Source organism: Cricetulus griseus, chromosome 6 (genome assembly GCF_003668045.3).
Source record: "Cricetulus griseus strain 17A/GY chromosome 6, alternate assembly CriGri-PICRH-1.0, whole genome shotgun sequence".
In the NCBI taxonomy this organism is placed as follows: Eukaryota; Metazoa; Chordata; class Mammalia; order Rodentia; family Cricetidae; genus Cricetulus; species Cricetulus griseus.
In genome coordinates this window covers 147,229,403-147,373,581 of record NC_048599.1, presented here as the reverse complement: position 1 = coordinate 147,373,581, position 144,179 = coordinate 147,229,403, and the positions used below count along the sequence as shown (strand labels likewise).

Sequence of the window (144,179 nt, the reverse complement as noted above, 5' to 3'; positions counted from 1 at the left end):
CTGTCTCAAAACAAAACAAAAAACTTAAAAAAAATACATTAAGAGTGTGTGTGTGTGTGTGTGTGTAGGGCTATGACAAACTCAGTAACTCAATAGAGACCAAAGAGTAGGCTTGAGTTTCAGTTTACCCTAAAGCAATACCTGGTTCCAGGAAAGACCACAAACTGGGACCACCCAGGCACCATCCAGAAATGGACCATCCAAAGGGAAAATACCTAACATTCCAACCATTGTAAATAGGATCACCAGATGTCCCTTAGCTCACTACATACCCATTGTTGTTATTTTGTAAAAGTTGAAAAATTAGAAAAAGAAACACCGGGATGGAACCAGAGTGATGGAACACGAACTAGAGAGTACATTAATCATAGTTTATTCCAGGAGGGGAAGAGGGAGAGTGAGAGTGAGAGTGAGAGTGAGAGTGAGAGTGGGAGAGGAGAGGGGAGGGAGACAGGAAAGTAAGAAATAGTAAGAGAAGAGCAAGAGAGACATAAGTGGTCAGAGGTCTGTCTTTTAAAGGGGTCCTTTATACCTGCATATAGACTAGTTCCCATGGAACCCTGAGCTGACCAGAGTACTGCCTGAGGGCATTCTGCCAGGTAACTGGGGTAGGCCAGTGTGATACCTAAACCTTTTACCCATCTCCTGTCACCAAGACACCCCTAGACAAATGTCTGCCAATCAGGGGTATTGAACCTTAGATATCCCCCACCCCAACTGAGCTCGAGGCTCTCTGATTATGCCAATGTGTTGGACACATGGAGAGTCCAAGTTAGAACTTGAATAAAAGCTTTTTGCTTTTACATATGGTATTTGGTCTCCTTGTTGGTTTTGGGGGTACTCTGTGATCTGGGCATAACATATAGTGTGTGTATACACATGGGCTGGAGCATATAGGCATATGCCATATAGCAATGTGGTCAGAGAACAACTTGAAAGATTCAGTTTCTCCTTCTACAGTTGTGGGTTGGCAGACTTGGGGGTTGGTGCTCTTATCTGATGAGCCATTTTCCAGCATAGAGAGTATTTGTTGAATTGGGAATGGTGGCACAGGCCTATAATCCTAGTTATAACTCTGAGAGACTGAGTTCAAGGCTAGCCTGGCTGTATAGCAAAGGCCCTAGCTCAAAAAAAAGGGGTGGGGTGTGGTAGGGAGGAAGCAAGTTACATTAAATAATAAAAGACTCTTTGCTTTTGCATCAGAATAGGCCTCTTGATGATTTTGGGGTTCAGAATTTGGGCACATCATATCCAGCACAGATCTGGATTCCATCACGTAGTAGCACTCACTTAATCCTGGAGGAAAAGAAGTCATAGTTGAGAGTGCTAGCACACTCCTGTGATTCCCGACATTCAGGAAGCAGAGACAGGAAGATCACCAGTTACAGGCAGGACTGAGGCTACATAGCAAGACTAAATCTCCAAGGTCCAGAAATAATAAAGGTTCAAGGAACAGCCCAGTTCTGTCTTCAACAATGGACAGCAGGGAAAAACTAACCTATAATGTTGAAAGACCCCAGAGGCTCAGGTCCCCAGGATCTCTGCCCAGGACTGAGGCGACCCCAATCACCAGGCGGAGGTGAAAACTTGATGCAAACAGCACGAGGCTTTATTTGCAGTTGTTTAAACCAGCTAACACCATTAGCTTGGGCCTTTCATCCACCCACCATGGCGGATAGCTGGGGAAAGACTCTGAGAAGCATGGGACAGAGATCTTATAGGGCAGCATAAGGGGAGTGTCTAGGGGTACACACAGGCTCAGGATTGGTGTGCCTCCAGGCTTGGAGGGTTTGCCCTGTATTGATTGGTCAACTGGTTGTTATGGCCCATAGGCCCTCCCAGGGTGGTTGCTATGCTCTGCACGTCATTGTTGTGCACTTGTCCCTAAACTACACTCAGAGCCGTAAAGCATAGCACTACCAGCTAACTTCTGATTGGTTCCTTGCCACGAGGCAGGCATCTGACCTCCTAGTGACCAAGGCAAGGTCAGACAAGCATGTTTTAGGCTGTTATGGCTGCCAAAATGGGGAGCGGGTCCCTTCACTGTAACACTCAAGATGAAGTTTGTCCCACATCTTTAGTGTGAGAAACTCAAAGCTAGATTCCTGGTGAAGTGACCAGCTCCCCTTTCGGCAGCCATAACGGCCGAACACGTGCTTGTCTGACCTTGTCCTAGACACTAGAAAGTCAAATGCCTGCCTCGTGACAAGGAACCAATCAGAAGTTAGCTGGTGGCGTTATGCTTTACCACCCTGGGTGTACTTTACCGACAAGCGCACAGTAATGATGCACAGAGCATAGCAACCACCCTGGGAGGGCCTATGGGCCATAACAACCAGTTGACCAATCAACACAGGGCAAACCCTCCAAGCCTGGAGGCACACCAACCCTGAGCCTGTGCATACCCCTAGACACTCCCCTTACGCTGCCCTACAAGATCTCTATGCAGCTGGTTCAAGCTGTCTTTGCTAGCCATCCGCCATGGTGGGTGGGTGAAAGACCCGAGCTAACATGGGGTTAGCTCGTTAAATTACAATAAAGCCTCATGCAGTTTGCATCAAGCTCTCGAATCCGCCTGGTGATTGGGGTGACCTCGGTCGTGGCCTGGGACCCGGGATACCTGAGTTTTCCGAGGGTCTAACACTGGGTATGAGAAATTGGTTGTTGCTGTTATGCCCAGATCTCAGGAACCCCCAAAAGGCCATCACAGAGACTGAATCATATATGTAAAAGCAAAAAGCTTTTATTCAAGTTTGAACTTGGATTGACAGTGTGTCCAACACATTGGCATGATCAGAGAACCTTAAGCACATTGGGGTGGGGTTTTAATCATAGCAGAGGTTGGGGTGAGGGATTTCTAAGGTTCAGGACTCCTGATTGACTGACTTTTGTTTAAGGGTGTCTTGGTGACAGGGGATGGGTGTGTGCTGGGCTAAGGGACTTCTGGCGATCCTGTCTACAATGGTTGGAACATTAGGTGTTTCCTTTGGAACATTAAGTACTTTCTCCTTGAATGCTGATCGGTTCCTTCCTACGTGGTGCCTGGGTGGTCCCAGTTTGTGATCTTTCCTGGACTCAGGTGTTGCTTTAGGGTAAACTGGCACTCAGGTCTACTCTCTGGTCGGTCTCTACTATTGGGCCTTGGCAGATATGTACCAAGTTGCCCTGGGCCCTACAGTTGCTATAGTTCAATCAGAAAAGCTGCACATCTACCGTTTGGACCTTCCCAGTGGCTGGTTAGAAGTCCTGACGGTCCATCTTGAGTTCATTCCTCAGTGTCCTGATCCGGAGCGTAGTAGAAAATTTCTGCACCCTGATAAGCCTCTCTACCTATGCAGCAACCCAAACCAGACCAAATCAAACCTGAAGGGACCAGCCCCCTGTTTTGGCAGCCACGACAGGCTAACACGTGCTTGCCTGACCTTGCTGGGCATGCCTTGGTCTCTAGGAGGTCAGATCCCTTCCTTGTGGCAAGGAACCAATCAGTAGTTAGCTGGCAGGGCTATGCTTTATGGCTCTGGGTGTGCTTTATGGACAAGTGCACAACAGTGACATGCAGAGCATAGCAACTGCCCTGGGAGGGCTTATGGGCCATAACAACCAGTTGACCAATCAACACAGGGCAAACCCTCCAAGCCTGGAGGCACACCAATCCTGAGCCTGTGTGTACTCCCTTTACACTGCCCTATAAGATCTCTGTCCCATGGTTTCTCGGGGTCTTTCCCCAGCCATCCACCGTGGTGGAAGGATGAAAGGCCCGAGCTAATGGGGTTAGCTCGTTAAACAACTGCAATAAAAGACTCATTGCTTTTGCATCGAAATGGGCCTCTTGGTGATTTGGGGGGTTCAGAATTTGGGCACAACAAACTGAATTAGAAAAAGCCCATGTTTAATGGATACAACGCTCCCAGATGGCCTTCCAGCTCCCCATAGAACACTGAGGATGGAAAATGCACAAGTTCCCTCCAGTGGCCATCATGTCCCAGTAACAGGCACAGCCTCTTCTTCACCCTGAAAATTGCAGAAGGCCCTAGGCCTCTAAGGCAATGACTTGGAAAGTACAACTTACCCAGTCAAAAGCTGATCTTAGCCTGGCAGAGACAAAAAGGGTGTTTTCCCACCACCTGGCCCTGGACCAGTGGGGGGAAAAACAGTTCCCCTGGTGGAACCTCCAGATGAAAAGTTTCTACACCCGGATAAGCCTCTAGGCCGATGCAGCAATCCAAATCAGACCAAATCAAATCGAATTAGAAGAAGCCCACATTTAATGGATATAATACTCCTGGATGGCCTTCCAAACCCCCAGAGGGGAGATGGAAAAGAAAGACAGGAAAACCATGAGCCTATTTTCTGGGAGGCAATTTAAGTACCCTGTGGGAGTGGTCTTGAGCATCCCTAGGGGAGGGGTGATCATTTGGCAGGCATTATGAGATGCAGCAGGGTTTGGAGGGAGATAGGAGAGGGGTGTTTGAGTGGAACCTCCACCATAACATTCCAGACTCTTTGGGTAAATGGATGCCAGGGGCTGGGGCGAAGATTCCACCCTAACACATAGGTGTCTTGTGTCTCCTGCTGGCTCCTCTCCTGGCTATCTACACATTCTAATTACTTTTTTGTGACTATGATACAACACTGGCCAAAAGCAACTTTGGAGGAAAGGGTTCATTTCACCTTACAAGTTACTCTCCATCAGGGAGAGACGTCAAAACAGGGACTCAAGACTGGAGCTTGAAGCAAAAACCAAACAAACACAGACAACAAATTCTGCTTACTGGCTTACTTCCTCTGGTTTGCTCTGTTACTCTTCTTAAACAACCCAGGCTCACTTACCAAGGGATGACACACCCAAAGTAGGCTGGGTCCTCCTACATCAATTAGCAATTAAGAAAATGCTGCACAACTGGGTGGCAGTGTGTGCCTTCAACTCCAGCATTCAGGAGGCAAAGCCAGTCAGATCTCTTGAGTTTGGGGCCAGCCTGGTCTACAGAGATAGTTCCAGAACAGCCAGGCTACACAAAGAAATCCTGTCTTGAAAAGCCAAAAAAAAGAGAGAGAGAGAGAGAGAGAGAGAGAGAGAGAGAGAAAAGAAAAAAGAAAATGCAGTACAGACACACACACACACACACACACACACACACACACACACACACACACACCCATGGGCCAATCCAATAAAGACAATCCCTGTATTGATGGTTCCACTTCTCAGGTCACTTTAGTTTGTGTCAAATTGACAAAAACTAACCAGTATAGCAAAGAAGGACACACAGCCTTTTTTTTTTTTTCCAGACAAGTTTTCATGAAGTCCAGGCTATCCTTGAATTTATTATGTACCCAAGGCTGTCCTTGACCTCCTGACCTTTGTAACTCAATCTGCCTACTGGGATTAGAAGCTGTGTCAGGACACCCAGCAGGACACTAAGCCTCTGCCTGGAGCCACGTGTTCAAATCTCCCATCCAGGAAAGTTGGAGCAGAGCAGGAAGTAGCCCTCTTAGCGTCTGAGACTCTCTTTACTAAGTTTCTACTCATAACCCTCAACTCCATCAGGCTGTGATTTATGCCTCCAGGAGTGAGATGTGTTAGACCCCTGAAAAACTCAGGCCTCCGGGGCCTCAGTCCAGCCCCTCGGTCACGGTCACCCCAATCACCAGGCATATTCGAAAGCTTGATGCGAACAGCAGAGGCTTTATTGTTGTTTAATGAGCTAACCCCATGTTAGCTCGGGTCTTTCACCCACCCACCATGGCGGATGGCTAGCAAAGACAGCTTGAACCGGCTGCATAGAGATCTTGTAGGGCAGCGTAAGGGGAGTGTCTAGGGGTACACACAGGCTCAGGACTGGTGTGCCTCCAGGCTTGGAGGGCTTGCCCTGTGTTGATTGGTCAACTGGTTTTTATGGCCCATAGGCCCTCCCAGGGTGGTTGCTATACTCTGCACGTCATTGCTGTGCACTTGTCCATAAAGCACACCCAGAGCCGTAAAGCATAACCCTGCCAGCTAACTTCTGATTGGTTCCTTGCCACGAGGCAGGCATCTGACCTCCTAGTCACCAAGGCAAGGTCAGGCAAGCACGTGTTACTGTCATGGCTGCAGAAATAGGGAGCTGGTCCCTTCATTAGGAAGGGCAGAGAAATGCTCCCATGGTTCTTTGTATTTTTCTGTGTAATTGTTCCCCAATAAACACCCATTTATTATTTATCTTGGGTTTAGTGAAATAATTGCATCCTTGCCTTCAGTTGTCTCCTAATATACTTGGGTGGGTCCCATGACCGCCCCATGTACTCCGGCCGATGAGTTTACAGTTTCTGTGGCCAGTCCTAGGAAAAGCTGGTATTTCACTGTACTCTTTGCATGCTGTGGCTTTGCAGGTGCATGTCTGTGGAAAGTAGCCCAAAGTTTTGAATTGCAGCAGTTTTTCTTTCTGCTCAGATTTACTTGCCAGGCCGAAAGGTTCCATATGAGTCAATAATCACCCAGATCTTCACATACCAGGAATCTACTTAAGGTACAATTAACTACCCCACAGCAATGGCAGATAATATTGCCATACAGGAGGTAAAAAAAAAAAAAAAACCTTTTAGTTTCTTATATGGATGGGATTTTGGAAGAGGTTTATGACCTACCTGGAACATATTTATTATTCATAGTGGCAATTAGCTGGATAATCCATATAATATCCTTAAAGAAGTGGTTTGACAATAGATCAAAGAATAGAGAACTTATAGAAATCATACACATTTTGCAGATTGGTAATGAAACCTTAGTAAAAAGAGTTCACACCATTGAAAACACTTTACAGACAAATAATGAGAGCTTAGAAAAAAAGGATTCAGGACATTGAAAACGGCAATGGTGATTCGACAAATAGAAAGCAAAATATGGAACATAAAACTGACCTGCTAACAGAAGAAATTTGTTCCATGTCTGATGATTCCACAAACAGAATGCAAAAAATGTAACATAAGGTTGAAATACTAATAGAAAAATATTGTTCTATATCTGAGACTAATGACGAGCTAGCAGAGAGAACATTGTTTCTGGAAGGCAAGCTACATACCATTCAGATAATCTCTAAGGATGGGAATATTAAATCTCTAGAATCATATATGAATGAAGAGAACAAGAAATTGACTGATTTAATGAAATCCCTAGAAGTTTATATTGTTCAGGAAATTCAAACACTCAGAGAAACAATGGCGAATAGATTATAGGTCATAGAAAAACTTGAGACTGATACGCCAGAAGTAGAGGTACAAACAATCGAGAATGAAAGGGATTTAATATTACCAGTACCTTTCAGAGTCTGACTTACCAAAGGTCAGAACATCATCTCCTATGGTTTACCCCGTTACTGTTACTAAAAAACCAGCAACTAAAAACATCCAAAAGGATTCATTGAATGTCATTGGGAGCCAATACAGTGAAAGATTTAAAAGGTATAAAGGAAGCAGTAGTTTCTTATGGCATACCTTCACCATATGTGAGGCAATTAGTAGATTCATGGGCAACAAGATACAGGGGACTTCTAATGATTGGGGCCAATTAGTCTCAGCTGTTCTTGAAATTGGTCCTCAAATTGAATGGTCAGCTTTATGGAGGGAAGAGATCAAAACACTTGAACATCAAGACAAAAGGAAAGGTTATAAGGCTCCTCAAGATAAAATTCTTAGTGAGGGACTTTATGCTGATGCAGAGACTCAAGCTGCATATGATGAAAACATCTTGTCCCTATTCCATACAGCAGGCTTGAATTCTTGGGATAATATTCAAGAACCAGGGAAAAGAATTGAGTCCTATACTAAAGGGTGTTACAAGACCCCAAGGAACATTATGGTGAATATTTGCAAAGATTGACTAGAGCAATACAAATAGGGGTAGCAGATCCAGACACTAGATGAATACTCACTGAATCTCTAGCTTGTGAAAATGCTAATTCAAAATGCAAAAATGTGCTTTTGCCCTTAAAGATCAGATCAGCACCATTGGATGACTGGATTCTGCACACTGCCAATATTGAGTCTAATGATTATGACACTGAATAAGTGGGGTAGAAGAAGCTATCTCCAAAGGTATGACAAGACATCAAAATACCAAGTGCTTTAATTGTGGTAGAATAGGACATCTGAGAAGAAATTGTAGATAAGGCATTCTTAGAAATAGTGCTTCTTTTAGGAATAACTCAAAACAGAAGGCCCCAAACTAGTGGATTATGTAGAAGTTGCTGTAAAGGCTGACACTGGATCAATGAATATAGATTGATCAGGGACAAGCAAGGAAACCCTTAACCAATGGGAAACTCCTTATAGACCTCTCTAAGGCCCCCATGTCAAAAGTGGTCCAGTCATTCCCAGTCACTGTGGAGAACAATCCTCCCCAGAACAATTAGAAAATCCAGTGCCTACAATCCCAGCACTCGGGAGACAGAGGCAGGCAGATCTCTGTGAGTTTGAGACCAGCCTGTTCTATAGCCAGGACAGCCTCCAAAGCCACAGAGAAACCCTGCCTTGAAATACCAAAAATAAATAAATAAATAAAAATAAGGAGATCTAGCTGAGTCTTTACTGCCTTAGTTATGTTTATCTTATCTCTGAGGACAGGATATGTGGAATCCAGAGGATCCTTTCAGGTAGTTAGCCTATCCTGGTTAGACTGCAGCAATGACTGTTGTGAAACAGTTTAGTTTATAATTCTATCTGCGTGTGGAATGACATAACCCTCAGGGCCATGTCAGTTGACAATTGCCTTGACAATAACAGGAGAAAAGAACCATGAAAGGTCAAAAAGAGGCAGTGCCCAAATTCCCAGGAAAATTCTGCCCATTTCCAGAAAATACCCAAGCATTCCACCCACTTATTAGCCTCACCCTGCCCTCATTTCTTTTACCCCACAACAATAGCATTCAAGCCCCTTGAGCTGAGGAGTTGTTTTTCACATTTATTGCCTCCTTTCTCCTATTCTTGGCCACGAATAAAAAGTCCCCTTCACTGCTTGATTGGCACTTAGTCTTATTTTTTTCCCTCACAATTCTAAGAGAGACAAAGAACCCAGTTTTTAAGCAAGAAGTGGCAACAGGCAGGGTAGGCCCAGGAGAAGCAAGGCGCCGCCTGTTTGCTTGTGGCAGGAGAAGCCATTTTTCCCTGGGGTCTTAGGGCTCTTCTGACCTAGGCAAAACCATCCCTGGCTGTATAGCTCGGAAAAATCACTTTTATGAATGTTCACTTTCTGTTCTGTGAATGGAGAAGAGTCACATCCGCTTTCCAGGGATGTGTCCTGAGGTCTAGAATGTATGCAGAGGGTATGAGCCTGCTGTCAGTGTGCGGAACTCAACACTGCTCTACAAGAACCTTACCCTAATCATTTGTCTACCCCGTTACCGTTCAGTTAGAAGCTCTGCCTCAAGCTTACTTCTCCCTCTCCAAACCCTGCTCCTTCAAAAAACTGCCAAAAGGTGCTGGCTCCTCCCCCTGAAGATCATGATACAGGGTATTTAAGCCCCGGTCCCTAGACCTGCCATGTGATTTCTTCTCCCTTTCCCTGTCTCATCTCTGGGAAGCTAGAAAGATCACCCAAGAGTGCTTGGCTCATTAAACCTGGTCTTTTTAATTCTGCCTGATTTGGCTTATTGCATAGGTGAAGAAACCTACTACGGGCTTTCAAAAACACCTATCAGTTGCTTACACAATCTCATAGAAATTCTGCCCTGTCCTAACCCTGTAGGGAGAGAGCTGTAGATACTTGTGGCGCTGACCACACCCGTTTGGGCGTGGCCACAGGTGCATGGGGGCGGGGTGTGTGGGATAAAGGCCTGAGGAGAGGGGTGCTAGTTCTCTCATGGGGTTCAGGTCTCGGAGAGCTGCTGAGACTGGGTGCTCTGAGCGCTAACCTGGGTTATTGGTTTCTCATGTAAGTTTTCCCCTCAACAAACAATATCCATATCCCATGTATGGTTATTTTCCTCTACATAACCCTGTTTATCCTGGAACACAGAATGATTGTAGGCTACAAGTTCCTCTTCAGTACACTAGCCCAACCTGTTGGATGGAAGATGACTGCTGGAGTGAAACCTTTAAACTTCATTATGATCCCAACCATTTACTTCATGACACTCCTCTCGGCTCTGTAGCAGTTGACAATTGCCATGACAACCAGGAAGAACCATAAAAGAACTTGTCAGTACAAAATGCAGCTCTTATTCCAGAGAGAATAGGAGATAGTTTCTTATGAGCCAAATATGACTGACCATGGCCCCAGAACATGGACTCAAGTTATGCAAATGACATTGTCCACCATGGGAGTGTTTATCAGAACTTTTATAGTCACAGAAGGAAACAAAACGTAGATCACTTCATTTACTAAGTACACTGTTAGGGACATCAGCTAGGCAGTTCACAGCCAAGTGGGAGACTATTGCTATAGGTTCCAGAGGCTGTCTGGTGACATTTTTAGCTCTGGGGTTGGCAGAATCCAGTAACTGCTAGGAATTCGTTCCAAAAATGTCACTGGAATGTCAAAAGGATGTTGCTGGCAAACTACTATGGACGAACGATAACCCAGAATAATTTTATTTTTCTATCTGCAGCATTTCAATTCTTAGTAACTCCGGAACCTCTAGTCAACTCACTCAGCTGAATTCCCTGCACTGATGCTGGCTTGGGCTCTTGAGCGGACTTCAGTTCACAGAACCAGAAGAGGCTGTGCAGGAATTCTGGGGGAATCCCTGTTGTTTTCTCCAGAGCCTACCCTTCCTATAGTTGTTGTTTATACAGAGTCTCACTGTGCAGTCCAGGCTGGCTTCAAACTCAAGATATCCCTCCCAGTGCTGGCACTATAGATGTGAGCAACCACACCTAGTTCTGTTTTCTCATTTCTTTTACTGTGTCCTTAACTGTCCCAGCCCTGAAGATTGAGCTACTGGTTAGTGACTTTCTCTTCCACCCTGTTCTTGGCCCTTTGTACTGCTGAGCATGGTGATTGGTTACACCATTCTAAGAGGGAAAAGGAACAGAGGTCAAAACCCAATAACTGATGAGTAAAGCATCTTTAGAAGGAACAGGAGTTGACAATGAACATGACAAGAGGAAGGACCCTGAACATGAGTGGTTGATTTACCTAACAAAAAATTCCATGTTCAATCTCCAGCACCACACACATCCGTATCCGTCATGGTGACACAGACCTGTTATGCCAACAGCTGGAAGGTAGAGGCAGGAGGACATCCTCAACTATAGGGTGAGACTCTGGTGGTAGTGGCTTTTGACAAAAGAAAAAGAGGAGCTCATGTATCCTAGGCTGGCCTTGAACTTGCTATGTAATCAAGGAAGGCCTTGAACTTTTGGTCCTCCTGCCTCCATCTCTCAAGTGCTAGAAATCTGCTGTTTTTATTTCTATTTCAAATTCCATTTTACTAGCATCTACACGATGTGGGTGGGAACCCTCCTCCTGCAGGAGTCAGTGACTGAAGACCTCATCCTCTCACACCTCTGTCAGAAATGATGAGAGATGCTCATGTGATGGGCACTTGTCTTATTTAGAGCCCCAATGCAAGAGTGCACACCATCTTTGGTTATTTTTCTAAGTTCTCTGAGGGATAGAGATTACACCCACTTGGAAATAAGTAGTGAAATAATACTTTTCCCTAAGGTTGCACAGTGTGTGCAATGGCAGGGCCAGAATATGAGCCCAAGCTAATCTCTGGCTTGTTAGACTAGAATCTAATTTTATTGCTCAGAAGAAATTCTTCCATACACACTAAGTCTTGTGAAGACCTGAACTGCTCACATTTTGTATTTGTGCTTTTAATTACCATGCACTTAATTTAAGAATTAAATAATACATTTGCCCAGAACAATCTAGAATTGTGTTTCCCTCCACTCAAGTGGATTGAATTTCCTGTGTGACCTTTCTGGAAAGGTCAGGAGAAGCAACATTTAAGACAGGATGGAATGCAACTTTTTAAGTTTTGGTTGTGTAGGTAAGATTTTTATTTCAGCTGGTAGAATTCTTTGGCCTGAAAAGCCCAAGAGTTTTGAAAAATGAATTCCAAGAGCATAAAAATACTTGGCTTTCTCTCTGTGTATGTATTTTAAAATTAGATATATGGAAGTACCAGAGGTGGAATTTAATATTGTTAGAAAACAAAGGACTTATAAGTCATAGATAGGTAAAAAGAGCGAAGTCATGATTTGAACAGCATTTTCTTGGGGGCAGTAAGGGACAGAGGTGTCAACAGGCAGTTCATTCCTCCCTGTCTAATTTACTGTTAACTTGGAAGAAAAAAGATTGTTTGGATACCAGTCTCAAGTCATCAGACTCTCTCCTTCTCCCCTTCTCCCCTCTCTCTGCATGTTTGTATTTTTCCACATTGCTAAGGTTTCTAGAGTAATGGTAAATTCAGAAAGAATGTTGATTTCATCACCTTTAATTCACCAAGTACTGCTGGCTTCACGTGGTATTCATAGTAGATTCCTTTATTCCAATTTGTTGTTTTTGAGACAAAGTCTCACTCTGAAGATCAAGCTGGACTGAAACTCACACATAGCCCAGGATGGCCTTGAATACAGAGCAATCCTGCTGCTTCAGTCTCTCAAGTGCTGTGATCACAGGCAAGAGCCACCATGACTGTTTTTATGTTTTGCTGTTGTTGCTGTTTTTGTTTGGTTGGTTTGTTTGGTTTTTCAAACAAGTTTTCTCTGTATAGCCTTGGCTGTCCTGGAGTTCACTCAGTAGACCAGGTTGGCCTTGAAATCCTGAGTACTGAGATTAAAGGCATGTGCCACTACCACCCTGCTTCCATGCCTGGGTTTTATTCCAGTCTCAAATTACACATTTCATGTTATACAATGTTATCATACAATGATATACAGGTTACAGAATGCTGAGAAAGAGTTAAAGGGAATGAAAGGTGCAAAGCCACCATGTTGGAAGCAAGATGGTAGACTGAGGGACTTAAAGAGAGTCACTGTGCCAGGTGGTGGCGCACACCTTTAATCCCAGCTCTCGGGAGGCAGAGGCAGGTGGATCTCTGTGAGTTGGAGACCAGCCTGGTCTACAAGAGCTAGTTCCAGGACAGCCACCAAAGCTACACAGAGAACACCTGTCTCTAAAACCAAAACCCAAAACCCAAAACCCAAAAAAACAAAAACAAAAACAAATAAAAAACCAAAAACAAAAAGAAAGAGAGAGAGAGAGAGAGAGAGAGAGAGAGAGAGAGAGAGAGAGAGAGAGAGGAAGGAAGGAAGGAAGAAAGAAAGAAAGAAAGAAAGAAAGAAAGAAAGAAAGAAAGGAAGGAAGAAAGAAAGGAGAGTCACTGTAACCCAGTCACAGTTTTTCAGGCCTAGGATCACAGAGCAGGCTGAAGGTTCACTGGATCCAGACAAACGGCAATTGTGTGAATGTAGGGGTCATGCTAAGCTGAAGCCCTGGTGACAGACAGAGTCACAGGTTTGTCAGAGTTTGTCCCTGAGGACCCTTGGTCCTAAACCAATGGCCTAAAGATGGGCTGATGGGTGCTAGTGCACCTTGGGTTTTTTTGTTTTTTTTGTTTTTGTAATTTTTTTTATTAGTTCAAATTAGGAACAAGCTTGCTTTGCATGTCAATCCCTTCTCCCTCCCCCTCCTCTCCCCCCCAACCCTCCTCCCCATCCTCCAACCTGCTCCCCACCCCATCCACCCTCCACTCCCCAGGCTGGGTAGGGCCCTCAACAGGGGCTCCCCAAAGTCCACCACATCATTCTGGGCAGGGCATAGGCCCTCCCCCATGTGTCCAGGCCAAGATGTGGGATGGGCTCTCAAAGTCCCTTCTTACACCAAGGAAAAATATTAATCCACTACCAGGGGCTCCCTGGAGTGCAGAGGCCTCCTCATTGACATTCATGTTCAGGGGTCTGGATCAGTCCCATGCTGGCCTCCCAGACAGCAGTCTGAGGTCGATGTTCTCCCCCTTGTTCAGGCCAGCTGTTTCTGTGGGTTTCACTAGCCTGGTACCGACCCCTTTGATCTTCATGCCTCCCTCTCTGCCAACTAGGTTCCAGAGTTCAGTTCAGTGTATATCTGTGGGTGTCTGCCTCTGCTTGCATCAGCCACTGGATGAGGGCTCTCAGTAGGGGTCAGGCTGATGGATGAGCACCTTGTTTTATATGATCAGGGTATGTTGAATAAGTTCTTGAGTCTGTTTTGTTCGGATGTGGATTCACCACACTTCTGTGTTCTTGTGTTCCTGGTTTCATTGCCAAGTTCATAGCTGGTAATATTTGTAGAAAAAGTTGTCCATCAGTCTGTCCTCAAGGTACCTCCCATCTTTGCCTACATCTGTTCTAGGCAGATAGCAGTTGTTTAGTATTGCACTCATAATGCAATCTGATGTCATATAAAAAAATGGAGTCATTCAGGGCAAGGCCAAGCTTGAAAGCAACTGTTCTATGCAATATGGGGTGACACAGCACAGGGCACAGCTTTTCCCAATCCACTCCTGGATTCTTAAGAGTGGGAGGTGGGTGAGTCACAGCAAGAGCAATCAATATTGTTCTTTTTACAACACAGTCTAGAGTCTTTACAGTTTAAATGAGTAGGATCCAAATGTAAGTCCTAGTAATAAAAGCAACATTTAGTGCTTGTATTTTTGTTTTTCTTTGAGGAACCTTGCTCATGACATGATAAGACTTTGCTCTTCCACTCAAGCCCTGCTGCCACGTAGGCGCTTTAAGCCAGGCCACCTGAGTTCTGCCCGTCGCCACATTAAGGTCCCAAGTAACACAGAGAGACTTAAATTAGGCACAAATGTTGCTTGGCCAATGACTAGGATTTCTTATATGCTAGCTCAGTCTTAATTATCAATCATAATCATAAGACTTATCTTATGGAGGACGCTGGCGGTAAGCACCCTCTCTTGCCCTTGGATCACACCGCGGCTCCAGAGCAGAGAGCAGGAAAAATGGGACGACTTACTGTTTGTCCCTGCTTATATATGAGTCTGCCTACTATGTCAATTCCTGCCTGGATCACAACATTCCTTTACTATATTTCTCAGAATCCTCCTTGACTCCTAGTCCTGCCTAACTTGCTTCTTCATTGGCCAACAGTACTTTATTCAATAATCAATAAGATAAACATACATACATCATGAAAGGAAGGACATTTCTCATCAACCCTGGCTGGCCTGGAACTTGCTATGTAGACCAAACTGATTTTGAACTTACAGAGATTCCCCCCTGCTTCTGTCTCCTAAGTGCTGGGATTAAAGTCATGCACCACAATGCCCAGCCCAAATGTTCTTTTTTAGATGGGACCAAATTGTGCTGATTGGGTTACACCAACCAGTCTCTCTTTTTAAAATTGAGGCAGAGTTTCTTGTGACCCAGGATGGCCTCAAACTCACAAGGTAGCAGAGGATAACCTTGAACATGTCATCTTCCTCCTTCTGCTGGGATAAGAGGAGTACAACATGTCTGGTATCTAACACTACCTGTGCTTTACATACACGTTGAGCTCTCTTTGGATTGTTTCAATGACAGTGTCCATGTCCAATGTCCACAGCAGTTATGAATTCTCCCAGGCCAGACTTCAAGCAAGTCCTCATAAGAGAATGCTTGAGTATGAGTAAGGTAAGATTTTTTTTCATTCATTGCAATACTGTTGACATATGTCTTAGTTGGTGTTCTATTGCTATGAATAGATACCATGACCACAGCAACTCATAGAAGAAAGCATTTCATTGGGGTTTGCTTACAGTTTCAGATGTTTAGCCCATCATCATGGTGGGGAGCATGGCAGACATTGTGTTGAAGAAAGACCAGAGAGTTTACATCTGGATCTTCTGGCAGCAGGAAGAGAGAGATTCTTGGGTTTGCATGGGCTTCTGAAACCTCAAAACCTACCCTCACTGACACATTTCCTCCAACAAGGCCACACTTCTAATCCTTTCAAATAGCGCCCCTCCCTGGTGATCAAGCATTGAAATCTCTGAGCCTATAGGGCTCATTCCTATTCAAACTACCACATTCCACTCCCTGGCCACCATGTTTATGGCCTTATTATAATGCAAAAATGCATTGAATCCAACTTCAAAACTCTTCATAGTCTGTAACAGTCTCAACACTGTCAAGTCTAAGTTCAAAGTCTCTTCTGAAAATCAAGACAATCTTAGCTGTAACCCCCTGTGAAGTTAAAATAAGAAAAAATCATTTTAGTCTATCTACAATGTGACTACACTGGGTATTTGGGATCTCAGTGTAGCCTCCCGAGCCTTTCTCAAAGTAAGCTTTTAAGCACAAAAACCATGTTCTGGGTTGACACATTTCAGTTAACAAGAACAGTTAGCCAACACAGAACTGCAGAAGCCAAAACCCAAGCTTAGTACATTAGAGACTGTACTAGAACCATGGGCTTTGGTGGATTAGGTCTTTGTTTTCATCTTTTTCAGGTGGTGCTGTCTATGTGCTGAGTTTTACAGCCTGAATGGCACTCCCATCATGGAGTCAGCTATGCTAATATCTGGGGGCCTACTAAGATCTAGGGCTCTGTTACAGATCACCTGTTTCTGACATACAGTGACACGGAATATATATTACTATTCCAAAAGGGAGGAAAGGGAACATAGTGAAGAAATACTGAACCAAAGCAAGAATGAAAACTCTCAGCTCTTTCTCCAGCACCATGCCTGCCTACATGCTTCCATGCTTTCAATCATTATAATGGACTGCACCTCTGAAACTGTAAGCAGAGTAAACTCAAAATGTATCTCATGTCTGATGTCAAAGTGCTCTTTAGGTCTGCACTCCTTTCAGGTTTGTTGACTGCAACACACTTTTCTCTCTTGGGCTGGTTCTGCACCTTGTTAGCATCTGTTCTTGGTAGATATCTCACAACTTTGTCATCTCCAACATCTTGGGATCTCCAATGAAATCCAGGCTTCACTTTCACAACTTCATACAATGGCCTCTCTTGGCCTCCACCCAGGGACACCCCTGACACATGCCTGTCCTCAGCAGCTTTTCTTAGCTGCAGAGAGGGAGATTCCATAACCCCTTTCCTGTCCCCTTGACTCTAAAGCCAGAACCACATGCCCGAAGCTACCAAGTTCTGCTACTTTCTGGGACTGGGACATGCCTCTTCTTCAATTACGTCTATATCGGCTTTCTGTTGTTGATGGTTTCCTTCACTGCTTAAGTTTTTCTTTAATTCCTTTTCATAAGTTGGAAACTTAGCTGGGTGAGGTCTTGCCCAGAGATCACCACTCCTCTTATTCCTTATTTCTTTAAACATTTTTGTCTCCTTGAGCACTGGACTTGGCTCCATTACACTTCCTGGTGCTTCTTTTCACCTCAAACTGTAGATTGTGTGTCTATCTTTGCCCACTTGTTCCTTTTCATTGCACATCTGCATAAGAGAGATCGCTAGCAACCAGATCACTCATCACTAGTAACACAGTCAATTCAATGCTGTCTTGAAATCTTCTCTGCTGAGGCTATAATCTACAACTCTTCAATTTAGCCTCAGACAGATTTTATTTTTGGACAAGGGAAAAAAGCAGCTACATTCTTAGCCAAAATATCACAAGACTGATCTCTAGGCTACTTCTTATTTTATGCTTACATTCTTCTCCTCTGAAACTTCTTGATCTGGGTCCCCCAAGTTCAAATTGCCCTCAGCACTGTGTTCCATGCTCCTACTAGTATGGTTCATTATACCCTGCTTAATGTATTCAACTGCTTTCCTAATCCAAAGTCCATATTCCACCAACAAGTAGCATGGTCAGGCTGTCACAGAAATACCCCTGTAATGATAAGTCTTTCCGCCGCCACGTTAGGGCCCTGACTAACACATAGAGACTTATATTAGATACAATGCTGCTGGCCAATGACTAGGATTTCTTATCTGCAAGATCAGTCTTAATTATCAACCATAACTATTAATCTATATGTTTATAAGACTTATAGATGATGCTGGCCTTGCATCCTGTCTTCCCAGAGGTCACTCCTGTCTCTACTACATTTCCCAGAATCCTCCTCTATCCCTAGTCCCGCCTAACTTGCTCCCTTATAGGCCAACAGTACTTTATTTATCAACCAATAAGACAAACATATACACAGAAGGACCTCCCCCATCACACCCCACTCCTGGTATCAACTTCTGTCCTAGTCAGTGTTCTATTGCTGTGAAGACACACCATGACCATGTCTTTCTTACAAAAAGAAAGCATATATTTGGGGCTGGCTTACATTTCAGAGGCATAGTTCATTGTTATCATGACAGGAAGCATGGTAGCAGGCAGGCCGTCATGGTACTGGAGAAAGAGCTAAGAATTCTATGTCCAGATCCAAAGTCAGCAGGAAGAGAGAGATTTTGGATTTAGTATGGGCTTCTGAAACCTCAAAACCTACCTTCACAGAAACATTTCCTTCAACAAGGCCACACCCCCTAATCCTTTCAAATAGTGCCACTCTCTGATAACCAATCATCCAAATCTATGAGCTATAGGGACCATATTTATTCAAACCACTTCAGCATACATCAGATTTAAACATTCTGAGTTTATAACAATCAAAGTATTGTGTCCTAGGTATGATTGTAACACTGTATCCCAGTGTTTGACTGATGATGTGGTAGCCATTCAAACTTTTCAAAATTCGTGTCTTAGTCACTTTTCTATGAAGAGATACTATGACCAAGGCAGCACCTTCTTCTGGCCTCCATAGGCACTGAATATACACGGTACAATACATATATGTAGGCAAATATACATATACAAAAATAAAATAAACCAAAAACTGAAGGCTCATAAATGTTATATGTTCATATGCTGTTTCCTTTTTTTTATAACATGCCCATTAGCTATAATATCTCTTTTTAGGGCTTGTTTTGTTTGTTTTGAGACTAGTTTTCACATAGTGGCTCAGGCTAGTCTTGAACAATGGGAATCCTTCTGCTTGGTGTGCTGGCTAGTTTTGTGTCAACTTTACACAAGCTAGAGTCATTTGGAAAGAGGGAACCTCAACTGGGAAAATACCTCTAACCAAATTGACTTGGTGGCAAGCCTGTGGGGTCATTTCTTGATTGATGGTTGATGTGGAAGGGCTCAGCTCACTGTGAGTAGTGCTCCCCACAGGTTGGTGATCCTGGGTGGTGTGAGAAAACAGGCTGAGCAACCCATAGTGAGCTAGGCACAAAGCAACACTCCTCCATGGCGTCTGAATGAGTTCCTGCCTCCTGGTTCCTGCTCTGACTTCCCTCAGTGATGGACTGTGATGCAGAACTGTAAGCTAAAATAAACCCTTTCCTCTCCAGGTTGCTTTTGGTCATGGTGTTTGTCACAGCAAAGAAACCTTCATTGATGGCTCAGACATTACACCTCAGTGTTTCTGCTTTACTAAGGGTCTAGCTAATATGCTATGGCAGAGGAGTGCTTCTGTGCTGCGGGTGGCTTGTCTATATATGGGGAGTCATTGATCATGCTAGAGCATGGAGCACAGGTATGGGGCAGTGGATAGTCAGTAACAACACCTCTGGGCATAACTGGTCACAGTATGTGATAGTTGAGGTACCACACAGGGTTAAGATATGAGTGTGTACCAGAGGCTACCTGACTGACAGTTCCATTACTTTTTGTCTGAGACAGGATATCAATGCTCTGACAGGAATGTCACAATTGCAGATAGCATCACAGTGAAAGATTAGCTTTTGTACTGGATATAGGTTTTGACCTCATCAAAGACAGTTACTGTGTCCATGTTCAAGACACTGGTAAAGTCCATATAGTAAACTCATTTATACTAGTTACAGGGGTCGAGACTGTTGGTTTTTTATCACTGTAATGTTTTCTGTGTCATTCTGTCCCATAGGCATTTTTCTCTCTTGGTGCAGAGATTCCCTGTGGGGAGACATTGCCTTTAGTGAAGTTTTGGTGTGCACTTTGAAAGGTAGTGTGTTAGGTTGGTTCTGTTTCCTTTCTTTCTATATTTCTTTACTTTTTAAAATATCTTTAATATTTTTTTTTTTTAGCTTTTTAAGACAGCATCAGTCTGTCTTGGCTCTTCTGGACCTTGCTATGTACATGGGGTGGGGGTGGGGGTGGGGTAAGCTTTCCCTACAAGTGCCTCTGTGTAGGGAGCCGTCCCTGCATTCTCCATTACAATGATGGTGCCTGCAGGCACTGAATGTAAACAAGATTATTGCGCAGGCGCTGGGTAATTTTCCATTCCTTGATCTCTGCCTATTCCGTGGCGTTATATGGCCTTATGAGCTGCAGCCAATCATAGGGTGACACGTCCCAGGCGGTGGCTGCCAGCCTTTATTAGGGGACGGGATTCTTGGCTCGGGGTCTCTGCTCTGGTAAGCTTATGCTCTCCTCTCAAGATGCATTAAAGTTTTACTGCAGAAGGATCTGAATGTCCTGTGTGGTTCTTGCTGGCGAGGCGATAGCGCGGGACATCTGGTGCCGAAACCCGGGAACTTGTTAACATCGCCAGCACTGCGGAGACCCCTCTAATGGGGCGGATTCAGAACTGCAGGGTGGTAAGTTCGGAGAGGTATGCTTTATTCTGACACCTTCTTTTTTGACTTTGCTTTTAATTTGTCACCACTATGGGATGGATCAGTAAAAGCCTTAATTCTAGTCTTTATTACATTGGTCTTATATTGTGCCCACCATGGCTGGTGTTCCAGTTCGAGACCAAGCTTACCCCAGGTAGCCTCCAGCATAATGGGCTCTTCAAAACAGAGAGACCTAATTAAAAACTGTCTAGAGATTGAGGCTTGCCGTCCCATGGTAGCAGAGAGTCAAAAAACGCTTAAAGAGGTACAGGATAATATATCAGAAACCGAACGAGATGAGAGATTAGGAGCTCAAAAAAGGAAGGACATGTCTAAGGAAAAAGGCCCTCCCCAGGATACAAAAAAAGGGGGAGAGAAAATAGGGAATAACCGGTCACACCCCGGTAAATTTAAGAGAAATAAAGACTCAAAACCTAGCCTCTGCCCTACAATGAAACTAGAGGCCTTGGAGCTGAGCAGCTCAGACTCTGAGATTTTAGACTCTAGCGAGGAAACAGAGCTAGAGCAAGACAGATACCACCCTGATAGAAAAGTGAAAGCAAATATGAGGCCATCGCCTGTTAATCCAGCGGGTGTACCTCCATCAGCACCCCCATTATTTGGTACCGACTCCTTTTTACCATTAGAGGAGCGGAGAAAATTACAGATGGCTTTCCCAGTCTTTGATAGGGGAAAAGGCCGTGCATGTTATTCAACACTTCTTGGAGGCCTAGAATGCCTGGGGAAAGCCTCATAAACATTGACGCTCGGGGCCATACTGCGGCCAAGCGTCACACCTCAGAACCTGAAAGGCCAAAGGAAATGGTAAAAGATATCTTAACTGGTCTTTGGAGAGGCCCGGATCCTATTCTCATAAGATCCAGGGGAGCTATATGTGTTTTTCCACAGGATGAAGAGAATCCCCTGTGGATCCCGGAAAGACTCACACGAAGAGCCCCTTCGGACCCTCAAAAGTTGAAACTACACCTTCTCCCCGGGAGTTGAGAGCCACTATTATCCAGATTAACTCCTGTCCTTGACGGAGAGATTGTCATCATAGATCGCTTAATGGGTGGGGATGGGATTGTTTGGTGCAGCCGTTTGCTGCGGATTGATGTTGCTTCTCTGGCTGGTCTGTAGGCTCAGGGCTCAAACTAAGAGAGACAAGATGGTTATCGCCCAAGCGCTTGTAGCTTTGGAACAAGGGGCTTCCACTGATATTTGGTTAACAATGCTTAAGCAATAGGCCGCCGGCCAGACAGCTCTTGCACACCCGGAGCCTAGGCTCATTGCACAGGGTAGAGTGTCTGGTTTGAGCAGCCCATGAGGGATGTTGAGCAAGGCATCGCACAGAGAGTTGCCCAGTATGCAGGCTTCTCTGGGAGGCATGTTGTCCTGCATAAGGGTTGCCTGCCCTAGTCTCCCTTTCCCAGAAAAACGGCAGAGGACAGGTCGAGAGCGCTTCGGGTCAAGCTAACAGCCTGATGGCGACTCTTGTACACAGTCTTAATGTTTGATTGGGAAGGTACAACCTCTGCCTCTATCCCTCAACATATGGGTGACCTATTTGCTTGTAAAAATATAAAGCCTTATCATTAATTAATAAAAAAAGGGGGAGATGTAGGGAGCCGTCCCTGCATTCTCCATTACAATGATGGCGCCTGCAGGCACTGAATGTAAACAAGATTATTGCGCAGGCGCTGGGTAATTTTCCATTCCTTGATCTCTGCCTATTCCGTGGCGTTATATGGCCTTATGAGCTGCAGCCAATCATAGGGTGACACGTCCCAGGCGGTGGCTGCCAGCCTTTATTAGGGGATGGGATTCTTGGCTCGGGGTCTCCGCTCTGGTAAGCTTATGCTCTCCTCTCAAGATGCATTAAAGCTTTACTGCAGAAGGATCTGAATGTCCTGTGTGGTTCTTGCTGGCGAGGCGATAGCGCAGGACACCTCTGCTCTCAGGGAAATAAACTGTGAAGAGGTGAGAATGAAAACTCAGTTTAGCCTACTTAATTGGTCTGGATCAAACTCCTAGAGCATTGGCTCTCAACCTTCCTAATGCTGGGACCCTTTAACACAGTTCCTCATGCTGTGCTGACCCCAACCAGAAAATTATTTTTGTTGCTACTTCGTAACTGTAATTTTGCCACTGTTATGAATTGTAAATATCTTGTTGTGCCCAAATTCTAACCCCCAAATCACCAAGAGACCTGATCCAATGCAAAAGCAAAGAGTCTTTAATCAATTAACAAGTTAACTGTATTAACTCAGTTCCTCCATCCGTTCAACATGGTGGGTGGATCGAGAAGGACCCAGAGAGACCTGGGTCAGGTAATTTATTGAGGTAGAGCAAGGGGAGTATCTGGGGTCCTCAACAGTCTCAGGATGATTGCACTTCAGGCTTGCGTGACTTGTCCTGTGTTGATTGGTCAACTGGTTGCTATGGCCCATAGGTCCTCCCAGGGTGGTTGCTATGCTCTGTACACAACTGTTACTGTAAAGCACATCCAGAGCCCACCAGCTGACTTCTAATTGGTTCCTTGCCATATGGAAGGTATCTGACCTCCTAGAGACTAGGAGGTCTGGCAAGGTCAGGAAACTCAGCACATGTTGCTGAGTCAGTGGCCTACATCTTGCTGGGTCTTTTCTGTAGCCTGTCACGGCTGCTAGAGCAGGGGTCCAGGTGAGGGTCTGGCCCCTTCAATCTGATATGCTCCTGGATATCTGATAAGCGACTCCTGTGAAAGAAAGGGTTGTTCAACCCCAAAAGGAGAACCACTACTCAGAGAGTTCAATGCCAGGCAGTTTATTGTAAGCATATATAAACACAGTATACTTTGGGCAAAGGTTTCCAGGCAACAATCATCCAGTTTCAGGTGCACAATAGAGCTTAAAGTGCGACTACATAGAAACTGACTTACAAAATGTTAATCCCACCAATTGAGAATAAGACCACTACCACAGTTTAAAGCCAAATTTGAAGCAAGCTTTAGTTAAATATTGGTCAGGTGGACGGCCAGGTTTCCAGAAGATGGCATTGAATCAGGGTTTATAGGGACTTAAGTATTTCCCATTAGGTTCAATCAGGGGCAAGCATACATCCTGACATATTTCCCACCTGTGGGTCTCCCACCCACATGTGATCAACACACCTGGTCAGATGGTCAAACAAACTTATGTAGGAGAGTGAAAACATGTGGCTTGCTATCTCCCATAAACTGTAGCCTCCAACGTTTCAGGAACTATCCATCCTTGGTCAAAGGGCTCAGAGGCATTTTTGTTTCTTGGATCTCTAAGGTATAATAATTAAATTTAAAGTTAACTTTGTCTCTCACAAAAGTGCATGTGACCATGAGGGTGGGTTCTATAGCTTAATGTCTGGGATCTGGAGATAGTGTAGAGTCAGCAGGCAATAAAGGACATGTGACATCTCCCTTAAGGACGGGTTCTATTGACTGAGAGCTTAGACAAAGGTTTAGTGAGGGAGAGTCTAGGGTAAATGTTCTGGGGACCTTGGGTGAGGTCTGCCTCTACAGATGGCAAAGGTTCCTGGGTAGTTAACAACACCCACTCCCAGCTTTCTGGGTGGAAAACAGGAGTTCATTTCCTCCATTGAGGAGACACCTCTGCATTATTAAAATTCCTGGTTTCTCCAGTGTTTATCTGTGGCCTCTATATGTAGACCAGGCTGTCCTCAGCCTCACAGAAATCCCCCTGTTTCTGCCTCCCTGATGATAGGATTAAAGGCCTGTGTCACCTAGCCGAGCCTTAGTTCAATTTTTTTATTAATTTTTAAAAAAATGTGTGGATGTTTTATCTGTACTCATACCTTTGCACTCTGCATGTGCCTGGTACGGAAGGAAGCCAGGAGAGAGCCTAAGATCCTCCAGACCTGGAGTTACAGATGATTGTGAGCTACCATGTAGGTGCTAGAAACTGTACCCTAAGTCCTCTCAAGGGCAGCCAGTGCCCTTAATCACAGAGCCCCCCACCCATTGCCTTTTGTTTTGTTTTTGATGTGGCAGTGAGTTTAATCAGGGATACTTACAAGATCACCTGTGCCTTACCAGTGGCCACACCAACAAACAAAACCATTAACTGCCTGCAGAACCCCAGAGAGGGGCAGGGCCTTGTGAGCCACCTCCCCTTGACATAATCTTTCTTTTTTATTTTTTCCAAATGTCATGATCTCCCTCTATAGCACAGGTTGACTTTGAACTCACTGTGTAGCCCAGGCTGGCATGGAACTCTGGGAAGTCCTCCTGACTAAGCCTCCTGAGTGCTGGGATTCCAGTGAGCACTCCAGTTTCTTTGTCATTTGGTATGTTTCTTTCTTATTTCTTCAAGGGATGAGAGACCATCCCCAGAAGCCATCCCTGTCTCGTGGGTTTACATTCCTAGAACTGTCTGGGTGGTTTGCTCTTGTTTAGTGTGTCCTATTAATTTACTGTGGAGAGTAATTTTCAACTTGGTATGCTGTTTGTTAGACATGTCTTAGTGTTAGATGTGAAAAAAAATTGACCTGTATGTGGCCCTGATTTGGAAGAAGTTTTGTCATGAGTTATCTTGTGTGAGCCAGACAGTTCTGATGACAATTTAAATGTTTATAATATGTCATTCATGGTCTGGCAGCTGGCTTATACACACATGAGTGAGACTTGGATGTTCTGGTACAGCTATTAGTCTGTTAGCAGTTTCTTTTTCTTCTCTTCCTCTTCATCATCCTCGCCTCCTTCTCTCCCTCCTTTCCCCTCCTCCCTTCTCCACCTTTGAGACAAGGTCTTTTTCAGTCCAGCTGCCTCATACTCACTGAGTAACTAACGGTGACCTTGAACTCCTGATTCTCCTGCCTCACCTCCTAAGTGCTGGATTGCAGGTGTGAGCCACTTTTGGCTAATGACACTCCCTTTAATTCATATGTTGTGATGTGATACCCTGAACAATGCTTTTGTTTGGTTATACATCACTGTTGCTGTGACCCACTTTCTGGTGTTTTTAATGGCTTGATCTAGAGCCATCCATGTTAAGTTATCTCTAAATTTTGTGGGTTCACAGTAAGGATTTGTTGCTCTCCAGACTCTGTCTCTGTCTCTGTCTCTCTCTGTCTCTGTCTGTCTGTCTGTCTGTCTCTCTCTCTGTCTCTCTCTCTCTCTCTCTCTCTGTGTGTGTGTGTGTGTGTGTGTGTGTGTGTGTGTGTGTGTGTGTGAGCGCTCGCGCGTGTGTATGCATATATGTACTAGAGCATGTGTATGGGTACACTGGTGTGGGTATATGTGAGGAGGGTGATGTTGGTTCATTCTCCACCTTGTATACTGAAGCAAGGTCTCTTGATGAAACTAGGGTTCCCCCAGTTGACTAGTCCAGCTTTTTATGGGTTCTGGAGACTCAACCCCCAGCCTTCATGCCCACATGGCAAGGACTTGTCCCCTGAGCCATCTCCCTGCCTCATCTTGCTCCTCATACATTCCAGTGCTGTAGGGAGTGAGCTCTGCTTGGGTGGTTCATTGTGAGACTTACTTAATAGGTTGTCCTTTAGACTTGGGTTTTCAGCTAGAAAAGGATATTTGATTCGTTTCTAAGACACTTAGGACTACAACATCTGTGCCTCCATCCCACGGTGTCAAAGCCACTCAACATCTGTGGTATGTTTCTGCACCATGCAACATCTGTCTAAGAGCTTTGAGGTTCATCCCTCCTCTGTCTTCTGCTATGTCTGTCCATAGTTATAATATATTGCTGTTTTTCTAGTTTTAGTTGGTCATGCCACAAAGGGCTTCTCCAGGGATCATTAGAGTCTGAAAGGTCCTCAGGATGCCTTGTGGCCCCAGCAGCATTTCACTCTCTTATTAAAAATAGTTTTTATGTTATCTGGGGATAGATGTCTCCAAAGCATGGCGGGGGTGTTCTGAAACCCTTTCAGTGCTGTTGCCCGTGTGACTGCTGTGATCAATCTGTGGTGCTGTGACACAATATTCCATGTGCCTCCTCTCTTGGAAGTCCATCATTAGGATTCTTTACATCCATTTTTATGGCTTTTAGGACTGCTACTCCTCTCTTTTCTTTATTCTAATTTCTTTCTCTTTGGGTGCCAAAGAAAGGTAAGAACCACTTCAGCACCTCTTCTTTTCCTTAGCCCATGCCATGTCTTTCTTCCAAGAATTAACTTGTTTGTGATAGGTTTCCCCTGGCTCTTCTTCTTCTTCTTCTTCTTCTTCTTCTTCTTCTTCTTCTTCTTCTTCTTCTTCTTCTTCTTCTTCTTCGTTGTTGTTTTTTGTTTGTTTCTTCAAGACAGGGTTTCTCTGTGTAGCCCTAGTTGTTCGGAACTCACTGTAGACCAAGCTGGCTTCAAACTTGGCGATCCACTCACCTCTGCCTCTGGAGTGCTGGTGTGTGTTACCACTGCCCAGCCTAGCTGTTTTCTTGCCTATTGAAATAATTTCTTAGCACAGCACAGTATAGCTCTATTGCACCCTCCCTCTCTTTCATGTGTGTGTGTGTGTGTGTGTGTGTGTGTGTGTGTGTATGTGTGTGTGTGTGTGTGTGTGTGTGTACACAAAGTTTTGCTACATAGTCCAAGTTCATCTTGAATTCACTAAATAGCCCATCCTAGCCTTCAACCCAGTTATCGTCCTGCCTCAGCTGCCTGAATGCTAATTGCAGGTCTGTGCCGCTGGGCCTGGGGATAGCCCAGCTTATGGATGAAATCCTAGATATATGATGAGGCTTGCTTCTCTTCCTGCTGCTTGTTCTACTTCTTTTGCCAACCAATTCCTTAAGAACTGCTGCCCTCCATAGACAGGGCAGGGAGCCTTCCCGCTCCATCAAGCACCAACCAGACAAGTGTTACTATGAATGGTGTTGTATTACACTACAGTGTGAGTCAGGTATCAGGTAATCGCTATAAGCTTCAAGTCTGTTTATGTGACTTTGGTAGGGTTTCAGATTTTGTCTATATCAGCAAATGGTTTATTTTACTTGAAGAAACAAAATAATCTTCACATATTGCCAATTATTTTGCCCATAGTTTGTTTACTCATGAGCATCCTTCTCAATTGGATGGAATCCTGCCAGTTGCATTAACTGCTCTGGTTGAGCTGTCCAGAAGCTATATAGATGTGTTAATGTGTTAGGGCCCATAAAGAGGGGTCCATTTCATCTTGCCTCAAGATCAGAGAGTTCAAAACTGTCCTTAGACCTACAGGTCTAAAGCTTGGCTGCTGCAGGATGTTTCTGAGTTGGTATCAGATGTCTTTATCTAAATAACAACAGACTTAGGCTCAGGTGTGCTTACTCTTGACCCTGAAGGCCAGATGGCAGGTGTGGCTACCAAATACCTGGAGGATTAAGGGAAGTAGGTCTGTTTGCTCCTTTACATGATAATAAGTCTTTTGCCATTATCCTCAGTTTTGGTTGGTTACTTAAGGATGTTAAAGAATAAACTCGGGGCATTCAGTTTGGGCTGGATTTGCCCTCCTGACTCTATACTGTATCTCCATTCTTTCTCAATCCACACTCGCCCTCTCAGGTATGAACCAGGCAAGTCGGCTGCAGCCCCACAAAGACAGCTTCCCACATTAATGTCTTTCCAAGATGCCAAAGTTTATCAAAAGTAATAAATTCATAAGCTGGGTCCATTGCGTTGGCTTTAATTTGCCAAGTACTATAGATTTCACTTGATATCACAGTCACTGACAATTGCAGGCTGTTTTGTCCCAATTCAGTTGCTCATATTAACTCTTGGGTCACATGAAACACTTCGTAAAATGGTATATGTTACAAAACAACTGAGAAAAAGCTAAGGAGGCTGAAGGGCTCAAGGTGCCTTATTAAAGACAAGATCAGAGAACTGATGTAGAAGCAGAGTCCCCATGGGTTACAATTGAAAGACCCCCGCCCTTAGCTTTCTCTTTGAAGTTTTCCCGCATGCAGCTGGTGAATACATCCTCCCCTGCACCCCCTGACCCTTGATCCCCACAGCTGCCGGCACTTCCCCGCCGCCGCGCAAGGCCGGCCCCGGCCCCCGCCGGACCGCTGCGTCCCAAGGTCAGCCATCTGGACCGGCAAAAGATAAAGGCCATTTCGCCTGACTATTACGGTGCCTTTTTCCCCTATAAAAGGACTCCCCTTCCGGGGCTCAGGGCTTAGCCTAACAAAAAGCTAAGTCCCCGGGTGCCCGGCGCCATCAATAAATCCTCTTGTTCTTGCATCCAGAGTTCGTGGTTTCGCTGATTCCTGGGTGCGGGTCTCTTCGAGGTCTTTCACAATATTGACATAACAATGTGGTCACAGACAATCTGTGGCACCAGCCTGCCAAAGACCAGCACGGATTCAAGGTAGAGGGCTGGTTCCAGGCTTCCTGGGTCCAAATGGATAGTAGTAAGTCAAGCAGGGTGACTACTCATGCCCAGGGGACAGAGTTACAGGTCCTTAGCTGTAGAGCCCATGCTGCATGCACCAGACAGCCTGATGATGGTTAGTAGACAGCTGTCCCCAGTGATGGCTAATCTTGGTTGTCAACTTAATTAAATCAATTAAACCCAAGCTTCTGGGCACACCTGTGAAGGATTTTCCTCACTGTATTATTTGGAATGGGAAGAACCATCCTAAATCTGGGCCACACGTTCTGGTGGCAGCCCACATAAAAGGACACAAAAGAAGGAAACTTTTGCTTCTTGCCTGCTTGCCTTCTCTCTCCCTGGCAGGTTCATCTATCCTGTAGCTGATGTTAGAATGTATCCTTTGCTGGGGTTAGAACCTCCTCCTTCAGGATTCCAATGTAGACTAAAGACCAGTAGCTCTCTAGGAATCCCCTGGGACTTCTGCACCAGGTTGAGACTTCTGAGATGTCCAGTCTCATAGACTGAACATCTCTTTGCCTTTCTATTGGGAAATAGTCACTATTTGACTACTTGTGTTAGACCCCCGAAAACTCAAGTATTCGGGGTCCCAGGCCACGTTCGCAGTCACCCCAATCACCAGGTGGATTCGAGAGCTTGCTGCAAACTGCACGAGGCTTTATTGTAATTTAACGAGCTAACCCCATGTTAGCTCGGGTCTTTCACCCACCCGCCATGGCGGACAGTTAGAAAAGACGGCTTGAAGCTGCTGCGCATAGATCTTTATAGGGCAGCGTAAGGGGCGTGTCTAGGGGTACTCACAGGCTCACGATTGGCGTGCCTCCAGGCTTGGAGGGCTTGCCCTGTGTTGATTGGTCAACTGGTTGTTATGGCTCAAAGGCCCTCCCAGGGTGGTTGCTATGCTCTCTACGTCATTGCTGTGCGCTAGTCCGTAAAGCACACCCAGGGTCGTAAAGCATAGCGCCACCAGCTAACTTCTGATTGGTTCCTTGTCACAAGACAGGAATCTGACTTTCTAGTGTCTAGGGCAAGGTCATAGAAGCACATGTTCAACCATTATGGCTGCCAAAAGGGAAGCCGGTTCCTTCACTTGGACCACAGCTACAGCCTGTAGGTGACTCTAATGAATCTCCTTTTAATACATACACACACACCACATGTACATACACTCACAGGCACACACACACACACACACACACACACACACACACACATACACACACTCTATTAATTCAGTTCTGTTCCTTTGGAGAACCCTATTACACTTCCTATCACTCATGTAAGGGGAATCACACCATTCACTCATCTGTTGGTTTTGGGAAGTTTGTGGTGGGCCTGGGTATGGTTTTGATATACAATGTGTTCCTGATTTAATTTGTTTAAATAAGTCATTTGCTCATTACCTCATGATTTTCTCTGCACAGATAGTATGTGGGGACAGCACACACTCACATGAGAACAGCACACATTCACGTGGGGATTGAAGGACAACTTGTCATAGTTTCTTCCTTCTACTGTGTGAGTTACAGAGACTGAACTCGGGTCCTTGGGTTTGGCAGCAAACACTTTTACCTGCTGAGCCATCACACAGGCCCAGAATGGGCACAAGTAAGATGCAGATTCATTCTGCCACAGCATTGGCACCCCAAATGGAGCAAACTACTGCTTATGGGTGAGTCACTCAGGACAAGGCCCCGCCTGTAGGCGATACTGCTATGCAACATGTATGCCTGTGCAACCTGATACATTCATATTTCTCTTTCCCCTTTTCTTTTTTCATTGTTCCTTCATGTCCTCCCCCCTCCTTCATTTCCTCTGTCTGATTGTCTATCTCTTTGTCTCTTTCACCTTCTTTTCCTTCCCTTCTGATGTCATTTTCCAACAGTATCCTGTTGAAACAGAACTTCCATCATGCCACCTTCCCTTCTTGGGAATGCCTTACTAAGGATGTGAATCCCCGATCTTTTCTGTAAACATCTCCACCAGGACCTCTTGGCTGTGCTGTACCCCACTGTCTCCTACAGGGACCTAGGCCACCTCCACGGTACCACAGCTAAGCATCCCTTGCCTGGCACCTTTTCCAGTGCTCTGCTCACCCACTTTTTCCTAGATGTGGGTCTCACATTTACCGTGCACTTCTATGGAGTAACACCATCACTTTTGCATCTTTATTAAAACACCCCCTGACCCATGCTGGACCTGGGAGTTTCCACACCTGTCCCTGGGTAAGGGGCAGGGGAAAGGCCCTAGGAACAGATCCTAACTCTGAAAACCCCAAGCCTGTGATTTGATGAAGTTACTTCCCCACCTAGATCTCACTTCTGCAACTATCTGTAAGGGCAGGGCTGGCCATCCTTAGGGATCTGGGGCTTTCTGGCTCCACAGAAGTGTGAGCTTTCCTTCACCCAGTATTTCTGTGAGAAACGATCACAGTCAAGGAATGTATTTTGACATAATCAGGGTTCACTATCTTATTGGAGATTTTCTGGATTCTCAGCTAGCAGGAGTGAGGAGATTTTTGTCTCCAACATCCCTAGAGTTTTTTATTTTTGTCTTCTGTCTCAGTTCTCCTCGGGCTTGGGTTTTAGCTTTCTCAACATGAGACCCCTGTTCCGGAAGCTCTCCCTCTCAACATTGATTGCAGTTGTCCTGGCAGGATAAACTAAGTGATTTGTGGTTTACCTTCTGCCTCCTACTGGGATGCCACCTTCTTTCAGGGCTATGACACTGTCTGTCTTGGTCTCCTCCATGTATGGTCCCAATAAATAGTTGTTGAAAGAATGAAATGAGTACAAAAGGAATATCTTCCGGCCCCAGGGTAAAGGTCCCCATCTGGAGGGATGACAGTTACTGTACCTGCCTATTATGTCCTCTGCTCTCCCTGGAAAACCAGCTGTGATGTGTCTGAGTGCAGGTGAGTGAAGGCTGGCATGAGGAAAGCACCTGAAGCCATGTCTACCTGGTGGCCAGTGCTGGTGAGCTCCATCTCTTCTCTCCAGTGCATCTAATCCTTCTACCATCTGTGAAGGGTGGGACAACTCATCAAAAGCAGCATCCCCCAGAGTCAAACCCTCCCCTCTGACTTGGAGAGGAGCTACTGGGTGTTCTAAGGAGGTAAAACATTTCTTTTCTTTTCTTTTTTTTTTTTTTGTTTTTTGTTTTTTTTTTGTTTTTCAAGACAGGGTTTCTCTGTGGCAGATCCGCCTGCCTCTGCCTCCTGAGTGCTGGGATTAAAGCGTGCACCATCAACGCCCAGCTAAGCAAAGCTGTCAAGCTGAGGGCATAAACCCATTAAGAGGTGAACCTTTTCCTCAGTCAAGAGAACAGAATCTCTGGCCTGGTGGAGACCTAACATTCCAGGTGGGCAGGTCAATCCCATGGCCAAGGAACCGTACGGTGTTGGGCACAGCCACTTTAATTGGTGCTCAAGTAATAGGAGTAATAATTATCACTTTAATGAGAAGTGTACTTTTCTTACCCAGAATTCCTGCCCCCTAGTGCAACTGTGTATAGAGATGCAGATATGCAGCCTATGTGAAATCTGTCCACTTCTCTGAATTGCTCCAAAATTCCAGACTTTCCCTTTCCATCCACCTGTTTTCTGAGCATGCTTTCCTTAGTTCTTTGGGCCTCATTTTCCCTAAAGATTCCTCTTTGCTGTGTGGCTAACCTCATACCGCCCCAACTTCAGATGGCAGATGCCTCCTCTTCCCTTTTCTTCATCTGAGACCCACAGAAGGATTGGGAGGTGTGGCCTTGATGGAGGAAGTGTGTCACTGGGGGTGGGCTTTTAGGTTTCAAAGCCCATGTTAGGCCCGGAATCTCTCTTTCTCCCTGCCTACACATCAGGATGTAGCTCTCAGCTACTGCTCCAGTGCCATGCCTGCTGCCATGATGGCTGCTATGATGATTATGGACTAACCCTCTGAAAGTGTAAGCCAGCCCCCAGTTAAATGCTTTCTTGCTTCTTTTTGGTTTTCGAGATAGGGGTTCTCTGTGTAGCTCTGGCTGTCCTGGAACTCATTTTGTAGACCAGGCTGATCTCGAACTTACAGAGCTCTGTCTTTCCTCTGCCTCCACCCCACCTTTGTGTGTATGTATTTTGTGTGTGTGTGTGTGTGTGTGTGTGTGTGTGTGTGTGTGTGTGTGTGTGTGATTAAAGGTATACACACCACCATACCCAGCCACATGCTTTTTCTTTTTTTAAGAGTTGCCATAGTCTGGCTGGAGAGATGGCTCTGTGGTTAAGAGCACTGGCTGCTCTTCCAGAGACCCTGAGTTCAATTCCCAGCAACCACATGGTGACTCACAATCATCCCTAAAGAGCTGCTTTGTTCATGGTATTTCTTCAAAACACTAGAACACTGACTAAGACACCTGTACTGGAGTTTTTAAAAAAAACTCTGATAAAATATCCTCAAGTTTCCTTTTGAGTATATTCTTTTATTAACTAGTCTAAGAGCCCACAAAGGGACTTCAATTCCCCTTTAACATGTGGTAATTCTTTTGGGACTCCCTCAAATTTCTGGTAAAACTACCATTGTTTTCTTAATCATTATTTAGTGTGGTGGGAAGGGGCTCCCATATGGAGTCAGAGAATGACTTGCTATAGTTAGTTCTCTTCTTGTACCATGTGAGTTCTGGGAATTGAATTCATGTCCGCAGGCTTCGTAGCAAGCAAACGAACTCATTGGGCCACATGGCCAGCCCTTGTTTTCTTATTTTGAGCCAGGGTCTTAGCTGTGTAGACTGGGATAGCTTTGTATCTGAGGCAATCCTCCCACTTAACTTCTGCCTCTTTCTCGCAGGCTGGAGCACCACCGTGTCTGGCCCTCAAAAATCCTCAATGGTACTCACCTGTAATTCTAAGCACTTGGGAGGTAGAGGCCAGAGTTCAGGGGCAGCCTTAGTCACAGAACAAGTTCAGAGCCAACTAGAGCTATATAAGATACTCTCGAACAAACCAAAAGGCTTTAGTGGAGAGGATTTCAGTGAGGGGAAACGATGATCAGAATACAGTATGAAAAACATTAATAAAAACAAAACAATAGCAACAAAATCACATCCTGTCTAATGGACAGAACAGTTCAAACAATATGTTCTCCAACATGATAATGAGAAGTGGAAAATAATGCACTTGGCATCTCATGTTCACTGATTTAACTGTGGCTACTAATGAGCTCCTGTGAGTACATTTGCAAGACAGTAATGCCCAAATCGATATCCATTATTGTAATGGCTGCTGTCCTAGTTAGGGTTACTATAGCTATGATAAAATATCATGTTCAAGAGCAAGCTAGAAAAAAAGGTTTTATTTAGCTTAGATTTCCACATCACTGAAGGAAGTCAGGACAGGAACTCAAGCAGGACTGGGACCTGGAGGCAGCAGCTGAGGCAGAGGCCATGGAGGGGTGCTGCTTACTGGCTTGCTCCTCATGACTTGCTCTTCTAATTTCTTATAGAACCCAGGACCACCAGCTCAGGGATGGCCCCTACAAGGGGCTGAGCCCTCCTCCATCAATCACTAAGTCTTACAGGCTTGCCTACAGCCTTATCTTATGGAAGTATTTTCTTAATTGAGGCTCTCAGATGACTTTAGCTTATGTCAAAGTGACATAAAATGAGCCAGCACAAGAGCCTACACTCCTCATTCCTGACATGATGTGGACCCATGATTCCATTCTCCCACTGTCTTGCTCCACTGGGGTTTTGCCACAGCATTTGGTGAATATGTAGGCTCTGTGCAGAGAACTCTAAGCAGTTCTCTGTTCCTTTAGCAGAGGACACTCCACAATATATGCCATCTTCAGGACATCAAGTTGTTACAACTTGGTATAGGAAATAATTAAGAAGCCTATTTCTTAGTCTATGGAAATGGTGTTCAAGGGCTGGAGAGATGACAGCAGTAAAGAGCATTTGTTGCTCTTGTAGAATGTGTTACAGTTCTGCTCTGGGGTTGGGGAAAGTTGCCCCAAAGTGTTACAGCTCTGAAGAGAAAGGTACCCTGGCCATCAGAAGCCAAGTAGAGGGAAGGGCAGCTGAAGAGGTAGATTCTAGAATTTGGAACTAAATATGCTGGGTGGCAGAAGCCAGAAGAAACTAATGATCAGCACACACCTTAAGAGAGTCAAATCAGCCAGGTGGTGGTGGTGCATGCCTTTAATCCCAGCACTTGGGAGGCAGAGACAGGCAGATCTCTGTGAGTTCGAGCCCAGCCTGGTCTGCAGAGTGAGTTCCAGACAGCCAGGATTATATAGTGAGTCCCTGTTTCAAAAACAAAGAAGAGTGAGATGAGAATTTGAGTCAGTCTGAAATGTTGAGACATGGGCATGGCTGAAAGGTAAGAAAGGCGTCCTCTGCCAAGGCTACCTGAAGAGGGAGAGCTTGGTGGGGAAGTGTTTGGAGACCCTTGTATGTTAGGTGGTGGGTCAGGCAGTGAGGAGAGAAGACAGTAACAGGTGACCTGAATGTTAACTTCTTTGATTAGAGTATAAGTTCAGCCACAGCCAGAGATAATTCTTGTATAATGAATGCATGGAGGTGTAGCTTTAATACCTTATTAAGCAAGCATTATTTTAAAATCCTATCTTTCATAAACTGAATCCAGTGACCAGGAAGCCCAGAGATAAATTCTGAGCTCTTGCCATCAAAGCAGCCATAGCAAATAGTGTTATCAGTGGTGGCTGGTGGCTGGCAGTGGCAGAGAAACAAAACAAAGCAAAAAAAAAAAAAAAAAGCAATAAACACCGATATAGAAAGCTCACACACTCAAAAAATACCAATAGAAGTAAAACATATGATGTCAACCATCATTCATGCATTCGACTGAGCCTGACCAATTTCCATCTCAGCTCCCATGTTTACAATGAAACTTACAGATATACCAGAAAACACAGGCTCATTTACACACAGAAGACAAAACTTTACAAGCAATCAAAATCAGGCAGGCAAGCTACAGCTTGCCTTTTGTCCCAGATGGGAGTTGTAGTAGTTTGAATATAATTGCCCCCATAAGCTCAGAGGGACTGGCATTATTAGGAGGTGTAGCCTCCTTGGAGGAAGTATGTCATTGTGGAGGCCGGCTTTAAGTTCTCTTATGCTCAAGCTATACTTAGTGTAGATACAGACTCCTTCCTGTTACCTCTGGACCCAGATATAGAACTCTCAGTTCCTTCGACAGCATCCCAGCATCTCGTCTGTCTGTATGCTGCCTTGCTTCCCACCATGATGATAATAGACTAAACCTCTGAACTGTAAGCAAGCCTCCATTAAATGTTGACCTTTATAAGAATTGCCATGTGTAGGGAGAAATCCTGATTAGAGGTACCACTGACTACACCCTCTCGGGCTTGGTCAGAGTTACATAGCAAGGGTTTAAGAAGGAAGGAGGTGCGCACACGGGTCTTTTTTCCACCTGGCTGGGCTGACTGGGAAGCATTTCAGGGTCCATCCTGCTCAGGTGCAAACCTGGTCACTGGCTGCCTTGTGTGAGAACTTTTCCCCAATAAACTACCGTTTATTAACCTATCCCTGACTCCACTTTGTAAACATCAATAGCCATGGTCATGGTGTCACTTCATAGCAATAGAAACACTAAGACAGGAGTGAAAGTGTTTTGTAATTGGATGAGAGGGGAGTGATATTTGGCTATAGAGGGGTTTTTTGGGATCCCATACCAGGGATCCACCTGGGAAGCCAGTAAGAGAAAAGGCTATGTAGTTTGGAGGAAGAGGAAGGGAATGGCTGGTGAGCCTGGGGTCAAGACAATGCAGGGAGAAGAAATAGAGGCTCCCACTTTGGCTATGAGGTCCCTGCCCAGCAAGGGGATGGGACAGGTTGGTACTACTAGGAAGGAGTGGGTGAGGGGAATACCCCTAAAGATATAGCTAAGTGGTGGGGTTTGGTGAGCTTGATAAAGATGTCCCCCTGCTCAACAATAGAGGAACGGGAGAGGTGGGTCCCCAAAACTTAATCAGGACCCAGAAAGTGGACCTGCTATCCAGTAGAAAGGAGCTGGATCACCCTGATACTGTGATGACTACTGAAGACTCTCTGTTAGATGTGGTGGTAGTCAGGCCAAGGGAGCCCAGGGCCCCTTCTGTTGTTTATGGCCAGACTTGGGAGGTTGGCTGGAGGGTGATCTGGGCTTGATATCTTCACACCACAAAGGACATGAAGACAGGACAATCAGCATCCTAATGTCCCTCATGATGGCACCATGGTCATAGTCAGAATGGTCTGTGAAGGTTTGGACAGACCTGGGACCATCTGAAATTGGGAGGCCCAGGCCTGGGCATCTGCTTTGCTGGCTGAAAAGCCTTAGCCAGCATCAGATATTTTGTTTTCGGGCTTTTTCATCCCTCCTACAGTACACCTTGAAGGCCACAGCTAAGACTTCTGCCTGTGGAGCCAAGGGTTCTTTCTCTAGACATTTAAGTTTGGTCCAAATATCAGGGGTCCTATGGCAGAGTGGGAGACTAAGGGCTGCCAGTGGGCTCCTGAGAGGGTTGATTTGGGCAGCCTATGGCTAAAGAGGGAGAAAGGGAGACCAAAGATACCTGAGACAGGAAGAAGGGACCATGGGTTGAGGCCAGTAAGGATGAGGCTGATGAGCACGACTGAAAATTGAAGAGGAATCATCCTCTTTGGGCCTCATAGCTAGGAGGAGTAGCTTTTTCCTTGGTTGGCTTATGATATGTGGTCATTGTTAGGTTTCTGCTTAAATTAGAAAGAGCTGCAAGATGAGACATGAGACTATAGAGAGTACATTAACCATTTTATTATAGGCCTGGCAGAGCAGAGAGAGTAAGAGAGAAGAGAGACAGAGCTAATGGCTGGCCGCCATGGTCGGTTACCAAAGAGAGAGAGAGAGAGAGAAGTGAAGGGAGGAGGAGAGAAGAGGCAGAGAGAGAGAGGCGGGAGGAAGTTAGAACTTTTAAAGGGAAGACCGTGCATGCGCACTGAGTATTCATGCATGCGCAGAAGTCTTCACGCAGGCCATAATGCATGATGGGTGACATGGTGATGGTGTAGCACATCCCTGTGCATGCCCCGACTATTGTCAGGGGGTGGGGTCTGTCTCTTAAAGAGGTAGAGCTGGTCATCTTTAGAGCCTGAACCCTTCATTCCCACCTCTACTTATTATTTAAAAAGGTGGGGTCTTAGACGTGGCAGGTTGAGGAATAAGGGTGTCGAATTCTCAAGATTGCTTCCTGCTGACCTGGGGGGCCTTGCCCATCTTTAGGGGACCTGAGAAGGTTGGGGTGCTGCCACGTCCTGGGGTAGCTGATTGTTTCATTGTAGTCCAGGCTGTATGGAACCTTGGCACCTCTTTAGACCTGGCAAGATATTAGGAGAGCAGAGCAGAGGACAAGGCTAAGTTTGGAAACATTTTTTTCTTGGCTCCTGGTACTTGAGGGGGGGATTGTAAGATGAGGGAGGGGTTCCTGAGGGGTCCCAAAATGAGGGAAGGGAATCCTGGGATCAGGGAAAGGTTGAATAATATTTATTTGGAGTGAATCTGACCTGTTTGTTTGGATCCAATTCAGCTCCCTGGAACTTACAAGAATCCTTAGAGCTTGTGGAAATATAAGTATTAGACACATTAGCAGCATATTCATTTAGAAGCAACTTGGCTGAAAGCATTAACAATTTAAAATTGACATTTTTTTTAGGGCAATGAAAAGCATCTTAATCTAGAAATCTGGAACATAAGATACCTGTTCCTGAAATCTGTTTTGCTTTAGGCTGGCAAGACTATCAGTTGTCAAAAGCATCAGAGTTCTTGAGAAGGATAAGATTTTACCTGAGTTATTGATTAAAGAATAACAGAGACTTGCCAGAAGGCTGCATGGACAACCACCCCCAAGGTCCTCCATTCATGGTTTTGGGCTGCAGGACAACTGCCTTCTTGCTAATAGCATGGGACCTATGGATTAGGGACTCTTGGAAGGCTCACCTACCGTTGACCCAAACAACGTGGGGAAAGTCGATTTCATTGTCCTCTTGTCCATGGTCCAAAGAGGCCTTTGCAGCAGTTGAGGTGAAGGGCAGGGTTGCTCAGTGGTCAGCATTGCCATTGACTCGAGATTCTTCAGTGCCCACCAGTCTTCTTGGAGGAAACGGGTGGGGCCAGTAGCTGGTCTATCTCTCTGTTATAACAAGCTTTTTAATAAAACATTTTAAATGCCCTGTTCTCTAGATCTCTGAGCATTTGAGGGCTGTCTGTCTGTTTAGTATCTCAGCAGTCAAAAATTTGCCTTTAGTTCGAGAAAAATCCCTTTTTTTGTAATAAAAAGCTGTACCTTTGTAAACGGCTTACAGGATGGACTGAGTGATGTTATGATGTTAAATGTTTACCATCATTTAAAGATACATAACAATTTAGAAATATGAGACTTTGCACAGTTTAATTTAAGTTGCATATAGTTAGCTAAGTATACAGTTAAATTTAAATCACATGCATGGAGACAAGCAGACACATCAGGAGAATTAAGGCGACAGACCTGCCAGTGACAAGGCAGGTCTGCAGCAGGTAAACACAGGGGACCCTGGAAAGGCACAGGTTTCAGTAAACAAGCCATGTGCAACAGTGCTAGTGAAAGAAGAAATCAGAAACAAAAGGATAAAAAGCACATACACACAAAAAAAAGTTTAGCAGGGTTTGCCAGCGCAAGCCACTGGAATGGGTGTGCTACAGCTAGATCACGTGGTCAAGATAGTGGGCCTGGGCTAGGCCGAATGGCCAAGATGGTGGCCACCATAAGCCGCTTTTTTTGTCTGTTTACCCACCTGTTGGCTGCAACCACAAAGGTCCTGTATGTATTTTCCATGGGTGAGGCAAACAAAAATGGCAAAATCCACTCTCTGGAAGCTCGTCAGCCCGGGAGTGGAGCCAGGGCCATGCCTGAAAGACACTGGAGTCTGATGGGGACTCAGCTGTCCCGATACCAAAGAGGACCCAGTGGTCTGAAACCGAAAGGCTTAATGCCAAAACACACCAATCCCGGAGCGGGGTGCTAGACCTGACCCGTGGGAAATGCACCCAACCAGTGGAAGAAAAAATCAGAGACAAAAACTAAAACAGCAAGATGTCTGGCGTCTGTGCTTGCCTGTGCAAGCCACGGAACTGAGTGGGCGTGCCTAAGATAGGTCACGCGGTCAAGATGGGGGGCAGGTCAGACCATATGGCCACCGTAAGCATGTTCCCAACTGCTGGCAGAAGTGACTTTTTCTCCATGAGTGAGGCAGAAAGATGTGTGAAACCAACAGGACACTGGAGTTCAAAAAGCACAACATCCAAAAAGACCACTGTAGGTCTGGGAAACGAATTCACCAGTCTATGGACAGTGTTAGGGTAGAAAACCCAAAAGATCCCTCGTGGATCTGAACCTAAAACCTCATTCGTGTAGAAAAATGAAAACTAAAAAAACTCTCAGAGCATCTCAAGCAGACGCTACCAATCAAGAATAAACAGAAGAGTGAGGGATATTCCCAGGTGAAAGAAAGTTCCCACAGAGAGGTAGAAGAAAGCTTGAATAGAACATAAGAGGTTTAGTAAAACAGGATATTCTCAAGTAGAAGAACTCCTCTCATTTACCTCTTCGCTGGCAGTAACCAGAAAAGGTCCCATAAATGTATTTCCCATAGGTGAGGCAAGTGAAAAACCGGCAAAAGCCCCTCTCCGAAGGCTCGTCAGCTTGTGGGGGTGCCAGGGGCCTGGCCCCAAAAGACCCAGTGGTCTGATGAGGACTCAGCTGTCCTGAAACCAAAGAGGACCCAGTGGTCTGAAACTGAAACAGAGGCTGGAAGCCGAAAAGCACCACTCCTGGAGCAGGATGCCAAACCTGACCCGTGGGAAATTTAAGGGGTGTCTTACCAGATTGCAGCGAACAGGCAGATGAGTGGGTTCCAGAGATCCTTAGTTTGAAAAGTGGCGAGTTGAAGTGTACAGAGTTCTGGCATCTCAGGCTGCTGCAGGCAGAAGGAAAGGCCGGGAAAAACCGAGATGGAAAGTGGGTTGTGCGTTCAGATTCTAGGAGCCCAGAAAGTTCCTGCACCCCTGGTGGGAGAGGTTACAGAGAAAGCCTATCCTGCCAGCGAGTGGTAAAAGAGCTTATGGAGAGAGCCTAAAATCACGTTGGGCACTAAATGTTAGGTTTCTGCTTAAATTAGAAAGAAAGAGCTACATTAACCAGTTTATTATAGGCCTGGAAGAGCAGAGAGAGTAAGAGAGAAGAGAGACAGAGTTAATGGCTGACCGCCATGGTCAGTCACGAGAGAGAGAGAGAGAGAGAGAGAAAGAGAGAGAGAGAGGTGAAGGAAGGAAGAGAGAAGAGGCAGAGAGAGGCAGGAGAAAGTTGGAACTTTTAAAGGGAAGACCTCACATGCACACTGAGGCTTCACGTATGCACAGAGTCCTCACGCAGGCCAGGGAGTAATGCATGATGGGTGATGTGGTGAAGGCATAGAGAATCCCTGTGTGTGCTTCAACTATTGTCAGGGGGCAGGGTCTGTCTCTTAAGGAGGTAAAGCTGGTCAGCATTAAAGCCTGAACCTTTCAGTCACTTTTTTTTTTTTTTTCCAAGACAGGGTTTCTCTGTGTAGCTTTGGAAACTATCCTGGAACTCGCTCTGGAGACCAGGCTGGCCTTGAACTCACAGAGATCCCCATGTCTCTGCCTCCCGAGTTCTGGGATTAAAGGCATATGCCACCAACGCCCGGCCCTTTCAGTCACTTTTAATCAAGATGAGAGTGAAGCCATATGGTAAAATCCATCCTTTCCAACCCTAGCAGCCACAGTGGGAGACAGCAGCTAAGATGGTGGCAAACCACATGTCCTTTAAGATTGTCTATGTGTAGATTTTTAAATATCAAGCCATTTGTTACAGGCTTTATAGTTTTTAATCATAACCAATATGCTTACAAATCCTGAGGTAAAATTTGTACCTTAGCAAAAGTTTTAGAGAGTTAAACCAAAAGCAAAAGAGCATGAGATGAGTAGCAATAGTACCCAGTAGGAAAAGTCTGCCCCTTTATTTTGTTTTGCTCTCCTTTCTCTATCACGTAGTCAGGTGGACCACCTGATATATGACAGAGATTTTGGAGGAAACCTTTCAACAAACATGCTTTGGTCTAGAGGAGGGGAGCCACACCCTACTCGAGTCAGATTTTAATTCAAGTAGGACAACATAAAACAACAGTCTGATGCCATTCATACCTACTGTTAGACCCCCGGAAAACTCAGGTATCTGGGGTGCCAGGGACCAGCTTCCCTTTTGGCAGCCACAACGGCCAAACACATGCTTGTTTGACCTTGTCTTAGTCACTAGAAAGTCAGATGCCTGCCTCGTGACAAGGAACCAATCAGATGTTAGCTGGTGGCGCTATGCTTTACAACCCTTGGTGTACTTTACGGACAAGCACACAGTAATGACGAAGAGCATAGCAACCACCCTGGGAGGGCCTATGGGCCATAACAACCAGTTGGCCAATCAACACAGGGCAAACCCTCCAGGCTAGACACTCCTCTTACACTGCCCTACAAGATCTCTTGGGAGGCCTTAGGTCCTATCTTTTTCCAGCCATGCGCCATGGCGGGTGGTGAAAGACCCGAGCTAACATGAGGTTAGCTCGTTAAATTACAATAAAGCCTCGTGCAGTTTGCAACAAGCTCTCGAATCTGCCCGGTGATTGGGGTGACCGTGGTTGTGGCCTGGGACCCCGGATACCTGAGTTTTCCGGAGGTCTAACATTTGGGGGCTTGTCCTCGATTTGCGACCACCCCTCACTGAATGGATTCGATCTTGGAGGTAAGATGATTCGAGCTTGCAACTTTTATGTTCAATGTTATATGTTTGCTTGTTTTTGTTGGTTTGGTGCCACTTGAATTTGCTGTTTTGTTGATCTGAGCCTGCACGGGACTCGTGACTCGTATTTGTATAATTTGGACCTGGGGGGAACAGACGTGTCATTTAGACCCTGAAGTCCCGCCCTGGATGAAAGTCCGAGGGTCGTTTGATTTGAACCATAGGGAAAGCAGAAATAGACATATTTCTGGAACCCTCGGTTCCGCCCTGGACGAAAGTCCAAGGATTGTTTTTGGTTTGGGGCACCATTTCTTTGCCTCGCGGTTTGTCCTGTCTGATGTCTGTCCTGTTTTTGCTGTTTGTCTGTCTCCATACTAACCACCCCATCCCTGGATTCCACCTCAACTGTGATCAGCAGATGTGCCCGGATTACAGACTGCTGCTCTGAGGACACCCAGGAGATACAAACGGAGGCCAAGGACTTGGATCCTCCTCAGCGGTGATTGTAGCTGCCGGGTTCTGCCACCCATCTTCCCGGCGTCCATTGCCTTATAAGCGGCTCGGTTGGATTGGGTTGGCGTCTGTTCTTTCCTGCCTATTTCTGTGTTATCATCGTTGGTTTTCAATCCGGGATCCACCACCCCACCCCCTTTCTATCCCCACCTGCCGGTCTGTGAGGCATGCCAAGTGGGGCTGTTTCTGCCCCAGCTGCCGTCCTGCCTGCCTCGGGAGTTTCCCTGCTCTGAGGGAACATGGCTGCAAGGCCGCCATCTGCCTGGCTGCCCGGCCTTCTCTGTGCTCCACACATATGGTATGCAAGGGGGCCACGGGGGTCTTTTTCCCACCCCTGCATTGGTTGAGGGTCTGGGGTTACCAGCAGCACCCCCACCCCAGGTCTCTCTGCCCTGAGCACATGGAGCTGGGGCATATGAACTTATCTGGCCTGATCCGGACTTCTAAAAAAAAAAAAAAACAGCCTTAAAGTTATTAAGAACTATAAAAAGGACTTTGATAAAAAAAAATTTATGTTGACTAAAAAATGAGAGAAAATGTAGGAGACTTAAATAATAAAGAGAGAAAGAAAAAAGAGAAATTTGTCTAAGAATGTCTAAGAAAATCAGAGGAATGAACTATAAAAAGTTATAGAAAGTTAAAGCAAGTCGTAAAAGGTCAAAAAAAAGGTTGTTAAGAAAAAATGTAAACTGTAAACTGTTATGGTTTCTCATGTCTACAAATAGTAAATTTTAAAAATGGTAATATAAGTTAAAATTTTAACCATATTAAGCTAATTCTGTTTAAAAAGTCCTGTTTATTTCTCAAGTAATTTATATATACTTGTTTTAAAATGTTCTATTTTCTGGTATAACCTAAGTTCTGTTACAAGCATGTTAAGCAAAGGGTGCAAGTTATGGCCATTTTGTAGCCAGCCACATGGCCAACTGGTTACATGACTGACGGTAGCCATTTTGCTGAAGTTGAAAAAAGGATACTTAAACCGCCATCTTGACTAAAGGTGACCACATGGAAATTAGAGGAACCATCTGAGAAACAAGCTTTTCAGTTAACATTTAAAATGTTAATGCTTCTATATATTACAGAAAGACCTTAAGGGAATTTAAATTTCTTTTTAAAACCAGTTTTTTAAAATTGTTTATGTCTTTTAAATGTTTGTTTTTATTAATGTTTGTACTTAAAGAGCTTCAATTTAGAATCATTTTTAAGCAAAGCCTGACAATGTAAAGTTCTTGTTTTATAAAAGCTGCTAATCTATTATAAGATATTATAGTTTATATTTTCAGAAGTTAAGTTTAGGGCATTGGTGGCATACGCCTTTAATCCCAGCACTCAGGAGGCAGAAGCAGATGGATCCTTATGAGTTCAAGGCCTGCCTGGTCCGGCAGATCGAATTCCAGGACAGGGTCCAAAGCCACATAAAAACCCTGTCTCATTTGAGCATGCAGCTAAAATTATGTACATATAGCTACTGTTTAAGGACTATAAGGTAACCCTATGCAGTCTTAAATTCAGCTGTGCTAAGTTTCAAATATTTTACTAAGTTAAAACCAGTTACAGTCAGGCTGAAAATTAATTACAGAAATGAGACCTTACCTAGCCACCTGTATGCTTCTTGTGTGCTTAAGGCAAGTAACTAAAACAGACAGACAGACCTCTAATGCTTCAGAGATCTTCAGAATATGGCATTTAAATTGTTATCTTTAAAGTTTATAATATCAGACAGACTGCCAGATCCTGATAGTGACCCAAAGTCTCCAAAGAAGATTATGAGGCACCTCAGTTCCTGCACCTGGAGCAGTGAGCGAGATGCTCAGATGTGATACCTGCCGCCTGCCAGAACCTGGCCGAGACTGTGAACAAAGCTGCTGGACACTGGAAAATTGATTGTACCCCCTTTGCCTAGACAAAACAAGGTCAGTCTTTTCCATGTCCCTCTTCCACAGAGAGGAAAAAAAAGAACCTCTCACCTTATAGGCCTGGCGAAGATTGCTGTTCTTTGAGACATCTGCCTCCAACAGTAATGGAGAAACTTGGGTGTGGCTAACTGTATATGGACTGGCTTCTGCCACTTTTTAGTAGATTCGGATAAAATATACCCTTCTCAGATCTCTAAAATATTAATGGTTGTCATCTTGACAGCATCAGGCAGTCAGATCAACTATAGACTAGTCAGTATGTTAGCTGATAAAATAATGACTATCTACTGTTCAGGCACAATCTCAAAGTTTTTAGGTTTATTTTGGTTGTCATCTAAGTACAAACTTAAAGGGCTTTTCATCAGGCCAAAGGCACCTCTGTCCAATCCATATCTGGCTCTCTGGACAGAAGAAAAATGTACATGCTTATAGCCCAAATCTGTAGTTTTTGCTAGGACTCAAAGTTATAAATATGTTCCTGCTGTTTGAACAGATATCCAGATATCTGCTTTTTCTGCACTGTGGGCTTCAGTAAATAAGTTTTAACCTCTGTTCCTAGTTTAAACATGTCTTAAACAGGTTTCTGCTTCTGGCAGACATCTGAGTATCAGTTGCTGACTACAGGCTGTTCTAAGTAGACTGCTAGCCATGGACTTGCTGTGGATGTGAACCAGTCCAGCTGATATGGACAACCCCTGTCTCTGCAACAGAGTCTACCAAAAACCCCTGATGGATTCCCCATTGCCTAAATTCCTTTTTTTTTTTTGCTTTTGACTAGCATTTCAACCTTCTGGGGTCCCTAACTTCGTCCCAAAGTCAGCAGGAAGTAGTTTGGGAAAGAATTTGACGCCCATTTTCCCTGGTTAAAATGCTAAGTCAGGAGGGACTCCCTTGCCTGGGGGCACTTACTCCCTGATGGGGGCGCTAGAGAGACATCAATTCCATAATTGGAATACCAAAAAAGAAAATGGGGGAATGAAGGGACCAGCTTCCCTTTTGGCAGCCATAACGACCGAACACATGCTTGTTTGACCTTGTCTTAGTCACTAGAAAGTCAGATGCCTGCCTCGTGACAAGGAACCAATCAGACGTTAGCTGGTGGCGCTATGCTTTACGACCCTGGGTGTACTTTACGGACAAGCACACAGCAATGACGAAGAGCATAGCAACCACCCTGGGAGGGCTATGGGCCATAACAACCAGTTGACCAATCAACACAGGGCAAACCCTCCAAGCCTGGAGGCACACCAATCGTGAGCCTGTGCATACCCCTAGACACTCCCCTTACGCTGCCCTACAAGATCTCTTGGGAGCCCCTGGGAGCTGTCTTTTGTGAGCCATCTGCCATGGCGGGTGGATGAAAGACCCGAGCTAACATGGGGTTAGCTCGTTAAATTACAATAAAGCCTCATGCAGTTTGCATCAAGCTCTGGAATCTGCCTGGTGATTGGGGTGACCAAGGTCGTGGCCTGGGACCCCAGATACCTGAGTTTTCCGGGGGTCTAACACTACAACACACCTGAGCCTCTTTACAACAGAGTCTAGTAAGCTGAGAACAAAGAAGGCTTGGAGATAGGTTATATTTGAGCTCTGGTTATAGCAGAGAGAGCTGAGAGACTCACCAGCCAGTGAAGTGTGTGTGCAAGCTTCTGAGGGCCTGCTCCTTTGCTTTTTGCTCCTTCCTGCTAAGTCCACCTTCCCACTGTTAGGATCCCACCCTCTTACTCCCCCTCCCCCCTCCTGCTGTTCCTCTGGGGCATATAGGGCTTTTCCAGTCTCCCTCTTCTCTTCTGTCCTCTCTCTGTCCCTGTATCTCTGTGTCTCTTTACCTGTTCCCTTTCCTTCCCCTTCCTTCCCTTTTTAATAAAACTTCTCACTTAAGCTCAGTCTGCCTGGCATGTTTGTTCCTCTGCCTTGGTCACCATTGTCTGTTATAGAATCCACCAAGGTTCCCCTTGAACATTATCATAACAGTTACCCACTCAATGAGAACAAATGGAGTACCCACTTTCGACTGAGGGGTGTTTTTATAAGGGAAAATTGTAGGGCTGGAAGCCCCAAGATTACAAAGCTTCTGCGGTTACAGGGGAAGCACACGTGCAATTAAGCAGGATGCTGCAGAGGAGATGAGTTTGTTAATTATCTCCTGGGCTGGTGACTTTTTACAATTGATAACAATCTGATCATCTTTGGACTAGAGGAATGTCGACATAGCTCAAGGGTGTGATATCTGGTCTAAGGCCTTACTTAAGTCTTGTGGACCTTGGGCTCCTTGTCTTTTGGGCTCCCTTTTGGAAACTCAGAGAAGCTTAAGAGTTTTTCTATTTGGTCTTTGGAGTCAGAGTTTTAGACTTTTACTAACTTTTCCCTTTCACCCCTTCCAAGGAGAAGCACAGCCACCAGGAGAGCCTATTGGAGTCACAGCTCAAATCTAAGTGTTACAGGTCTGAGGGGAAAGTCTTCACCACAGGAAGTGTTACCATTCTGGAATGTTTCCCCACTATAAGTGTTACAGGTTTGCTCCCACAGGGAAGATTTCCCCAAAGTGTTACAGTTCTGAAAGGGACAGTATCCTGGCAGTCAGGAGCCGAGGAATACCACAAAGCCACAAGGCACAACCAACCTCACACAAGAGATAAATTGGAAAGGAAGAAGCCAGGAGGGCGGCTGCCTCTGCTGGGGAAAGAAGCCACAGAGAACCAAGCAGAGGTTTATATAGCATTTCCAAGGTGGGGACTGGTAGGGTTTCAAGTCCAAGGCTGGGGCTTTTTACTCTGTAGTACAGGGGCTGTCCTCTGGTGGAACCTGTCTGTGGGTGGAACCCGTGGTTGGAGGTCCTTATGGGAGAGGCCTGGGCTGTGCCTCAAGGGGTTTAGAGGGCCTGGGTTCTCTTTTAAGCACCAACAAGGTGGCTCAAACCACCCTGAACTCCAGATCTAGGGGCTCCAAATAGTCTCTTCTGAACTCTCGGGGGACCAGTCACAATACAAATACGTACATGAAGGCAAAACACACATACATATAGAATTAAAAAAAAAAAAACTTTAAACAAGAATCCTCTCTCTCTCTCTCTCTCTCTCTCTCTCTCTCTCTCTCTCTCTCTCTCACACACACACACACACACACACACACACACACACACACACACAAAACTATGTTCAGTGGTGAATATGTGAATATTTTAGCCAAAGCAAAACTTTACTTTTCCTCGGGACAAAATAGATTCATCCGAGCTTGAGGGTGGGGCAAAGCAGATGAGGCAGATGTGCCTGTTAGGCGTAGAGGCACAAAACTCTACCAAAGTTGTTTTGGGCTCCTGTCTAAATAATTACAGAAGACATCCCTGTATAACCCGGCCAGAGAACACCCACGAGCAAGCAAGCCATCCATGCTCTAGGTGCCTCACCGCCAGCCTTTCACTCCCAGAACTCAGCCCTGAGAGACCTAACCCCTAGTAGCCATCCATTGCTGTCAGTCTGGAGCCAGTGGCTTTTTTTCTCCTTGGGATAAACACGGAGGGGAAGACCTTCTAGGCTTGTAGTATCTGGCTGTAAGCCAGTGCCCCTGAGGCCCTTCCTAGTTGTTTAGGGTGACCACCCCCCCTTCTCCCACCCCCCCCCCCCCCGCCGCCGCTTCTGCGACCCTTGCATGAAGGTCAGAGGCGGCCTTGACCAGGGTCTTTTTTTTTTTTTTTTTGCTGGTTTCAGGCTTTTTTCTGCTTGAGTGGAAATGAAACAAACATTGCTCCTCCCGCAGCCTGACACACGTGCACTCGCGCCTGGCTCTGTATCAGGGGCCAGGACGCACTAGGCTCCCACTCCCCGGTCCGCACACGCTGCTGGCTCGCGCCCCTGGCCACGGCGCGCGGCAGGGAGGAGGCGTCCGCGGGGACCCAGGCGCGCACCCCGCCCGGCACACCCGGCACACCCGGCACACCCGGCACACCCGGCACACCCGGCACACCCGGCACACCCCGACGGAGCAGCGGCCGTGTCTCCTGCTGCACAGGGCGCCTCCAGGCCAGCGCGGTCCTGCTCCCAGCGCGGCCGACCGCACCCGCTGGGCCTGGTTCTGCGGATCAGGTGGGTCCCGCGGGGCGCGGAACACTGAAGCCACCAGTCACGCGTGAGGAAGCGGTGTGAGCGAGCAGGAAGCGCCGCCGCTCCGGCCTAGCCCTACTATGGTCCTTGTTTTTGTTCTGGTCACTTGATCATTTCTTCTGTGTCCAGTTCTTAATTCCAGGCCCTGTCCCACCCTGTACCGCCTCGCTGCATCTGTTCAACCTTCTAGATCAGGGTGTGCTGGGCTCAGGGTCGGGGTCTCCCACTTCCCTCGCTATCCGAGAAGCAGGGCCGGGTTGGGCTGGGCACGGCACTGCGGACAGTCTCGGGACCACCAGCACTAGCCAGTGAGTCTGGAAAGGCAGGAGGTGTCTTTTCCGGCTATAGGGCAGGACAGGGCGGGACGATTCTTCGGCCGGACAAAATGGGAAGGGGGTGCAGGTAGGGGTAAAGTGAGGAACTCTCGAACTCGACGGAGAGACACAGACAGACAGACAGACAGACAGAGCTGAGGAAGGACGAAGCCAAAACCAAGCCTGGACAGTCTCAGGCACTAACTTTGCTGCATGGGGTGATGGGAGGTAATCCCGTCCAACTTTTCAAACCACTTGGTTCCCACTGTAAAGACACCTTATCTAGCGTTTGAAGATGGCAGGAAAACTGCTCAACAGAGCAGAAGGGCACGAGCGCGCGCGCGCACACACACACACACACACACACACACACACACACACAAACACAAACACACGTACGTTTTATTATTTTATATTTATTTTATGTTAGCATACAAAGTAATGTGTTACACTGTGGTATTTTCATATATGCGATTGCACAAACTCTTGAAAAACATTCAAGAAACAGCAAAGCGAGAACTATGTCAGGGCGCAGGGCTTGGGAGCTGAAGAGGGAGAGCAGAGCGTCAGAAGGGAGAGGTTGCTGGGCGTTGTGTCAGCACCACTTGCTCCTCCCCCAGGAAGGACCCGCGACCCAGGGACTCTTATTTTTGTGGTTTTGCTTGTCTGGCATTATCGACCCCAAGATCTGATTGCCTCTTTCATTTGCCTGAAGGTGGATAGGTGTGTCTCAGGAGGCGGATTCTGGGTGGAGCCCTGGTCTTGTCTTTTCTTATCTGGGAGACACCGTCCCTGGCAGTCTCTTGTTGGAATGCGAAATACGGAATCTGCTGGAGACCTCACACTCAGGCTCTTGGTAGGCGAAGGTGAGGGGGTTCGCCCATGGTTGGGGTGTGCTGGGGTTGGGGCCTCAGGACTATGGGAACCTCAGCCTCTTAGTGGTATTAGGCACTTTCTGCCTTCTTTTATTTTCAGTCACAGTTATTTTTGGGAGTAGTTGTTTTCTCCCTGACGGGAGTCGGATACTGGTCCAAGTTATATTTGTTGCAATTAACAGGTGCCCGGTGACTAAATAGGGCAGGGCTGGAAGCTTCCCTTGGGATCACCTGGTTCCAGAGGCCTTGAGAACTTATTGGCTCAGGCCCTAGTGGCTTGAGGGTACCAGGAGGTCCCGGGCTCCTGCTCCTCTGAGAGTACTAGATAGAACCAATTCAGTTGCTTTTGCTTTGTCTCTCTTAGGAGGAACTCCCCAGAGGATGCTTTGGGGGAATCCTCCTGCCCCCATCCCCTATGATAGGCCAGTTTTCAGGGGAATGCCTGAGATCAGAAGGTGTAAGAAGTCCCCCAGTGGCTGAACTTTTTTTTTTCCCCAGGAAATGTCCTGAGTCACAGGACAGGAGGGGCCTTTCTCTGGCTATACTTGCCCTGAGCAGCCATTTCCCCAGTTATGTGACACTTCTGTGTCAGGGGCTAACCATGAGTCTTATTTCCTGGGCATTTCTGGGTCTTTAGTGGGACTTCTAATGTAAATGGTTCCCTCAGGTTCCCTAGTCTAACAAGCCAAGTCACTGGGATGTCAGTAATTAAATCAAAGCTGAGGTGTGAATTCAGTCCAGTAGGTCTCTAAGGTTATGGGGCTTTCTCATCAGCTTTTCTCATCGCCCACCATGGCTAGAAAATGGCTAAAAGACAGATGCTATGACTTTGGGGGAAGGGCTGGAGGAGTGGAAGGGAGGGTGCACTGGGTGGGGACTGAACATTTAAACACCTGCAGTCAGGTATAAATGTGATTTTATTTGAAGTGAATATGCTTTCTGTTCTGTGCTTTCTGCTCATTTTAGATACTTAAATTTTATTTTCTAATTTAAAGTTCACTATAATTTACATACACTAAAGTCCACAAGTCTTAAGAATTTTTGGTTCATTGAGTGGTAAGGTTTTTGGAGGGACAGTCCTTGGCCATTTTCGATGGAGTGGCTGAGGTCTTGTGTAACAAAACTTTTCCTGGGGAGATGAAACACATAATGTCTACTCACCTGGGATAGGGACAAACCAAATTATGGTTACCACCAAAGTCCAGCTTGGTGATCCAGTGAGTGTTTATTGGGGTTACATACAGGAATATGGGTGAGGGTTCACTTCCAGGAGCAGAAATAACTCATAGACACTGAATCACCAATTCCCACCCCAGCACAGGTGACAGCTCACAAAAGCTAGGAACCTGGAGCACACTGCACATCCTACAGGCAGCATGACAGGTTGGAGAGTGTCCTTTCCTTTCCAAGTGACTCTGGTCTAATCTGGTCTAAACATCTTCCAGGCAGCTCAGCTGGTTTCTGCTGCTTCTAGGCAGCTGGTATGCTCTCTGTCTTCTTTGCAGCTCAACTTCCTTGTCTGTGAGGGACTTTCAGCTTTATTGCTTGTCTGGCAGGAGGAGTCTGGTGAATCTGATCACCAGAGACTTCCTGAAACTATCATGTTGTTAGTTAAGGAACATGTTGTTAGTTGCTTAAGGAACTTCCCTGAAGGGTGAAATGTTTTAATCTAGGATGAAACTGTTACACAACAGTTTTGATTGAGGTGTGTGTTTGGGGGTGAGGATGGAGTTTTTGATGAGGGCATTTGAACCCAGGACCTTTACACACCAAGTCTGGGATGTTATCCATTGAGCTGTAAATACCCTAAGCCCTGCAAATATTCTACCTCTGAGCAATATCCCCTATCCCCTTTTGATCTGCCATTTGTTTTGAAGCAGGGTCTTGGGCTCTCTACATAGATCCCCTGTCTCAGTTTCCTAGGTGTTGGAACCCCGGGTGTGCTCTACTGCACCTGACCTCACACACTTCAGTGCGGATTTGTTTTTATATTTTAAGCCTCGAGACCATTTTGTTAGAATTGGAAGAAAATGGCAAGATAGGCATGCATGAATCCTGGCAAAGACTGGGAGGAGTATTTTGAGTTGTGGTCCAAGGGCAGGCTCATGGAAGCCTGTGAGTTTGAGGCTAGCCCGGTCAGCCAGTCTGTTACACATAGAAACTGTGTCTCCCATAGATAGGACTTAGATTCCATTCCACTCTGAGAAAGAGCCTTTCTCTTAATGGGCCTCGGCAGAATCCTGATATTTGTGGGAGAGGCCATCTTCAATGGCTTTCATGCTTGTTAATGCCGGTCTGGCTACCCATCATCTAGGAGATAGATGGCTGCCTAGTAAAGCTGGGTACTTCCATCTGAAATGGAGGCATTAAAGGCCCTAGTGCTGCCACACTTGCTGACTTTCAGGCACTGGAAGATAATCCAGGGGACCCAGTGGGGAAAATCCATACACTGTAAACAACAGGAGGTACAGTAGTGTGGCTCCTGAGATGAACAGGTTATTTCCTCCATGGAAATCTGGGCATTGTCTGTGTGACCTGAACCTGATTTTGTAGATTGTGTAAAGTAGATGAACCATTTAGTGGAACTGTCAGGTTACACAATAGTGTTTTGTTTGTGGTCAGGAAAGGTGAGAGGTTTTTACTCCAAGTTCTCTTCCTGGTGTGTCAGTAGCCCAGGCCTGAGGCACGATTCATCCCTTTTACATCTACTCACTTCTCTGATTTTCTGTTTTCACTAGTTCTTTGACTCTTTGGCTGTACATTCTTGCTGGGTGGTTAAGACCGTGGTATCCAAAATGTGCTCAATTTCCTTTTTGTTGCTAAAGGCTATTGTTGCTTCTTAAGGACTTTCAAGATCCCTTGAAGTCTCTTTGTCTCCCCTGCCAGCTTTGCCATCAGCAGGGATGAGTCGGGTTTGCTGACCATGTTGTTTCCCTTGGAAGTCCTGAGGGCTTTCTCTCTGTGTTGACCCTCCTCTTTGCAGAATGTGCCATCATTAGATCCAACCTATGCCTCACCAGGGCTCCAGTCCAGAGGACAAATGACTTGCAAGAGCTGTCAGGATCCTTGGAGAACTGTCCCATCATCCCTGGGGCCTGATTGACCCTGGGGTAGGGTTCAAAATCATGGCTGTTCTTTTAGCCCTTGAATCTTCAAGTTGGGCTGTTGAACACTCCTACCCCTCAGAAGGTCAGTTACAAGAGCCTTGAAGAGAAGCTTGGACATAGGGCACATCTGATCACTTTTTACAGATCTAGACTGGGAGGTAAACATTTATAGTTAACTATGATTATTTATTTTGATCTTAAAGCTTAAATTACCAGTCACTCTCTCTAGCAAGTTGACCTAAATTCTGAGTGACATTGTGCAGGGACAAGTTTGCTTTCTTGGGGATTAAATTTGTCCTAATCCTAGTGACTACATTTGATGAGAACCAATGTTCAAGGAAGAGTAAGGGCAGGGGCTGGGAACTGGCAGGGACACACACTACTAATCCCAGACCTGGTGAGAATAAAAACCCATGGTTTACTGGGAATTGGGGTACAGTTCCCCCTAGTCTTTAAATTGCTTTAGTTATCAGGATCTAAGTTCCCCAACTGGTGATGGTCAGGGTCTACAAGTTGCTTTGACCAGTGGGGACCAAGCTTAATACACTCTCTCTCTCTCTCTCTCTCTCTCTCTCTCTCACACACACACACACACACACACACACACACTCCCACTCTCACACACACATTTACACATATTCTCTCTCATACTCTTTCACACACACTCGCACATACTCTCACAATACACAAACTCTCTCACAGAGATACACACACACTCAACACACACCGACACTCCTACAGACACCTTCGCACACAGTATCTCTCTCTCTTTCTTTGTCTCCCCCCGCCCCAACACAGAGCATGCCTTTAATTCCCTTCCTGGAAGAATCCAGAGTGATGGGGAGGCAATCCTAAAGAGCCTTTTATTCCAGTCACTGTGTTGGAGGCTGATAGTTCCAAGGCAGTCTCTGTTCCCTTTAGGACCCAGTTGGTACATTTAGGTAAAGATCTAAAAAATCAGCTTATGGTGTTATGAATATATTCCTCTCCAAGAAATTTCAGCTAGCACCAAAGCAAAGGCCTTGAGACCCATGGTGACAGGGAGATAAAGCCTGAAGATGAAATTGGGAGAATAGTCAAAGAGTAGTCACTGATGGGCCACCGGGTCTGTTGTTTGTGATCCTCCTGTATGTTACCAGAGAATCAGGGTTCTCTTCTGCAGGGGCTTAGTCTTGTTGGTAAAAAGAATTTAGAAACAAACTCAGAAGGAAACTCAGGAACCATTTTATGAAAATGTACAAGAACAGCAACAGGGCAGGTTAGCTGCTGGGAGGAAGGAGCTGTGTAAGTGGGAGAGAGAGAGAGAGAGAGAGAGAGAGAGAGAGAGAGAGAGAGAGAGAGAGAGAGAGAGGGTCCAAGGTAGGCTCAGCTGTGGAGGTCTGCAAGCAGTTGTGCTGGGTGTCAGCTATCTACAGAGCAACAGTGATGAGCAGAGGGTCAGAATGAGTGTGCTTTCCAAAGGAGAGATAGAATGAGAGGAAAGAAACAGTTAGTTAGACCTTTTGTGTTAGAACTCTGAAGAGCAAGAAGGCAGGAAAATATAAGCAACGTCTTTTATTTTTTTTTAATTTTTTTGAGACAGGGTCACACTTAGCCCATGCAGGCCTAGATTGTATGTAGCTAAGGATCACCTTGGATTTCTGACTTGCTTCCACTTGAGTGCTAGGACTGTAAGGGTGCACTGCTGTGCCATGTTTATGTAATTGCTAGGGACTGAACCTGGGACTTTGTATATGCCGAGCAAGGAGCTCCATCCCAGCACAGTTGTCAGCACCTATATAAGCAACTACCCAAAATGAGACAAAATATTTTCATCAAGCATAGAGAGATGGCTATCAGCTAAAGATTCATTCTACTCTTGCAGAGGACCTGAGTTTTGTTTCTAGCACTCAGAACAAGTCAGGTGGCTCATAAATGCCTATGACTCTAGCTCCAGAGGACCTGATACCTTCCTCTGACCTCAGAGGGCCCCTGCATGCATGTGCAACACCCCATAGAGACAGACACACATACCCGTCATTAACAATAATAAATCTGAAAACACTGTCATCATCCAAGAAAATACTCATTTTCTTTCCCCCAACACAACCGTTTCCTGAGTTTGTTGGTCACTGATTGGTTTTGCCTGTTCCTGGACTTCATGTAAACAGAATCAAATATATCTGGTTTATATCACTCACACAATGTGTTGAGATTCAATTGTAGTGTGCTTATGAGTAATTTGATTTTTGCTATTGTTAAGCTGTATTCTGTTTCACAGCTACCATTTGTTCATCTCTTCTCTCATCAACGACCAGGTTAGTCCCTTCCAGTGTGGGACTAGTGTGCAAGCATTCTTGTTTAAACCTTTTTAGAACATTGGAGTGCAGCCAGGAGTAAAATGTGAAATTTCTGGGTCACTGTATGTTCCCATAGCAGTGTATGAGAACTGGAGTTGTTGAGGTGTGTGTGTGTGTGTGTGTGTGTGTGTGTGTGTGTGTGTGTGTGTGTGTGTGTGTACCTGTGAAAGTGGTTATGTTATGCTGGTCCATCCATGCACATACAGAATCCAAAGGGAGAAGTTGGGTGTCTTCACTCGTCACCTTCTTTTTTTGGTGACAGGGTCTCACTGGATCTCAAGTTCCCCACCTTAACTAGACTAACTGGTCAGCAAGCCCCCAGGATCCTCCCTCCTGTCTCTAGGGTTCCCCAGCACTAGGGTTCTAGGCATGCACCACCATGCCTGACTTTTAAACTTAGCTCTTCATGCTTGCAGAGCAAGCACTACCCACTGAGCCATCTCTCTGGCTGACTGTTGTTGACAATATTTGATGTTAATGGTCTTCTTTGGTTTTTCGAGACAGGGTTTCTCTGTGGCTTTGGAGGCTGTTTGTCTTGGAACTAGCTCTTGTAGACCAGGCTGGTCTCAAACTCTCAGAGATCCGCCTGCCTCTGCCTCCCGAGTGCTGGGATTAAAGGCATGCGCCACCTCACCACCACCACCTGGCATTGATAGTCTCTTCTTTCTCCTTTATTCTCCTAGATACTCTCTAGAGCCTAGATCCCTCCTCTATTTATGCTCTCTGACTGCCAGCTCCACCCATCCCTCCTCTCTACTGCCTGGCTATTGACCACGCACCTTTTTATCAGCTAGTCAGGTGCCTTAGGCAGGCAAAGCAACACATTTTTACATAACAAATTTTTACATAACAAATTTTTACATAACAAATGCAGCATAAACAGATGTAACACATCTTTACATAGTTAAAGTAGTACTCTGCAACATAACAAATGTAACACATCCTTTTTGCCTACTAAAGTAATATGCCACACCAAATAACCACACAACAGAGTCTATACTAGGCTGTTTTGAAATTGCCTCTACCAACAGAATTAAAGTCTCCTCACTCTCATGCAAACTTTTTGGACAAGGGCAAAAAGCAGCCACATTCTTTGTCAAATTGTCACCAGAACAGTCTCTAGACCACATGCTAAAATTCTCCTTTGAAACCTCTTGAGCCAGGCTTTCACAGTGCAAATCACCCTCAACATTACTGTTTTCCATGCTCAAAGCATCCCGCTGCTTTCCAAACCCAAAGTCCCAAAGTCTACATTCCTCCAAACAAAAGCATGGTCAGGCCTATCATAGCCATATATCACTTCCTGGTATCAACTTCTATCTTAGTTAGGGTTTCTGTTGCTGTGAAGAGATACCACGACAACCTCAAAGCCCACCCCCACAATGACACAAAGCCACACCTACTCCAACAACACCACACCTCCTCATAATGCCATTCCCTATGGGCCTATGGAAGCCTTTTTCTTTCAAACCTCTGCACCTCCCCATTCCCTTTCCTTAAACCATTTCTCCCTTTCTAATTTCGTAACATACACTCACATTCACATAACTAACATATAACCACATAACTACACACACATAAATACTAGATAAATGCTAAGATCAGCATGAGAGAGAATGTGGGGTATTTATCTTTTGAGCTTGGGTTACCTTTCAATATAGAACTTGCCTGAAGATCAGAGTGCAAAGCTAGCCACAGCCATAGAGGCCAGGCAGTGGTGGCCATCTCTTTAGTCACAGCACTTGGGAGACAGAGGCAGATGGATCTCTGGGAGTTCAAGGGCACCCTGAACTACATAAGAGTGAATCAGTCTAAAAGAGAAACAGAGCTCAGGCCTTTAATCCAAGCACTAGAGAGAATATAAGGAGCTCTGTGCAGTCTTGAGAGCAGTCTGACATTTGGTGAGAAGTGGTGCAGTCTGGAGATGCAAATCTGGGGTTCAATAGATCGCCCCTTTGGTCTGAGCATTGATAGAGGTGAGAATACTCAAATGGCTGGCCACTTTGCTTTTCTGATCTTCAGCTTTAACCCCAATACCTATCTCTGGGTTTTTATTATTTGTGCTATATTACCTAAATATATTTTCCAGTTTTACCTATTTTTCTGCAAATTTCATTTTTATTTGTGGCTTATTAAGATTCCTATGTGTATTTATATATACTGCATTTTTATACCCATCAACAGATGGATAGCTAGGCTGATTTAGTTTTTTTTGCTATTATGAATAGATCAGCAGTCAACATGGACAGGCAAGGATTTCTTGGTAGGATAGAGTCCAGGGGTAGTAGAGCTGGGTCATGTGGCAGTTTGGTGTTTAGTTTTGTGAGAAGCCTCTGCACAGATTTCCATAGTGACTACACTGGTTTACATTTCCACCAGCAGCGAGTAAGGATCCCTCTTACTCATATCCCTGCCAGCATTTGTTGCCACTTGTTTTCTTCATGATAGCCATTCTGACAGGATGAGGTGGGGTCTCAAAGTCATTTTAATTTGCATTTCCCTGATGGCTGAGGATTTTGAGCAGTTTTACAAAAACATTTATTGGCCAGTTGTGTTTCTTCAGCTCATTGGCCCACTTGTTAGTTGGCAGGTTTTTTGGAGTCTTCCTTCCTTCCTTCCTTCCTTCCTTCCTTCCTTCCTTCCTTCCTTTCTTTCTTTCTTTCTTTCTTCCATCCTTCCTTCCTTTTTTTTTTTTTTTTGAGACAGGGTTTCTCTGTATTGTTTTGGAGGTTGCCCTGGAACTCGTTCTGTAGACCAGGCTGCTAGCCTGGAACTCACAGAGTTCCACCTGCCTCTGCCTCCCAAGTGCTGGGATTAAAGGCGTGCACCACCACTGCTGGGTTTTTTTTTTTGTTCTTTATATAATCTACATAGAAACCTACAACTGAAGTATAGAGATGGCAAAGATCTCATTCTTCAGGCTTTCTTGTTTCCCAGACCCAACTAGAAGGAAATAAGTAAGATAAATGTTTGGCGTGAAGAGGGAAATGGCAGCAAAGTTGGCCTAATTACAGTCTACCCTCCTTTCTGCATGCCCCAGGCAGCTGTGGGGCTCAGACCTCTCTTATAGCTGACTGCAGTGTCAGGCAGGGCCAGATGGGGTCACAGGGCAGCAAGTACGGGGCCTGGTGAATTTCTTAGTGGGACTTGGAGTCACACTGTTGGAAAGTCAGGTGGCACACACCTTTAATCCCAGGACTCAGGAGACAGGCAGCTAGATCTCTCTGAGTTCAAGGCTACCCTGTCCTACACCAGGGTAAAGAAAAAGAAACAGAGCTCACACCTTTAATCCCAGCACTAGGGAGGTGGAGACAGGAATTCAGAGCTTCTGCCTCTGAGTATTCATGTAGATAGCATTGGCTCTGAAGATTCATGGAGACAAGACAGCCCTTTCAGCCTGAGGTAGAGGTAAGAGCTAGTGGCTGAGTGATTGCTTCTCTGATCTTCAGCTTGAAGTTTGAACCCTAACATCAGTCGCTGGGTCTTATATTATTCGTGATACACATCCTCTCTGTATATGTCTGAGAATCCTCTCTGTAGATGTCTGAGCATCCTTTCTGTAGGTGTCTGTCTGAGCATCCTCTCTGTATATGTCTGAGCATCCTCTCTGTAGATGTCTGAGCGTCTTCTCTGTAGGTGTCTGTCTGAGCATCCTCTCTAGCTGTCTGAGCATCCTCTCTGTAGATGTCTGAGCATCCTCTCTGTAGATGTCTGAGCATCCTCTCTGTAGATGTCTGAGCATCCTCTCTGTAGGTGTCTGTCTGAGCATCCTCTCTGTAGATGTCTGAGCATCTTCTCTGTAGGTGTCTGTCTGAGCATCCGCTCTGTAGATGTCTGAGCATCCTCTCTGTAGATGTCTAAGCATCCTCTCTGTAGATGTCTGTCTGAGCATCCTCTCTGTAGATGTTTGAGCATCCTCTCTGTCAATGTTTGAGCATCCTCTCTGCATGAGAACATTTTCACTTCCACCTAGTTTTTAGTAGTCACAGCCAGTCATACGACCAAGTAAAAAGTCAACTGGGTATATATCTATGGCCTTGCTTATTTTCAGGGTATCAGTATTTTGAAATAATCATTTAATTGACCATATATGTTTGTTAATAAAATACTTTCCTTAATATTTATTAAGAGTACGTTTCAAGGCCCCAGTGGCTACCTGAAACCTACATGAATTTCTATGTACTATTTTCCCCTGTGACTACTTAGGAACCAAGGGACTGTGTCATCTGGGATATCACTGCAGTCAAAGCCCTCTCACCAGATAGAAAGCTGATTGGGTGTTTTGATCTTTCTAAGCACATGTTCCTTTATGTGATATGCAGGGTGCTGCAATGGTTGCACTTTGGCCTTGGCCTTGATCTCATCCCCACATACCCCAATCTCTACTCTAGCCTTAGAAATTACTGCAATTCCTGGGACCCACTTATCCCTGTTTAGAATGCCCCTCCTACTGCCCCCCAAGTCTAGCTTCTACAGATTCCTACTCATCCTTCAAGGCCCAGTGGAACCCTTGTCCTTTTTTTGGAAGTCAGTTTCTTTGCCGTGTCCTAGGTGAGTTAGGCATTCCTTCTGGCTCCACTAGCTCCCTGGACATCCTGCAGGGTGAGCCTCAGCTGCATTATTTCTTCCCTCCTAAGTTGTGAACTGATGAAGCCAGAGTTCATGGTTGGCTTTATAGACTCCAGAGTTCTCTGGTTGGCAATACTGTTTGCTGGTGTGGCCTGTGGTGAATACTGCCTTGGTTCTTTGTCTCACTTTATTTCTCTCTCTGTGTCTCTCTTTCTCTCTTTCCTCCCTTCTTCCATCCTTCCTTCCCTTCCTTTCTTACTTGCATGCTGGCTTTCAGATTGTGAGTATAGGTGTTTTGCCTGCATGTGTGTATGTGTACTGTGTGTGTCTGCCCGGTATCTGACAGGTCTGAAGGGCACTGGATCTCTTGGAACTGGGGTTACAGATGGCTGTGAGCCACCGTGTGAGTGAGGGGAACAAACCCAGCCCATCAGAAGAACAAGTGCTCCTAACCATGGAGCCATCTCTCCAGTACTATACTTGAGTCCTTAATGGCTGTCACAACTGAGTCCTGCTCCATAGATGGCTACTGGGTACAGTGCTTTCCCTCCTGAGAGCAGGCATTTGGGAAGTGAAAGATTAGTTGAGATTTAGGCCAGACTGCAGGCAGAAGGGTCACCATTTAGCATACTTACCCAGAATTATTTTTGAGAATCTTTCTGGATCTAAAAAGAGGAAGTAAAAATGGATAGTGTAGCTCTCCAGCCAGGGCTGGTCTTACCTTAGTGCCCAATCTCCACGTGAAGACTGCAGAGCTTTGGGACATGAAATTAAGAGAGGCTGTAGGAAATTTCCCGTGGAAGCAAGGCCCCACACAGAGTAAGAAAGATGGAGGAGGAGCATATAGACAGAGAGACTGAGGCTGAGGGAAGGAAGGGCTTGGCACTTCTTACTGGCTGGAGAGGGAGACAGGCCCTGGAAGAATGAACTCACCTGACTAGGGGGTGATTGCAACACTCTGGGGGAATCAGGAAGGAGTCACAGAGTTGATATGACCAGGATTGTCTATGTGGTGTACAGTTTGAGAAGTGAAATTGTGTAACCCTGGGAGGACAGCAGAATAGGAATTATTTCTCCATTTTACCTCTAGGCAAACTGAGGCTTGGCCAGGAATAGAGTGAAATGGGAGAGTTGAACTGTAAAAGCTAGATCTTGGATTCTAATAGCATGGCTGGGAGCTCCAGGTGGAAAGCATTCTGGAGGCAGTTGCTGGGTCATAGGGAATTGAAGAAGGCTGTTGCATGAGGTGCAGAGAGAGAGAGAGAGAGAGAGAGAGAGACAGAGAGAGAGAGACAGAGAGAGAGAGAGAGAGACAGAGATAGAGAGAGACAAAATGGGGGGTGAGGTGTTAGGACTAATCTTGTCATTACCCTCCCTTCATGTTCTTGCCTGATTACAGCTACCACACCCAGGTTATGAGATTCTTGAAACCAAACCCAGGTCCTCCTGGATGTTGGACACTCTACCAACTCAGCTACAGCCCTAACCCTTGGGCTTGCTGTTAACAGGACTTTCACAGAGGTTGCCTAAGACCATTGGAAAACACAGATTTTTACATTACAATTCATAACAGTAGCAAATTTACAGTTATGATTTTATGGTTGGGGTCACCGACATTAGGAAGGTTGAGAACCACTGATGTGGATGCTTTGGTCTGGGCTCTTCTGCAGGCCAGGCCACTGGAAAGGGCTGTGGGCTGAAAGTGAGGTGGTTATGTCCCACCTAGTTCTGGTGCTGCTGACTGTGGTGGTGTATGAGCCTCAGTTTCCCTGCCAGTCAAACAACACAGGGCACAGGTTGATCAGATAACCTGCCTAAATATTCACAGCTAAACAAAAGGAAGGAGTCCAAACCTACAGCAAATGAACTCTCAAAGCAAAACCCAAAGAAAGGAAGTGCCTGTTATTCCCAGAGGAATCCCAAGTCATCAGTGCTCTCTTGACAGCTTGGACATCAGGAAGTGACTTTCTGATGCAGCTGCCTGGGGACTCACTGTGGCTCTGCCAGCTGTGCAATATTCGCACAACTGCCCCAATGAATGGACTGAGGGCACTTACTAACCCTCACACCTGCCTGTAGAGAGACCATGGTTAGACATCTGAGCATGTGCACACTGACAGCCTACCGCTGGGAGGCGATCCTTGATCATGGCTGAATAGGGAACGCTTCCCTGCAAATGTGACCTTTGCACTGAGTGAAGAGGGAAGTTTCTGAAGCAGAGGAACTCTCCATGAGAACCAACCATCCCAGAACCCTCCCTGCAGCTGCTCTAGAATGCTGAGAGAGTGCACTATTGGCTGAAGGCAAACAGGAAGCCATCAGCAGGAGCAAGCCTAGTACCTACTCAGCTGCCCAGAGGGGTGAATTGGTTAGCCACACCCAGGGAGCAGCTGTCTGCCTTCTTCCTGCTTTCAGAAGACCATGGGTGCATATGTGGCAGACCAGCTGTCCCTAGGAGGAGCTTGACTCCCAAGGGTTGCTGATGGATGTCTGTAGACCCTTAAGAATCTGGTCTGTGTGTTAGCTGGTACGATACAAAGGAAGTGTAAATGATATTTCTATTTTTGGTTGTGAGCCTTTAACGGCTGAGCCATCTTTCTAAATACAAACTGGACTGAGGGCTTGGGATGTCATCTTTAATGCCATCCTGAATGACAATCACCACAGAGGTGCTCAGTGACTCTGAGTCTACACACCAAATCCCCCGAGAAGGTGTATGGGTCAGAGATGGTGGATACAGACACCCGAGGGAGACACCAGCACCTGGGGCAGACAAGGAATGGCCAGAAGGATATGTGCTGCTACAGAACCAGTCAGTCTGGACAGAGCCAGTCAGACCTGGACAGAACCAGTCAGTCTGGACAGAGCCAGTCAGGCCTGGACAGAACCAATCAGGCTTGGACAGAACCAGTCAGTCTGGACAGAGCCAGTCAGGTCTGGATAGAACCTGTCAGGCCTGGACAGAGCCAGTCAGACCTGGACAGAGCCAGCCAGGCCTGGACAGTACCCAGGAATTTGATCAGGATCACAACCCACAGGTTGAGAACTGCTGACTAGAGGAACTAGAGTTTTGGTGTCGTCTTATGCTAAGAGGCCCCTTTCAGTTGTAACCTCTTTGATACACACACAAACCAGGACCTCCTCCCGCATCAGGCCTAGTGCTGAAGAATGAACACAGGGCTTTATGCTTGCTGGGTAAACACTCTACCATTGAGTTATTACATACCCAACCTCTGAACATGGAAAGTTAATTTATCAAAAAGACAAAGAGCCTGCATGTAGCTCAGTTGGTAGAGTACTTGCCTAGCATGCACAGAGACATGAGCTTTGCTGCCAACATAGCGTGGGGGTGCAGGCCTGCTCTTTAAGCACTTGGGATGTGGAGGCAGGAGGATTGGAAGGTCATCATTGGCTACATAGCTGTCCCCTTTGAGATGAGATTTCACTGTGTTAGCCCTGGATAGCCTGGAACTCACTATGTAGAACAGGGTGGCCTTGAACTCAGAGATCTGTCTATGTCTGCCTCCTGAGTGCTGGGATTAAAGGTGTGAGCCACCATGCCCATAAAAAAAAATAGACCTACCAAACCACCCTAAATGCCCACACATTGAGAATGGGCTACAACCTTCCCAGGAGTGAGGAGGTCCACAAGAAAACCCAGCCTCTCATAGTATTTGGTGACTTGGAGGACTGTGGAGTTAGCAGATATTGGTGACTGGTTCTTCCAAACATAGCACCCTGCTGTGCAGTGTTTGCCAATTTCTAGTGTAAATATTTCCACCCCGTCCATTTCCAGTTGCTGCGGAGGAACGGGGAAAGGTGCAGGGGAGCCACAGTGGCGTGGTGTTTTCCACCCTGTCTACATTCAGTTAACAGAAGTAAACCCAGAGGACAGCTCACACAGTGATCAAAAAGGATGGGTTGTTTCCACCTTCCTTCTTAGTATGACTCACTGACTTGTAACACTTGTAAACGTGTGATTCAACTTTAGTTTTCATGGCCTCTTAGTTTTTAATTATTGTTGTCACACGCTAATGTATACATTTATGAAAACAATCTATTCCGTGCATTCAGTATATGTGTTTGGGGCTGATTGCTTGGGGTGGGGTCATCTGTCTGGGGCATATCCTCTAACTACAGTAGTGTCTGTGTTGAGAGAGCTCCTGGTCAGACCCTCCCCTATCCAGAGTCACTTTGTCCAAAGCTTCTGTTTGAGCCTAGAGTGGCAGCTGAGATGGTGAATACACATGGGAGGTGGGAGAAAGGAAGATCAGGAGTCCAAAGCCATCCTCACCGACATTAGATTAGAAGCCAGCCTGGGCTAGGGGGCCCTGTCTAAATGCATGAACACACACACACACACACACACACACACACACACACACACACACACACCCTCTCCCTTTCACTTGCTCTATAACCCTTCCTGACACCTGTGCCTCCTCTCTTTACTGATTTAGGGTGGCTCCTAAGCAACCCTCTAAAGCAATCGGTCTTAACCCTTGGGCCACAACTCCTTTCCTTCAAAGGTGGGGTTGAAAGACTGTTTCACAGGAGTCACCTAGACCTCGGGGAAAACCCAGATGTTTACATTACAATTCATAACAGTAACAAAATTACAGTTACTAAGTAGCAATGACAGTAATTTTATGGTTGGGGGCCGCCACAGCATGAGGAACTGTGTTAGAGGGTGGCAGTGTTGGCAAATGAGAGCCACTGCCCTAAAGCCCATGTTAAAGGCTCCACTTCACAGTGGCACTACCTGGAGGGGGGCCCAGACAGAGGTCTCAGGTCACAGGAAGCACACACTTCAGTGGCCAGTGGGTTCCTAGACCCCTTTATCTGTCCTCCTCTGGTTTAGATGGAAAGAAATTTAGTTATCTGTGTGTGGACATGTGTGTGAGAGTGCCATGGAGGCAGAAGAGGGCATCAGATCCCCTGGAGCTGGAGTTACAGGTGGTTGTGAACACCTGGTGTAGGTGCTGGGAACAAAATTTGGCAAGAGCAGCAAATACTTTCAAGCCCTGAGCTGTCTGTCTCTCCAGACTTTTCTTCTTAGGTATCCAAGGCTGGTATTAATCTCCTGACTCCATTCCCTCATACATGTATGCTATCATGCCCGGCTTCTCCTCCTCCTCTTCTTCCTCTTCCTCTCCTCCTTCTGCCTCTCTCCTTTCTTCCTTTGCTTCCTGGTAATGAGGTACGCAGCATTCTTTTCTGACATTAAGTACTACTATGTCCCCAAAGCATCGTGATGGCTGTGTCCCCAGAGGCCAGCAACTCTGTATTGAAACCTTGTAAAGCATGAACTAAAGCTGAATATCTCAATTATTGTTACAGTTAGAAAGCTAACTCTTGCCAAGTGATGTGCGAGTGCCCTGAGGACCCGCAGCTTGCCTGCTGGCCTCACCACTGAGACTCATGCTTTTGCCTGTACCTCACAAACTTGTGGGTTGACTGATGGAATGGATGTAGGGCAGGAGCCTTCTAGACTTCCCACCTTTCCCACCTTTGCTGTGAGGTGCATCTTTCCTTGAGCCCCAGTTTATCTGTAAAAGAGAAGGGGTTGGGGTTGACCTCAGGGTCTCCGTCAGCTGTGAAATGCCTCTGTGCCTGGTGGTCGCCAGCCGCCAGCTGAGGGCCCACCAAGAACAGCTCTTTGATGGTGATTTCTGGCTCTTGTTTACTCCAGGATTTGACAGCTGAGCAGCTGCTGTAGATGGGGTGAGTGGGACAAGCAGTGTGATCGTGACCACTGCATGTTGTGTGTTCAGAACAGGCCAGAGAGAAGATACAACATAGGTGAGGTTCATTGCATGTTTGATTTTAAATTGGGTTTTGGCCATTTCATGTTCCTAGCCTTTCATTGTCACAAAGGTTTTGTGGCTCATTCATTCGGTAACTTGCCAATACATGGAGCTGGAAACCACAGTTTAAGAAACCATGTGCTAAAATCACCGTAGGCCATGCCTCACATCTGGCCTACCAGGAAATGATTGCAGGGTTATCTAGAGTTCATCAAGGATTGTGCTTGCAAAAGGTCAGGTACAGGCAGGCTGCTTCAAACATCCCTGGCTGAGGCTGTACTTCCAGGAACCTCAATGGCAGTCACGGCTGTGGAGTCATCTCCACGATTCCGCAGAGTGTTGAAGACAGCTGCTCCTGGCATATGGGTAGTCTGGCTGGTTAATGGGATAACAGTCATTTTGCTCCCAGCGGCCAGGGCAGCAAGAGTCTGACAGCTGCTAATCAGGGAGACAAGGTTTTTGCTTCTTTTTAGGAGCATGAGCATCAGAAGAACACCCTGCAGTGTAGGAGAGCAGGAGCAGGAGCAGGAGCACTTGGCAGGGGGCACTGGGACTTTTGATGGGCTATTTGAACAATGTGTAACACCTGCCTAGCGTCCCAGAAAGAAGTGGGTGTCCCTACAGCTTCCACACAACGTGGCAGAGATCCACAACTGAGTGACTTCAAGGTGCTGGTTTTAAGGACTGTCCATTTTGCTCTCTTTACCAGTGGTGACTGCATACTGAGTTCAGAATGGCTTCCCTCTGCAGCCCATGGTTAGTCCTGGCCTAGCTCTTTGAGCTGCACTTAGAGGGAGCTGACCCTCTGAACAGTACTGAGAGCACCTTCCTCAGCCAGCTGAAAGTTTGTGGCTGTTCCTTTGTTGCTAGGTAGGATGTGTTAGGGTCAGGGGAAGGGTGAATAACCTGGGTGCCTGGCTCCAGCCAGGTAGGGACCCACAACCCTGACTTGAACACAAAGCCTGCTGGGACCCAGTGGGGTGTCCCCAAGAGTGGGAACACACTCCTACCCTCACTTGCATACCCCACCTTTCATCTTGGCACAGTTTCCCCCAACCCCCAAGTACTCAAAGGACTGGTATTTTGGTCATATGCAGTAAAATGACTCAAATATCAGGGTCCTGTGAGCCATGTGGTGAGAGCTATGCCCTGGGAGACTCCACAGCTGCCGTTCGCTTTCATTTTCTCATCTGTTGGGGCAACAGATACAGCTATGCCTGACTTACTTGGGGCTGTGCTGGAATAAATCCATGGTGACTTAAAAATATCACAAATCAGAATGTCAGTGAGTGTCCCGAGCTGGAGGAATGTCTTGGATTAGTGTAGTATGTGCAGGGTCTTGGAATTTTGCTTTGGGATTGGTGTCCTACCACTGCCCAGTGTCATGTTGCATCAAAATCCAAAATGCAAAGTGTGGCCTCAGCAGCACACAGATGGTATCTCTACCATCAGAAAGTTGAAAGGGTTTTTGTTTGTTTGGGTTTCTTCTTCTTCTTTTTCTTCTTCTTTTTCTTCTTCTTTTTCTTCTTCTTCTTCTTCTTCTTCTTCTTCTTCACAGGCTTTGTCTGTGTAACTCACTGGCTGTCCTGGAACTCACTCTGCAGACCAGCTTGGCCTCAAACTCACAGAGATCCACCTGCCTCTGCCTCCTGAGTGCTGGGATTAAGGGCATGCACCACTGTCACCTGGCCAGAAAGTTGAAAGCTTTAAGTCAACCCAATGGAGGCTCTTCAGTCTGCAGGGGAGAAGCAGGGGCCCAACACAGCTGCAGACACTCCTTTCGAAAAGCAGAGAAACAGCTTGGCTGTCCATCACCTCCCATGCCCAGAGTGAGGCACTGCTCCCTCCAATCAGAGGCATTCTCCACTCCAAAGGATTCAGTTCCACATGTTTGGGACAGAGAGGTAGTTCAGAAACTCTCTGCTCCTTTTTCAGGAAGCTGTGCTAGCTATAAGCTCTTTGCTCAGGTCACATTTCCTGTTTGCCTGGGACCCAAAGTGGAACCTTGGGTGAAGGACAAGAGGGTGGGTAGAGCCTCCTTACCAAAATTGTATCAGTTGGAGGTGGAAAGAGCCTAAGATGAGCTGAACTTTCCTTTTATAGATAGGGAAACTGAGATAAACTGAGGTCTAAGTTATGCTTTATGAGATAAAGCATTTGGGAACCTGTCCTGGCTCCCCTGGTTTGCCCCGAGTCATGAATTATGATTATGATGTGAGGGTATAAAGCCATCAGAGTAGCCCACTTTTCTGCATCCCATAGCTGAGGAGTGAAGCTGGCACGTGTTGGTCTGGGAGGGGAGGAGACTTTCATGGTGAGCCGAGAGAACAAATTATTTCCAGATCAACACACAGCAAACACTAGAAGCCTCCTCTGCTGGCTGCTGACTGAGGACAGTGTATATCTACCAGTGGGGGTGGACATCAATCAAACAATCAATTACACATGTCCAAACAGTGGCCCAGTCAAGGCCAACTTTGGAACTCTCCTGGATTCTCTCAATTTGATTTAAGGCAGGAGGTAATCACATAGCTGAAGAGGCGCTGCCAGGACTGAAGTATTACAAAATGCCGCTCCTTCCTCATGCCAAAGTAGGGTTAGAAAACCCTAAAGCAAGCAAGAGGGGTAGCTCAAATGTAGAGCCCATGCAAGGTGGTGTCCTGCTTTACAACAAACACACACACACACACAATATTAGGAGTCCCTAAGGCTGGCTGGCTCTTAACTGGCCTTGAACAAATGCATTAATGTACGAGCCTCCATGAATTGGCTGTTTGGACAAATGCCTCCATGAAGGTTGCTATCAAGTCAATACATGATCTGGACCCAGGACCGGACTGCAGGTCCCTCACCTTGAGCCCAGTCTCAAGGAGTGTGTATGTGGGTCTCATCTCTGTCTCCTTGGTCTACTTTCTGTATCGCTATAATATGTCACCCGTTGCTGAGTAAATTTTCTGCGGCTTTCCTTTCCCCTGGTCACCCATTTCCTAGAGTGTTCCTGGGTTTAATCCCCATACCAACCCTGCAGAGTGGCACCCTTCTTCCCATTGGAACTCAAGGACACTGCCACATAATGGAGTGGGGAGATAAGTGTGGCTCACTGTAGCACCCCAAATCCTTCTTCGTTTTCCTGTCTGGCCTTGAGCCACTCTAGAGCAGGCCATGGAGGAAGCAGGAAAGGTAGGCCCCTGTGGCTGGGAACCAAGGCCACTCTGGCAAGCAGACATGCTGACTGTCCCTCAAGTAAGTACTCTTTAAACATTTGCTCAGAGTTTATATGGAGTGAAGCCAGCTGGAAGGAGGGGTGGAGGCCTGCTTTGGATCCTGGGGTCCCACCCCACAGGACCTTTGCAGAAGCAGAAGGGACAGAAAGTTACGACAAACATGCTTCTTGAAGCTGTAGTGAGTTATGTCGTGCAGCCGAAGAGGAAAAACAATCCCCACCAGCTCCTAGTCCCTGTACTTCCCCGTTTTCTCTTGGGTTTGTGGTTGAACTTTCCAAGCCAGACAGCTTCTGGGATGGCTCTTTAGAAGATTTATTTTAGTTCCGTTTTTATGTGAAATTTATCTAAAATACGGATGAGAACTGGATTCTTAGAAACAAGGAGCGTGTTGTCTGCCACTGATTTCTGTTGGCATAGAGCAGCTTCGACTGTGTATTGTGTGACGTCCTTGAACTTGATTGCAAATGGACAACAGAAAATATAGCTTACGTTTATGCAAAGTCAACAATGCTCTGTTATTTTTAATTTAGTTTTAGTTTTAGTTTTTTGAGTGTCGGAGAACCACCTAACTTAAGTACACTTTTGTCTGGTTGCAAAGGTCTTACATCCTCACTGTAGAACGTGCTGAGGCAGGGCTGAGTGGAAGCCCTGGCTGCTTTCTGCAGGCCAGGGAGATGCGCTCCTTCCTTTGTGGCCTCAGGTCTTCCCCCTTCACCCACTTCTCTTCAGTTTCTTTGTTTCCAGGCCTCGCTGTCTGATTACAACGTTAGCATTTTAGGGGAAGACATGAGGGGTTTGCCCAATCTCTGCATTTCCCACAGGGCCAGGCACACAGTAGGTCTTTTATAACGGTTTATTGGTTAGAACAGGATCTGATACACTTCCAGTATTTGGAGGACAGATAGCCCAGATAGGCAGGTGTGGGAGGTCTCGGGTCACGAGACAGGACTGGCTGTCTAACACGTCCAGCAGCTGTCTGGTGAGATTGAGGAACACACTTCTGGGATTATCTCAGGGCAGCTGGCCCCAGCTAGGGGTTTCCCAATAGCCACAGGGTGCTGTTGGCCTGACATTCAGTATTTCTGTTTGGGCACCTGCAGTTCATATAAGTTCAATATAAAGCACATGGGTCAGTTAGCATGTGGGTGCCACCAGAGGCAAGCCAGCACTCAAATGCTAATGCATAAATTGGCCTCTCTGTCTACAAGGATATCTACTCTGAGATGGGCTCTGCCAGTGCTGTGTATCGTGGTAGCTTCTGTAAGCCATCCCCTTACCCATCTTTGAATCAGCAGCTGGTGCTTTACTAGTGAACTCACTGGATGTTGAAAGTTGAGGTTTGTTTTTTACTGGGGAAACATGGGTGTATTAATTATGATCAGTGTTACAAATGGAATCGGCTGCTGAAGTTCAAGGTCAGCCTGACATGCGCATGGGCTAGAGTCAGAGTCCCTGCTCTTTATACAGTTGCTTTTGAGCCCAGTATGGTGGCACATGTCTTTGAGCCCAGTACTCAGGAGGCAGAGGTAGGCTGTGAGTTTAAGGTCACCCTGCTCTATATAGTGAGTTCCAGGCCAGCCATCTCACTGGCTCCACTCTCCACTCTTGTGTAGAGATGTGACCCAAGAGAAGAATCACTTACCCTGGAGCAGCCAGAGACACTGGATTCTATGGGATTGGAAGAGGACAGAATCCTTCATGTGCCTTGGGCTCCTCTGGCACCTGAGAAAGCTGCCAGGCATCTTCCGAGACTGGTTTTACATATAAATATAAAGTCAGCAGGCCGAGAGAGGAGCCGGGGCAACCAAACAGTCGATTCTGGTTCTTCAGGTCAGTAGAACTGAGCTGGATCCCCAGCTGTAAAAATGGGGTGACCTCATCATCTCACAGAAAAAAGTAAGAGTGGAAGGAAGTGAGAGTCACTTGCTCAGGACTCTGCCTGCCAAAATTAGAAGTCTTCAGTGAAGACATTTGCAGTGGCTGTTATTATCACCAAAATTAGTGTGATTATACGAACTACAGATCCTTGGTGCTAAGACATTCACAACCTGAAATGGTAGTCTCTCAGGGAAGAAATAACAGATGCTGAAGAGAAGCCCAGACCAAAACAGGGGAAGTTCTGAGAAAAGGAAGTTTCTCCTTGGCTGGAAGAAAACCTTGTAGGGGTGAAGCCTCCCTGTGAGGCTCTGATTGGTTCTGGCATTGATCCTGAGTGTAGGCAAATGAGCTCTGGACTCGTTCCCCTCTGTGTGAGCAGTTAAGTGCTTGGGCCCATTCCCATCTTATTGGTCATATTAGCCGCATGGCCTTACCCAACCAACTCCAAGGGGGCCAGGGATTGAAATCTCACCACGAAGGTGGAGAGTGGGAAAGAAACCCCTAGTCAAACAATACTAAAAACGATCTCAAGTTGGGTGTTCCCTTCCATGCCAAGTTTGCTGATGACAGCAGCCTGTGGCCTTTCTACTGAGGCTGGGAAACCACAACCAGAGAAGACAACCCCAGCACTGCACAGCAGGGGAAGAAAAGTATTCAAGGGCAGACATCTGGAGGGACAGACGCCTGAAGCTGGAGGTAGAAGGAGGTGACCACGAAGGGGGCAATGGTACCCACTAAGAGCTTGAGGCCCCTTGAGGGATCTGTAGGAAAGGCAGAAGTAAGGAGGTGGAGCTGGGTTTCTAGATGGTTCTGTAGACCCAGATGTGCTGTGGTTGTTGAATGGAACTCCTCTTCAGAGCTCTTGAATGTCTAAGCTGTCTTCTGCTTGCATGGACTGACTGTCCTCTCAGTACAGTGCCTCATCTGCCTTGTCCACATTTTGCTGAAGGTGATGCTCACTTTTGCAGTGGCCTGTACCTTTATCAGAGAGCCTAGAACTGTTCTTTCATATGGGGTGGGGGAAGCACAGTGATGTGGCTGTTTCTGGGGTGTTTTCACACAGTTGAGCATGTTTAGGAAGATGGCCGAGGACAGTCCCCAGTCCCTTCTTTGATTTCTGTGGTGTCTGTCACTGTCTTGGGGAGGTTTGTTAGATGCCTGAACTGAATCCAGCTTTTTTACCTGGTGCTGAGTTGCACTGGACATACCACTTCCCTTCCTTGATGCCCCTCTTCCCTCACCTGGAAAACAGTGCAGCTCAGGAGATTGGAGGCGCTCTTGAGAGGGAAGGAATCCACAGTAGAGACCTTCAAAGGTGACCTCAGAATTCTCTAGAAATCCATGGAGTTCAGAGTAAACTGGTGATCGGAAGTGCTGATAAGGGAACCTTGGTTGATGACATCTCAGGTCACTTAGTAGGGAGATGGTGGCTTCAGGGCTCATCTTTCCATTGAGCATTGAGATCCCCAGGACAATGGCTATGCCTTTGTAGACCCACATAATGCCTGGCACCCTCCAGGCTCTGATCTTGGTGTTAAACAAATATTTACCTAACAGATGAATAAATATATAAATAGCTAGCTTCCTGTGATTTGGACCAGTGGCTTACAGATTTTTTTTTAAATTATTATTATCTAGACAAAGTTCTCTGCCAGTGAGCTCCATCTCTAGACTTCTTGCAGATTAAATATATTTGGGTGTGGGTGTGGCATGTGTGTGTAGTTGAGGGGAAAACCTGTGGGGGAGTTGGCTTTCTCTTTCCATCATGTTGGTCCTGGGTATCAAACTCATCAGCAAAGATAGTGAATGCCCTAACCCACTAAGCCATTTTACTGCCTCTGTTTGCACACTTATGGGATATGAGGAGGTAAGAAACAGCTCTTGCTCTGCCTGAACCACTCCCATCAAGTCACTAGAGACAAGCCACCAGAGAAATTGGGTTTCTTGCTGAGGGTACCGTGGCCCTGCCTCGAAGGCTGTGTCAACGCCCGGGGAGGAAAGGTGATTCAGAAGTGTTCTGGGAATTGCTCCATCCATGCCAAGGCAGAGCTAGCTGTTTTCAGGCCACGGGTAGATGGTGGACTCCAGATACACAGATCTAATGGTGCCAGAGCCTGTGCAGAGAGTTCTGAAATCATCATCACTGTGAACTAAGAAACTGTTACTGGGAATTTGTTAACACAGGCACTCTGCCATACATGTCACGGGTGCCATCTCTTTGTGATGTCTGAGAGGGGCTTTGCTGCTCTCGTTGTACAGGCAGGAGAGACCAAGTGTTTAGAGCCCCGCTTGCCCAAGGTCTTTCATCCAGTCAACACCTGAGATTCCTGGATATATAGGCTCCATCTTCTGGCTGAGGAGAGCTGGAGACAGTTTGTCCTTAGGCACTAGGGACTGTAACTCAAGCTTTTATTTCCTATGTGCCTGCTAGGTTCCATGAACTTTACAGACAGATTTGTTGATCTTCTTGATAATTCAAAGACTAAATAATTTTTAGAAAATTGGATGTCGGTCTTACTGAATTGCCCAGGTGGCTTGTATCCTTGGGTTCAATGAATCGTTTTCCTTGGCTGTTGTGATTAGAGATATGAGCCATAGAGCCTGGCTAAGCACCCCCTCCTCTTCCTTCTTCATCTCCCCCTTCTTCTTATGTAGTGTAGGGATCCATCTCAGGACCTCACTCATGCTAGGCCCCACATTCTATCACTCCTGTGGATAGTTAGTAGACTGATGCTCAGGGAGGTTGCTGTCCAGGGTCACAGGGGAAGAAATGAGGGGCTCTGGCACTTGAATAAGAGCTGTCTCATTCCAAGACTGAAAACCTTTCCCCAGTGACCTGAATTAATTCTTTTGTTTGCTGGTTGGTTTGGGATGTTTTGTTTGTTTGTTTTTGTTTTTTTAAACTTCCTGCTAGAACCTCTTCTATTAGGCATGAATTCCTGAAAGTGCTTTTATGCTTGTGTCAATTTATTATAAGAGATTTAGCAACATCTAATAGGAAGGAGAAAATCCAATACAGAACAATTTCAGGATTTTCCAGTAAATTCTTTTACCCTTGGGCCATGCACAGCTTCCTGTGAGTTTGTTTGTCTCCCATTTTCAAGCATCATCTCAAGCAAGTTATAGAAGTTCCAAGAGACAGGCAAGACCAGCCTGTGCAGTTAGCTGGTGGGGAGTCTGTGGGGTGGGAGCAGAGGTGTGAGGAGGGATGGGGGAGGGCGCTTGTGATGGCCCCTCCTTTTGAGTCAAGATTTCACTGTGGAGCCTGGCCTCAGACTCAGTGATCTGCTGGCCTGTGCCTCTCCAATGCTGGGATTAAATGTGTGTGTTGTCACTCCTGTCTAGTGATGGTTGATTGTGACTAGCAGCTTGATGGAATTTAAAATTACCACTGAAAGATGCCTGTGGTCATGCATAGGAAGAGGATGTTTCTAGGAAGGGTTAACTGGGAAGAGAAGAGCTACCCAAATTGTGGGCAGCACCGTTCTGTATGCTGGGGTCTTGGACTGAACAAAAAAGGCAAAAGCAGGGGCTAAAGAGATAGTTCAATAGTTAAGAGCACATACTGCTCTTACAGGGCCTGAGTTCAGTTCCCAGCACCCATGTTGGGCAACTTACAAACAGCCTGTACCTCCAGCTCCATGAGGACCCATCACCTCTCCCCTCTGAGGATATCTGTACTCATGCACACATAATTAGAAACAATAAAATCAAATCTCTTTTAAAATGAGGAGGAAGCCAGCTCAGCACCTGCATTCATCTCTGTTTCCTGACAGCAGTTGTGACCAGCTGCCTCACTCTCCTGCCACTTGTCTTCCACACTGTGAGCCATGGTCATAGACTGTGTGAGAGAGGCATAGACTATGAGAGCCATAGCCATACACTGTGAGAGCCGTCATAGCTGTAGACTGTGAGAGCCATAGACTGTGAGCCACAACAGAATCTTTTCTTGCTTTTTGGTAGAAAAAGAAGAGCTGAGCCTTCACTACTTCTGCACCACCATAGGAAGGACTCCTAGATTTCAGCCTGGCATTGGAAAGGACCAGTGGGTATTAAAAACAGACCCAGGCAGATGTGTTGGTACAGATCTGTAATCCCAGCTCTTGGAGGCTAAGGCAGGAGGATCACAGGTTCCAGGCCAGACTGAGCTACAAAGCAAGTCCCTGTTTCAAAACCAAAATAAATTCTGAGATGGCCCATGCTTGGAAGTGTACTTGGAGATGACTTTTGCAGGGGGCAATTCTGTGATTTAGTCTCCACTTGTTGGCTGACTCTCAACAGGAGCCTTTCTGGGCATACAATCATCTGATTTTCTGGGGGTGACCCTAAGCCCCACTCCCACATATATAAAGCTAGGGTAGACTGCCCACACCTGAGGGTCGAGACACCTCAGGCAAAGCACCGGAGATGAGTCCCTAGGCCAGAGAGGAAGGACTCTCATCAGTGGGTACTTGGGGAGCCCTCTATCCCCCACTGGCCACACTCTACTTGGGCAGTGGCTGGTGAGAACTGGGGCCTACAGATAACTTTATCATCTGTGCACACAGAATGCTTTTGCAAGTTCACACTGAAATCAGGCAGGGAATGAGTAGACTCTGGGTCTATCCAACTCCAATACCACCCAGTGCCTGGGAAATGACCTCATGTCTGTGGATGGGTTTGGTTCTTTCTGGTGGTAAGTGCCTTAGTCAGGGTTTCTATCGCTGTGATGAAGCACCATGTCCAAAAGCAAGCTGGGGAGGAAAGGACTTGTTTGCCTTACAACTTCCACACTTCCATCACCGAAGGAAGTCAGGACAGGCACTCAAGCAGGGCAAGAACCCTGAGGCAGGAGCTGATGCAGAGGCCATGGAGGAGTGCTGCTTACTGTCTTGCTCAGCCTGCTATCTTACAGAACTCAGGACCACCAGTTCAAGTATGGACCCACCCACATGGGCTGGGTCCTCCCCATCAATCACTAAATAAGAAAATGCCATATAGCCGGATCTTATGGAGGCATTTTCTCAATTGAGGCTCCCTCCTTCAAGTTAACTCTAGCTTGTGTCAAGTTGACATAAGACTATCGCTGCAAGGCATCCCTGAAGTATGTCCAGAAGGAGCTGTTTGTTTGAAAGGCGCTGTTACATTCAGTGGGAAGGATGGCACTCACAGGCATATGAGGAGTCACTGGCTCTGGGGTCTTGTCAAAGTTACCTAACCCTGAACTGCAGTTTCCCTGCCTGGGGAAATAGGAAGGTGGACCACTGGGTGAAATGAGACCATCATTAAGATTACCTTGGGGCTGGAGTGATGCTCCGAGGTTAAAAGCACCTGCTGTTCTTGCCAAGAACTGTGTTTGATTCCCAGCCCCCATATGGCAGCTCACAACCATCGGTAACTTCACTTCCAGGGGATCTGATGCCTTCTGCAGGCAGTGCACACATGTGGCTATAACATACTGGCAAAACACTGATGCATAAAGTATTTGAGACAAAGTCTCACCTTGTCACCCTGGCTGGCTTAGTACTCTCTGTATAGAAGACCAGGATGGCCTTGAACTCACAGAGATCTGCCTGCCTCTGCCTTCCAAGTGCTGGGATTAAAGTGTGTGGCACCATGCCTGGCTTTTTTTTTTTTTTTTTTTTTTTTTTTTTTTTTTTTTTTTTGCATCCTGTGAGGATTAGCTTGACTTCACACTGAGATGTATGTCTTAAAATTCAGAGTCGAAACAGGTATGCAACTGGCTGGCAAGTTCCCTTTCCCTAGAAGGATCAAAGCAGCTGTTGGGAGAGAAGATTAGTGGAAGCCTGAGGAGTGGCAGGTTACCCCCTGGCATAAAAAGCCTGAGGGAAGAAAAGAAAGAAAAAGCAGGGAAAAAAAGAAGAAAAAGCAGGAAAGGTGAGTGTGGCTTATTTCTTTTAGGTCATCTAGAAGGCCATGCTGCTGGCACCCAGACAGCAAGGCCGAGGTATAGGAACTGCCCTTCGAGACTAAGAAACAGGCAGAGGTCAGACTGGAAATCGTCCACTCTCCTGGTGCTTCTGACTCTTGGTAGTTGTGCCTCTGATGAGATAAAGAGAGCCCAGAAAAACTGCTCCTGCTGCTGTTCTGTGCTCCTGTGTGCCTGGGTGGCTGCTGTCTTCCCATCATTGCTAACTAAGCAGGTCTCCTGGCGGGCTTCCGGGCTATACCATGTCTTCTAGCTCCAAAGGAACCAACAGTTCCAAAGCCTAGAGCTGTCAGCTGGAGCCTAGTTGTATGCTCCAGGTGCCAGAACCCCGAGGGCTGCATCACAGATGCAGTTCCTAGAGAAAAGCTGGCTTACCTTTGCATTTGGAAGAGTTGAAGGAGGAACTGAGCAGCACACTACAGACACACAGGTTGCTGAGTGGCAAGAAGTCAGAGCTAGGACAGACCTGCCAGTCCTTCCCTGTGAACACAGCATGACTGGCCCCCTCCTTCATGAACAGCAGGAAAGATTAGATAACCGTAGGCCACAGTGGAAGGACTGTCTTGGAGCTAGACAGGACAGGCGGTGTGCATTATCTGTGACTATGCATTGCTGGGGAGGACTCAGCAGTGGGCCAGTGAAATGGCTCAGTGGGTGAACGTGCCTGATGACCAGAATTTGATCCCTGACTCACACAGTAGATGGAGAGAACAGAGTCTCAAAAGTTGTTCTTTAATCATGTGCGTTGTGGCGTATGCACCCCTTCCCCAATAAATACACAAAAATTAACAAATAAATGCAAATTTTAAAAACTGGGGGGGGGGACGACAATTATTCCATTTTCTCAGTGAGGGCTGAGTACCCTCTCTGGGAGAGAGGCTCATGGGAGCAAATTCTCTTGAGCACAGTACTTTCTGTGGCTACCACCGCCATCATTTCAGAGGTGTTGCTGTGGTAAAAGCCATGACCAACAGCAATCTGGGAGAAAAGGGTTTGTTTCACCTTATAGCTTGTAGTCCATCATGAAGGGAAGTCAGGGCTGGAACCTGGAGGTAGGAACTGGAGTAGAGAGCGTGGAGGAGTGCTGTCCCTGGCTTGCTCTGCTACCTTTTACACATTCAGGCACACATGCCCGTGATGGCCCTGCCCACAGTGGGCTGGGCCCTCCCACATTGATTAGCAGTCAAGACAAGCCTTCAAACCAGGCTAGTGGAAGCAATTTCTTAATGGAGGCTCCTTCCTCCTGGAGACTTCAGTCTGTGTCAAGTTGACAAAAACTACCCAGTACACTCAGGTTGGCAGCAGTTCTAACAGCCATGGAAGCATCACCTTAGAACTCTCTTTCCAAGACTGCTAAGGTCAACATGCACATTCCTTACACAATGTAAAACAAAGTGTGTGGCAGCCATGTGGAACTGCAAGCTTCAGGGTCATCTGACAGAGCTGAGGCAAAGCTGTGTCCTTCAGGAGGACAAGCCGGATCTGGTCGTGATGGTTTGTGTCTGTGGCCCTCACTAGGTGCCAGCTTCCACCCATGTTACCATTCCCATTTCACAGACATAGCAATACAAGCACAGAGGTGTCAAGTCCCCCAGGATCGTGTGACCCATGGGGCAGCTCCCCCCACCCCCCACCCTGAGATGTGATCATCCCCATCACACACTTACCAACTTGCTCAGCAAGCATGTCTTTTGTGACAGTTCCAGGCAGATTTGGGATTATACAAACGACAGTGAGCAAGCCTTGTGTGAGTTGTGTTCTCTGCCAAGAACACTTAATCCCCACATTCCCACAGAGGTAAGAGGGGTGGGAATCAATCCTCATGTTTCCCGGCCAGAAGTGAATTGGAACAAAGCCAGAGCTCCCCACTCTGGGTAGCAGCTGCTGGCCTCTCAGGATGAACAATGTGGACAGACCCAAGGATGGAGGGTGGCATGTCCAGATCCCTCCCTCCCTCCCAGCAGCACCAGCCTGCCACACTCAGCACACCAGCTGACCTGGAGAGTATCCCTGGAGGCCGCAGGGAGGAAGGGCAGTTCAAGGATGTGTCAAGGGAAGTCTCTCAGCTGAATACCCTGACCCTCAGAACTTCTCCCTCCATCTGTGAAAATGGTGGAGAACATTTTTCAGGGTGGTAGTGAGGATTCACTGAGGTAAAGGCTGCTTGCAACGTCGTGGAGTGTGGGGGAGTTCCGATGCTCAGGGAGCTCCATGAGGAGCTTGGGTATGGCTCAGTTGGAAAGGAGCTCCACCAGTATGCACAAAAGCTCTGTTACAATTCCATCCCCAATGTTGCAAACATTTAAAGAGGCCATGCTTATTTTAGCTCTTCGACTCCACCCTGCTGCCTCTTCCTCCTCCAGTGCCCTTGATCCCATAGCAGACCATAGCTGCATCCTCCAAAGGGGCTCAGTCTGCATGAGGAATCCAGGAGAAGGAAGAGGCAGGGCCTACCCATGGTGGGGGGAGGGGGAGGGAGGCTCAGGGGCCAGGAGGGGACTGGTGCCAGAGAGAGCACACTGCTTCCACCAGGGAGCTCTCTGGAATTTTCCATCCTTAACATACTCATGGAAAAAGCCTGTTATGAGGCCCATTGTATGTCTTCATCAAGTGGACAGGTCTGTGTAACCAGAACTTACCACCCCTAGGGAGCCCAGCATCCCCACTTCTAACAACATAGGTTAATTTTACTTGCATAGAATTTTAAGTGGAAGCATACAGCTCATGCCCTGGCCCTACTTATGTCGCTCCACTTTTTGTTGTTGTTGTTTGTCTTTCTGAGACAGGGTTTCTCTGTGTATCTTTGGAGCCTGTCCTGGAACTCACTCTATAGACCAGGCTGGCCTTGAATTCACAGAGATCCTCTTGCCTCTGCCTTCTGAGTGCTACTCTCTCTGCTTTTTGAGACAAGGTTTCATGTAGCCCAACTGGCCCCCCAAGTTACAGCAGTGGCCAGGCCCCTCCCTCGAGGATCTCTAACTACCAGGTTCCACCCACAGAATAATCTAACTGGCCTAACTTCTGGACCCTGCCCCCACTCTACAGAGTAAAAGCCCAATCTCTGGACATGAAATCCCACTAATCTGCACCCTGGAAAGTTCCACCCTCTTCCCAAGAAAACTCTATTTAAGCTCTGTATCCTGTTCAGTTTGCTGTTGTTTCTCACCCCAAGCAGCCACCCTCCTGGTTTTTTCCCTCCCAATAAATCTTTGGTGTGAGGTTTATTGTGCAGTATGACTTTGTGTTATCCCTTGGCTCCTGGCTGCCAGGATACCTTTCCAGCCAAGCTGTCATGCTTACAGGCCTCAAACTCACTATGTAGCCAAGACTGGCCTTGGAACCCTGCCCCTCCTGACCCACCCTCCCAAGAGCTGGGTCATGGGCGAGTACCACCATGCCATGACCTAGGGTGCATCCCTTTGGGTCAGTTCCTTTCACTTGGTACTGAGTGTTGAGTTGCTTCTGTTGATGTGACATGGATGCAGCCTGCTGGTTCTCGTTGTTACATATAGGAAGCCATGTGGCACTTGGTGGCAACTTAGTGTTCCTGATGGGCCTTGGAGTCCAGTATGGGGTATGCTATGTTCTGATGCTCATCTTCTGGGAGTAGACTTGAGAGCAGAATGTCTGTCACAGGCCTGGGTTACTGGGGGTCAAATGGATATCATCAGAAGGAGTAAAGCCAGCTGTTAGGAAGAACTTCCAGTCCCTGAAGGTGGTGGTCAGCTGGCTTCTGCCCTCAGAAGAGGAAGCTCTGACACTTCCTTTAGAGAACAAGAGGAAGAAGCTGAGTGACCTGGGGCCGGGCCTTGACTCCTTCCTGTCTGGCATTGGTCCCTTCCCATCGTCTAGGGTTCCCAGACTTCCCGGCAGTGTCCCAGCCACTTGAAGAGGGAATGAGGCAGGGGCCTTTCGTGTCACGCCCTGCTTGTGCCAGTGTGTGGCGGCATATGCAGTGCTACTTCTGGGAACAATGGCCCTATGGAAAAGCTCAGCCGATGATAGGGACTTGCCCAGTGTGCACGCAGCCCTGGGCTCCGTCCCTCACATTATGTGACTGGATGTGGGGTACACTTATTGCCCTAGTACTGTTGACAGGCAGGTGAGGTCAAGAAGTCCTATCCTTGGCTACACAGTGATTTCATGGGAGACTTGAGACCATGTCTTAAAAAAAGGGGGAAAATAAAGAAAAAGGAAAAAGCCCTAGACAGAAATCCCCTCCTTAAGTCGCCTCTGTCCCTTCAGGAGCAGGTGTGGCCTCCATGGCCTTTCCAAGTTCATATAGTGAGGGCTTCTATATGGAGATTCACACTGTTTTCCACAAGACAGTGCAGCTTCCGGAGCCAGGCTGTGGAGGAAAAGCCTTCTCAGAACTACATTAGGCATCTCATCAAACTGCCTTATCTGCTTGCCTCTCTCTGCTCTTGGCCTAGGAATCACTTCTTCACAGGCTTCACAGGCTTTTTCCTGGGAGGTGTAACTTGAGGTTGTTTGCATCCTACATGGCTCACAGTTTTCCCTGGGAGTGGGTGAGGTGGAGGGTGGTGACCTCCTCTCCTGTGACTTCTGGCCTGGTTTGGTCCTGTAGTTTTCTCTTGGCGAGAGAGTCAGAGGACGGCCCAGAGCACCAATTCTGCCTTGGCATGTAGGTCTGAGTCAACAGCCCATTTCCCGGGGCTGAGGAAACAAAGCCTGTGGCTGCTGCTGAGGGATCTGACTGCCCACCCACCCTCCCCCCTTCCTGAAACAGCTGTTTATTCTTTTGACAGGAGCTGGAACACTGCACCTTCCCTTCCTCTGAGCCCTGCCTCCTGAGGCTGGGGCTCAGGAGAACTTTTCTATCTGCTCCTGTGGGAACACAGCGGACGATGAGGTATGTGCTTTGGTGAAAGGATTTGTGACTGGGTCACCAGGAGCTACTGTTAGGCCACCAAATGGTTTCTCCTGAGGGAGGATTCTTGCTCTCTCCCTAATCTTCTCTAGTTTGTTGTCCTTTCCCCAGTGGCTCTGGAAGCACTGGCTGGTGGAATGCTGGCTCAGAGATTTTGGCTCTAAGTTACACTTTATTCTGCTTCTCTTGGCCGGGTCCAGTGCTGTGCCAGTCAAGGCTGCAGCCTGGAGTTCTCTGTGTAGGTTTGAGTTGACAGTGCAGGGCCAGGGGCTGAGTCTTGCATGGGGGCAGGGCACTGTGGGGGAGTGCTGAGCCTTCTCAGGACAGCACAGCACTTGCCTAGCATGTCTCCTGCTGTAGGAAGCCTCTGGTGAGTGATTCCTAGGGCAGTCAGGAAAACAATGGTAACTGGATCCTGAAGTGGAGGCAGTAAGAGATACCTCTGAGTAAAGCTGTACTGCCTTCGATGGTGGGCGATGACTGGAATGATAGTTGACCATGCGTAGTCAGAGTCCTGGCTGTCATTTTCCTGAATCTATGTTTATTCTGACCCTTTTGTTATTAATATTGTGTGTGTGTGTGTGTGTGTGTGTGTGTGTGTGTGTGTGTGTGTGTGTTTGCATGAGTGCCTGTGAGTGTGTGCATGAGCGTGCGCATGCTAGAGTTACAGGCAATTGTGAGCCACCTGATGTGGGTGGTAGGAATGAAGCTGCAGGCCCTCTGTGAGAGCAGAAAGCCTCTTACCCACTGATCCAGCTCTCCAGCCCCGATTCCAACCTTCTTAATGAAAAGCATAACAGGAAACTGGCTTTTCTTTTTCCCCCATCAATTGTATCGTTTTTTCTCCCCATGGGGAATTTATAATAAAATGGTTCCCCCTTACCCTGACACTTCCCCACTGCCAAGAACTAGACCTAGGGGCAGACTCTCTGACCTTAAAATCCATTGCTTCTGAGCATGTTCAGCGACCTCACTCCAGCTCCTCCTTCACTCAAGCTTGCTCTCAGCCAGAAGGAGAGCCATCATCACCACAATGACCACTGGCCATTGCTAAGTGGAAAAGTGACACGAGGGAGAATGCTCCACACCAGGCACACACAGGAGATACCTCACTAGTAGCGGGAGAGTGATCCAGTCAGGCCCCACAGCTGATCTGAGGAAAAGCTGACCATAGCCGGTGTTTGACCAGCTTGGGCTCAGTTAAAAGTGTGATAATCCTGAGTGGCACAGAGACTTGAGTCTTTCTGTGATGACTGACAGGGCCTTGGAGGTGGGTTCCCTGGGTGGAACCCAGCCCAGCACTGTGTGCTGAGCACATGGGCAAGTTGCTTAGCCTTTCTGAGCCTGTTTTCTTGTCTGCAAAATGGGGTTCATAATAGAGTTCCATCATGGGATTGTTGAGGAAGGCGGAACTGAAAGACAGCTGGAGAACTGTTTAGTCCGGCTGGGCCTGGCCCGGCTCAGGAAGGATGCAGGTATTTGTAGTCCAGAAGCTGACTAGGTCGGGCATAGGGCACTTTAAGAAAAAGAATTTAAAGTTGTAGATACAATATTAGGTAGGGAAGTGAATGTGTAGACTATGAGAAGGGATATCATGGTAGGTAAAAAAAAGGCCAAGTCCTTCAAATGTGACATTCAGAAAACAATAATAAAATGATAGAAAAATGGAAAAATACATGAGCTGTGTGGAGCTGCATGATGCACTTGCTATATTTGGCTGCAAACTTTAAAAATATTTTTATTCCTTTTAATTACGTCCATGCATATGTGTCAGTATGAGGTACATGCATATTGTGCCCTCAGAAGCCGGAGGCAGTGATGGTGAATGGCCTGACATGGATGCTGGGGACCAAACTCTGCCCTCTGAAACAGCAGTGTGCACTCTTTCCTTCTGTGCTGTCTCTCCAGCCCCAAGGCTACAGACTCTTGGATCCTATCAGTGTCCTGACTAACATAGTCTAGGGGATTCTCACCCTTCCATAAAATTATTTCCATTGCTACTTCCTAACTAATTTTGCTACTGTTAGGAACTGTAATGTAATTATCTGTGTTTTCTGATAGTCTTAGGCGGCCTCTGTGAAAGGGTGGTCGTTTGACCCTCAAAGGAGTCATGGCCTGCAGGCTGAGAACTGCTGTTCTAGCATCATTTTCTATTTATTTTGAATTACATTTATTTAGTGTGTAGGGGGTTGGGAGGGCATTTGGTGGTCAGAGGACAACTTTTAGGAGTCATTTCTCTCCACCATAGAAGACTCTGGGACCCAGAGATGGAGCTCAGTAGGGAAACAAAAGAGAAAAAGAAAAAAGAAAGAAAAGAAAACTAGAAGAATACTTCATGAGTGGTTGACACTCACTACTGAGCATTGGCAGAATTGCTTTTGACTCCATAGTTTGTTGTTATCAGGACCACATCCGGGATGGTCCGGACGACTTCCTGCTCAGGTGGCTTCAGGCAGATCCCCAGAGTGTAGTCCTTTGTTCCTTGTCAGGTAGTGCAGTAGGATAGCTTGGTCTAGGTGCCAGTTTGGGGAGGCACTAGAGGCCTGGCCAGTCATGACCCCTGAGCAGGGAGAAGGTGGGTCCTGGGTGCTATACAAGGTTCTGGGGCCCTGGTAGGTGAGCAAATGGGGCCAGTTCCTTGTTGCCCCCTGCTCCCTCAGACAGCTACCAGAGCAGGCTAGGGTTCCTCCAGACTTTAGGGAATTCTTTTTACTCTAGAAAGCACTTGCATTTCCTCCTACCTATTCTCTGATATGAATAAAGCTCCATCTTCTGATGGGCCCTGGAGCCCCAAGCTTCATGAGGCTTGGTAAGCCAGCCTCTGTACTTCAGGTACATTGGTTGGCCAAGGAGTCTGTCATTTGATGAGTCTAGGAAAAGCACATGGGCTGTGGCAGTGGGGCGAGCTCTTGTGCCCAAGGGATAGTTTCTCTTCCAGGACTGGGTGAGTGGGAAAACCCTGGAGGAGACGGCCAGTCCAAAGACTTCTTTATCGGCTGTGACACTCTGCTGCCCTTGGTCTTTGAAATGGATGGGCCTTGGCCACTTTTCCTGCCTGGTCTTGGCAAATGCCTAATGTGGGCATCCATGAGAGGCAGCAGGGATGTTTGGCTGCAATCTTGCCCCAGACTGGGCATAGCAGAGTTTCCCTCAGCTTGTATTGGGGTCTTGGGCTCATCCCAACTGCTCTGTGAGGTGTTGCTATTTGGGCCTGAGATTCTTGTCTCTGGTGAAAACACTGCTCTGCATCCATGACTGGAACCTCTCTCCCTAAAGAACATTGCTATGGTTACGGCTGCCATTTGTGGAGTACATGCTGACTGCTTGGCCCAATGAGCCTCGTAAGCATGGTCTACTTCTGTCCTTTGCACAGCCCCAAGGAAGATGTTCGTGTCTCCATATTATACCTGAGACAGAACCTCAGGTTAAAGCAATTCCCCAGGGGATACATCTGGGACCTTGCGGGGGTCAGAGTCTTCCCCAGTCTAATTTTTAACTGTAGTGCTGGATTAACACTCTTGGTTATAACTGAGGGTTTGGGGGGACCAGAAGATTATGTTTTAGGTTGAACATTATACAGTGGTGAAGTGTGGAGTTCCATCATGAGCCGTGTGTGTGTGTGTGTGTGTGTGTGTGTGTGTGTGTGTGTGTGTGTGTGTGTGTGTGTGTGTGTGTCTCGAGTGTGGGGCAGTCAACAGGCAACAATATCCAGTTTGTTACCTGTTGCTTTGTTTGCCTTTGTAACATTGGTCACTATAGGACACTATGTAACCTGTTTACCCTTTTGCCCTGCCCCCAGAAGGGAAGCTTGTTTATTGATGTATCTCTGTTTTCAAGAATCCTCTAGTACCCAGTAGCCTAGACTATGGTGATTGATGGGTCTGGGTGACACTCATTGAATTGTTCACTTCACAAACTTACTGGTATAGCTACCAAGTATCCTGCAGGGCCTATGCTAGACTGGACTCATGCTTGACTATTTTGCGGGGAAGAAGACTGGGTTCCAGGCCACGGTGGCAGGGTTGCAGGCAGGGAGGCAAGGGCTTCGCAGGAGGTTGAGTTTCTTTGGCAAGTTCTTTCTCCTGGCCTGTCCCTTGCTCTCCACAATAATGATAATGGCTTTTCCAGGGCCTTCTGCATCCAGCTTCTAGCTGAGGCTCACCTTTCACCCTGATGTGAGATGGAGAAAACAGGATTGCCTAGCATCACCTCCGGAGAGGAATTGTTTGGAAGGAATGTTTGGCATGGCTCTGTGAGGTTCTCTGTGAGGTGTTCATTGAATCATGAGGTGGAGCCAGGAAGGTGGAGCTTCACAGAGTGGCTCTGCTTTGTGAAATGCCACCAGTGTCAGCATAGGTCCCAGAAGTTGGGGTGCAGGTGCTCTTCTGAGAACCAATGCAGGAGCCAAACTCTGCAGAATTGAGTCTGGGAGTGGCCAGAGGATGGAGTTAGAGACAGAGATGATAAGAGCATTAAGTCAGATGGTCTCAGAGGTGGCAGAAGGGTCCCAACACCATCACAGACAACCACTGGGCCACCTAAGGTCACCCAGGAGTCTCCTGTATCATTCAAATTTACTTCTTTTCTTTTTTTTTAAGTATAACAAGTATAACTTCCATTTTTACTTTTCCCAGATGTTTTTTCTTCTGCCTATCTGCAGCCACCTCTTTATGTGGTGGAGGTTGAGGGGGAGCAACTGTAGGTCTAAATCACGGTGGTGGCGTTTGGTCCTTCCAGGCTGGCTTCATGAGATCAATTCCTGACCAACTTGCTAAGAAGAGCACAGATCACACAGTAATACAGCTTGACATAGAGTTTGGGAAGTACATGAGCATCGAAGACTCTTGCTTAGGAAATGTCCCTGGTGGCAGCAGCCTCTACAGTATCCGAATGATGAACTTCTTAATGGCCTTGTCCTTGGGCATACACCAAGCATAGTTTGTCGGTGACTTGGCTGCATATGCCCAAGGCCCTTTTTGGTCCTTCCTTTCCTTCTTTCCTTTTTTCCTTCCTTCCTTCCCCCCTTTCTCCCTCCCCCACCGTCTCCTCCTCCTCCTCCTCCTCATTATTATTATTAGTAGTAGTATTAGTATTAATATTATTGTCATCTTGGAGCCAATACCTGAAAGAAGTCAAACTTATTTCTTACCTGGCAGGGAAGACAGCTGCCTACCACTCTTCAGAAGTACAGTTTTGAAAGTTCTGAGAGACACATATTGAAGGAGTTGTAGGCCACATTGTCTGCCAAATGTCTCATTCTTCCAGAAAGAAATACAAAATGGTTTTAAAAGACTAATTGGCCAGCCGGCCGGCCAGCCCTTCTTCTCTGGGGACTTGGGTTTCTAGGAAGATTCTAGGAAGCATGTTGTGCCCATTTCTAGCACTTTACTCCACAGCTTTTCGGTTTGCAAGGCTCGCCAGTGGGGTGCTTAGCCATGGCCAACAGGCAGGTGTTTTAAGCCATCAGTGAAGCCCAGAAAGAAATGTGTTTTGAGAGCCACCTCTGATGTGAATTCCTGAAATCTAAAAACACCACCCCCACCTACAGGATGTTGATGGTGGGGATCCAGAGGTGTGCGGGTGTGGACTGCCTCTGACACAGGCAATGTTGTTGCTCTGTGTCATGCCCCTTCCAGTTGGGAGAGGCTTTGCATTTGATCCTTGGTAAGTGGGGTTGGTGCAGCTGAGCCTCGAAGCCAATGGTCACCCTTGCCTCTCAGCAAGCACAGGCTGTCCTAGGACTTGATTAGAGAAATTGAAGTTAGTCTCCCTTTGGAGCAGCTTACTCAGGCTGAGCTGGAACAGATGGCGAAACCTTAATTTGCATCCATTTGTATAAGCTGTTCTCAGTTCAGAGTTCTCCTTCCTCCAAATGTTTTCAGCATGTTTGAAGTGTCAGCCCTCATTTTCAGCAGACCTCCCAGAAGCCTCTCTTATGAAGATCAGCAATGAAGACTAACATTTTGAAAAAGCATGTATCCTATGTTATGGCACGGTTCTGAGATCATTACTGTTTCTCTCTCTCTCTCTCTCTCTCTCTCTCTCTCTCTCTCTCTCTCTCTCTCTCTCTCTCCCTGAGGCAGGGTCTCACTATGTAGTCCTGGAGTTCACAATGATCTGCCTGTTTCTGCCTCCTGAGTGTGTGTGTGTGTGTGTGTGTGTGTGTGTGTGTGTGTGTGTGTGTGTGTGGTGTTGGCTCATATGCCTGAATGCACATGTGGTGGTCAGAGGAAACCACTTAGGAGCCAATCCTCTCCTTCCATGGCACATTTTGGGTATCAGCCTCAGGTCACAGGTTTTCTCGGCTTGTTACATATAGAGCTAGCTCACTGGCCCTTATTTGTTATTTGAAATAGTCTTGCTGTGTGTAGCCCAGGCTGGCCTCAAATTTGCATTCTCCCGTCACTGTCCTTACCCCCATTGTCAAAAGAAGGAAACCACTTTAATTTGTTCTAGTTGAGGTCCCCATGCTCTAATCTGAAGTTCTGGGCCCAGAGAGGCTGAAATCAGACTTTGGGGCAGATGATTGCTTAGCCTCTGTGATGCACTCCCATGCAGCTGAACCAACTAACAGGACACATTAATGTTCACCTCTAGAGATGTAATATCAGTTGGGCCTGTACTGCTCCTTGAATTACAAAAGGATGTTTGGTTTTCCAAAATTTTTATAGAGATGTTGATGAGGGATGAGGAACTGTAGTTTCTTGTGTGAAATTAGGACTGAAGGGGCTGGAGAGATGGCTCAGAGGTAAAGAGCACTGGCTGCTCTTCCAGAAGACACGGGTTCACATGGCACATGAGGTACCACATAGCACCTCACAACTGTCTGTGGTTGCAATGCACGTGAAATAAATATATAGATAAATTTAGAAAAAAAAAAAGAAGTGAGGACTCAATTCCTGACCCACTGCCACAGCCTCAGACAGATCTTCTCTGGCTCTCAGTCTGCTGTGGGGCATCCTTGAGAGCCATGAAGTCTGTTTCTTAGTATAGGTGGGCTTGGCTCAGAGAACTAGGACTTGGAAAACTCCACGGTCACCCAAGTCATTACTTCACACACAGAATGAGGAGCTAGTAGAAGAACAACCAAAGCTCCCTGGAAGCAGAAATGCACCTTCCTGAAAAGTCAGGGAGGGGACCAGAAGATGAGTAGCCTTGACTAGGGCTTTTTATGCCCAGCGTTCGAGCCTGCTTGGCTCAGCCTGTAGTAAACTAGGGAGTCCATGGACAGGCTTCTGAGTGGTTCAGTTGAACAGGTTTGAGGTGTGTGTCGCTGGTTGGGTGGGAGATAAGGTAGGGGAAGTAGGCTTAGGAAGTGAGGGTGAGGACTGGGGACCAGCTGTTGTCCTGGTCACTCGGCCTTTAAAAAAACTCCACAGCCTCTGGGCTAAACTTGCAGTGAATGAACTGTATTACACTAAAGCCTCTCAAGGCCTGCCCAGTGCTCATGTGCAGGAGGAAGGCTCTGAGCTAAATTCAGCTGATTTACAGCATTTGGATCTAGTCTCTGCATTCACTTCTAGAATTAATCTGGAAGTCTTCTGCTGGTCTGCAGATGTTTCTTCTTATGTCTGTGTTGAGCTCATTAAGAAACCAGCTCTTCAGGGGCTGGAGAGATGGGCTCAGCAGTTAAAAGCACTGACTGTTCTTCCAGAGGTCCTGAGTTCAATTCCCGGCAACCACATGGTGGCTCACAACCACCTTGAATGAGATCTGGTGCCCTCTGCTGGCATGCAGGCGGAAGACTGTATACATAATAAATAAATAAAATCTGAAAGAAAGAAAGAAAGAAAGAAAGAAAGAAAGAAAGAAAGAAACCAGCTCTTCGAACGGCCCCTTTTCCTAGCTACATACCTAAGAAGAAAAGGAAAATGAGATGACTCAGCAGGTAAAGGTGCCTGCTGCCAAGCCTGATGACCTGAGTTCAATCCCTGGGACTCTGTCTTAGTTAGGGTTCCTATTACTATGATAAACACCATGGCCAAAGGCAACTTGGGAGGAAAGGGTTTATTTCAACTTACAATTCTCAGGTCACACAACATCACTTCACACTACATCACTGAAGGAAGTCAGGGCAGGAACTCAGAGCAGGAACCTGGAGCAGGAACGGATGTGGAGACCATAGAGGAGGAGTGCTGCTCGGGCTTGGTCAGTCTGCCTTCTTATGGGTTTCCTAGCTACCCTTTCTTTTTGGGGTCTCTGGAGCACCACTCACTACAGTGATACTGAGAGTTGGAAGCTGGGGTCTATAGGAGTGGCCAGGAGGGCAGAGCAAGCAGTTAAGATCTGTCTACTCAGGGTTCTTTTTGGTAGGCCTGGTCCCTAGGTGTCTGATGCTCTGGGCAATAAGGCCAGGTCCTGTTGCCTTGTGAGGTGCATGGGCCAGATAGAGGAGGCTTAGCTCTGGAGTGGCTGGCTCATCTGTGGGTCAAAGGCATGTCCTGTCTGAGCTCTTGGAATCTCAGAGAGCTGGCAAGTCTCCAGGAACAATTTCTCCCCACTCAGGAGTGCTGTAAGGTATCAAAGTGCTACATCAAAACTTCCTAACATAGGGATAGCAACATGCAGATGTCCAATACAATTGTGCCATCTCTTTGGCCATTAGAACAGTCTGTGACTTTCCCCACTAATGCTGGGGTTCTGGTTCCCTCCCCCTCCCCCTCAGCAGGTGAACAGGTCTCTGAACACAGATCCTGTTCTTCACCACCCCAAAGGCTCTGGTGCCTCCCAAACTCCCGGTGGACCTTTGAGAGCTCTGTCCACTCTGCTCACCTTCTTCCTGCCCTCCAAACCTCTTCTTGTGCAGCAGTTTGGAGGTGCAGTTTTGTTTTATGTTCTAAAGCTTTCTGTTTGGCTAGCCCATCATGGATGACGCTCCACAGAGGCCCTCCCCCACCTCCTTACATCCTGTCTTCATCTCCAACAGTCACCTTTTATGTCCCTTCCACATCTTGCCTTCCCTGGTCACCACACTGAAGTGCTTCCCAGCCTCTTATTTTCTGCCCATCAGCCCCTCCCTTTCTTTCCTAGTTTCCCCCGGTAGTTCCAGCAGTTTGCTTGCTTGTGGGTGTGTGTGAGTGAATTGGGTGGGGCTGGAAAGTGGGCAAGGCCTCCATTATAAAGAGGTGTTGGAATGTGTCATTAGCACTCCAGGGACAACAGGGTTGGGGAGTGGGCAGGCCTCCCCCAGAGTCAGAGGTGCTCTGAATCTGAGGTCACAGGAGTTCTGTGGAACTAACAGTTAATCGTTCTAACACCTATCTCCTCACTTGCCCAAGACCACATGGCTGGGGGTGGGGCTGGGGCTGCAGCTCCAGCATCCTTCCCAGAGCATGAAGTCTCATTAACGGCACTGGCCTAATTTGCCATCACTAGTCTGCACTTGTGCAGGGACACACATCTCAGATCTACTGAATTACACACAGATGTATCCTGTTAGAAATGATGTGGGCAGAGACCTTTTGTTATTTTTATTATTTAGAATATTCTATGTGTGCGAGTGTTTTGCCTGCGTATGTCCACCACCCATATGTTTGGTACCCATGGAGGCCAAAAGAGGGAGGCCATCAGATCCTCTGGAACTGGAGTTACTGACTTTGTGCATCCCATTTGGATGCTGGGAACTGAAACCAGCAAGTGTTCTTAACCACTGAGCTGTTTCTCCCACCCAAGAAACCATCTCTCACTCAAGATTTAATTTTTTTAATCTATTTTCCCTCCCCCTCCTCCCACAGGAGAAAATAATGAATATCAAGGGAAAAGTTGTCCTGTCGATGCTGGTTGTCTCAACTGTGGTTGTCGTGTTTTGGGAATATGTCAACAGGTAATTATGAAACCAGATAGAATTATGGAGATGGAAAGGCTGTTTTCATTCTGTGTGACTAGTGCCAGCTGAGTAACTAAGCATCGTGAACATGAGGAAATTAGCCATAATCAGTATTCCACCCTTCCTGTATTCTCCCAGCCCTGGATAGTCATTAAAACCATAGACCATTCAGGTAACTTCTGCCTAAGTAATTATCTTCCTTCTTGCCATGCTCCTAGTATCTTGCATTTCTGAAGGCTAAACCCAGAGAGAACACACATTAAGCCAAAAACACAAGTCTCAAGTAATTTGTACAAGTAGATACAGAAATTTCAAGCCAGGCAGGATGGTACATGCATGGAATCATTATATTTGGAACGCAGAGGCAAGAGGATCACACGTGTTTGAGGCCAAGGTTATCTACATAGTGACTTCCAGGCCAGCCATAACTTTACAGGGAGACCCTGACTCAAATCAAATTCAATAAAATAAAGGGACAGGAGAGGTTTCTCAGAAGTTAAGAGCACGGCTGCTTTTTCAAAGGACCTGGGTTAGATTCCCATCACCCACAAGGTGGCTCACAAATACCTGTAATCCAGTTCCAGAGGATCCTATATTGTTTTCTAGACTCCATGGGAACCACACACACAAGGGTGCCCATACATACATACAGGCAAAACACTTGCACACATAGAATTTTAAAATAAAGGAAAAAAGAGAAATAAAATTCAGATAGGAATTCCGCAAGAAACCAGCCCTAAGTCCTGCAATCCTAAAATATTTTTCAGGTTTAAGGGAGCCGTCCCAGTGGTTGGCTTTGGTGCAAAAACACATACTAAATTTTACTGGTGATTCATTTGTGCCTGGATATCTGCCCCCCCCCCCAAGCTTTGGAAAGCAAGATGAATTAATTGTTTCTCAGCCATTGAACTCAACTGTGAATTAAAATCTATTGTCTGCCTCTGCTTCTGGAAGCTCCAGTGCCAGTGGTCTCAGGGGGAGATAGAGCTCCACAGCAAAACCCTAGAAAGTCCCTAAGAAGGGACACTGGCTGAGCTCCATTCACCTTCAACTAGTGCATTCCTTGTACAGCTAACTGTAGGAACTGTCTCAAAGGTGACTATTTTCAGTGGAATGTTTTAGTGGCCCAAGAGTTCTAGTAGTCTAGGTTAACATCTCATTTATCTCTTTCAGAATTTTGAATTTTAAAGTTGGATGAGCCAGCAAACCCCTAGGAGGGGCAACCTCCAGTCAGAATGCAAAAGATATGAGTTTCAAGGTGTGACAGATGTGTAACCACTTGTAGGACGTTCTGCTGTTTCATTCTGAATAGCTAAGTTTGAGAAAGGCGTGACAAGCTAAGAGTGTGACTTAGAAGGTCTGGAGAGTGGGTCATTTGAATTGAGGAAGCTAGTTCAAGTAAGAAATGACTCATCTGTTGGGTATGGTGACCCTTAGGCTCTTGGGGGCTGAAGAGCATCCTGGCTAGACCATAAAGCCAGACTGCCGGGTGTGTCCTGGGCTTCCATTTACTGACTGTGTGACCTTGGGCAAGCTACACAGTTACTCTACTCTTCAGTACCCTACCTTTAAAAACGGGGATAATATCCCAGTGTGGTGGATCATGCCTTCAATCCCCACACACGACTGGCCAAGGCAGGGATCCCTTTGAGTTGAAGCCAACCTGGGTTACATAGTAAGGTAAGGCCCACCTGAAAAAAACAAAACAATAAAAAACACAGCTCAATGGTAGAGTGCTCTCTCTCTCTCTCTCTCTCTCTTTCCCTCTCTCCCTCCCTCTCTCCCTCTCTCTCTCTCTCTCTCTCTCTCTCTCTCTCTCTCTCTCACACACACACACACACACACAAAATGAAGGCTCAAGAGAGCACATATGTGCATGGTATCTCAGGAGAATTGTCTTTTTGCTGCAGGCATGTGCTCTGAGCATCATGGCTACAGGAGGTTCTGGCTGCTTTTCGGGGCAGTTGTTTGATACCGAGTACTCTAGAGACATTGTCTTCTAACTTGATTTTCTGCAGGAAGTGTGCAGGTCTCTGCCACTGTCCAAATTGGCTATGCAATGATCCCAAGTGGACCAAGGGCATTCACTCTAGAGAGGCAGGTGGCTCTGGACTCAAAAGGATTTAAATATAACCGACTTCATCCAGCAACTAGCAAATAAATCATTTAAAAATAATATTGCCTTGGGGCCAGTCAAGATCCTGCAGTGAGATCCTGTCTCAAAAAATACTACTAGGGGCTGGAGAGATGGTTCAGTGTTATTCAGAGGACCCAGATTTAGTTCTCAGCACCCACATAGTGGTTCACAACCATCTGTAACTCTAGTATCAGGGATCTGGCACCCTCGTCTAGCCCCCATGGGTACCAGGCCCAGGTTTAGTTCCCAACACCTACATGGTGGCTCACAGCCATCTGTAACTCCATTTCAGGAATCTGGTACCATCTTCTGGCATCCATGGGTACCGGCCCAGAAGTGATGCATAAACATACATGCAGGCAAAATACCTACACATGGAAAACATTTTTAATATCAATCAATCAACCAATAAATAAATAGATGAAAAGAACATAACCCAGGAGAGCATTTGATTTGAAGCTGTTTGAGAATACAGTACTATATTTTTGAGCTGGACGAAACCTTAAAAGTTAATAAAATAGTTCGAGGCCAGCCTGGTCTCCAGAGTGAGTGCCAGGATAGGCTCCAAAACTACACAGAGAAACCCTGTCTCGAAAAACCAAAAAAAAAAAAAAGTTAATAAAATAGCCAGGTGTTGGTGGCACACGCCTTTAATCCCAGCACTCAGGCGGCAGAAGCAGGCAGATCTCTGTGAATTCAAGACCAGCCTGGTCTACAAGAGCTAGTTCCAGGACAGCCTCCAAAGTCACAGAGAAACCCTGTCTTAAAACCCCGTCCCCCAAAAAAGTTAATAAAATAACAACAACAAAGAAGATGATGAAGGTAGCTGGAAGTTACTGAGCATGTGCCAAGTCCTAGACTGTGTCTGCAAAGTGGGAATAACTTTGGATGTCTTGATGAGGACACCAAGTCTCAAGAATATTTCGTGATCACATCTTGAGAAAACTTAGGTCCCCCGTTACCTGTCTGTGAGTCAGTCACTCTCTTACTTTACATAACCCTTCCTTTAGCCACACCCTCATATTCAGGTGACCAAATGGAGACCAGCCTTGGGGGCTGGCTCAGTAGTGGTCTGCATATTTGTTCTAAGTAGAATTGGATCTAGTGATCCTTTGTCCCAGACTCCACTAGAGCTCCTGTCTGCTGGGTACACAATGACATGGAGGCCAAATGGAGCTCCTGCCCATAGGTGTTAGGATCTGAACAGGTGAGACCTGTGGATGAGTAACCAGTGATTCAAAGTGGATGAAGGACTTGGGGGTAGAGATAAGGAGGCAGAGACTGCCCAGCCTGTAAGGAGATTCAATTTACAGACACTCAGGAAGCATATCCTATGGGCAAGGCACTACCCTGGGATGGGGATGGGAAGCATGGAAGAGGTGGCTTTTGAGCTGCACCTGGTGGATGGGTGCATGTGGAAATGTCAGTTTAGTGTGGCTACATTTGAAGGAGTCTGGGCGACAACGGGAAGACTTAAAAAAAAGAGAGAGAGAGATGCGACAAATGGGTTAACTTTAGTTACAAAATAGTTCCCTGAATGCCAGGCAGGGTTCTGAATGTTGGGTTGTGTCCCCATTCTCTTCATTGCCCCCTTCTCCTCATTGTCTCCCCTTCTCCTCTTTGTCTCCCCTTACTCCTCATTGTCTCCCCTTCTCCTCATTCTCTCCCCTTTTCTTCATTGTCTCCCCTTCTCATTGTCTCCCCTTCTCCCCATTGTCTCCCCTTCTCTTCATTGTCTCCCCTGCTCATTGTTTCCTTTCCCTACTCATTGTCTCTTCCCCTTCCTTGCCCTCACCAAACTCAGATATGGGGGTTCCACACTTCATTAGCAGAAGTTCCGTGAGAAGGCTCATGGGACACCCCTGCTCTTCAGGGTGAGGGTGGAGACAGAGTGGCTACAGTGGTGTGAGGATTCACTAAGCATCTGGATGTAAATTGCCTGGAATAGTGCCTGGCTAGGTTCACCAAGGCACCACATCAATTCACTGATTTAGGAGACAGGAACTTTAAGGCTTGGTCCTGGAGTGAAGGTCTCCGGGAGAAGCTGGAGGGGTCAGAGGGCAGGAAGACAGGTGGAGGGGGTAAGAGGGCAGGAAGGCAGGTGCTTGATCCCTAGGAGAAGGCTTGAGCTCCAGCACAGGGAGGAAGTAGGGAGAGGAGATAAGGACTAAAGAGACAGTGATGGGATATACCAGTGAACAAATTCAGGCATAGGACTTGGGCACAGTGTCTCTGCACAGAACTGAATAATTTAGTGAGGCTCTGAGTTCTGTCACTGGTTTTGTTTTGTTTTGGGGACAGGTTCTCAGTATGTAGTCCTGACTGTGTGGTCATTGCTATGCAGACCAGGGAGGCCTCAAACTTATGGCCACTGCTGCCCAAGGCTGTAATTACAGGCACCAAGCCACCATGCCCTTCTAGAGGTCGCATTATTTATATTCCCCAGAAGTCTCTGTGTGGTCAGTACTATCATGAGCCATGGCTGCCTTGATCACTGCCATACCTGACTGCTGTCCACACTGCACGTTGGCTTTCTAACAGTTCTTCACAGGCAGATGGCCAGTAGGTCCTGCAAGCTCTGGCTCTTTGCTTTTCTTTGCTGATACTTCCTGCCTCAGGGCCTTTGCATATTGTTTATTCTGTTGGGAACACTTCTCTGTGTCTTTTCATCTTGGTGAACTTCTCTTCACCCTTCAGAATACATTGCTTTCTCGAGGAATCTTGCCAGGTCCTCCTTAGAAGAACCCATGCTTGCTTATCCCATCTCTTGCACTCCTTGGTTAGGAACTTAAGTAGCTGTGTGACTGGCCTGCCTTCTCTGTTACATTGTATTGTGCTCATGGGTAAAGATGGTATCTGCCCTGGCATGCAGCCGAGGACAAGCCCAGCAAGTACTTAGAGAATGAATAGAGGTGAGTCCCTAAAGTCCCTAGCCTAGCCTTCCAGGCATCAAGTTAGCCGCACTGCCTTGGCTTGTTAAGGCGATGCCCATGGGGTCTGAGCTGTTTAAGGGATCTGAGCTGAATGTGCCAGGCTCTGGTTCCTGAGGGAGAGAGATCCTCTGTGTGGGATGGCTGCCCTCGATGCCTCCACCCCCTTCCCCCAGGCTTCCTCATTGTCCAACATCTGAGAAATGTGGAATCCTCCATGTGAGATGGTTACCCACCAATGTGTCCCGTCCCCCGTCCCCCCCCCCCCAGCCTCAGGCTTCCTCTCTGCCCAGCATCTGGGAATGTGGTAGAGGGGGACCTTCCTGTCCAGGGGGGCCTTCCTGTCCAGAACAGCTAACCAACCTTAAATGAGAGAAAGAGAGGGGGAAAAATTCCCCCAAACAAAAACAGGAATTGAGACTGTCAAATGCCCCTTCCCTTCCTTGGCATTGCTTGTGGGAATCACCAGGGCCTTTGTCACTGGTCTCAAGGGAAGGTGGAGCCTGGGAGGAGTTAGAAACAGTGAAACCTCTCAGAGAACTAAAAGTAAAGTGACATCTTTTTGTTTCTTGTTTGCCCTTAGCCCAGAAGGCTCCTTCTTGTGGATATATCACATGAAGTAAGTGCTCTGAACCTGCACATCTACCTGATATTTCCATCACTGGTCTTTTAGCCCTCTGCAGTAGATTCTCTACATGCCAGCCACTAGGGGTGCTCAGACCACAGTGGGGGTGGGGTGGGGGACAAGGAGAAGGAGGGATGCCTAGGGCCCTGGGGTCAGGACTATACTCTGCCAGTCCCCACACTGGGCTTTATAGAATAGTGACATGTTTTGCCCTAAGTTCTGCTCAGGGGACTCTTCAAATGGTGGCATCTGTCTGACTGAGTGGGGAGCTTTGCTAAGCTATATTTTCCTGTCTTTGGTGTGGTGGCCAGGAAGCTTGGAATAAATTATTCTCCTTAACTGCTTGTGCCATACCTTACCCTTTTTGACTGTAATCTACTCCCAGACATTATCTGAATTGTGTCCTTACTGCTGAGGGACCTTAGCTACATGCTCAAACCCACAAAGCCCACACCTCAGCTTAAAAATGAGAACAAACTTGAAAATTGTATTTGGAATGGCCAAGGTCACGTGAAAATGCATCCTGGGGTTACCAGATCGTTGGGGGTGTGTGTGGTATGTGCATGTGTGTGCATGTTTCTGTAAGTATGTCTGCCTATGTGTGTACCATTGTGGGCCAGGAGGCAACTTTGAGTATCTTTCCCTATTATTCTCTACCTTAATTTTGGAGACAAAAGTTTCTCACTGATGCCGGGCATTGGTGGCTCATGCCTTTAATCCCAGCACTCGGGAGGCAGAGGCAGGTGGATTTCTGTGAGTTCGAGGCCAGCCTGGTCTCCAGAGCAAGTGCCAGGATAGGCTCCAAAGCTACTACACAGAGAAACCCTGTCTCAAAAAACCAAAAAAAAAAAAAAAAAAAGTTTCTCACTAAACCCAGAGATCATCATTTTTGGCTACACTGACTGGCCACGGAATCCTTTTGTCTCCACCTCTCCACAAGTGCTGGATTCTAGATGAACACAACTCTCCCCGACTTCAGTGTGGGTACTGGGAATCTGAACTCAGGTCCTCATGCATCTGAGACAAGCACTTTACCTATGGAGCAGTGTTCCTGACCACTAATATTTCATTGTTAAAAAAATCGTGTGTGTGTGTGTGTGTGTGTGTGTGTGTGTGTGTGTGTGTGTGTGTGTGTGTGTCTGTGTGTGTGTGTCTGTGTGTCTGTGTGTGTGTGTCTGTGTCTGTGTGTCTGTGTGTCTGTGTGTCTGTGTGTATCTGTGTCTGTGTGTATCTGTGTCTGTATATGTCTCTGTGGTGTCTGTGTATCTTGGTTTGTATGTGTCTCTGTGTGTGTCTTTGTGTTTTGGGGTGTCTGTGTTTGTCTCTCTGTGTGTATGCACATGTTTGTGTGACTGCATGTGTACATGTGGTGATCAAAGGATAACTTGGTTCTTTCCTTCTACCATATGGGTTCCAGGAATTGAACTCAGGTCATCAGACTTGGTAGCAAGTACCTCTTTACCCACTGAGACATCTTGTTGGTCTCTCTTTTTCTATTTCCTGTGATTTTATTCTTATGGTGTTTCCCACTTATCATAATCACACCTTTGGTTCATTAACCATCTCAGACACTTCCGGATGAACTCTATAGTGGTTTTCTTAGCCAGGATTGGTGAAGTTTGCCTTTCATCTCAGCCAAAGGCCAAGTGGGAGGATTAGCCTGAACTACACAACAGGACCCTTCTCCCCTAATACTGTGTCCCTGTTCAGGGTAATCTTGCCACCTTATTCCAACTTCCCCCCTTTTTTTCTCATCCTAGAGACCCCAAATTAGAGATTTTTCACAAGGAGAGAGTATGCAAATTATCTCAAATTGGGGCAGTTTTCTAACTTCTCCTTTGTCAGTCCTCAGACTTCACAAAGCAGACTGGGCAACTGGAATTTTTCTCAGACTGGCCTTTGTAACACACACACACACACACACACACACACACACACACACACACACAAACATTTGCACTATCATTCTCTGGAAGATGCATGGTTTGTTTTTTGTTTTAATTAAGATTACCCCCATGGGGCTAGGAAGATGGCTCAATGGTTAAGAGCACTAGCTGCTCTTCCAAAGGTCCTAAGTTCAATTCCCAGCACATACATGGCAGCTGACAATAGTCTGTAACTCCAATTCCAGGATGTCTAACACCCTCATATGGACATACATGGAGGCAAAAACCACTAATGCATATGAAATTAAAATAATTAAAAACAAAAGATAATCCCTCATAGTAGCCAAGTTCTGTCACCAAGCGCTTACATGTCTACTGTCTCATTGGTCATTACCATAGTCACTCCCTTAGCAAGCAGAGCTTTGGGCCACAGGCTTATGTGTCCCAAGGGTCCCCATCATTGTTTTTTCTGCCCCTCATCCTTCAGGGATTCCAGACTAGGGAACAAAGTCCTGGGGCTTCTCGGAAAAGGACAGCTGGTCTGGCCTCTTCCTTTTAGCTCAGGCTTTTGCTTCTCCCTCCCACCCCCCTTTTTTTATGAACTAACAGCTTAAAATTCCCCTTTTGTTTGTTTATTTGTTTTTTGAGATAGAATTTCTTTATGTAATAGCTCTAGCTATCCTGGAACTTGCTCTATAGACCAGGCTGGCCTTGAACTCACAGAGATCCGCCTGCCTCTGCCTCCTGAGTGCTGGGATTAAAGGTCTGTACCACCACTGCCCTGATAAAATTCACTTTTAATAGTCATGTCTGGCACTTAAACACTAGAAACCCCCTCCGTTCAGCTGGAGACTGCCTTGTTTTCTAGAAATGTTAATATGCTTTTCCATTTCCTAGAATTCCAGAGGTTGGTGACAGCAGCAGGCAGAAGAACTGGTGGTGGCTCCCAAGCTGGCTTAACAATGGGTAAGGGATTGGGATGGGTTCTTCATCCACCACACTCAGAGCTGTGGCCTTACCACACTCACTCTTTCTGGCTTACTGAACTCATTCAAGGAGTCCCTTTTGTTGTTGCTGTTTTTAATTTCTGTTGTTCCTGTGTGTGTGTGTGTGTGTGTGTGTGTGTGAGATGTATGTTTGCATGTGGTGTGTGTGATGTGTGCATGTGTATGTGTGATAGATATGTGATATGTGCATGTGTGTGTGTGTTTGCATGTGGTGTGTGTGATGTGTGTATGTGGTTGTGTTATGTGTGTGCAATGTGTATGTGTGTGATGAGTGTGAGTATGAGTGATATGTGTGTGAATGCATATGTGTATATGAGAGTGTGTGTGTGTGTGTGTGTGTGTGTGTGTGATGTGTATATGAATGCAGATACATGCATGCCACAACACACATGAGGTCAGAAGACAACTTTCAGGAGACATTTCTGTCTTTCCACTGTGGGTTCTGGGAATCAAACCCAGGTTATCAGGCTTTCATGACAAGCAGTGTTACTGAAGGAGCCATCTCACCAGTTCAAAGGACCCTTACAGGTGGAATTCTGGAGTCTCTCTCTCCCTCTTTCCTGTGCCCTTTTTCCAGTTAAGGGTAAAGTTAAGGCTGAAGTTTAAAGTTCAGAATAGACATTTCAGTAGGACACTCCTGGGATAACCGAGGGTTACAGGGTCTTTGAAACCTAACTGCTGACCTACATGGTGGCAAGAGAGACAAATGCTGCACCTTTGCCTGAAGTATGTGGAATCCATGCCTAGTGTTGTAAGTGATGCGCTCTCTCTCCACCCAAGACACAAGTCATGAGAGAGCACCACTGCGCAGCCATCTGACCTCACCCAGCTGTTTTTCTTTTTGTACACAGGACCCACAGTTACCAAGAAGAGGACGTAGAAAGAGGGAGAGAAAAGCAGCAGAAGGAAGACAGCATTGAAGAGCTTCGGCTGTGGGACTGGTTTAATCCAAAGTAAGGATGGAGACCTAGTGCACTGAGGTCGGAGCTGGGGGTGGGGCAGGCGCGCTGGGGCGCGCTAAGTGTGGTGCTGGTGGGAAGCGGGTGTCTTAGCATCTATTAGACCTTCATCAGTGGGCTTTGGCTAAGAAACTGATGTCTGGGTACTATGAGTCAAACAGACTGAGCACTGGGGTAATTGCAACAAGAAATGTCCGGTGGTAGGTAAAGCATAAAACATAGGCCGCATAGGATCTATGGAAGTCTGCAGGGTCTGGAGTGGGCCAGGAAAATCCTCTCTAGATTCAGATGACTCCTCATCCCTGAAGTAGGACTCATGAGCTAAGAGATTTGGGGCCATGGAATTACTCATTACACGAGCAAACAACAAATGGGGAGGTGGGGCAGTGATCCCTAAGCCTTGCTCGTCAGCTACTTTGTCCTAATTTATGAGTTTTAGGCCAGTGAGAAATTGTGTCTCAAAAAAAAAAAAAAATGAATGGCACCTGAGGAAGAACACCCAAGATTGTTCTCTGGTCTACACACACACAAATACATACACACACACACATATACATACATACACGCATACATACACAAACACACACGTACACACACACATATACACACATACATATATCTACCCATGCACACACAAATAAAGAGTATTGGCTTGAACCACCATCACACTGAAGCTTTCTCAAGGCACCAAAATCTATTTCTTGAATAAGTGAGTGACTAGATGAAGGAGTGAATGAGGAAACAGTATTTTTATGTGCTGTGGATGTATCCTTTCTGTAAACTGCCGCAGAGCTGGGACAGTGTCGTGCACGCACATTTCCACATTGTGCTCTCTGCCTTCCGTCTTTTCCCCTCCTGGTCATCTTCCTCTCACTGTCCCAGCAAGGCGGGCTCCCTCTTCCTGCCAGGAGTTTCTGGGCATTTCCACACTGCATCTTCTTTGTGCTGTTTTCCATCATGCCTCTATCCATTTCCTGGCCTCAGATAGCGTGGGGAGGCCGACTGTCGCAGCCGTGTCTTCAGCCCGAGTGCTCCTCAGCCCTGGCCTGTACTGGCCGACCTGCCTGCCTACCATCTCTCTTTGCCCATAAGACCCACAGGGACTCCTCAGTTCCACCTTGCCCTGTTCTTTCTCGCTTCCACCCTTAGTAAACAGCTCAGTCTGAGTCTGGGAGAATTGTTCCTTTGTCCACTAAGTCTTCATTCTTTTATCAGTTCTTGCTCCCAGTCCTGTCTACATCCTTTCTCCACTGCGCAGCCACCACCCACTCATGCTGCCATCAGGTCTTTGGTGGTTGGGTGATGTGCGCTCCATATCTTTTCTTCAGTTTACTATGTGATTCTTAAGAATTTTAAATATTGACTTATTTGTGCACCTGTGACAAGGCACTCATGGAGAAGTCAGAGGACAGCTTGTGTGAGTTGGTTCTCTTCCCACCACTGTGTGGGTACTGGAGATCAAACTCTGCTTGTCAGGTTTCCTGCAAGTGCCTCTGCCTGCTGAGCCATCTTGCTGGCCTAATTCACAGAGTTCTAACACTTCTCTGGATAACCCCTGGATACCATTAATGTACCTCTGCATAAAGACATCGAATTGAAAACCAAGTCTTAGTAACCTAGAGCCCCCAATGCTTTATTCCAGGAGGCCTGTGATTTTCCCAGAAGCTTTTGCCCTGTATGGTGGATATGGACACACTGAGGTCACACGGGGCCAAGTGCCCCGATGTCACACAGTGCTGAGTGTCCCCTTCAGAAGGAAGGCATTTGAATGGTTCTTTGCTGGCACTTTTCCTCTCTCCTTTTAGAACTCTGTCGTGGTGATCTTGGCTAAGGCAGTTGACGGTATCTCGGTGGCTTCCTTTGGGGATATTGTTGTGGATTTGATGACTAAGTTGCTTCAGGCTGGTTGCTCCTGGAGGCTGGTCTCCCCCTCATCCTCCCTCCCACCTCCTTGCACCTGAATTTCCAGGCTGTTGTCTGGCTTCTTAGCCAAGGGCCACCAACGTGCTGGAATTGTCAATGGAGCTGAACAATTAACTGCTGGGAAATAGAATGTTTCAATTTTTAATTTAGCATTAATTTTTAATAGTACTGTTTTGTCTTCCAGCTCAAGTAACCAAAGTGGATGCTGGGGTTCTTACTCGGTTTCTAGAAGACAGGGCCTGAGAGGCCATGTGGCTAAGTGTGCTGGCAGGTTGATCTCCTACAGGGAATCAGAGGTTCTCAAGGGGAAGGACTAGTTGTCATTGACTTCAGTTTGGCTCTTTGTATAAATTAGGTGATCAGTGGCTGAGTCCCCTTCCTCTTCCGTGGCCTCACTTGACTTGTAAAGTGGCAGTGGTTGGTGCAGAGATTAAATGCAGGTGTGAAAGGCTTGTACTTTGCTCCTGGTACACACAGAAGAATAAATATGTGCCTACTCCTTTTCATTAAAAGGAGAGAAATTCTGCCTCTCATAAGGAACAGCAGATAATACTGTGACTCATGTATAGCAGCAAGACTGGCTGAGGAAGTTGGCTTGGTTAGAGTTCCTGAGACATCCTTCCGTCATTGACAGGCCCAGACTAACAGCCCAGCAGACAAGGCTGTGACATATGAGGGAGGTGACATTCACAATGCTGGTTTTGAGAAATAGAAACTGTATATGTTTATTTCCTTTCCCTTTTTGTTTTGAAATCTTGTCATTCATTAAGGCCAGACAGAGTGCAACAGGACTAAATATACCACCAGGGCAAAGCTCTAAAGTGAGAGCCAACAAAGCCAGGCCCTGCAAGCTCCTAACAAGCAACAGCAACACAAAGGCTCAATCACATCGAGATGCCACAGTTAGCCACTGAATGGACAAAAGTAAATATGGGATTTATCCAGATTTTATCAGCACACCAGTGTCCATATCAGGAGCAATAGAGACTGGGGCTCAAAGCACTGGGCTCCAGAGAAAGCCTCTCTGGGTTGAGTCTAGGCTTTCCCCCTTAGTAGCTGTGTGACTTCAGGCAAATTACTTAACCATCCTGTTCCAGGTTCATAATTGATTAAATAGGAGTCAATTAGTTACTTGCACATGAAATGTAAGCCCTGTAGATTCTGGTTCAGAGCACTGGCAGATAATATTGCTTAATGAGCTAGTGGATTCAGTTGACTTCAGACATGACCCTGTCGCAAAAGAATGAACCTTCACATGCTACCAAGACTCACGGGAAGTGCTCTGTGTTCATTTATGTAATTGTCAGCATCCATGGCTAATTATATGGCTTTCCTTGAGCCTTGTTTTTCATACCTGGATAATGGGGATATAGTATGTCACAGGCCTGTGATAAAGACAAGCCTGGCTAGGGTTGGTAGAGTCACTGTGGTATCTCTTATGACTAAGGGTGCCCAAGCACCTGTGTCCACCCTGCAGCAGGCACACATGACATGTTAGAGATGGAGCCAAGTTTCACTTTGAGACTCCAAGCAAGCTGGCATCAAGGCACCAGGTGTCTAGGAGAGCAGGTAGCCAGTAGGTCTTTCCCTGCCCTGCCACTATACCAAGGGGGGTACTTCCAGCTGTCCCGGATCACAAAGAGGCTAGCCAGAGGCTATACAGGCTGGGGATGGGGGGAGGGCAAGGTCATCTCAAGAGTCAGAGAGCAGAGCCTGGTGACGGGCACCTTCCCCAGTCTGAGTATCAGGCTCTCTGTAGCAGATGGCAGTGTTGCTGATGTCAAGTACAGGTGTGTACACACCCTGCCCTCCAGCCACTGTGGAAGGTACTGGGGACATTCCTCTTGGATCCTTCCAATAACAGCAGCAGGGCCACATGCATGCAGCCATCGAGGATCAGAGTGTATCTCATTGTCCTTGCAGACCCACGTGCCTCCCTGGTTGGTGCCCCCACCTCCCAGGAAGCACAAGTAAGGGCCAGAGCCACACAGGCGGGATGTCAGCATTGGGAGCCGGTGAGCTTTAGGTTTAAATATTAGGTAAACACTGTGCAAAGCTAAACAAGCTGGGCCAACATGTGTTCCACCCAGCCCAGGGCCTACCCTCTGTGTACTTCAGTCTGTCCCAAGTGAGTTGGAGATCCAGTGTGAGTCTACACTGTACTGCTGCCTAGACTCCACCCCTGCTAGGCTCTGTTGCCTTCTGTCCTTCCTGCTCTCAACTGTCAAGAGTCACTGTTACTACCTGCCTGGCTCCCTGTGTTGGTGTTGCTGGGTCTCATTCGAGCTTTCTGAGTAATTAAAACAAGCCCCCTGCTCACTTTTGTGTCACTAGTGAAGAGACAAGGTGGGCGGGTGGAAGGGTCTTTGCCAAAGCTCTGCTTTCCAGCCTTGGCTATGCTGCCCCCCACCCCCACCCCCAGGCCCTTCCTCTCTGGGCACTTGTGTGTCCTTGTCTATAAAATGGAATTGGGAACACCAGTGTTACCCCAGGGCAGCCCTGACGACGCACTAATTAAGGAGACCGGAGAGATGTAACATGGACGAATCTCTTGCTCTACTCTGTTAGCATGTGTTCAGCTCCCAGCATCCGTGTAAAATGCTGGCTGGGGGGTGGCAGCATGCCTGTGATTTCACTGCCTCAAAGCTGGAGACAGAACTCCCCAGAACAAGGTGGCTGGCTAGACTAGTCTGCACTGATGTACTCTGGGTTGACATGAGAGACCCTGTCTCAGTGAATAAAGACTTCCAACATCAGCCTGGGGTGTACATACACTGCGCTCACACACATGCAAACATGCATTCCAGTAGTGAAAATGGGAGGAAGGGGATTATTTGATGTGTTCCTATTGGGTCTAGTGACCCCCTAACTCAGTCTTTGGGGCACTTACTGATGTTTAGGTTTAAGAACTAGACAAGAGGTGTGCATAGCTAACTGCCCACCATCAACCCATCCGACTCACCACAGCAGCCTGTCTTTCAGTGCTTTCACAAGTTGTTAGAACTTCTGAGACCACTTCCTAGTGAGACGAACTCCTCCTCTGGCTGGTACCAGCCTGGGCGTTTCTCTTCCTGCAGTAGGAGACTGCTGGAGAAGTCCCCATTTCTTGAAGCACATTGTCTCAATAGCCTGCTAGCCAAAGGGAGAGGACATGCATGTCTCTAGAGTGTCTTCATCCTGCAAGCCGATAACACCAGCATCCCCTGAGTCTGGGGCCCTTTCTGGCAAAAAACAGGAAGAGGACTTTCTCTCTCAGCTCTGACTTCTTTCTCTCATTCCCCTGCATCATATCTTAGGGTCTTCTTGGGCTCTGATGATATTCTCAAGGATAAATAAATGACCAAAACATGTCAGTTAGGGGATGGAGAGAAATGCAGAAGTGCTGGGAGTGTGGACCGTTTGGTAGAGAGCCTGCCAAGCATACATGGAACCTGAATTCTATTCCCAGCAGCTCATGAAGAGGGCATGGTGGTACATGCCTGTAATCTCAGCACAGAAGTTCAGGGTGATCCTGGGCTATATAGGGAGTTTGAGGTCAGCCTTGGTACATGAGCAGACAGTGTCTCGTGATGTCACCGGATGAGAATCTGAGAAGGTACTTGAGCAGCCCCCTGGACCCAGTGCCACCCAGGCACATGGCACACCTATTCAAGCATTTAGGATGATGCTTCAGTCAGGATTCAGCTACAGTCACCATGACTCTTGCTGGCCTCCTCTTCCTTGGCCAGTCTCTCACCTTAGCAAAGAGGTCCTGACTCACAGTGTTGCATGTTTTGTCACCAGGAACCGCCCAGAGGTTTTGACGGTGACCCCATGGAAGGCGCCAATTGTGTGGGAAGGCACTTATGACAGAGCTCTGCTGGAAAAGTATTATGCCAGACAGAAAATCACCGTGGGGCTGACGGTTTTTGCTGTGGGAAAGTAAGCAAAAATGACAAACTTGCCCTTGATTTTTTTTTTTCTTGTTTTACCATCAAAGTCATTGTGAGGGACCCGTAGCCCTACAGAAGCCTCCCTTACTTTGAGTTACTAGGAAGGAGACTTCCATTTCCTTTCTGATGACAGCTGAGGAGCAAAATCAATAGTAGGTAAGTCCACCCATTCCCACCACAGAACGGAGAGAACTGTCTTCAGTGCCACCGGAACCCAGAGCTAAGAGCATGCCTGCCGCTCCCTCCTCCCTGACCTCTAGGGCTTTCCTAGGGAGGCCCCAAATGCCAGCTGTTAATGCCCAGGACCAAGGACGGGGTTAGAAGTTGTGGAGTGTGCTCTGTGCTCCATGGTTTCCAGGCTGACATGTGGCTGCTGCTCTCTCATGGGCCCCTCTGGTCCTGTCTACTGGACCTTCCCGGAGGATTTGACCCTGGTGTTGGATGATCAGAACCTGCTGAGCCTGGACAGGTTCTGGCTGCAGCAGCTTCCACTTCCTTATTTAGAGCTGGATGCAGAAACATTGTACTCATTCTTGAAGCTATGCCATTGGTTTTAGTCTAACCCATTTTGTTTTCTTAGTGCATTAACCATTTTCCCCTAAACTAAAACATTAGGTTTATATTTTCATTCTTTTTTTCCTTTTCTTTCTTTCTTTCTTTCTTTCTTTTCTTGAGGCAGAGTTGCATTTTTAAGGATGTTTTAAGAAAGGACAAGTCAGGATTATGAGAGAGCCACCAACAAAGTAAGACATATTGGAGAGTGTGTGAGTGTAGGCTTCTCTGAGAGAATCACCCTCTGTTTAAAAAAAAAAAAAAAAAAAAAAAGTTTTGTATCTAGTGTGTGTGTGTAGGTCAGACGATGACTTTCAGGAGTTGGCTCTCTTCTTCCACTATGTGGGTTCTGGGGATCCAACTTAAGTCTTCAGGCTTGGCAGCAAGTGCCCTTACATACTGAGAATTCTTACTGTTATGTTTCTTTTTCTGCCCTCTGAGCCTCTGTGTTGGAACCTCTTATGAAAAAGTGACAAAATCAACAGGATGTTGACTCCCCTGCCATGTTCAAAAGGAGTAGAAGGGGCAGTTTGGCCTGACCTTGATCTTTGACAAGAACCTAAAAGACAGCACCGTGATGATGCCACAGGGCCCCCACAGCGCCCAGTGCTGTCTTTGGGAAGTTTTAGCATTGCTCAGTGTGCTGAGTCCCTGGGGTCCAATGGCATCCCAATGGGAAACAGTGGCTGTGGAGTTTGGACATTTCACTAGAAGAATTTGTATTTTTTAGGGTGGGATTCAAGGCTCAACTTAGCAAACACTTTTGGCACAGAAGGGAAAGACAGCTATATTACACATTGATTTGATCCCCAAAGAACAAAATGAACCCACTGTCTCACAATGCTATCAACCATCCAATTACAACTTTGCAGGAAAATAGAAAACAAAACAATAAAAAAAAGTCCTACAACTGCCTCCCACTTCCTGGTGAAAGCCGTGCTCCCAGCTAGGCCAGTCTGCAGTGGTGAATCCCAGAGGAAATGCACCTGGACCTCCGGGAGGTGTGACTTTTGCTTTGCTTTTTATCTCAGTGCCTGGAGTCAACTGTGATACCTTAACCTCTTAAACATCCTCAGATGTCACAGTGACACTGCCCTACACTCCCCTAAGCATTGTTTCCCCGAACTTCAGGCACATTAGTTTTTCTTGAAGTTCAGAGTACAGAAGTCTGTCTTGACCTCCAGCCATGGAGTCATGTCAGAGCTCTCTTTTACCACTGGGATATATTTGCCCCACCCAAAGAATCAGTACTAGAAACCTTGAGCTTTGCAATGCCAACAGTAAAAGTGAAATTTATTTCGATGGCAAAGAACAACCCAAGCATCAAGAAAAACAAAACAGAGATTGGAGAGATGGCTCAGTGGTTGATAGTATTGGCTGCCCTTCTAGTGGACCCAGGGTTCAATTCCCAGCACTCACATGGTGTGAGGAAAAAGGGCAGCCAAAGAAACACACTTGGTCCCTGGAATCAGACCCAGAGAAAGAAATACATCCTGGCCCTAAAATTAGAGCCAAAAGACTAAAAAGGACCAGTGAAAGAAACATACTTTGGCCCTGAAACCAGAGCCAAATCTGACCCTAATCCTGTGCAGAAAACCAACCAATCCCTGAGCAGGAGATTTAGCCATTCAGAGCTCAGGGATTGAAATCTGGCCAATCCCCACCCTGGAAATCTCCCTGGAAAAACTCCCCTAAGATTCCCCATATAAACCCTGTATCTGTTCAGCTTGTGGCTGCCTGGATTCTTCCCTCCCAATAAATCTCTTCAATGATGTTTGAGGTGAGACCTTCTTTCACCAGAGAGCAGATCGGAGTAGGGCTGTAACACTTTGCTGCTCTCCTTGCCGAACTGTAACAACTTTACCAGGGAAGCCCTCTCCTGCAGGAGCAGAGCTGATACACTGGGAAGCCGTTCCCTGAAGCAGGGCTGTAAGCTGCTATGCTTACTGTGACCTGTGGTATTCCTTGGCTCCTGATTGCCAGAATACCTTTCCATCTGAGCTGTAACACTCAGTATTCTTCGGCTTTCAAGTGCCGTAATCCATCCCATCCGATCTGTCAAAATGCTTACACATGGCAGCTCACAACTGTCTGTAACTCCAGTTCCAGGGGATCTGGCAACTTCACACAGGCATACACACAAGCAAAACACAAATGCACATAAAAATAAATTATTGGAAAAAAAAAGAGAGAATGCAAGTATTTTTTAAAAAAGAAAAAAACACTAGTCATTCTGCTTGGCTAGTTGTGTGCTCAGTAAACTATGGTCCGTAGTCTCTGTGTGTAAGTTTGAGGTTTGGAAAGGGACCATCTGACTTCCCCCTCATCTCTGCAGTCTCCTTGGCATGAATTGGGAAAATAGTCTGTAGCTTGAGCTTGTATAAGGCATCACTATAATGTCACTCAAATGATAAATAGACAAATTGACAAATCTCATCTGTTAGAATGGCAAAAAAAAAAAAAACTGCCAATACCAAATGTTGAAAAGGTGTGAAGTAATCAGAATCCTTGTTTACTGCTAGTGGGAATATAATATGGTACAGCCATCTTGGGAGAAATTTTGGCAGTTGCTTGCAAAATTGAACATGCTCTTATCATAATCTAATCATCAAATTCCTTGGTATTAACCCAAGTGAGTTGAAAAATGTCTACACAAAAACCTGCATATAGATATTCTTAAAAGCTTTATTCATAATTGCTAAAACTTGGGAGCAGACAAGTTTTCCTTTGACAGGCAAATGTAAAAAATGAATTGTGGTCCATTCAGATAACAGAATATTATTCATTGCTAAAAAGTGAGCTATGAAGCCATAGAAAGCAAGGAGAAATTTTTGTCACTAAGTGAAGAACCTAATCTGGGAAGGTTCCTATGCTGTCAGTATTATATCACCTTGTCACAGCTGGAGGCACCAGAGAGGAGGAGCCTCAGATCAGGCTGCAGGGCATTTTCTAATGACTAATTGATGGCGGAGAGCCCAGCCCATTGTGGGTGGGGCTATCCCTGGGCTGGTGGTCCTGTATTCTATAAGAAAGCAGACTAAGACATGAGGGACAAGCCATAAGCAGCACACCTCCATGGCTTCTGCATCAGCTTCTGCCTCCAGGTTCCTACCCTGTTTGAGTTCCTGTCATGTCACTTCAGTGGGTTACTATGTGAATGTGTGAGCCAAATAATTTTCCTTCTGAACTTGCTTTTGGTGTTGGTGTTCCACCAAGGGCAACAGTAACCTTATGACAGGTCCATACTGCCCTGCTTTGGATTCTGATTCTGGAAGAGGCAAAACTATAGTGTTAGGAACAAGATTATTGACTCAAGAGCTGGGGGAGAGAGGAGGAGAAAAGAAGAGCCTAGAAGATTCTTAGGGTAGTGAAGCTATTCTGAATGATACCACAGCGGTGGATATGCCTGGCATTGTGCTTTTGCACATTTCCCAAAGTGAACCTTAGTAGAAACTATGTTGTCAGTGGAAGTGACAACTGTTACAAACCTGCTGTCTGGAGCATGGTGGTCCTAGTAGGAAGGTTGTTCATTTGTCTAGGCAGGAGGCATTTGGGTACTCCCAATACTTTCAGCTCAGTTTTGCTCAGAATTCAAAATACAGAAGTATTAAAATATAGCCAGACTGTAGCTTAGATGGTTGACTAAGCTTTGCAGTGGAGCTCTAGGTTTGATCCCAGGTACCACAAAAACTGCACGTGTTGTGGCATGTTTGTAATCCTAGCAGGAGTATGAGAAGTTCAAGGTCATTCTTGGCTGCATAGTGAGTTTGAGGCTAGCCTGACATACATGATAACCTGTCTCAAAAAAAAAAGTTAAATTAAGAGAATCAGAGACTGTTCCAGTATTTGGATGGATTTGTAACATCATTATTTGTCTGGATGATACACTGGTGTTTGAGGTAACCAGTAGGAGGTTTGTAGAATGGCCAGGCAATGTGGGGATTTCCATCTTCCACCATTCCCTGCATCACAGAGGATGATGGGACGGTGCCGGTGGGAGTCGATCTCCATCCTACACACCATTCCTCGTATCACAAAGGAGGGTGGGACAGTGCTATGCTTAGACTTAACAAAACACAGAGAAGATAAGGTTGTTATGAATGCCCGCTGGACATGGGCAACATACTTGCTTTGCATTTGGCCTGGCAGTAGCGACACTGGCCTCAGGGTATTCCAGGGCTACACCTTCTTTGATGGCAGGCTTCCAAATTTGAGAACAGAGCCTTACCGTGAGGCTTACTGCAAAGCGGGTAGTTGAAAACACATACCTCTCAGGCTGGCCTGCTTCCAAGAGCAGGAGGACAGGGCTATGCATGCCCAGTTGTTCTTACAGAGTTGGCAGTGGCAGAAGTTATTCCACTTTCCCTGAGGACTGGGAAAGGACCAGCTGGTGGAGAGGAGCCAGGGTGCTGAACTAGCATGTGTCCCCGTGAGGGTACTAGTGATGGTTAAACATGTCCCCCTCTGTTTCAGGTACATAGAGCATTATTTGGAAGATTTTCTGGAGTCTGCTAACAGGTACTTCATGGTTGGCCACAGGGTCATATTTTATGTCATGGTGGACGATGCCTCCAGAATGCCTTCTATACACCTGAGTCCTCTGCATTCCTTACAAGTGTTTGAGATCAAGTCCGAGAAGCGATGGCAGGACATCAGCATGATGCGGATGAAGACCATCGGGGAGCACATCCTGTCCCACATACAGCACGAGGTCGACTTCCTCTTCTGCATGGACGTGGATCAGGTCTTTCAAGACAATTTCGGTGTGGAGACTCTGGGCCAGTTGGTAGCTCAGCTCCAGGCCTGGTGGTACAAGGCCGATCGTGACAAGTTTACCTATGAGAGGCGGAAACTGTCGGCGGCGTACATCCCGTTTGGGCAGGGGGATTTTTATTACCACGCAGCCATTTTTGGAGGAACACCCATTCACATTCTCAACCTCACCCGAGAGTGCTTTGAGGGAATCCTCCAGGACAAGAGCAATGACATCGAAGCAGAGTGGCACGATGAGAGCCACCTCAACAAATACTTCCTTTTCAACAAACCCACTAAAATCTTATCTCCAGAATACTGTTGGGACTATCAGATAGGCTTGCCTTCAGAAATTAAAAATGTAAAGGTAGCCTGGCAGACAAAAGAGTATAGTTTGGTTAGGAGTAATGTCTGACTTCAAATTGTGCTGGCAGGTTTCTAAATTTGACAGAGAATTATTCTGGCTAATTCCTCAAAAAAGTAATAACAGTTGATTTTACCTTAAAAATCAAAACCAAAACCCACCAACATGGCAAACACATACTATTTATTTCTCCTTATAACTTTGAGCCTTGTAATATGTGGGAAGGAGGTTATGGCAAGTAATCAAATGTAAATTCTCAGCGATTTCTTATATATTCTGGGTTTGGAGGAAATACTACATAAGCTGAAATCAAAATTAATTTGCCATAGGTAAATACAAAGCCAGAACGTTCTACCCAGTATGTCAGATAGCTTACTGGAGAACAGGGTGCTAAGAGAAGTGCTTGGCAACAAGATGGGCTGATCGGCGTGAGGGGCACTATCCCCTTGGCCTTCCTGGTAGGGAGGGTTCTAGAGCAACACGGAAAGACTTTGCAGCAGGAGATCTGTAATGAGGACACCTCGTGGTCTTCAAAGGCTTTCCAACTAATGCTTCAGGCCACTGGCAGTTCAGACTCCATTGGGCTAATGTCTGGCTTCTGTCTATAAGGAAGGTAGAGAGTACCAATGGGTATCATGGTGGCACATGTTCAGTGTCCCAGTAAATTTGGGGCTGTCGACTTAGAGTTTGTGCTATACTGGAGGGACAGGGCATGGGTCAGTACTTGAACTGAGTTGCAAATACAGGCAGCTTCTTAACGGTGCCTAATAGCAGGAATCGAATGGAAGGCGCCTAAGTCATATTCCGTGTTGAGCACTGTGGTGAGAGGAGTGTGTGGCTTTAGGGAAGGAGAAGGCCGAAGTGGACTACAAGGACCTGATTTCCATGGGAAGACACTCTGTCATCTGGTTCTACCACCTCTGAACCTCAAGCTTCCTCAGCCCATCATACTCCAGCATGGAGGATTGGAATCAAGAGAAAGCCCTCCATTGTGTGACCTCATTTCCCCCTGTTCTGTCTGCACTATCCAAGTGCAACAGCCAGACAGACGTACTGGACAACATGGGCAGCTGACTCAATAGCAATGGGAGACCCAGTCACCATAACTGAGCTGCTAAATGTTCAGTTCCCTTCTCTGAGGGGACCTTAAAATCTTCTATATTATCAGTGGTTCTCAAACTGTGGGTCGTGTCCCTTACAGTGGTCACATATCAAATATACTGCATATCAGATATTTACGTTATGGTTCATAACAGTAACAAAGTCACAATTATGAAGTAGCAACAAATAATTTAATAAATTAATAAATTGACATGAGGAACTGTATTAAAGGATTGCAGCATTAGGAAGGTTGAGAACCACTGCTCTGTATGGTAACTTAAGCAAATCAGTATAAAGGGGGTTGTCAGTCTGTGTTTCCATATGTCCGTATATTTATATTTTGCTTGTCTTCCAGTTGTGTCATCTGTTTCCATTTTCAAGCAATTTATTTAAAATGCCATTGCACTGTCTTGAGGTATGGTGTGAAGGGCTTCAATAAAAAAGGAGCTTGCATTTTGTCTACAGTGAACCACCTCTTACTCTTCAATAGTTTAAAAAAAAGTCCCATACCCAGCAGCAACAAACCACCCCCCCAAAAAAAAATTCCCAGATTTGTGGGATTGCGAAAGGAAGTAGAGACAACACATTGGCTAAGATCTCTGCCTCTCTGTCACTCAGGTTGTGCGGGATCTGGTCTAAAGTGGGAGAGTTTAATGTCTTAAGTCTTGAATCAAAGAAATGATCTGTCCTGAAAGTGTAGAAAAAAGGCTGAAGGAATTTTGAGGGAACTTTCTGACTTTTAAAAATCCATCTAAATTTAAATACTTAGTAAATTTAGGGTGTTATTAAAGGTAATGTTTAAACATTTTTAAAGTAAGAATCCTGGTTTATAATTGAATAAATTATTTTTCTCAGTATATTCTGGTCTGGTCATGGATTATGCATTTTCTTCCAGAGATGTTGAAAAGTATCAGTTATGATTGTAATTGTATAGGGTTTTAGGACCTTAGGCTCAGAAAAGCTGCCATGACCTCCTGGGCCTGTTCTATTACAGAGAGAGGACTACAGAGTGCAGGGTGTCACTCCCACATTATAAAGCTGTGTGTGTGTGTGTGTGTGTGTGTGTGTGTGTGTGTGTCTGAGTGTGGAGGGGTTGACACTGATGTCTTCCTCAGTTGTCCTTCACCCTTACAGCTGCATGCTGTTCCCCTCTCCCCCACATATATTTTCTGTGCGTTCTCAGGAATCAAGTTTATCAACTCAGCCGTTTTCCCAGCCCAGCCGTGCTCCCCTCCCTCCCAGTGTAAATGAAGTGTCTCTAAGGGAGTTACTGGCTTGAGTTAGCTGGCCAACTACAACTGGAAGGCAGCAGTAGCTGTGAGGGCCAAGACTGACTAAAAGAGGAAGCAGGCAGAGCCCCAGCATTTCTCTCCGCTTCCTGACTAGGTGCAGTGTGACTGAGGTGCCTCACGTCCTAGCTGCCACGACTTCCTCCTTCGTGGTCTGGCAGACAGAACCTTCTTGCTGTGGTTCACAAGCTAGGAACTCGAGGGTTGCAGCTTGTGTTCAGGCTGAGGCTCTGAGCTGGAGCAGACACGGTTTGGTGCCCATGGGGCGGGGATCAGCAAGTCAGTGCCTCTCAGTGTGGGACTTGCTCCCTTCCCTGCCCTTGCAGCCATTTGGCAGTGGCAATATCTGCGTTTTTTGCTTGTCACAACCCATGTGTAAGGGTGGGTGCTAGTGGCATTTAGTGGAACACTGGAACACTGAGCTAAATGTTTTACAATGCTCAGATGCACAGGGCGGTAAACCCCAACCCAAGAGTGTCATTAGTGCCAATCTCAGAGCCCTGGTGTCATGTTCTTTCAGATTTCACTAACAGAAACATCTTGTTTGTGTGGGAAATGGCCCGATTAAGCCTCAGCAGTTCTAGAGCTCACTTCCTCCCTAGATTCCAGAGCTCAAACAGAGGAGTTCCCTCTAGTGGACACCAGGGGGCAGGAGTTCCAAAGATAACCAGTTTCTGAAGTGATTAAAAAACATTTGATGCTATTGAAGGTGGCATATTTGTAGAAATGGTGTTGCTTCTGTAGATAAATGAAACTAGCCCTACAAGCTTAGAGGGTGCCGCTGTGAAAAGTTAGGGAAAATAAGAACATTTACAATGACTTGGCTGTAACTGTCCAGAGGGAGAGAGGTTCCTGTCTTGGCTAAACAGCTTGGTTATGAAGACCAGGAGTAGTCTTGATCTGTTTAAGCCTCACAGGGTTTCCTGGAGGGCAGTGGTCTATGGAAGACAGGGGTGAGATGACTAATAAGCATGTCTGTGAGAGCCCATGATCCACCGGTGACATCACCATGGCATGTGAAGCCCTCATGGAAATCAGCAAGACCCTCGGCCACCTTTCTTCTTCCTTTCCCTCCTTTCTCGTTTGTGTCCTTTTTTGTATCACTTGTGAACACTTCATAATCACATCACTATAGCCAGGGCGTGAGCAAGAACCAAGGGCATGGAAGGTCTCAAAGCTGAAAACAGCGCTGTCCTAAGAGAGCTGCTATCGGTGTGACCACCAACTCTACGGCTGTAACTGGGTGTCCCGCCCTCGAGAAGTAGCTTCCACTTCTGGCCATGAATCCAGACATCCTTCCCATACATCCAAAAACCATCCTTCCATCGTGATCCAAAGTTGTTCTGCAACACTTCAGCACAGCCCCCTAGCACAGCAGGACACAGGTGTCTACAGATTGAGGGACTGGGTTTCTTAAGAGTATTTAACAATTGCTTCTATGGGTCGTATAGGTAGCTAATTTGACTGTTAATTGGAGTTTTTAGGGTCAGAGTCTGGGCCCTGGCAGCTCCAACTAGTTAACCTTGGCCACACATTCCCACTAGGCTTATTAAAGAAATAAGCCATGGTGAAAGTCACCGAGAGATTTATTCAATGTGGACACATTAGGAAGAGGAACAAATAAAGAGGTCCAATGACAGCCACCCTCAAGCCCTTCTTAGGAGTTCTGACACAAGGTTTATTTTATATTTAAGTAGAAAGTAAGGGGTATGCATAACTAGGCGTTCCTGGCCAAGGTGAGGTTTTACTGCTGTCAGCATCCCAGCTCCAGCCTGTCCTGAAGGACTATCTGACATGTTGTAGGGCTATGTGAAATGTTTCCAGGAGATAGGTTCCTCCTCTAGTGGGCATCAGTCTTCAGCCTTTTCATTTTCTCAGCACAAAATTCCTGTGGAGGACATGGCTATTCCTTATCAGAAGTCTGATGGTCAAAGTCAGGGACGTGTGTCTTGCTTGGACAGCTGCAGGCATGTTCTGCAGTTTGTGAAATGAACAGAGAGCTTAAATCACTCCTAAACATACTCCAGTTAATAGAAAGGCACAGTGGGAAGGGGAGACAATCACAGTAACGCTGATTTCAGGGAGAGACATGTTGGTTATCTGCTCCAAGGGTGCTACAGTTCTCCCCATAAAGCTTACAGTGAGGTTTGGGCCCAGGGGGCAGTGTTGAGTTGTGTTGGCCTTGAATGAGGAATTGCTTTTTTATGAGTGAGCAAGGCTTGCTCTGGAGATCAGTTTCTGTGAGGCTGAATGTTAGCAAGCAAGCCTGTCACCCCCCCCAAAAAAAAACCCTGTGGTATTCTCTCTCTCTCTCCCTCTCTCTCCCTCTCTCTCTCCCCCCTCTCTCTCTCTCTCTCTCTCTCTCTCTCTCTCTCTCTCTCTCTCTCTCTCATTTTCAAGACAGGGTTTCTCTGTGTAGCTTTGGAGCCTGTCCTGGAACTCATTTTGTAGACCAGGCTGGCCACAAGCTCACAGAGATCTGCCTGCCTCTGCCTCCTAAGTGCTGGGATTAAAGGTGTATGCCACCACTGGGCTCAAACCTGTGCTCTTCCACACAAAGCATGCCTGACTTAGTCTTGTGAGTTGAAGTGGCTGCAGGCTCTCACCAGAAACTCAGCTGATTCCAGTGACACACTCTTGGATTTCTGGAACTGGAAGCCACACATTTTTTCTTGTAAAGCACCCAGACTCCAGTATTTTGTGGTAGCAATGCAACACACACCAAGAAACAAGCACTAAAGAAGTGATTTAGAATTCAGTGGCCCTTGCTCCAAGTGTTCCGCCAAGGTGAGCTATAGCCTTCAACTACCTGCCCCATTGATCTCAAACCTACTTAACTACATAGGCAACGCTGGTCATCAGCGTCGTAGCCAGGATCAGTTGGAGACCTCCTATCCAGGCTGTCATGGAAAGCTCACCCGCCGCTTATTACATTTATCTGATGGACTGCAGGGCATTCACACCTGCAGGACACCACCTCCACATGCTCCAGAGAGTATATGGACAACCCAGATTGGGCTCAGTATTTTCTTCTTTTTCTCTTGCTTTGCTTTGGGGGAGGTCACAAGGGTAGGGGGTGGACCTAGGAAGACTGGGAAGTGAATGTGATCGGGTGCATTTTTCAAAATTTTCAAATAATAATCAATAAAAATGTTAGGTTAATCAAAAGTATAGTTAAAAAATAAATTGAATTTGAAAAAAGTGTTTAAATTTGAATTCTGCTCCGTTTTCTCTTTTAAATTAATAATTGTTTTATCATATTTATTATGTATCTATGTTAGTGCCCTGTAAGGTCCAAGGACATTCTGGGGGAATCTGCTCTCTCCTTCTACCATGTAGGTCCCAGGGACTGAACTCAGGTCCTCAGGCTTAGCAGCAAGCACCCCTACTCACTGAGCAGCTTCTCTGGCCCATTCCATTGTCTCTGGGAAACCAAATATACATACATACATACATACATACATACATACATACATACATACATGCATGCTACACTTTTTTCTTTTTAATGTGGAGCACTTCACAAATTTGGCTGTCATCCTCGCAAAGGGGTCATGCTAATCTTTTCTGTATCGCTCCAGTTTTAGTATATGTGCTGCCAAAGTCAGCACTATGCTACACTTCTTAGTAATTATCTCTTAGGTCAGGGATTCTGTTTAGATGTTTCTCAGTTACTGTCCTCTTTTTCATGTAAAGTGATTAGCATTGACTATTGAGTTCAAAGTTCCACCTTGGCTCCACTCTTCCCCCTCTAAACCCAGCCTCCCAGAGAAACCGCTGGAAGCCCAGTTCCTCTGGTGGTGGCCCAAGACCCCACCCAAAAGCTTACCATAGCAGGAACCACTTTAGGGCACATCATCACCCTGTGCCCCTACGGGTATTTAAACCACCCCCTTTAGAACAGCCATGTGTTTACTCTCCTGCTCCCTTTCCCGAGAGTCACCCAGGAATGCTTTGTTCAGATTAAACCTGGTCCTTTAAATTTAATTCAGCTGGATTTGGCTTGCTGTGTCCGCAGAGAAACCTCCTATTGGGTTACTAAAAATACCTATCATTGACATTTTATTTGCTCTCTTATTCTTCATGACTCAGTCAGTTGTTAATTCTATCCAGTAATATTTTTATTTCACATAGGTACTTTTTGGCTCGTTTTCTTTTTGAGATGGGGTTTTGCTATGTAACCCACAACAGCCCTACCTTGGCTTAGTGAGTGCTGGGATTATAAATCTGTCCCATTACACCTGGTTCTCAAACACATGTTTTATTTATTCATTTTTTGGAGACTGGTCTTCTATGTAGCACAGGCTGGTCTTAAACTCACTCTGTAGTCCAGAATGTCCAAGAACCCCTGCCTCAACCACCCAAGTGCTGAAATTACAGACATGCACCATTATGCCTAGCCCAAATACATGCTTTCAAGTTCTAGAATGTCAATTGTTTTTGTAATTTTTCTTACTTAGCTAAGAATTTCTACTTGTTCATTCATTTTGACAATGTTTTCTAGTAAATCTGTTAAAGTCCTTGTTTATCTTCTCTAAAATCTTTTTTTTTCTTTGTTTTCTTTTTCTTTTTTGGTTTTTCAAGGTAGGGGTTCTCTGTGTAGCCTTGATTGTCCTGGAAGTCACTCTGTAGACTAGGCTGGCCTTGAACTCACAGAGATCCAGCTGCCTCTGCTTCCCAAGTGCTGGGACTAAAGGCGTGCTCCACCACTGCCCGGCTAGCTCTAAAATCTTATTCACAGATTTTCTGAATGAAACAGCACAATGGCTCAAAGACAAGTCTATTAGTCAGTGTGATGGCTTAAATAAGAATGCCCCCACATTGGCTTTCATATTTGGATCCTTAGTCTTCAGGGACTGGCACTATTTGAGAAGGTGTGGCCTTGTTGGAGTAAGTGTGTCACTCACCTTTCCTGCTGCCTGTGGATTAGAATACAGCTCTCAGCTATTTCTCCAGCACCATGTCTGCCTGCACACCTCCAGGTTCCCTGCCACAACGATGATAGACTAAAGCTCTGAAACTGTAAGCCAGTCCCAACTAAATGCTTTCTTTTATAAGAGTTGCCTTGGTTATGGTGTCTCTTCAGATCAATAGAACAGTGACTGGGACACTTAGGGTTTGCTAGAAGAACAGAACCAATGGGATGAACACACACAATTCTATCAATTGTGTTTCTTTAGAGAACCCTGACTAATGCATCTCCCAATGGTGCAACAGTGGCACTTTTACCTTGGGGTAATCAACTGCTGTCTAATTGGATTTAAGGCCTGCTCAATAAAGGGAGTTCATTCTGTAAGCCCAACTGTGACTGCATAGGTCATAGACTGTTGAGGAAAACCTCCTGGTACTATTTCTCCTAAAGCAATCTAATTTCTAAGTATATCGTCAATGTGTGTCGTTATACCATAGATAAATGTAGCTCACACCACTCATCAAATTAGCTTCCTTCTTCAACAGATGGTGGTTACTACAGAGATGCACAATGGCCAAAACACAGCCCCAGCCCCAGCCCCAACCGCTCTACTTAACACTCAGGGAACTTCATGGGAGATGGGGTAGAAAGATTGTAAGAGCCAGAGAACTGCAATGCCTGCTTCAAGATAAATGTCTTCTAGATATGACAGGGAAGTTGGTCCATGAGATCAAAATAGTGTGGTCGCCTTAACAAGACCTATATAACAACAACACCAGTCAACATTCTATTACGGATGGGGGAACTGGGACGAATTCCACCCCTAGAAGAAGAGCTAGAGGCAAGTGATAGCTGCTAAGAGAGGGACGGTCTATTGTTTTGCAGGGATGAGCTCCCTGTTGGGTTACCCAATTCCAACTGGTCAGCCCTGTACATGTATAAACACGTGTATACATAAACAACACTAAGTAAATTTGACATATACATGTAAATATATGTTTATTTATTTATAGAAGGGGTGATTATGAATTTGAGAGGGAGTGTGGAGAGAGACAGAAGGCATTAGAGGGATGGAACAAATGCGTTTAAATAAAAACATTCAAAAAACAGTCTTCTGATTATGAAAAATAAACTCCAGCACAGGAATTGTTAAGATCACAGTGTGGTTCTTTCATCACAAAGAGACTGATGACATCACCATCCACAAAGACTGAAATAACCAAAACACTCCACATTTCAAAGACTGGAATAGTCAAAACTCAAAAGTATGGAGTGACAAGCTAGCACATTGGATTAGCTTTCAACCACTTCAAACCATCTTCCCTTTTAAGATTCTCCATCTGTCTTCTCCATGAATGTTAAGGGTCTGATGAAGAACCTGTATGGAATTATTTCGTGATCTGGGCAAAATCATTGGTAAGAGGTTATTCTTAATGTCAGCTGAACTGAGTGACAGCTAGCCGTTTTTTTTCTGTACACAGATAATTTCATTTGGAGTGATTAAACAGCATGATTTTGTAACTTTTTAAAAAAGACTTTACACTTGACATGATGGCATACACCTTCAATCCCAGGATTCATGAGGCAGAGAGAGGCAGGAGGATCTCTGAGTTCAAGGCATCCTTATCTACAAAGTGATTTGCTGGCCAGCCGGGGCTATGCAGTGAGACTCCATCTTTAAAGAGGAGGAACATTCTTATTGCATTTATTTGTGTATGTGTGTGGAGGGTATATGTATACATATATGGAGGTCAGAAGACAACATGGAAGGATCGGTTGTCTCCTTCCACCATGTGAGTAGTGGAACTGGAACTCAGGTCCAGGCCTTTTTGTTTGGTTTTGAGCTAGGATCTCACTGTGGATTCTAGACTGGCCTCAAAGCTTGCAGTGATATGCTTGCTCATCTCTGCCTCCATGAGCACTGGGGTTACAGGGATACCTTACATGCTTGGCGAGGTCTTGTAAACTGCAGGCTAAAATCCAAGGTGAATGTATGGTAACCTAAACTATAATGTGGAGCCTCCAGGCAGCACTGGAAACCAATTTTATATTCAATTACTCTTGAGAAGAAGGGTAAGCTATAGGCTATCATCAGTCCCAGTACTCTTCCTGCTGTAATCATCACAATACCAAACGACTAAAAAGACTTAACAATTTATAAGTCTATAGACTCAAAGTTGGAAAGTCTCATTATGCAGGTTTCAAGGGGAACACTAAGGTAAGAGATTAGGGGAGTTGTAAATGTCAGGGAAATACAGCACGGTGAGGACTCTGAGGAGAGATGATGCCCACATAGGGGTCCCCCTTCCATGGACCATGGAAGTCCTAAGACATGTAGTTGGTGATGAGTAGCCCATAATATGTGTGTGTAGTCAGTTTGCCTCTGATTTCTGAGTGCACAGAGAAAGGAAAAGCGTTGGTCTTTTGGTTGGGCCCATCATCCAGTATGTGCCACTTGCAGCACCTAATGGCTAAGTGTACTTGGTAAACTTCTTTTGATGAAGTGAAGAATTCAGACTCACAGTCACAGTATGGGTATCTTGTCATTCCATTACAGAAGCTGAGAGAGCGTAAAGCGAAAGAGGCTGCTGCAGGTGAGTGTGACCTGGGTAGCCCTTAGCCCAAACCTAATATAGGTGAGTATTTTCATAAATAGCTCTTTTGACTGATAGCCCACATTGTGATTTAGGCTGAGAGTAGACTTTTAACTTTTTTTCCCTCTGGTATAAAGCTCTTGTAGTTTAGAGAATACAGATGCATTGAGGCTGGATGAAAGCAGTTAATTAGTATCTAACTAAAAAAAATGAGTATTCCCGCTGACACAACTGTGTTTTTATGTAGACAGACATCCAAGGAGCCACAGTGCTTTAACTGCAAGTCAGTGCACTAGGATGAAGCCACAGAGAAACAAGATTTTCCACAGCTTACTCTGTATACATGGGGTTCCCTATAGGTCATTCCCCACAGCTCACTCTGTATACACAGGGTTTCCCACTGTTCTGTATCTACTCTTTAGGTAGCACTATACTTATTCAACTTTTATCTTCTTTTTCCTTCAGGAAAAGAATGAGATACAAAATATTAATCTGGTTGCTATTACTTTTAATGTCTCTGTGTGCCCTGTATAGAGAATACCATTTCAGGTAACTGTGAAACTTAATGTTGTATTCTTATATGTGGTAAGAATCTGGTGAGTCAGAAAATTAACAGTATTGCCCCTTAAGTAAATCAGCATCCAGATGCATCAATCTGAACATAAAAGAATTATACCCAAGTAGGTCTGCATGAATAGAGCCCTCTGTCGCCATCCTTTGTTTCTAATTATATCAAAGATTTTTTTAAAAAATGCTAGAGATAGCCCTTAATCCCAGCACTCAGAAGGCAGAGATAGGCAGAGTTGGAGGCCAACCTGGTTGACAGAGTGAGTTCCAGGACAGCCAGGGACACACACACACACACACACACACACACACACACACACACACACACACACACACACACAAACCTGTCTCAAAAAAAAAACAGTTGTAGGAGAATCAGTATGAAGATACCACTTACTGTGACAGTGTAATGTTCATTTAAAAAAAGTTAAAGAGAAACTGCTTTTGGAAATAGGTGACATATCTTAAGAGAGAGAGCCTACTGTTGGTGACTTAATGTACAAAATATTGTATTCACTCCACAAATGTGAAACAAATAGAAAGACTTCCTATGTAATACACAAGTTTCTACTAATAACATGAATTAATTTCATTTATTTGTCTCCAAGAATTATGAGGCAGTGGACATGTTTTGTAAAAAGGGTTGGGAACATTGATGGTGGAACATTGCCTAGCATGAACAAGGCCACGAGTTCGGTCACTAGATGGTAAAGAAAAAGTGAATACATAGGACATGAGCTCCAATTTAAAGATCCTTATCATGTTTACTACATTAGCTGGACAGCAATAATGTACTTCCAGTAGTTTATTTAGCAACATTAGTTAATAAGAAAGCTAGATGACTTGTGGAAACCTTTTGTATACATTTCAAATATAGTGCTTTTTTTTATTTCTCCTAAGTACAAAGAAACTGCAGATGACATATCAGTGCTGGTAAGTTTCTATTTAAAAAATATGGTATGACCTGCCTTTGAGGACAAAGTTGGATGAAAGGCTTGGGCTACTCATGAATCCATGTTTCCTTCAGTCAGACTAAACCAGCAAACACATGTTTACAAACACGTTGGTGATAATTAAATTTGGAATGCCAGGAATCAAAGACAAAGCAGATGGGAAGAGTACCATATCAGATGGAGGGGTGGGAATTACTAGGAGAATATATCAGCAGAAGGCAGAATTTAGGCCCTGCTGGGGCTGACTCTTAACCAGCTCAGTGATTAAGAGCACTAGCTGCTCTTCCAGAGGACCTGCGTTCAATTCCCAGCAACCACATGGAGGCTTGCAACCATCTACAGTGGGGTCTGGTGCCCTCTTCTGGAATAAAGGAGTACATGAAGATAGAGCACTCATATACATAACATAATAAAATCTTTTTTAAAAAAAAAGTACATTTAGACAATAGAGTACTACTCAGCGGAAAAAAGCAATGGAACCTTGAAATTTGCAGGCAAATGGGTGGAACTAGAAGAAACCATTCTGAGAGAGGTAACCCAGTCACAAAAAGACAAACATGGTATGCACTCACTCATATATGGATTTTAGACATAGAGTAAAGGATTGCCAGCTTACAATCCACACTGCCAGAGAAGCTAGGAAACAAGGAGAACTCTAAAAGAGACATCCATGGTCCCCCAGAGAAGGGGAAAGGGACAAGATCTCCTGAGCATATATATTGGGAGCTGGGGGGAGCGGAGAGGGAGCTAGGGGAATGAGAAGGGAAGAAAAAGGGGGTGAGGAGGACATAAGGAAGCAGGAAGGTTGTGTAGGGGGAAGAATAGAGGAGAGCAAAATAAGAGATACCATTAGAGAGGGAGCCATCATAGGTTTAAAGAGAATTCAGACACTAGGGAAATTTCCAGAGATCTACAAGGATGACACCAACTAACAATCTAAGCAACAATGGAGAGGCTACCTTAAATGCCCTCCTCTGATAATGAGATTGACGACTACCTTATATGCCATCCTAGAGCCTTCATCCAGCAGCTAGTAGAAGCAGAAGCAGATACCCACAGCTAAACACTAAACTGGACTGGAATCCAGTTGCAGAGGAGGAGGCGTGATGAGCAAAGGGGTCCAGACCAGGCTGATGAAACACACAGAGACAGCTGACCTGAACAAGGGGGGAGCTCTTGGTCCCCAGACTGGTAGCTGGGAAACCAGCATGAAACTGATCCAGACCCCATGAATGTGGGTGTCAGTCTTCCAGGTTGGGGATATAGCTCAAACAGTAAGGCCAGTCAGGAAGTTATCACAATAACCCAGAAAGAGATGGTGATGAGTTGAGGACACTGGTGGTAGAGGATAGAGCTAGCTGAAGCCACAGGATTTAATGGTGGGCTTCCAGGAGTGACTCTATTGTTAGGACTTGCCAATGCACACAGGTTTAGTGAGATAAAGTCTTCAAACAGGAGGGACCTGGAAGTGAGATAATGACTTCACCATTAAACACTTTACTGGATGGTGTCTAAAACACTCAAGTCCATAGTTAGCTTGGTAGCTGATAAAGTAGTGACTACCTACTGTTCAGTCACAAGCTCAAGGTATTTACGCTTATTTTGGTTATCATCTAAGTATAAACTTAAAGGGCTTTTCATCAGGCCGAAGGCACCTCTGTCCAATCCATACCTGCTCTCTGGACAGCAGACAAATATACATGCTTCTAGCCCAAATCTGTAGTTTTGCTAGGACTCAAAGTTATAAATATGTTCCTGCTGTTTGAACAGATATCCAGATAATCTATTTTTTTTTTGCACTCTGGGTTTCAATAAATAAGTTTTAACTTCTGTTCCCAGTTTAAAGATGTCTTAAACAGGTTTCTGCTTCTGGCAGACACATCTGAGTATCAGTTGCTGACTACAGGCTGTTCCTAAGTAGACTGCGAGCCCTGGACGTGCTGTGGATGTGAACCAGTCCAGCTGATGTGGACACCCCCTGTCTCTTCAACAGAGTCTGCCAACCAGCTCCTTCCCCATTGCCTGAATTCCCTTTTTGCTTTTGACTAGCATTTCAGCCCTCTTGGGTCCCTAACTGTGTCCCCAAGTCAGCAGGAAGTAGCATGGGAAAGAATATGTCGCCCATTTTCCCTGGTTGAAATGCTAAGTCAAAATGAACTCCCTTACATAGGCAATGCCAATATCTCTCACTCCCTGATGGGGACACTGGAGAGACAGCATTTCCATGATTGGAATCTCCAAAAAGAAAATGGGGGAATGAAGGGACCAGCTCCCCATTTCAGCAGCCATAACAGCCTAGCACATGCTTGCCTGACCTTGCCTTGGTCACTAGGAGGTCAGATACCTGCCCATTTTGGCAGCCATGACAGTAACACTTGCTTGCCTGACCTTGCCTTGGTCATGAGGAGGTCAGATGCCTGCTCGTGGCAAGGAACCAATCAGAAGTTAGCTGGTGGTGCTATGTTTTACGGCTCTGGGTGTGCTTTAGGAACAAGTGCACAGCAATGACATGCAGAGCATAGCAACCACCCTGGGAGGGCCTATGGGCCATAACAACCAGTTGGCCAATCAACACAGGGCAAGTCCTCCAAGCCTGAGCCTGTGCGTACCCCTAGACACTCCCCTTATACTGCCCTATAAGATCTCTATCCCGTGGCTTCTCAGCGTCTTTCCCCAGCCATCTGCCATGGTGGGTGGATGAAAGGCCCAAGCTAATGGGGCTAGCTTGTTAAACAACTGCAATAAAGCCTCGTGCTGTTTGCATCAAAAATAAATAAATAAATAAAACACTCAAGTCCTCCAGAAAGGCTGCTGAATATCCAAGTGTTAAGTTCATTGAGAAGTTCAAGTTGTATGTAAACAGCAGCAGCAACAACAAAAAAACAGAAGCCACAAAAGAATGACAAGAAAATGTCATGTAGAGAAACAGAAGGACTCAGAGAAACCCTCATGAAAATTACTGTCAAGTCTCAGATGAAGACTCCTCAGCAAATAAAATGTTTAAGGCTCATATAAGAAAGAAAATGGGTCTCTTTCCACTGTTTAAAAAACAAAAACAATAACAAAAACTCAGGGCAAGTCTAGGGAGCCCAATTTCTGTGAGTTCATGGCCAGCCAGGGCTACATAGTAAGACCCTGACTCAAATAAAACAAACAAAATTCCAGAAAATTCAGAGCCAGAGGTAAACTTGCAAGTGAGATGGCAGGAAGCTGAGGGAACTTTAGATTCTCCCTGAACTAGATGAGTGGGTCGGAGACCCAAGGAAACCCATGAAGGCAGGTGGGAAGCAGTTTCCATACCAATGCTATTGGAACTCATTAGTATTGCTCATTGTGAATTTTATAATTTTTCTATCTTTCTTTTAGGTCTGTGAAAAGCCAGTCAGAACTACAGATAACATCAAACTGGTTTAATTACATGTAAGAATGCAAACCTTGCATCTGTGAGGTTAATTCATAAATGCTGATAGGTGGCTCCAGTGGCAGTGTTGGGAGTATGGATGCCGAGTGCCAAGGAGGCAGGAAACGGGCACTGGACCCCCTGGAATTGGAGTTACAGCCACCATGTGGTGCTGGTAGCAGACTGGAGTCCTCCACCAGAGAAAGCGTCAAGTGTTCCAACCACTGGGCCAAGGCCCCAGTGCCAATTCTGGGCAATCTTGCTGCTTAAAAGCTTGTCTACAGCTGTCTCCATCAAGTGAAATAGATAATCTGCTATTGTGTGTATGAAACACACTTGTACATAAAATAATAAGCCTGCTTGCAGTCATTAATCCTGCTTCCCAAGTTTGTAAGAAGTCTAACTGAAAGTTCTTAGATGGTTCAGGTTTTCTGTGAAAAGTGAAGGCCAACATATAAAAGGGCCTATCGGTTAACTATCCCTGACATCCTTATGAGTTTCTATCTTAGTGTACCAGTCCCCCAACATGTAAAGTGTGGGGAAACACTATGCCAAGTGCTTCATTCAAACTACAATTGTTGATAATCTTCAGGCCTAAGTATATTCTAATTATACTTGGTCATCATTCTGAGCACAAATAATTAGATGTGCCCAAGTGCTTTGCGTTCCAAGTCGTGCCACTCCAATAGTGATGAGGATTAGGGTCACCAGGAAATTCCATTCTCCATGTGAGAATGGAACTTCTAAAACAGAAGAAGGTTTCATGCCCAGGAAAAGGGACTTCAATACAGCCCTGATCTTACGCACAGGACAAATCTGCACATGCGCATTCCCTGGCTTTCTTTTCGTGTTTTCTTAACTGTAAGCGCATACTTTCATGACAGTCTGGTCTGCCGCCACCTTCTTCCCTTTCCTTCCCCCTCTCTTTTTTTGTGTGTAAATTATATACATGTGGGGATGTGATTATGCACATGAGTGTAGTGACCATAGAGGCCAGAAGAGGGCATTGGATCCCCTGGAGTTACAGATGGTTGGGAGCCACCCCAGTGCTGGGAACTAAACTGTGGTCCTTTGCAAGAACAATACACACTTTTAGTGGCAGGACCATCTTTCTAGTCCCCTCTTTTCTTTCTTTCCTTTGATTATTTATGTTTCTATAGATTTTCTTAAAACCCAGTCTCAATCTGTAGCCCATGGTGATCTTGACCCCATGGTTGCCTCATCCTCCTGATGATTTGGCTGTTTCTAACATGATGCTTCTCTGGTTTATCAGAACTGTCAAGGCTTTGGGTTAGACACAACGGGATGCTGCCTTCAGATACAAGGCATTGGGTATTGACAGTAACCCTCCTGATGCCACAATGGTGTGTTTTAGTTTAAAATTCTGTCTTTCTTACAGATACGACAGGAACTCAATACACAAATATATGAGAACTACCAACTGGTCAGCTCCAATTGTGTGGACTGACACAATCAGTCAGCCTTGAAAAAGTATTATGAAAAGCACCCAGTTACTGTGGGGCTGGTTGTGTTTGCAGTGGGAAGGTAGGTAATAATGTCAAGTGTCCTTTACAGTCAGGCTTTTCATTGTAGAAAGTGGGAGATAAGCTACTTTAGAATTATTCTCTCTAAGCCAATTATTGCCGTAATTCAAAATACCTCCTACTTAGTACACACGAAAGCATCTCAATTACTTAGTTTCCTTTTATGATCTGATTTCATGGTCTTCCCTCCAATATTAACATAATTTCATGTGTCTTTTACCAATCATCTTAATGGAAGTTTATATCTCTGTTATAACCACTCCTCATTATCTCTGCACTTAATCCAGTAATTTCTTATCTCCTGTGTACCCCCAGGTGATAAGTAATTGCCTTCAGAAAATCTCACTTAACTCTGCATATTTACTTTCAGAGGAATGTACTGAAATAAGGTAGCTGCAATTTTATGCATCAGGATTTTTATATGCTACATTTTCTGACTACTAATCATAAAGTTAAAAAGCCAAGCATATAGCCATGCCTTTATTCCCAGAGTTTTGGAGGAAGAGGCAGGAAGATCTCTGCGAGTTTGAGGCTAATCTGGTCTACAGAGTACTAGGATAGCCAAGGCTACACAAAACCTGTCTGGAAAAACCAAACCAAAACAACCCCCCCCAAAAAAAACAATTAAAATCATCCAGTAACTTAAAAACAAAAGCAAATCTATGCTGAATTCCTAATCAAACAGAAAACCAAAGTCATAGAAGTCCACCACTCAAAAAGGAAAACACATGCAATGAAGTATTTCCATTTAAAGATAGAAGGGTGTGGACCCTGTGTTGATCTGCTGTCTTCTGAAATGCTATAAACAACAAATATTCACACACAGAGAGACGGGGAACCTTTGGGTTTCGTGAAATTGGGATATGCTGCAATCAAACATGACATTTTGAAGTCTATTTGCCAGACACAAAGTGTAGACCAAGTATAGGACACATCAAGTTGGACAGATGTATGTACACAGTCCTCAGACTCATAGTATGTACCAAATGTTTGAAATGCGATGAAGAGCTCTGAAGCTGCCAGTGAGGCGCAGAGGCAGCCGCTGAGGCGTGCCGCTCCATACGAGGGATGTTGCTCCGGAGAGACAGGCCCAGTCTCAGCATCATTGCTCAGGGTTAGCAGAACAACAGTGTTGTAACATAGAGATGCCAGTCTCATCCTTCCCACAGCCTCATTTATAGTACATAGTTAATATTACAAAGACCTGCATAGAACAGTCCAGGCAGCAAGCATTCTCTCTAGGTGAATGATGTATTCTCTGTGGTAGACCATGTTGAGACCACAAGATAAATAAATTGTAAAACTGAAATTAGACCAAATGTCTTCTATGATCACATTGGAATAATTTTTAAAAATCAATTATAGGATGAAATAAGGAAAATTCACAAATATGTGAATATTGTATTAAACACCACACCATTTTTTATTTAGCTTACAAAATAATTAATTTCTTTATGACACTTTCATACATGTATGTTATTGTACTATGCTCATAGTCACCTCTCATTATTCTATCTTCCACCCTACCCACTATATTCTAATTCTGCATATGAAGTCTAAGCATGCAACATTTGTCTTTCTTCATCATCTCCTCCTGTTTTCCTCTCTCCTGTCATTAGTCCTTTTTCCAAATCTTTTTACATGTGCACCACCATATCCAACTTTATTATACTTTATTCACTAATCTGAATGATACACTCTTAAATACCCAATAACAAGATGAGGTTGTAGCTCAATTAGAAGCATGCATGCCTGGCACTCCATGTGATTCTGTCTTGGGGGAAAAGTGAGGGGTCTCATAAGTCCCTGGGCTTCAACTCCAGCACCATACATGCACATACATATGTAGATATGAATACATAATCTAACCTTTATTTTAAGAAACTGGATAAAGAAGATCAAACAACCTAAGACAAGCAAAATAAAAAAATATAAATATTGAAGTTCAAAATTAGTCCTTTACAAAAGGTCAATAGAATTGACAAACCCTTGAAAAAAGAAACAGATTAAGAAAAACTGTGACAATAAGGAGGCCTCTGCACTCCAGGGAGCCTCTGGCAGTGAATTAGTACTTTTGCCTGGTGTAAGATGGGACTTTGAGAGCCCATCCCACGTGAAAGGATACACTCTGGACCTGGACACATGGGGAAGGGCCCACCCAGGCCCAGCACAGGAAGATTTGGTGGACTTTGCAGAGCCCCTGTTGAGGGCCCTATCTGCCTGGGGAGTGGAGGGTGGATGGGGTGGGGGTAGGTTGGGGGGGGGAGGAGATGGGGGTGAGGGGAGGGAGAGGGAGAAGGGACTTACATGTGAAACAAGCTTGTTCCCTAACTTGAACTAATAAAAAAAGAAAGAAAGAAAGGAAGGAAGGAAGGAAGGAAGGAAGGAAGGAAGGAAGGAAGGAAGGAAGGAAGGAAGAAAGAAAGAAAGAAAGACGGTGACAAATACCTGACCAAGATCTTCAGAACCACAGGTGTTCTGACGTGAACAGATGCAGGTCAGAGGAGAGCAGGCAGCTGGCAGGGCTGAGGCCACTGTGTGCCTGGGCTGAATCAGGACAACTGAAGTGACTCTTACGAGATAAAATTTGGGAAATCAGAATGGAATCTATAGTTTAGCCAATAGTAAATTACAGCTGACGATCTCCTCATTTTGACAAAAGCACAGTGGCTGCAGAGGGTGCTAAGAATAGCCAGATGGTATAAATGGGGACTTCTCTAGGGTACAGTGAAACTTTCCTGTAAATCTAATAGCATTCAAAAGTAGAAACTTTTGTTTTATCGGAAACCATTTGTTCTACATTTTGCAAAGAGAGAAGATATACCTTTGAGAGGACAAGATGTGTTTGGGTGAAGTGAACATGATTGTGGGAATAAATGACAAAGACAACTTGAGGTAGAAATGGGGAATAAAAATGATGGCAGATCTTGCTTAAGAGAGAGCACTCCAAGGTCACCATGAATGACAGTAATGGCCTAAGACAGTTTGGTTGCTGATTATTTTGAGGACAGAGAAGTTATGAGGCAGTGATACCAAGAAACATACTGCAAAGATCCAGGAAGACAGTGCGACATCATGTGTGTGTGACCTCAAGTCTGTCTCTAATTTTTGGACTCAGCTTTCATTTGTAGTTACTAATGAGACTGGGTGACTACTCCATCTTAATTGATACCACATCAGGGCTGTAAGTGCTCAAATGAATAGACCTCCCTTTTAAAATTGTTCTACTCCAATTCATATGGATTCCCTTGGGGTTGATTGACAGCACCCAGCCAGTACAATGACTTCAATGATACTTTTCATACTTCACAAATAAATTAGATGTGATGAACTGCAACATTTTCTCCTGGTGGTTAGTTATGATTTATCATTAGCCTATTTCTCAAAGTGTAGACTAGTATCCAGGACTTATTTCTAAAGATTACATAAGCTTTACTGGAGTGGAGCCCCAAATGGCTACCTTTCCTCTTCCAAACTTTCATTACCCCGAGATTCTCTTCCTGGTTTCTAAGAGTGGAAGTAAGAAAATGTTTTCCAGGCCAGTGATTCTGCTACCACAGTAAGGCTCACAATACAGAATAACACAGGCAACAGAACACCAACTATGCATAGAAAGGCAGAGCTGTAGAAGCTGGGCAGAGACCCCTCACATTCCCTGCTGACTGACCCTGCAACCCTGAACTCTGGCTTTCACTTTGCACACAGCCCAGAATGAGCCTCCTTCCCACACTAATTTTCATTCCTTCTCACGAAGAGCCCCTCTTCCATTCCATGATCTGTAGACCTTGTTAGTGTCACTTTCTCCTATACTGCTCAAAGAGACTAGTGGGAATTCGTTCCACCAAAAGATTTGAGGTACCGGCCTTAGGGTGTGGCTTTGGTGTGCAGACATGATTCCTTATAAGGTAGAGGAGGGATCTGGCTCTATCTTTGGGACCTGGTGGTCTGAGCATCCTGCATCGAGGCCTCCAGTGCCTCCAGGGGCAGAAGACCAGAGCACTCTTTAGCTACATTGTGTGAGTGCTCCCCAAATAAATATCTATTATTCTTTTATTTAGGCGTTCGTGGACTTCCTTAACCCCTCCCATTCACTTGGTGCCCGACATCCTGAACCCCAGAGCTTCCCAGGGCCCGGCCCTGTCTGGCTAGCACCGGGGACTTTGAGTCTGAGGTTCTAAGATGGAGTTGGCTATCTGGTTGCTTAGTTGCTTTGCTAGATAAGCTAGGACCAGGCAATTGAGACTATATGTTCTACCAAAACCAGAGGATGAAACTCAACTGCTTTGTATTTATTTTGCAGTTACGTTTGGTACTACTTGGGAAGCTATCTGGCATCTGCTAATACGTTCTTCATGGTCGACCAGAGGGTCGTCATCTATGTCATGTTGGATGATTTTGCCTATATGGCATTGATAACTCTGAATCGTCTCCGGACGTTTAAAATTTTTAAGATTAAACGGGAGAGGAGGTGGCAAGACATCAGTATGATGCATGAAGATTATCAGTGAGCACATCACAGAGCACATACAGAATGAGGTTGACTATGTCTTCTGCATGGATGTGAATCAGACATTCCAAGACAGCTACGGTTTGGAGACCCTGGGAGACTCCATAGCTCAGTTACATAGCTATTGGTATAAGAAAAGCCCCAAAGACGTGCCTTATGAAAGAAATGTGTCATCAGAAGCTTACATACCAGAGGGGAAGGGAGATTTTTATTACCATGCTGCTGTTTTTGGAGGTACAGCCTCGCAGGTCCTCAAGATTACTAAAGAGTGTGCCAAAGGGATTATGAATGATAAGAAAAATAATATCGAAGCAGTTTGGCATGACGAAAGCCATTTAAACAAGTATTTCTTTCTCCATAAACCCACTAAAATCTTGTCGCCAGAATTTTGCTGGGATTCACGTAACGCTAAGACTGATGATATTGAGACTGTTAAACTTTCTTGGAATTTTAAGCATTATGAATATCTTAGACAGTAAGTATAATTTTATGGCCCTTTCCTCATATTTCTGAATTTCTAATTCAATTTCTGAAGAGTATCAGTTACCCTGGAAAATTAGTACCTGACATATTTTAACAATAAAGCTTCATTACTAAGTGGCAAGCCAACCAACAGTGAACTCATCTTCAGCTCACATTCATCTTGAAGGATGTAATAAGAGATAAAGTACACCCAGAGTGAGTCTGCCAGAAGCAGATGGAGAGGTGGTAATTTCACATCTTGTGTGAATGTTGCAAACATAATGTGTTAGCTCATGATGGAACAGTATAGATTCTGGAACTAGAAAAGGAAACTAAATATCCCAGTTGATGAGATCCATGGTCTGTGGCTGCTTTCTTCAGTACATAGTCATTGCTATCTTGACTCAGAGAAGCTGTGGTCATTTTTGAGACCCTCACATGATAGAGCCCATTAACTTTCCGTCATGAGATTCATGAGGCTCATTCCTGTCCCCCAAGATACATAAATGGTTCATGGTTGGTGAAAAAGGAAGAGGCTTTTGTCAGTATAACTAGACCATAAATTGTCCATGCTTCTTTAAGTAACATCAATAAACTCTCTGCTTCACTAAGATAGACTGGGGTAGAATAATTTCTTTGGTCTGCTGTTATCTCTTTTATCTAGGATGACTTATATGTAGACTTCCTAGGAAATGTCTTGTAACATTTGGTATCTTGATAGAAACACAACAGAACCCAAGTTGAGTCTTGGTGGTGCAGTTGCATGGCTCCTGTTACAGTAGTTAATACATGCAGCTGAGGTGGAGCCATCTGAGGCTGGGATGTCTTCAGAGACTATTCAGAAGGAATACTTCCAGGTGATATGTGGAGGTATGCCTTCTTGCTATAGTGGCAGCTGTATGTCCCCTGCTATGGACAAGAAGACATGCAATTGAGGCTGAGGAGATGGGGGATTCCAGAGTGAATGTCTTCATGTGATGTAGAATGGTGCGGCTCCTTGATGAATGGGGTTGGCTATGAGACTTTGGGGACATCCCCCAAATGGCTGATGGGCTAGAGAATATATTGAAATCCCTGAAAATAGCACACATGGGATGAGAGTATAGGCATGCTATGGCAGCAGTTACATGTCCTCTGACGTGTGTGACAAGACAGGTGACTGAGGTTGAGCTGTCTGCTTGGAAAGAACTTGCCTGTAAAGAGCAGAAGTACAGCAGGGAAGTACATGGAAATGCTGTTCTCTGCCTTAGCCTCTCAGGTGTGTGTGTGTGTGTGTGTGTGTGTGTGTGTGTGTGTGTGTGTGAGAGAGAGAGAGAGAGAGAGAGAGAGAGAGAGAGAGAGAGAGAGACATGCATGCAATGCAACGTATGTGTGTAGGAGTCAGTTCTCTCCCTCCACAGTGAGTTCTGGGGCTAAAATTGAGGTTATCAAGGTTGTGTGGCAGGCTTTTAGTCATTAAGCTGTCTCAAAACCCACATCTAACTATTAATACATACAAAGGAAATATCCAGGACTTGGCCTTAGTGAAATAATATTAGGAGCTATACTATTCAGGATTTGACCAGGACATCTGGGTGTTTAAAACAAGGGGTTTCTAGGCTACAACTAGTTACAAAAATGATGGAATTTATCTTACATATAACTGTAGGAACTAGTCCTCCAGATCGCAAGACACAGTCCCAGAGAACGTCTACTCCAGCATGGTGTTCCTTAGAGCAGCAGAGGCACAGGAGGACTGTCTGGAGATAGAAAACCAACACATGATTATATTTGTAAATGAGATATGGCTCACTCCTAGAAAGGAATGAAATGTGTCTGTATGAGGTGTACTGAACTGATCTTCAAGCTATGTTAAGAAAGTGGAAGTAACAGTTCACACTTGTAACCCCTATGGAAAGAAGAAGCCATGCATTTATGCATTGAAAATATATGTGCCTGCATGCACAAAGGGAAAACATAGAATAAAACCCAGGAAGCCCAGTGTTTGATTCTGGGGACAGAGGGTAATGGCAAGGGTCAGGTGCTAAGCAGATGATTCAATGTGTGTCAAATCTCCTTTTTATATTGAAATTCTTTATCATGTGTGCATACATATACATGTATGGTGTCTCCCTTTGGTAGCGTCTCGCTTTCCTCTACCCAGCACATATGTCTGCATCTTTTTCAGCAACAAAAGCAAAATTAGTTTTAAAGGTGAGGGGAAAAATAAAGGTTTTTGTAATCTCAAATTATGTGTGACTATTTCAGTTAGTGTAATGGTGTAATTACATTTGTCATCTTTTCCTTGTGCTTTCATGCACTTGATATTTAGCAGCCGGACATTGGTGGCATACGCCTTTAATCCTAGCACCTGGGAGGCAGATGCAGGCGGATCTCTGTGAGTTCAAGCCCAGCCTGATCTACAGAGTTCCAGGACAGCCAGGGCTACACAGAGAAACACTGTTTCTGGGGGTGGGGGAAAGAAAATAAGCACTATGAAAACATCCTAAGAAGGAATAAGATGAGATTAGCTCTGCCTGATGTAACAATGTCTGAAAAACTCGAGGAAATGTAATTTTTCTGTCATTCATACACACGCATCATTCAAAATACATGCCCATAAGTAAATATTATTATAAAGAAAGGCAAGGAAACAGCAAAAGGAATTCAAATCAGAATTAAGAAAAAAAAAAAACTCAAGTTTTTCAGATGAGACAAAGTTTTACTTTTGGTAGCCATAAGGCTAATATGTTGTCTAAGATGTCATTGTGACAGCAGCTTCTAATGTTTCCATCATCAAAAGAACTTGATGAAGTCACCAGGAAGAGAAGACTCCGTAACACAGTACCTGACTTGGGATTTTGTTTTTTCCTACCATTCCTCTTTACATAACCAAAGGTAAAGTCACTCTTAGGAAAGGAATGTATAAAATTTTCAATTATCATGGTAAAAATCATATCTGGTCATCATTCCTAAATGTTGGCTTAAAAAACTATATTATACAGAACAATAAGTGATATATTCAGTATATTCCTGAATTCTGAGAATTCATAGATAGGAAATCATATGGCTAAGGAGCCATAGTCTTCCTTCACCCAAACTTTGTTCCAATTGATCTTGAGCTGAAATAGTGAACATTTCACATTGTCGTTGGGACATGGAGTTGTGCCCTGTATAGTATTACCTGAAAAAAGAACTTTCCAATAGAAATGTGTCATATTTGTCACCTTAAATACTTGAGCGAATACATTATAAAGAGGAAAAAGAAACAGATGAAATGTTTGTCAAATATTTTCTCTAACCCATGTTTCCAAAATTTCATTTCAACTTTGATTAATACTAAAAAAATAAAATATCCTAAATCCCTGCCCCCCAGGGTCTCTCTATATAGCTCTGGCTGTCCTGGAGCACACTATGCAGACCAACCAACTAAGGTTGAGACCTTGAGACTCTAAGGTCTCAAGCTTAGAGATCTTCCGGTCCCTGCATCCCAAATGCTCAGATTAAAGGTGTGTGCCACTATGCCCTGCACAGTCTTTTTCATATTCTGTTTTAAAACTCCACTTTTTAGACCATGAGTGGGTCACACACTCACTACTCATGTGGCTGGTGACTGCTGCATTAGGTACACACCTAAAACTTTATGATCATTAAGTAAATGTTCAAAAAAAAAAAAAAAAGTCTGTGTTCCTCCGGCACCCAGAGGCAAGACCTACTTTTGAATGATGTCTGCCAAAACCCAGTTTGTGTGCAGATATCTAAAACTGCTGGTGTACACTCAATGCTTTAGTTGGGGCTTAATGCTTTTATTTAGATGTTCACTGTAACAATTGTCTTTACTCCAACAGTCCGAGCCCTGCTGCCACGTGGGCTTTCTGCCAAACCGCCTGAGTTTCGCCTGCTGCCACATTAAGGTCCCAAGTAACACACAGAGACTTACATTAGGTACACATGCTGCTTGGCCAATGACTAGGATTTCTCATATGCTAGCTCAGTCTTAATTATCAACCATAAAGACTTATCTTATCGGACACCAGCTGCAGGTGTCTTCTCTTGCCGGGATCATATGGCAACTCCAGAACAGAGAGCAGGAGAGAGGAGCAAGAGAAAAGGGACGACTTCCTGTTTGTCCCTGCTTATATATGATTCTGCTTGCTATGTCACTTCCTGCCTGTATCACAACACTTCTTTACTACATTTCCCAGAATCCTCCTTGATTCCTAGTCCTGGCTAACTTGCTTCTTCATTGGCCAACAGTACTTTATCAACCAATAAGACAAACATATACACAGAAGTACCTCTCCCACCAGTTCACTGTAAGGATATGCCTGTGAGTCTCATATATCTATGAGACAGTGTATGTATTTTGAGGTGATTAGTCCTGAGGTCTTTGAGCCTGTTTTTGGCTTTACTATCTTTGTGATATACACTGTTCAACAGTAGAGCAATCTGGAATCAGACATTGAAGGTGGTGGCCAAATTTCTACAGATTCATTTGTTGTTGGAAGACACTAAAGAAAGTTGTTGTTGGTTTTTATTTTTAAACCTTTAATGGAATCTCTTTTTCTTCTCTTTTTTGTTTTTGTTTTTTTATTTTTAGGAGGGAATGAATTTTAAAAGAGAAATGCTGCTACTAATCTTGCTTGCTTTATTGCTGGCATTATCTAAGTACCACCACAGGTAAATAAGAACCCTGCTGCATCTTAGTCATTAATGATGGGTATAGCTGATCTAAAATGCTGTGCTTTTGCTCAGACATTCAAGCACTCTCCAATTTAACTTTAGGAGAAATCAGTTTTACTTTGGTGAACATATACGTTAATTCTTTCATTTTTTTCCAACTTTGAAGATTATTGATCAACAACAGACCATGGTGGCGCACACCTTTAATCCCAGCACTTGGGAGGCAGAGGCGGATGAATGTCTGTGAGTTCAGGGCCAGCCTGGTCTATAGGGTGAGTTCCAGGACAACTAGGGCTACACAGAGAAACCCTGTCTCAAAACACCAAAAAAACCCCAAACCAAACAAACAAAACCAAAGCCCCACATTCTCTGCTAACTTTACTTTAGCTTGAAATTCAGTTCAGTCTCTGCATTTCTCTACTGAGTCTGCCTCCTCGGCGTGTTACATAGAAACACCTTTTACAATGGCTGCTAGCTTACTTTTTTAAGAAAACAAGTAACTTCTGGTCATGGTGGAAGAGACTAATATATTGACCTGCTTAGAAACAAGGCCACACTAGAAAAATGTGATAACATCGCCTCATACAGAAAAATGTGAATTCTCATCTCCTCCTACCCTACTCTCCATAGTGTAAGGGATGCAATGATACCAATGACAGTTTGAAAAGCTGCTGTATGGGGGAGCAATGTCATTAAAGTTAACCCTATTGCTTTGACACCCTAAACTACATTTATTTGTGTTCCAGAGTTATTGTATTTTAATGAAGGAGATTTCATAGCTACACATTGTAGTCTGTTATCTTTTTTTTTGTTTGGTTGGTTTGCTATTTTGTTGTTGTTGTTGATGTTGATTGTTTTTTTGAGACAGGGTTTCTCTGTGTAACTTTGGAGCCTGTCCTGGAACTCATTCTGGAGACCAGGCTGGCCTTGAACTCACAGTGCCTCTGCCTCCTGAGTGCTGGGATTAAAGGCATGTGCCACCACCGCCTGGCTAAGGTCTTTTTTAAGACAATACTGGCCCACAGGCTACTACCACACCTGCATTTGTTATGTAGTTCATAGCTTCAGCCTCAAGTCTGGCATAGAGTGAGTGTTTAGTGTGTACAAACAGATGAAAGGGGGAATTTCAACTAGAGGGGTTTTTTTTTTGCCATTTTCATTATTTATAGGCATTTTTCAAATGTAAAACTAAATTGTCTTTTTTTTTAAATTTACTGGAAGAATAAAGGATCACCTCCAGAAGATGTATGTCTGTTGGTAAGAGTCTGTTCCATGACTATTATAAGAAGGGTGGAGGCAACATGGTTTCTAGTGGAGATGCTGTATAGAGAGGAACCGTTTTTGTCACCGACTTAAATAAGTGTCCCTGTCCAAGACAGTGTTTGCCTTGGTTTCTTTAGATGGTATCAGAACCCTGTTGTCACAGGGTCCACAGCCTGCTTCCCACCATTTACAACCATGTAGGAGACCAAGACTAAGAAATCAACCCCCCAGGGGGCAGACTCCTGTGTTTTTTAATTTTCCTTTATTTTTTAACTTTTAAAATTAATTTATTTTTTACATTCCCATCCCAGTATCCACTCTCTCCTTTCCTCCCACTCCTCCCCCACCTCCCATCTGCTCCTCAGAGAGGGTAAGGCCTCTCCTAGGAGTCTACTGAGTCTGTCCCATCATCTCATTGAGGCAGGACCAAGGCACCTCTCCACCCCCACACCCCTGTGTCTAGGCTGGGCAAGGTATCTCTCCATATAGAATGGGCTCCACTAAGTCAGTTTGTGCATTAGACTTAGATCTTGGACCCACTGCCAGTGCCCTCATATATCGTCCCAGCCACACCACTGTCACCTATATTACGGAAGTCTAGTTCTGCCTTATACAGGTTCCCCATTTGTCAGACCTGAGTCAGTGATCTCTCACTAGCTCAGGTCAGCTGATTCTGTGGGTTTCCCCACCATGGTCTTGACTCCTTTGCTTATATTATAACTCCTCCCTCACTTCGATTGTACTTCAGGAACTTGGCCCAATGGTTAGTTATGGATTTCTGCATCTGTTTCTATCTGTTTCTGGAGGAAGGTTTTAGCTTCTCTGGGGTTGTGGATTGTAAGCTGGGGATCTTTTGCTTTATGTCTGGTATCCACTAATGAGTGAGCATATACTATATTTGTCTTTCTGGGTCTGGGTTACCTCACTTAGGATGTTTTTTTTTTCTAGTTCTGCTCATTTGCCTGCAAATTTTTAGGATATCATTGTTTCCTACTGCTGAGTAGTACTCCATGTGTAAATATACCACATTTTCTTTTTCCTTTCTTTGGTTGAGGGACATCTAGGTTGTTTCCAAGATCTGGCTACTACGAATAATGTTGCTATGAGCATAGTTGAGCAAATGTCCTTGTGGTGTGACTGTGCCTCCTTTGGATATATGCCAAAGGTGGTATTGAAGGGTCTTAAGGTAGGTTGATCCCTGATTTTCTGAGAAATCACCATACTGATTTCCACAGCGGCTGTACAAGTTTGCACTCCCACCAGCAATGGAGGAGTGTTCCCCTTTCTCCACATCCTCTCCAGCATAAGCTTTCATTGGTGTTTTTGATCTTAGCCATTCTGATTGGTGTAAGATGGAATTTCAGAGTGGTTTTGATTTGTATTTCCCTGATGACTAAGGATGTTGAGCACTTCCTTAAGTGTATTTCCACCATTTGAGATTGTTTTGTTGAGAATTCTCTGTTTAGGTCTGTACCCTATTTTTTAAATTGGATTATTTGGTAGTTTGATTGTCTAGTTTCTTGAGTTCTTTGTATATTTTGGGGACCAGCCCTGTATCAGATGTGGGGTTGGCGAAGATCTTTTCCATTCTGTAGGGAGTGGTTTTTGCCTTACAGAAGCTTCTCAGTTTCAGGAGGTTCTACTTATTAATAATTGTTCTCAGAGTCTGTGCTACCAGTGTTCTATTTAGGAAATGATCTCCTGTACCTATGCATTCAAATGTATTTCTCATGCTTTCTTCTATGAGGTTCAGTGTGGATGGATTTATATTAAAGTTTTTGATCCATTTCGACTTGAGTTTTGTGTATGAAGTTAGATATGGATCTATTTGCATTCTTCTACATATGGACAGCCAGTTATACCAGCACCGTTTGTTGAGTATATGTTCTTTTCCCATTTCATACTTTTAGCTTCTTTGTCAAAAATTGGGTGTTCACAGATGTATGGGTTGATATCAGGGTCTTCAGTTCAATTCCATTTATCTATGTTTATTTTGCCAATACCAAGCTGTTTTCATTACTATAGCTCTACAGTAGAGCTTGAAGTCATGGATGGTGATGCCCCTAGATGATCCTTTATTGTACAGGGTTGTTTTGACTATCCTGGGGTTTTTGTTTTTCCATATGAAGTTGAGTTTTGTTTTTTTCAAGGTCTGTGAACAATTGTGCTAGGATTTTGATAGGGATTGCATTGAATCTGTAGAGTACTTTTGCTAAGATTGCCATTATTACTATGTTGATCCTACCTATCCAAGAGCATGGGGATCTTCCAATTTTCTTGTATCTTCTTTAATTTCTTTCTTTAAAGACTTGAAGTTTTTGTCATACAGGTCTTTCACTTGTTTGGTTAGAGTTACCCCAGGATATTTGATGTTAATTGTGGCAATTGTAAAGGGTGATGTTTCTCTGATTTCTTTCTCAGCCTGTTTATCATGTATATATAGGAAGACTACTGATTATTTTTTTTTAGTTAATCCTGTATCCTGCTAAATTACTGAATGTATTTATCAGTTGTAGGAGTTCTCTGGTAGAATTTTGGGGGTCACTTGTGTAAACTATCATATCATCAGCAAATAGTGAGAGTTTGACTTTTTCTTTTCCAATGTGTATCCCCCTTGATCTCCTTTTGTTGTCTTACTGTTCTAGATAAAACTTAGGGTACTATTTTGAGTAGATATGGAGAGAGTGGACAGCCTTGTCTTGTTCCTGATTTCAGTGGGATTGTTTTCAGTTTCTCTCCATTTAGTTTGATGTTGGCTGCTGGCTTGCTGTATATTGCCTTTATTATATTTAGGTATGTTCCTTGTATCCCTATTCTCTCCAAGACCTTTATCATAAAGGAATGTTGAATTTTGTCAAAGGCTTTTTCAGCATCTAGTAAGATGATCATGTGGGTTTTTTTCTTTTAGTTTGTTTATATGGTGGATTATACTGATGGATTTTTGTGTGTTGAACCATCCCTGCATCTCTGGGATGAATTCTACTTGATCATGGTGGATGATTTTTCTGTTGTGTTCTTGGATTTGATTTGCCAGTATTTTATTGAGTGTTTTGCATGAATGTTCATGAGGGGATTGGTCTGTAGTTCTATTTCTTAGTTGCCTCTTTGTGTGATTTGGGTATCAGGGTAACTGTAGCCTTGTAAAAAGAGTTTGACAATGTTCCTTTCTGTTTCTAGTGTGTGGAATAATTTGAGGAGTATTGGTATTAGTTCTTTAAACATTTGGTATAATTCTGTGCTAAAACTATCTGGGCCTAGGCTCTTTTGGGGGGGAAGACTATTGATAACTGTTTCTATTTCCTGAGGGGTTTTAGGTGTATTTGAGTTGTTTATCTGTTCTTGGTTTGGTATGTGGTACTTATCTAGAAAATTGTCCATCTCCTTAGAGTTTTTCAAATTTGTGATGTATGACCTGAAAAAAGAAATTTTTGAAGTATGACCTGATGATTCTCTGGCTTTCCTCGGTGCCTGTTGTTATGTCTCCCTTTTCGTTTCTGATTTTGTTAATTTGGATATTCTCTCTGTATCTTTTGGTTAGTTTGAATAAAGTATTACCTATTTTGTTCAATTTCTCAAAGATCCAACTCTTTGTTTCATTGATTATTTGTATTGTTTTCTGTGTTTCTATTTTATTATTTGAGCCCTCAATTTGACTATTTCTTGCCATCTACTCCTGGGTGAGTTTGCTTCTTTTTGTTCTAGTGCTCCCATTTGTTCTGTTAATTCACAAGTGTGGGATTTTTCCAGCTTCTTTATGTAGGTATTTAGTGCTAAGAGCTTTCCTCTTAGCACTGCTTTCATAGTGCCCCATAAGTTTGGGTATGTTGTGAGGTCATTTTCATTAAATTTTAAGAAGTCTTTGTATGGATTAAAGTC

At 45.5% G+C, this 144,179-nt stretch overlaps 2 protein-coding genes and 1 non-coding gene across 5 annotated transcripts; 2 read left to right on the top strand and 1 right to left on the bottom strand.

Annotated features, from left to right (window-relative positions):
* Positions 1 to 49,064: 49,064 nt before the first annotated feature.
* On the top strand, positions 49,065 to 114,983 carry Ggta1 (glycoprotein alpha-galactosyltransferase 1 (inactive)). 3 transcript variants are annotated; one of them, XM_027423667.2, is made up of 9 exons: positions 49,065 to 49,205; positions 50,253 to 50,393; positions 82,035 to 82,138; positions 91,891 to 91,979; positions 97,633 to 97,668; positions 100,458 to 100,526; positions 101,419 to 101,520; positions 107,233 to 107,370; positions 112,407 to 114,983. In XM_027423667.2, exons 4-9 carry the CDS (start codon positions 91,900 to 91,902, stop codon positions 113,098 to 113,100), a joined length of 1,119 nt encoding a protein of 372 aa, XP_027279468.1. In that variant the 5' UTR covers positions 49,065 to 49,205; positions 50,253 to 50,393; positions 82,035 to 82,138; positions 91,891 to 91,899; the 3' UTR covers positions 113,101 to 114,983. The 3 variants fall into 3 exon arrangements, with proteins under 3 accessions (XP_027279468.1, XP_027279465.1, XP_027279466.1); XM_027423664.2 differs by having other exon boundaries at positions 50,253 to 50,403; XM_027423665.2 differs by lacking the exon at positions 49,065 to 49,205 and having other exon boundaries at positions 49,930 to 50,403.
* A 3,960-nt stretch (positions 114,984 to 118,943) lies between these two features.
* Positions 118,944 to 119,050, bottom strand: LOC113836531. The gene has a single exon (XR_003486857.1). It is a non-coding gene; the product is annotated as a U6 spliceosomal RNA (small nuclear RNA).
* Positions 119,051 to 123,417: 4,367 nt separating this feature from the next.
* Positions 123,418 to 134,395, top strand: LOC100752240 (N-acetyllactosaminide alpha-1,3-galactosyltransferase-like). The gene is given in 7 exon segments (XM_027423674.2): positions 123,418 to 123,494; positions 124,413 to 124,445; positions 127,832 to 127,885; positions 129,274 to 129,329; positions 129,332 to 129,410; positions 133,710 to 133,898; positions 133,900 to 134,395. Coding segments are annotated over 7 exon segments (984 nt in total).
* Positions 134,396 to 144,179: the final 9,784 nt, after the last annotated feature.

Bases quoted from the DNA above. Each gene is read 5' to 3' on its own strand.
- Ggta1 (XM_027423667.2), top strand. From the start codon at position 91,900: ATGAATATCAAGGGAAAAGTTGTCCTGTCGATGCTGGTTGTCTCAACT. The intron at 91,980-97,632 runs GTAATTATGAAA...GTTTGCCCTTAG, and splicing joins TTTTGGGAATATGTCAACAG to CCCAGAAGGCTCCTTCTTGT. The intron at 101,521-107,232 runs GTAAGGATGGAG...TTTTGTCACCAG, and splicing joins TGGGACTGGTTTAATCCAAA to GAACCGCCCAGAGGTTTTGA.